At 44.4% G+C, this 131,989-nt stretch overlaps 7 protein-coding genes across 11 annotated transcripts in view; 3 read left to right on the forward strand and 4 right to left on the reverse strand.

The window, feature by feature from the left end:
- Window positions 1–12,430, reverse strand: part of NFATC4 (nuclear factor of activated T cells 4) — a 12,900-nt gene extending 470 nt beyond the window's left edge. Inside the window, exons 1-10 of the mRNA XM_043985819.1 lie at window positions 12,218–12,430; window positions 9,855–10,953; window positions 7,625–7,787; window positions 6,803–7,002; window positions 5,434–5,606; window positions 4,861–5,001; window positions 2,398–2,453; window positions 1,989–2,115; window positions 1,051–1,626; window positions 1–56 (exon numbers count right to left, since the gene is read on the reverse strand). The exon at window positions 1–56 is cut by the window's left edge and continues 470 nt beyond it. Coding sequence (XP_043841754.1) covers window positions 1–56; window positions 1,051–1,626; window positions 1,989–2,115; window positions 2,398–2,453; window positions 4,861–5,001; window positions 5,434–5,606; window positions 6,803–7,002; window positions 7,625–7,787; window positions 9,855–10,953; window positions 12,218–12,323 — 2,697 coding nt within the window. The 5' untranslated portion in view covers window positions 12,324–12,430. The remainder of the gene's footprint in view (window positions 57–1,050; window positions 1,627–1,988; window positions 2,116–2,397; window positions 2,454–4,860; window positions 5,002–5,433; window positions 5,607–6,802; window positions 7,003–7,624; window positions 7,788–9,854; window positions 10,954–12,217) is intronic.
- Window positions 12,431–30,747: 18,317 nt separating this feature from the next.
- ADCY4 (adenylate cyclase 4) lies at window positions 30,748–58,617 on the forward strand. Its single transcript, XM_043985079.1, has 26 exons — window positions 30,748–30,853; window positions 31,382–31,612; window positions 33,723–33,920; window positions 34,136–34,297; window positions 34,460–34,609; window positions 35,309–35,457; window positions 35,745–35,856; window positions 36,116–36,243; window positions 36,496–36,654; window positions 37,357–37,489; window positions 37,935–38,111; window positions 49,792–49,835; window positions 50,029–50,115; window positions 50,319–50,388; window positions 50,995–51,092; window positions 52,726–52,810; window positions 53,584–53,721; window positions 54,087–54,194; window positions 55,024–55,208; window positions 55,419–55,503; window positions 56,195–56,353; window positions 56,659–56,805; window positions 57,140–57,247; window positions 57,542–57,656; window positions 58,190–58,314; window positions 58,421–58,617. The coding sequence occupies exons 2-26, from the start codon at window positions 31,454–31,456 to the stop codon at window positions 58,571–58,573; spliced, it is 3,234 nt and encodes a 1,077-aa protein (XP_043841014.1). The 5' UTR covers window positions 30,748–30,853; window positions 31,382–31,453; the 3' UTR covers window positions 58,574–58,617.
- A 1,166-nt stretch (window positions 58,618–59,783) lies between these two features.
- Window positions 59,784–61,914, reverse strand: LTB4R (leukotriene B4 receptor). Its single transcript, XM_043980967.1, is given in 3 exon segments — window positions 59,784–60,046; window positions 60,048–61,111; window positions 61,858–61,914. Coding segments are annotated over 2 exon segments (1,161 nt in total). The 5' UTR covers window positions 61,103–61,111; window positions 61,858–61,914; the 3' UTR covers window positions 59,784–59,940.
- Window positions 61,915–68,450: 6,536 nt separating this feature from the next.
- On the reverse strand, window positions 68,451–70,452 carry LTB4R2 (leukotriene B4 receptor 2). Its single transcript, XM_043980481.1, is given in 4 exon segments — window positions 68,451–69,531; window positions 70,047–70,090; window positions 70,092–70,281; window positions 70,283–70,452. Coding segments are annotated over 4 exon segments (1,485 nt in total).
- A 2,338-nt stretch (window positions 70,453–72,790) lies between these two features.
- On the forward strand, window positions 72,791–78,760 carry CIDEB (cell death inducing DFFA like effector b). The gene is made up of 5 exons (XM_043988873.1): window positions 72,791–73,039; window positions 73,386–73,530; window positions 77,472–77,621; window positions 77,950–78,140; window positions 78,247–78,760. The coding sequence occupies exons 1-5, from the start codon at window positions 72,981–72,983 to the stop codon at window positions 78,377–78,379; spliced, it is 678 nt and encodes a 225-aa protein (XP_043844808.1). The 5' UTR covers window positions 72,791–72,980; the 3' UTR covers window positions 78,380–78,760.
- On the reverse strand, window positions 78,747–90,357 carry NOP9 (NOP9 nucleolar protein). 4 transcript variants are annotated; one of them, XM_043988868.1, is made up of 10 exons: window positions 89,703–89,949; window positions 89,084–89,394; window positions 88,432–88,567; window positions 88,064–88,205; window positions 87,765–87,957; window positions 87,489–87,629; window positions 79,997–80,119; window positions 79,620–79,856; window positions 79,282–79,387; window positions 78,748–78,984 (listed from the first exon to the last, which is right to left on the reverse strand). In XM_043988868.1, exons 1-10 carry the CDS (start codon window positions 89,908–89,910, stop codon window positions 78,827–78,829), a joined length of 1,755 nt encoding a protein of 584 aa, XP_043844803.1. In that variant the 5' UTR covers window positions 89,911–89,949; the 3' UTR covers window positions 78,748–78,826. The 4 variants fall into 4 exon arrangements, with proteins under 4 accessions (XP_043844804.1, XP_043844803.1, XP_043844802.1 ...); XM_043988867.1 differs by having other exon boundaries at window positions 88,432–88,542; window positions 88,954–89,394; XM_043988870.1 differs by lacking the exon at window positions 89,703–89,949 and adding an exon at window positions 90,240–90,357 and having other exon boundaries at window positions 78,749–78,984; window positions 88,432–88,542; window positions 88,954–89,394.
- DHRS1 (dehydrogenase/reductase 1) lies at window positions 90,200–98,540 on the forward strand. Of its 2 annotated transcripts, none has more exons than XM_043988871.1 (9): window positions 90,200–90,336; window positions 90,857–91,026; window positions 93,965–94,108; window positions 94,353–94,432; window positions 95,684–95,816; window positions 96,196–96,333; window positions 97,275–97,344; window positions 97,684–97,764; window positions 97,993–98,539. In XM_043988871.1, exons 2-9 carry the CDS (start codon window positions 90,877–90,879, stop codon window positions 98,127–98,129), a joined length of 933 nt encoding a protein of 310 aa, XP_043844806.1. In that variant the 5' UTR covers window positions 90,200–90,336; window positions 90,857–90,876; the 3' UTR covers window positions 98,130–98,539. The 2 variants fall into 2 exon arrangements, with proteins under 2 accessions (XP_043844806.1, XP_043844807.1); XM_043988872.1 differs by lacking the exon at window positions 90,200–90,336 and adding an exon at window positions 90,607–90,747 and having other exon boundaries at window positions 97,993–98,540.
- The last annotated feature ends 33,449 nt before the right edge of the window (window positions 98,541–131,989 follow it).

The following is a 131,989-nucleotide window of genomic DNA, read 5'->3' on the forward strand; positions in this document are numbered from 1 at the left end:
TTCTTCTCCAGGGGGCATGGGGAAGCCACTCAGGTCTCGGCCAATGATCTCACTCACTGGAAGGGAGGGGTGGATGAGGAGCAAAAGGAAGTTGGAATAGGTCCTGTCTCTTCCCCAAAGACCTCCGACCCTGCTAAGCAAGCCATAATCTAAGACTCTTAGGTCCTATACCCAACTCATGTCATCCTTTTCCAATAGGTCTAAGTTTCTTCAACAGAGTTGAACTGCATCCTAGTCCCTGTTATCTCAAAGCCACCCACTTCCACTGCTGAGCTTCTCTGAGCCCCTATCACGTTTCCACTATTGCAGAGAAAGCTGGCCCTGCTCTCTAATATTGGGCTCCTTCCCCCCCCCCCCCCCCCCCGGCCCATAGGATGAGGCCCAAAGCATGCTGCCTCACTGAGGAGTGTGTGTGTGTGTGTGTGTGTGTGTGTGTGTGTGTGGGGGGGGGGGGGGGGGGGGGGAATCTGCGTGGCTCCTAGATGGCTAATTCAGACCTTCACTACCATGTGTGAGGAAAGAGAAAGATTTCATACATCCGTTTGGGGGTGGGGGGTAGGGTGGGGGGTAGGGGAATCTCAGCCAAAAGCAGCAGTGGAGCATGGTCCCTTTCTCCCTGCCTTTCACTGCCCCTCCTCTACCATCCACACCACTCCTACCCCCAGCCATCAGCATGAGTAAGGCAGCCACAGAGTTTTGAATGGTTGAGATGGGCATGGGGGCGGGGGGGGGGTAGATAGAGCATCACATGTGTCCCTGAGCTTGGGGTGACCCCATATTTGTACTCAGAGACCAAAGGAACCTCATTGTGCATTAAGGGTAACCCAGAATCTGCCTAGCCCCAATTTTGCAAAAGGGTCATTAGAATCCAGAGGACACCCCAGAACCCATTATAACCTCCCTCATCTTGGCCCACACTCAAGTACTAACAGGATCAGCTTTGTCACCAAAAACCAGACTAAGCTCCATTCTATTTGGCTATAGCCTCCCACCAACTACAAGACACAGATATAGAGATATATATATCCCACCCAGACCCCACCCACCCACCTTCTTCCAGTGTGATGCCCTGGATGGGGACGCTCTCTCGGAAGCCACTGCCATAGCTGCCCCTGTCTTTCTCCTGTTCCGGGGCTCCCTCCCCTGTGCCATAGCCTGACCCCACCTCATCATACCCCTCAGCAGCAGGGTGGGCACCCTGGGGTGAGAAGGGTCCCTCCGGTTGGGGAGAGGATGGAAGTGGGGATTGGTAGGCAGCTGGTGGTGGGAAAGGCAGCCCCAGGGAGAAGGGTGTCCCACCTCCTCCATAGGGATCAGCAGGGAAAGGTCGAGGAAGAAAGCTGTTAGGGGGAGGAGGACGGGAGCACCCAGGGCTCCCACCAGGCTCTGGAAACAGCCTCAGGCCAGGCCTATAGGAAGGAGGGCCAGTCTGGGGGTAGAGAGGGGGTGTCCCAAAGTTGAAACCCTCAGACAAATAGGGGGGTTCATAGGACGGATCATCAGGGGGATAAGAAGAATAGGGGGGCCGGGGTGGTGAGAAGTCCATGTCAGTACCAAATGGGGGGCCAGGAGCTGAAGGAAAACCACGAATTGATGAATCTGGGAGTGGCTCCTCTTTGAAGATCACTGGGGTTGGTGAGAGGGAAAACGAGGGACACAGATGGAATCACGAAAAGCAAATGGTCCTCAGTCAGTGACATTCTGCTCCCCTCACCACCTCTCCCCCTCCCTCCTGCCCCTGAGAAGACCGACATGACGCTGGCCCCTTTAGCTCTCCTGAGCTCTCCCCATTCCTTCACTTATTCCTGGGGTGGATGGAGGTACTACTGGGGGGTGGGGGGAGGGCTTAGAGGAATGACTGGTCAAGAGGCAGTTACTCCAGGGCCCATTTTTTGAACCAGGGGTCATCGTCACTTCTCTTTCGTCCCACTGACCCACTGAGCCACCCCGCCTTCCCACCAGGATCTCATGCCCTCCTGGCATCATACCAGGCAGGAACTTGAAGCTCTGGGTGGGACTTCTTTTCCTCCTTCCATTGGAGACATAGAAATAGACCTGGACAGGTCGGGATACTCGTTTATTGCTGTACTCAGGCACGGCCAAGGTCAATGTCACCTGGGAAGGGGGAGGAAGGAAAGGAGAAATAAGGAGCAGAGAGGAGTCCAACAATCCATTCCAAGGGTACTAACTCCAATCTTGAGCCTTTTTTCATTTACTATTGAGTAAGGATCCATTCCAAAGGGAGAGATCCAATTCCGAGGTTACCAGGCTGCCCCCTTGTGGAGAGAATGTGGAACTTCAGAAGCCCACAAGGCTTATTGAGTCTGAGCAGTCCGGAATTTCCGGGCTATCCACCTCCCCGAAGCAAGTGGGAGTCCCCCAAGGATACCATATTACCTCATTGCTTTTCAGCCTGTTCACAGTGGCCTCCTCCTCCCACTGCAGCTTTCCATCTGTGAGAAGGGGACACAGAACTCAAATCCTGCACAAGAGCCCCTGCCCCCACTCAGAAAAGAGGCAGAGGCATACAAAAGGGTATGCTATCCTCCCAAATTACTGGACTACCTCTATTGGAGCAGAAAGGGAATTTGGACTGCTTATGACCAGAGGAACCAAGAAGTAGCTCAGTCTATCCCAAACTCAAACTTTCATGTTTCATTGACTCACAGCTTCGAATGGGACCTCTGGGCTCATTTAATCCAATCCATATCTGAATTGGCAGCTACGTGTTGCACTGGATAAAGTGCTGGACCTGCAGTCAGGACGACTCTATCTTCCTCTGTTCAAATCTGGCCTCAGACACTTACTTAGCTGTGTGACCTTGGGCAAGTCACTTAGTTCCCTTTGCCCCAGTTTCCTCATCTGTAACATGAGTTGGAGAAGGAATTGGCAAATCACTCCTCTATCTTTGCCAAGAAGACCCCAAATGGGGTCATGAAGAGTTGGACATGACTGAAATGATTGAACAACAACACCTGAACAGGAAATCTCTCTACAGCATAGCTGATGGGTGATCATCCAACCTCTACTTGAAGCCTTCCTTTAATGGTAGACCTCCTACCTCTTAGAACTATTCCATTTGGGGACAGCGATAGAGTTAAAGCATTTGCCTTCCAAAACTCAATCTATCTCTCTTCAAAGTGTGCCTGACCCATATTGATCTTAGTTCTTTACCATCTCCAGGGTCAAGCATAAGCAGTCTAACTGATGACAGTCCTATTCTCTCCCCAGCCACTTCTCCTTCAGGGAAGCTATCCCATTGTTTCAAGTTCTTTAACCATTTTGGTCAACCTCTTCCTTACATTCATTTGACAATGTTCTTCCTGGTATGTAGCACCCAGACCCAACACAATATTCCAACTGTGATCTGACCACAGCTGAAATGAAAAAAGACTTATCACCACTCTCATTCTGAACAGTTATCTTTTATTAATATCATTCATCTCTTAGTATCTAAATCTATAATTCTCTTTGTAAAGGCTTATTGATCTCTTTTAATTTTTGTTTTAATGAAGGGACACCTACATAGTATGACTTTGGGGGCACAGGAGAGTGTCTCACCACAATCAGACCCCCATCAGCTCTGTAGGTCTGAGATCAAGAGCTAGATTAGGGATTTCTAAGGCGCCTTCCCAAAATAAGATACTGTATCCCAGAAATCAGATTCCATTTTGTTACTATGACACAGAAAGCTAAACTGAGGAAAAGAGGAGGGAAAGAATCAATCTAGGGTCAGTGGCAGGCCCAGACACAGAACTTATCAATTTTAATATGATATTGAGGCTTCCACAGTGCCTTGCCTTTTGGTAGAAACCAGGCTATCCCCCTAAAATCAAAACCATCACTCAGGGGCCATTGGAATCTACTTTTCTGGCCCATAGGGGAAATGGGAAAGGAAGAGTTGGCTCAATCTAAATGAGAGCCCATTCTCTTTCCACAAGACTACCCACATGTACTCCCCCTCCCCCAGTTTGGTTCTAACTAGACTGTAGGGTTAAGCAGAGCCTGTCTTCCACCTATGGAGGAGCAGGGTTCTTAGGAAACCAAAAAATAGAAGCATATGTTTAGGGCTTCAAAGTCCCAGAATGGAGAATATGGCTCCTAGAAGTCCTTCTCCTCGCCTTCTCCAGATGTGCCTCACCATCACAACCCAGAACTGTTTCTCCTTTCCACCCACCACCAAAACCCTGTGTTAGTTTCATCTTTGGGAACCATATGGGCCATTCTCTGTTTCACAGCATTTTCTGTGCTTGCTTAGGATTGAGAGGCTACTCCAAATTGAGAAGGTGGGAGTTGTGAAGCCCTGGCTCACCCACTTCATCCAACCTTAAACCATCTACCACTATCCCATGGAAGCCAACCATCCTCTGGTTGGCCCTCCCTTAATTATAATGAATAAGTCCCTGTGGAGAGAAAAAAGAATTGGATAGTAAGATTCAAATAGATGAATAGTATAAACTTAAAACAAGCCCCCCAAATGACGGCAGTATCTTTCCTGATATTTTGATATCATCTAGGACACTGGGTGCCACATCTCAGAAAGAGGATTGCCACACTGAAGCATATTCAGAGGAGGGCAGTCAGGCTGCTGAGAAAATTTGAATATAAGATCAATTATTTTTAACTTTTGTACTTTGCTCAGCTTTTCCAAATACTATTGCACAGACTCTTATTTTATCCATTTTAGAGATAAGGAAACTGAGTACTCAGAGGGTTAGGTGACCTGCCCAGAGTCATACGGAGCATCTGTCCAGAATCTCAACACTTCCCTTAGTCCTAACCTTCCCCCATTGCACTGCACTTTATTCTTACTCCCACATTTCTCTAGCTGCGGTTCTACTCAGCCCCTTGAGTACTCACCAGGGCCTCTCTCAATGAAAACCACCTTGGAGTCGGGCAAAAAGTTGGCTCCTGACAGCACCAGCTCCTCACCCCCTCGAACAGAACAGGCACTCAGGTTATAGGCTTCTACCTGGGGTAGCTCCTGGGCTGAACGTTGGGCTGCAACCAGAAGGAATGAGAGACTGGGCAAAGATGTGGAGAATGTGAAGCAGCCTCCCCCATCTCTCACCACTCCCTGATTCTAGAGTTGGGCCACAGAGATCCCTAGGGGCTCAGAGGGGAAATCCTACCCTTCACCCCCATGCTAGGGGGCATCCCAGCAGATCCTTGGTCATGCAGACAGGGGATTCCAGGAAAACAGACTGTAAGATCCCAAGTGTGGAGGGGATCCACAAACAAGCAGGGCACTCCTAAGGGGTCAGGAGTATGGGGGAAAGAGTCTCCTGCAGACAGATAGGCAGGAAGGGGAACGAAGGAGCAGGTAGGTAGTCAGGATGATAGAAAAGGCATAAACAGGAAGACCATGGAAGGATGGAAAAACCTCGACCCTCTTCCGGGAGTACCCTGATACAGCCCTCTCCCTTCGCTCACAGCACTCAATGGGCACCGAAGCCACCTGCACCGACACGACCTTCCCGCCACCCTGTGGCACGTGTACACGGAACACTAGCCGGACCCTCGTATTCTTGCGGCCAATGTCTGTCTCCCCCTTGCGCAGCTCTATGTCTGAGTTCCGGAGTTTCAAGATTCCAGCGCAGTCAATGCTGTCCGTGTGGGGTTGGAGGGAAAGGGTTAAAAACCCCTTTACTCTCTCCTTCCTGGGTCAAGATGAACTTCTCCAAGGGAACACATTCAAGACCCTCCCCATTCCAACTCATCCACCACTTAACTGCCAGTGATTTTCCTAAAGCCCAAGCCCAACCGTATCATTTTCATCCCCCTCCCACGCACCCACCCAGCCAATAAATTCCAGTGCCTCCCTCCTCCTTCTGGGATCAAATATAAACCCCTCTGTTTGGCAATTCAAGTCCTTCATAACCTGTCCCCTTCCCATTTTGCCAGTCTTCTCATATTTCCTCCCTCTGCATGAATGCTATGAACCAACGACACGACACGGGCCTTCTTGCTTGTTCCTCACACATGACACTTCATCCTCCCTGACTGTTGCTTTTGCCTGGATTGGCCTCCGTGCCGGAAATGCTGGCTCTCCTCACCTCCATCCCACCTTCGGCAGGAGGCTTTTCCCAGCCCCTCCCTCCTCCCAGTCATAGCGTCAGTCTTTTGAGATAACCTTCCATTGGTTAGGTTATAACCTGGTGTGTGCCTAGTTATTTGCCTATTATCTGTGAACTTCTTGAGAGCAGGGATTTGCCTTTCTTTGTATCTCTAGCACTTAGCACAGTGCCCAGCAGCTAGCAAGTCCTTAATAAATGCTTGTTGACTGACAAATATACTAACCCCTGTCTGTAATCCCTGAAAGGCACTATTCAGGACTGAAGAGTAGATACACTTATTTGGAAATGAACTCTTCAAAAACAGAAGGGATACACTGAGCCCCCCCCCCTCCATCTCATCCCCTAATTGGTTTCTGTAAGTGATTTGATGACCTAGAACAAAGATCACTGTCCCATCTCTTAGGGATAGATTCTTAACCCTTTTTTTTTGTTTGGTTTGGTTTGTTTTTTTGGTGAGGCAATTGGGGTTAAGTGACTTGCCCAGGGTCACACAGCTAGTAAGTGTTAAGTGTCTGAGGCCAGCTTTGAACTCAGGTCCTCCTGAATCCAAGGCCAGTGCTCTATCCACTGCGCCATCTAGCTGCCCCAATTCTTAACCCTTTTTGGAGGGGGTGGCAAGAAGAAGATGAAGAGGAACAGATGACTTGGTCCTGGATGCTGGGCTCCATTGAAAGCTCCTGGTCCCCAGGCCCTGCTGACACTAAAGAGTGAAAAAGAAGACTCACTTGGCAGCCATGTTGTTCTCAGGAAGTAGAGTCATCTCTAACACCTTAGTACCACTGACCACAGCCTCATAGCTGGCAGTGGCCACCATCTTGCCGGTGATGCGGTGCACTTGGTAGAAGGCATGGGGCCTCAAGTTCCGTTCATCTGCTGTACCAATGAACATCTGCAGAGTTAGAGGCTTCTCATTGTAGCCTAGTAGCTAGAGGAGGAGACAGAGGACAAGAGTTAGAGCTTACCACAGTAACATCTATGATATACCCTAAGGTTTTCCATCCACCAGGGATTTGGGTAGGGGTGAAGAACAAAAGAAAAACTGGAATCTATTTCTCAGGGGAAGTAGAACATGGGCTATTGGGGAAAGATGGCTTGGAGTAAGAGTGTTGCTCTTGGAGAAGGGCCCAGACTTGTCTGGGGAGATGGCAGAAGGAAATCGAAGGAGACATTGGACTCGATGGAGTGACAATCTAATTCCCAGTGACCTTTGCCTTCAGTCTAACCTTACCCCTGACATCTAGCTGACCATCCTTCTCTGGAGTGGATCATGAAGACTCCCAGGGGATGGAATGAGGGGGAAATGGCATGGGGTGGGGGTGGGGGCAATGGGGAGGGGTTAGTATCAGATGATCTGAAAGAAAGAGTACCCACTCATTCTCCTTGAAACAGCCTAGCCCCTCCTCCAGTCTGCTGGCCAGGCAGGTCAGAGCTGCCAGGGATCGTGGGAAAGGGCATGGTTATGGGGCTACACAGCTGGAGCTCATCTGTCCTAGGGGCTGGGAGTAGGGAAGGGACAGAATCCTTCCTCCAATAACTCCTCCGGTTACCTTGACCACAGGGTGCCCTCCTGGTGTAGCTTTGACAGCACCTCTGCTGCCCTCTGTCTCATAGTGGGCACGGTGATGGGCTCTGGGTTGCACCTCAATTCTCAGCTCCAGTTGTTCAAACTGGCTGGGCAGGGGCCAGTCCAGGGGGGGTAGTGCAGAGGCCCTGGGACAGAGGAGAGAGAAGGAAAATTGATTTCCCTTTTCCCTGGACTCAAAAGCTGGATAACCTTGACCCTGACCCAAACAGCCCACCACCACCACCACCCCCTGAGCTCCCTAAGATGTGACTGAGTTAAGAGAGAAAAATAGCTACAGAGGAACACAGGAGACAGAACACCTGGATCCTCTCAGGGCTCTGGAAGAAGTAGCACCATGACAGGGGCAAGTGTATTCCCTGCTTCTTCAAGGCCCCAGAAATTAGAGCTCTAGAGCATTGTGGGGTTAAAGAGTTAGGAAGAAAAGTTAAGCTTTTTACCTCCTTACACAGAAAACCTAAACCTTTCTCCAATCCTTCTACACTTCAGTACAAGATAGAAAGAAAGTAAAAGTATAGATCAAAATTTTAGTGCTGGAAGAGACCTTAGAGATATAATTGGAACAACTTTATTTTACAAATTAAGAAATTGAGGAGTCACATGGGTTAAATGACTTGACCAAGATCATATAGTGAGTGAATGAAAGAATACAGGCCTTCTGATTCATGGTCTAAAGCTCTTTTCAATAATAATAGTAATAACAATAATAACAACAACTCATGTTTCTACAGTAATTTAAAATTTACAAAGCACTTTCCTGGGCCCTTATTAGATAGGTAGTGTATTATTGTTGCCATTTCACAGATAAGAAAACTGAGTCTCAGAGAAGTGAAATAGCCTGTTGAAGTTCCATAACCAGTGTCAGAGTTCAAATCTGGCTTTAGACCCTTACTAGCTGCATGACTCTGGACAAGTCACTTAACTCTGTTCGCCTCAGTTTCCTCATTTGTAAAAAGAGCTAGAGAAGGAAATGGCAAACTATTCCAGTATCTTTGCTGAGAAAACCCCAAGTGGAATCACAAAGAGTCAGACACGACTGAAAAATGATTCAACAACAACAAAAACTGGGGTCAGAGCTGGAATTCAAACCCAGGTGTCTGACTCCGGGTACAACATTCTTCTTGCTCTAGGAGGTCTCTTCTCACTACTTGGAGGGCCTAAAAGCAGAGTCCTTGGCATCACCCTGACTGGATGAAGGCTTGTGAATTGATATACTCTTCTGGAGCTCTCGAGAAGGAACCTATCTTACCAAGATACTCTTCCAAATCTTGACTTGGGCAAAAGACACCCAGCAGAGAGCCCAACTTGTTTTTTTCTGGTCTGGGTCAGCTCAACCAAACATGGCTGAGACTCTTATTAATAATAATAATAATCACTACCATTTATATAGCGCTTTTATATAGCACTTTACTCTTCTCATCTGATTTTATCCTTATAAGAACACTGAGAGGTAGGTGTGATTATTACCCCCATTTTACAGATGAGGAAGTTGAAGTTAAATGATTTGCTCATGCTCATATAGCTAAGCAAGCTTTTGATCCTTTGAACTCTGTTCTTCCTGCCTCCAGATCCTACATAGGATCCACTGTGCCATTTAGCTACCTCTAGATAAGCAGAAAGGTTGGAAGGGTTAAGGAATCACAGCATTTTTTTTTTTGTGGGGCAATGGGGGTCAAGTGACTTGCCCAGGGTCACACAGCTAGTAAGTGTCAAGTGTCTGAGGGCAGATCTGAACTCAGATCCTCCTGAATCCAGGACTGGTGCTTTATTATTATTATTATTATTATTATTGTTATTATTATTATTTTAGTAAGGCAATTGGGGTTAAGTGACTTGCCCAGGGTCACACAGCTAGTAATTGTTAAGTGTCTGAGGCCGAATTTGAACTCAGGTACTCCTGACTCCAGGGCCAGTGCTCTGTCCACTGTGCCACCTAGCTGCCCCATCACAGCATTTTTTAAAACTCCAAATGAAATAGCGCAAAGTTGTATTCATTTATAAATATCCATTTGAGTCACCAAGTTAGTTCTAGTCTAGTGTTTAGGAAGCAAGGAAAGAAAACTCTCTTAGTTCAGGAAGAAAGAAGCCTTCTTCAGGCCTGCTCTCTTCTCTGCCATCCCACTCAGCAGAAGGGGATAACAGAGGGCTGCCTCCCCTTCCCCCGGCTTGCAAAGAAGGCTCTCTGGTCCCCTCACCTGAAGATGGGGCTATGTCCTCCAATGCGGGCCTTGGACCAGGACAATGGGGAGGGCACAGCCAGGTAGTCCATGCCAGGCACATCTTTTCGAGGAGGTCCAGGAGGGGCCACAGCTTCCTCCCCACCTGGCACAGGTTTCCCATTGCACGGAGTAGGCTCTTCTGGCCGGGGTAATGCCACTGCCTGTTCACTGGATGTCCGCCGGGTCTTCTGGGGGATGCTCTCAGCTGGTGGGGCCCCTACATAGTCGAAGGGGCCAGGGGAGCCAGGGTCCCGGGCCAGAGGTGGTGGTGGGGGGGGAGTTGGCTCAGGCCCTTCATCCCCCAGACTTCCTCGACGGGACAGGGCAGGGGAAGCTGAGGATGGTGTGCCAGAGCTGGAGTAACGCCTTTTGCCACAAGGGGAGGCTGGTCTAGGGGAGGCTGGGGCTGGGCCTGGGGCACTAAGGAGCAGCCAGCTGTCCTCAGGCCCCCGGCCTCCAGGACTAGGACCATACACACCCCAAGGATCATCAGGGGTCCAAGGCCGAGGGGAGGCCCGGGGTGAGGGCAGGGGGGACCCCAGGCCAAATCTTGAAGCTGCCTCATTCAGTTCTGACTCTACTTCATCACAGGCTGCATAAAGAGCTGCCTCATCAGAAGCATCTGAGAAGAAACTCCAGGAGGACAAACTACTGCTACCAGGACTGGGGCTAAAGAAGGAGCCTCCACTGCCAGTACCCCCAGCCTCTCGGTAGCCTCCGAAGCCATCAGGTGGTGGATAATCGCGGGGAGAGCCATCCCCCCAGTTGTCTGGGGTGTCCTCTAGTGAGGGAGGAGGTTCAGGTGTGGGAGAGATTGAGGTGATGCGAATGCTTGGGCACTCCAAGATTCTGCCCCCTCCAGCCCCTCCAGGTCCCCCACCAGGTCCCCCCAGCCTCACCAATCGGGCTGGCTGACTCTCCCAGGTACCAGGTGGTGGCGCAGGCCGTGGGGGTGGGGAGTGCATGCCTGGCCGAGGCGGTGGGGGCCGAGGAATGCCAATAGGGGAGGCGCCATAGGGAGGAGGTTCACCCAGGGCCAGACTGCAGCAGGAAGGGGAGTCTTCTGTGTCCAGCTCTGGGAAAGAGAAGGTAAGAAAAGAAGGCAGGGAAGGGCAGGAAATAAGGCAGAGAAAATGGGGAAAGGGGGGAGATAGAATCTTTGTCCCACAGAGGCTTCTGACTACCCAAGTTCTCTCTACCCATCAGGCTCCAAGACATGGAGGAGTTTCTGCAGCATCCCGAGGCATGACGACAAAGACCTGTCCTCCAGTTTACAGGTGTTCCAGGAACTCTGGAAGACACCCTACCAGCCAGACTATCTCCTTGACCCCTGGGGGTACCACGGAACAAGATACCTTTAACTCCAAGGTGGGCTTCGAGAGGGTGGGGCCATTGGGAAGGGGGCGGGATTTAGGCTCCGGGGGTGTGACTAAGAGGGGTTTGGTTGGGGTGAGGCCTGTGAAGAGCAGAGGAGGGTTTAGGGCGGTGCTGGGCGGGGCCGGGGGCGACACACACATGAACCCAATTAGCAGCGGTTCCCAAACCCCCAAACTGCGCTGGCAGGCTCCTCTGTTACCATCGTAACCGTGGCCTGGCCCAGGGGGCCTAAGGAAGAAGGGGGGGCACCAAGGCTGTGGTGACTGAGGGTGGGCGGAGAGAGGAGGGCTCTCCCCTCTCCCCCTTCCCCCAAATCCGGAGGAGGAGAGAAGGTGGTTGCGTGCCGGGACTGGGAGGGGGCTCGAGGGGGGGCCGCGGATTCCGTGCGAGCAGCGGCCGCCGCCCCCGGCTCTTCCCAGCCATCTGCCTCTCATTGCGGCCAGACGAGGGAGGGCCCCCGCGAAGCTTGGAGGGGGAGCTCCGGCGGGACCTGAGATTCCCCCTCCAACCTAGTCCTGTTCCGTCCCGTCCTGTCTGTTTCCCCGGCCTAGAGACTTTCTGGTGGGAAGCATGGGATGGGGTGCGACCCAAGGCAGGACCTCATCTTCTCCGGGGGGTGTCCCATGTCCCTCAGACCTCACCCCAGTTACGTCCATTCGCCAGTCCCTCCCTTCTCCTTCCCTCCAGTTCCCCGTCCCAGTGACAGCCGGCGCGGGAGGCGGTGCGCGGCGGACCGGCCGGCCCCCACCCCCCACCCGAGCCGCGACCTAAAAAGGAAAAAGCAGTGCCCATGCCCCCAGCCCCATCTGCACGACCCCCAAGCCCCACGGAATTCCTCTCAAGGCTGCCTCAAACCTTTTATCCTCCCGCCCCAAAGATTCTCAACCCCCCTAGACTCACAGACCCCAGTCCCTCCAACCCCCCTCCCTGGACCCCGAAACCCTTCCCGACCCCGCACTAACCTTCCCCAGGCCCAGGCCCCCCAGGCCCCAACGGGGGGGCCTCTTTCTCCTCCCCGAACACCAGTTTAAATTCCAGCTCCTCATCCTCGCAGCTCGCAGCCCCCATAGATCTGGCCAGAGCCCCTAGGCCTCTACTTGGGGCTAGGGAGGGGTGAGGGGGGGCTTCTGTGTCCTCACCCGGGGCTTGCCCCCTCCGCCGCCGCCGCCTCCACCCTCCCGACGCCCCCTCTTTATTATAGAAACTTTTCCAAACTTTTTCCCCCAAACTTCTTCAAAGCGGCCCCCCCTCAGCCTGTCTCTGATTGGCTGTCCGGGATGCTCCAGCTCCTCCTCCTGGGATGAGATGGGAAAACCACGCGCCCCTCGTCCCAGTCCACCCTCCCCCCCCCCTCGTTTTCTCCCCCTCCCTCTCCCACCAAAAAAAAAAAATGAATTGGAAAACGGTCCCTCCTGCACTCCTCCGCGTGGTACAATCTTATTGAAGCCTATTGGCCAATGGCCCTGACTGTCACTGCCCAACCTGACCTCCCGCTTCCCTCAGCCCCTTCCCCTTGACGTTTGGATTTCTAGGTCCGAACTTCTTAAAGCCGTCAAGTCACTGTGCCCCTGGGGACTGGGCCCGCAAGGATTCTCCAACTCTCCCTGCAACTGTTTTTTTCTTCCGCGGGGTCTCCCTGGGATGTAAACTGATGTGCAGGCTGTCCCACTCCCCTCTCTGCAGACACAGGGCCCTAACTGCCATTCGGCTCTAAGGTATTGTCGAGGGAGTATTGTCCTGCCGGAAACCAGAGCCCAGAAGAGAAGCCCTTACCATAACAGTCCCTTCCTCTGGAATGATCACCCCCCCTTTCCCCCACCTCCCCAAGGTGAAGTGAGGGGATCGACCTCATTAAGTTCCTCCAGGAATCGTCAGTGCTGAACTGGGACCAGAGCCTACGGCAACTGGCCACTGAACAGCGATCCAGGCCTGACTTTGCTGTTGTTTCTGCCGTCCCGTCAAGAGGGAGTGGCATTAATTAACCTCATAAGTAAGCCTGTTTCCCCATTACCCCACCCTGGGCAGAGGCCGGCCTTGACTCCCCAGCTTGGAAGGAGTACGACTTCGCTGAAGCCTCCTCTAGTTCTTCCTGTGATCTTGGCTAAATTTACCCGACGTCCCTGGTGCTTAGGTGGCCCCGAGGAACAACACCTGTCATCTGGGCGCTAGGAGGAAGCAAGAAAGCACCTACTGGAGCGACCAAGAATTGTAGACCAAATTTAGGCATTGGGACTTAGGAAGAGAAAAGTTAAGGATGAGATGTGTGACTTGGGTCGGGAAACCCTCAGCTTCCTCAGCGGCTCGTTACTAAAGCCTCCCCAACAAGTTCAAGTTTCTTCTATCCCCAAGTACAGCGGTGCTCCCAGCCCAGTCCCAGTCTCCAGTCTTGAACGGGTTAAGCGACTAAGGCCCCCAGGTCAGACATTTACAAACACTCCAGCGCCGGGCGGGGGCCGAGCTCATTACACTAATGAGAACCAGGCATCGAGTGTGGGAGGGGGGAGATGGGAGGGAGAAGCTAGAAGAAGGAAAGGGGGGGGGGGGCGGTGGACTGGGCAGGCTTGGGGCTGTCGGGTCCAGACTCAGAAGCTCCATAGGAGACTCACGCTTCCTCCTTCTCCGTCTTCCAATGGACCCGCCCAGGGGGACCTTCCCCCTCCCCAGCCCCGGGGGACCCCTCAGTGACGTCGGGAGAGGCCCAGGCTCTCAGCCCAGGACCGCGGTGCGCTGGCTGGGGGCGGGGCAAAAAAAAAAAAATTCTGAGTTGAGTGAGGCCGAGGGGGGAGGCGGTCTGGTTTGACTTTTTTGCAGTCCTCCTCAAGTTACATTTCCCTTCCAGGCTCATCTTGGAAATAACGGAGAAGGCCAAAGGGGGGGGGGCGGGGAGGAGGAGGAGGAGAGCTTAGGGGTGGTGGAGAGCGAGAGACAACACAGACAAATGCACGACAGATACACATTGAGGAGAGACTCAGAGACAGTCCTGGAAAAAAAAAAGAAAGAAAGAAAGAAAGAAAGAAAGAAAGAAAGAAAAGAAAACGAAGCAAGCAGACAGGGAGCAGAGGGAGACAAAGACCTAGGAAGACAGAGAAGAGAACCAGTCGCCTCCTGCCCCTAACCTCCCCCCTCCTTCTAACACACGTACTCTCACATTCTTTTCAAATGTCACTATTTCCTTTGATCCTGGGCAGCATTTCTCCATGTGTCTGGCTTTGCTCCCTGCCCAGCCTACCCTCCCTCTTCTTCCCTCCCTCCTAACTTAGTCGATTTTTCCCTTCTGAGCATTTGCCCTGTGCCTCCACTCCCTCCATCTGGGAGGTGAGCTTGCGTGTTCTGTTCTTACTGGTCCCTTCTTGACCCTTTGCAGAAAACCGATTCCTCTTCCAAAATCAGGACCTCCATTCAGGATATCTAGGTTGGGGGAGAGGGGGAGAGCTAAGTATATACTTAAAAAACAAAAAACGTAAAAGAAAGGACTTCCACGACCACTGAGCTATCAGGGAGAGTTGAATATTTCCTTTCCTTGAAGTTTTGTTAACATAAAAGAAACCTCGGTTTACCTGGGCTGAGAAAGAAGCTGTCATGAAGGAATGGACTAAATGACCTTTGGAAAGCTGTGGGGGTTTGGGAGAGAGGAAACTGGAGCGGTATCTTCCCACTCCCTGCTGCCTCCTGGTGATCCTAGCTCTTAGTCATCCTTTTCCTCCCCTCAAACTCTCCATAACTTCTCTTTCCTATAGTATTTTCTTACTCTCTCTGCTGCCCCATAGTGTCCACTTCTGAATTTAGCTCTTTTCCCCCCCTTTCAAATGGGGATCATTTAATAATTAACAAACGAGTATTTTGTAAGCCTTACTGTATGATCTACTCCATAGATTATACAAATAAGTATAAAACACAATGCAGCCTTCAAGTAGTCTGGAGACAAGAACAAAATAACCAAAGAGAGAACTAAATGACTCAAGGCAATACAGCATAAACTTAGTAACCTTCTAGTAACAAAGAGGTTATCCTGCCTCCTCACTCTCCCTCACTACAAATATCCTATCATTTGCCCAATCTGTTTCTACCTCCACAGCTTCCCTAGAATCCTACCCAACCCTCTTCTTTGCACAACTGCCACCTTTGTTCAGGCACTCATCACGAGTTCTCTAGTTTCAATGATCTATTTAGTCTCCTTATCTCAAGCCTCTAGTTCTTATTCTCTATGAAGCTGCCAAAGAGATCTTCCTTATTAAACACAGGGCATAGCATATCACTCTCCTACTCCAAAGGTTCCCTATTACCTCCATCTGTTGCTTGTCCTTCATTTTCTGTTTTTTTTCCTTATTATTTTTTTTTTGCAGGACAATGAGAGTTAAGTGACTTGCCCAGGGTCTCACAGCTAGTAAGTGTCAAGGGTCTGAGGCTGGATTTTTAACTCGGGTCTTCCTGAATCCAGGGCTGGTCATTTATCCACTGCACCACCTAGCCGCCCCGGTTTATTTATTTTTACATTGATCAGAGTTCTAAAGCCTTTCAAAGTTATTTGTACAAACTTCTAGTCCCAACCTTTTTATTGTTTCCATTCATAAAAGTCTTCCCAGTTTCCTGTGAAATTGTCCATTTTGTTACATATACAATGTTTATGGATTCTCCCATTAGAAACCCTTAGTTTCTAGGGTTGTTTTGTAAAAAAAAAATTGCACTTATAAATCTTTCTTTGATCTAACTTTGGAGTACAGGTCTAGTAGTGGTAATGCTGAGTCAAAGTATGGACAGTTTAGCAACTTTTAGGCATTGTTCTAAAATGTCCTTCATTTTCAAATGAATGACAACATCATGGGGGTGATGTCTTCACTTACAAGTGAATTGGATTTAATTGAGGCAGACTTGTGCAAAGTCATCAGCCTCACTCTTCCTCAGTCATCAAAGTCCAATGGCAAGACAAAAGTCAAGATGACAGGTGATGGTCTGGGAGGCACCTTGGTGTCTTCACTGTCTCACTAAACTCTAAGCAGTCCACATCATGTGCTTCAGGCTTCTCCATTGCCATCGGAACAAATTGTTCTTATCTACCCTGATTGGTTTTGTTTTGTTTTGGCAGGGCAATGAGGGTTAAGTGACTTGCCCAAGGTTACACAGCTAGTAATCATCAAGTGTCTAAGGTCATATTTGAACTCAGGTCCTCCTGAATCCATGGCTGGTGCTTTATCCATTTTGCCACCTAGCTGCCCCTGATTGGTTTTTAAAACCTTTAACAATCTGGCTCCTAGCTATTTTCCCAGATCATTGTACATTATACCTTCAGGTATATATACCATATATATACCATATATACCAATATACCATTCTATAGTATAGCCAAACTGTACTTCTTTGAGTTCTTCACACTGTCTCTGGGCCTGAAATGCTCTCTCTCCTCAGCATGCCCTCATCAAAGCCCTTTCTTTCTTCAAGAAACAGATCAAATGCCACCTTCTACATGAAGCCTTTCCTGGTCTCTCTGTCTGTTAGTACCCTACTTCCTTAACACTTTGTACTGAACCACTCTCTTTTTTTCCTTATTTATTCTGTATAAACTTATGTGTACTTGTCTTCCTATTAGAATGGAAAGTAGATCAGGGATTCTTTCATTCTTTAAATTTATATCCCCAATACCTAGCATAATGCCTGGCACATAGTAGACATTGAATAAATGTTTAAATAATTAAGTCCAAAGGAAAGTAAGATGAGCTAGGCCTTGATGAATTCAATTCAATTCACTGGACATTTCCAAAGTACCTACTGTTGGAAGGAGGTACTAAGTAGGTTCTAAGAGAGATAGATACAAAGTTGAAATATGAAATGGTCCCTTCCCTTTTGGAATTTATAATCTAAAGAAGGGTGAGACAACTATGATTCACGACAAATACATATACACACACAAATGTGTTAAGAACATGACAGAAGTATGAAACAAAGTATTGTATAAGGTCCCAGCAGGTAGACTATTACCAATGAAAGTGATTAAGGGAAGCTTCATGGAGACAGTAGCATTTGAATTGGACTTTAAAGGATGGGTAGAAAGCGGATCAATAAAGCAGGCGAGGGATCAGGCATAGGGAACATTATGAGCAAAGTCACAGGAAGGAAAGAACAGAGCATCATTGGAGGGACAGAGTCCTGTTTGGCTGGAATAGAAAAATAATAGTTAACATTTATGTAGTTCTTACTATGTGCCAGATATTGTGGTAAGCCCTTTACCATTTTTATCTCATTTTGAATGTCTTTACATGTATAATCAATATCAAATTGCTTACCTTCTTAAGGAGAGGGAAGGGTGGGAGGGAGGGAGAGAATTTGGGACTCAACATTTTTAAAAAATCAATGTTAAAAAAATTTACCTGTAATTAGGAGATATTTAATGAAATAAATATATATTTAATTTTTAAAGGAGTTTAAAAATTATCTAATTTAATCCTAACAACCATCCTGGGAGGTACTATTATTAACCTATTTTACAGATGAAGAAAACTGAGACAGAGATTAAGTAACTTCTCCAGTCACACAAGTAGTATATGCCTGAGGCTGGATTATGAATTCAGGTTTTCCTGACTCTGAGCCCTGTGTGACATAGCTATATCGCTTAGTGCCTATGTGCATGGCCAGACAGGTTACTTCTGCATTGTTGACCAGGAGGTAGACCCAGAATACAGCATACTACATCACACACACACACACACACACACACACACACACACAGAGCTAATTTATTCTTAGTCAGAGTCTCTTGGCCTCAGATCCCAGCCTTAACTCATGTTTAATCACTTAACCTACCAAAGCCTCAGTTTCATCTTCTGTAAAATGGGGGTAATAACTATAATTACTTGAATTACCTCATATCTTTCATTATGAGGAAAGTACTTTGTCAACCTTAAAGTAAAGAACCATTGAGTTGTTACTGTTATGATTATAGTCACACTTCCCTACTCTTTCAATTCAACTGTAAGCTCCTTAGGGCAAGAAGATCACACTTTTTAAAAATTTTGCTACCAATACCCATCCCCAACAATAACTGCTCAAAATAAGCCTTGATAAATATTTCTTCAAGGAACCAATGAATCAATCCATCAACCCTGTGATGATAGTACAAATATTATATTCTCATTTTCTTGATGAGGAAACTGAGACTCAGAAAAATTTGTACTACCCCAATCTAGTAGGTGGTAGAGCTGGGACTCAAAGCCAAGTTTTGTGATTTGAGTCCAGTGTCCCTTCCCGTCCATGTCCAAATCCATTGTTCTTTCTATTATATCACTCTGCAATTCTTCCACATTCTGAAAAATGAATCTAAGTTATATCATCACCCTTTGTAGAAACAGAATTTAAAGTAAAACATTTCTAAAATCTCTTATTTTTTTAAATATAGAGACTCTTATTTCTAACTTTGTATATCATCATCATCCTTTTCCCAAAAAGATTTCAAGAATGCTTACTCTAAAAGTACCCCCCACACACACACACACACTTCTTTGCAGAAGTTCTGGGGGCAGCTAGGTGGTACAGTGGATAAAGTGCTGGCCCATGATTCAGGAGGACCTAAGTTCAAAGCTGGTCTCTTTTATAAGGGGCAACTTTCTAGGAGTGAGGTGTGAGGGATACTTGGGAAATGTGGGCAATGTGAAAACAAAACATATAAAAATATTTTTGAATTCTCTAAGACAGGGATTCTTTTTTATCATAAAAGTATTTTATTATTTTCCAGTTACATGTAAAGATAGTTTTCAATATTTGTTTTCATAAGATTTTTAAGTTCTGGGGGCAGCTAGGTGATACAGTGGATAAAGTGCTGGCCTTGGATTCAGGAGGACCTAAGTTCAAAGCTGGCCTCAGACACCTGACACTTACTAGCTGTGTGACCCTGGGCAAGTCACTTAACCCGCATTGCCCCACACACAAAAAAAAGATTTTAAGTTCTAAATTTTTTTCCCTCCCTTCTTTCCCTCTCCCCTCCCCAAGACAGAAGGCAATCTGATATAGGTTATATATGTACAATTACATTAAACATATTTCTGCATTAGTAAGACAGGGATTCTTTAAGGAACTAAAGGGATTAATGGAATGCTGCTGGAACCAAGAGGCCTAGAACAGACCTTCCTTCCAAGGGGAAAGGGGAAAAAGAGAATGATGTGCAAAGGTATCATCCAGGAATATGAAGATTCTTTTTAGGGTGGCAAAGGTGGCCAACAGATTTGACAAAGGAGAGATCATTTCTTGCTTTGTGGCTATGGTGGGGGGGTCAGTGGAGAGAGATCAATGATAGGGGAAGACAACATAGAGAAGGTAGCATCTAAGTTCTCTCTAAAGGAGACTAAAGATGTCAAGAAGGATGTCCATAGACTGAGATGGGGGCAGGGGGAGTTTGAGATGAAGTTGGCCTCCCTTACTCCCTCTCTTCTTCCTTGCCTCCCTTCCTCCTGCTCTCCTTCCCTATTTCTCTTCCTTCTTCTTTTTTCCTCCCTTCTTTTCTTTTTTCCTTTCTTCCTTCCTAACTGCATTCTTTTTTTAATTGAGGGTGAGTAAGCAATTCAGGCAGAGGAAGGGCATATGCAAATATACAAAGTCTGGGACAACAAGACAAGATAGTATTTCATTTGGCTGGAGCTTATTCCTTTCTTACAAAAGAAATTCCCTCCCTCAATGCCCTCACCCCAGAGGTCACAGACATGCTTAGGTTCATGGTTATAGATATGGAAGAGACCTCTTAAAGATCATCCCACCTAAACCTCTTATTTTGCACATGTTACAAATGAGACCCAGAAAGATTAAGTAACATATCCAAAGTCACACAGGAAGTTACTAGCAGAGACAAGTTTCAAACTCAGGTCCTCTGATTCCAGATCCATATTCTGTTCTAGTACTTAACTTGAGAAGAATTTAGGTGACTGATGGGTCCTCAGCTTATTGAAGGCCTCCAGTTCCAGCTCAGGATAGCAACTCTGCTGGTTTGGCCAGATGACTTTTGATATCACATCCTTCATTTGACTGGATTTTCTAGAATCCTATTGTTGCAATGTCACAATATTAAGGCACTTTCAACAAAGAGTATTTGTCCTCACACAGAATAACTTAGTGCAGATTGTTGTTGTTTGCCCTTCCTTCTTGAAGAGGACCATGACAGATGTCATGACTTGCAGTTAATTAGATTTAAGTGAGGAAAGGCTGTGCAAAATCACCAGCCTCTCTCTTCTGTAGCCATCTGGGTCCAGTGGCAAGATATGGTATCATGATAACCAGAGATGGCTTCGGATGTTTAAGACAATTAGATTAAGTGACTTGCCAAAAGGTCGCACAGTTAGTAAGTGTCTGAGGTGAAGCAGGAGTCAGAAAACCATGGGTTCAAATCTTGACTATCCCAAATAAGTTGTATGACCTTGTACGAGTCCTTTTGCCTTGATAGGCTTCTATTTCTTCTGCAGAATAATGGTATTGGACAAGTGATTTCTTTCTTTCCAGTTCTAAAGCTTTTGGAATCAAACCTCAAAAGACTTCTCTAATTCTTCCATCCTAAAACAATAACCCCAAGGATTGTCCCCTCCTTATGTGGAAGGAGCACCTGGATTGTGATGGAGTAGCAATGCCATACTGCAGTCCCACAAAAGGGAAGTGGCAACATTAGTCCAAACCTTCTTCTTCACACTGTGCCCCCCACCATCTCCTGATTTCTTTAGTTACCCTCTTTGACCTCCCTTTCCCCTAACCTCTTAGCTTAATCACATAGGAGCAGGATCTCCTCTTGTTTCCTAGGCTCAGTGAGATCCCTGGTGGATCATCACAAATTGGGGCAAGCAAATAACCATGTCTGACCCCCTGCATCTAAATTCTGCCTCCCACAAATCCCTTTCTCTCTCCCAACCCCATAGCCCTGCCCCAACACCCAAAGCGAGACTAATAAGTACAGGACAAAGACAGACTCAGGAAGTGTCAGGCCTGCAAAAGAATAAAGAGTGGTATACCGAAAAGAACTATGGCTTTGGAGTCAGAGATTCCATGTTCAAGTCACAATGTCCTGCTCTGTCATATAGAGGAGTTGAACTGAATTTCCTGCCAATTCTGACATTCTATGTATTGGTCCTACTCAGTGCAGTTTCACTCTTTCAAGCCCCTAGGGGGCAGCAGAAATTGAAAGAACTCTGGGTGTCCAGCGTTAAGGAATAAATACTTCTCGATTAAGCCTGATATGTTAATTTATTAAAAGTCAATTTTATTTAAGATTTGCATTCTCTCTGTATCCCTTTTAGGAAGCAAAAAAAACAAAACTCTCTTATAGTCATGAATATTGAAGCAAACAAAAAAGTCTCAATCTGTACACTGAATCCTCATCTATCAGGAAGTGGGTGACATGTTTCATCTTGAGTCTTCTTGAGCTAATAAAAATTCCTAAACCTTTGTCTCTACAATGTTGTTCTTGTATAAATTATTCTGATTCTGCTCACTTCATTCAGCATCAGTTTATACATGTCTTTCCAGTTTCTCTGAAAACCATCCTCTTCATCATTATTCAAAGCACAATAGTATTGTCACACTTATATACCATAACTTGTTCAGCAGTTCCCCAATTGATGGGCACCCTCTCAGTTTCCAATGGCAATTACACACACACACACCCTCAAAAAACTTATAAATTTTTGTATGTATGGGTCAAGCCTGGTACATGCAAACTGCTAGTTCCCTAACTATCTGCTAAGTGGATCTAAGAACTGGACCTTGAGGGGTGCAATTGCAGATGGGGGAAAACTGCATTTGAGAAAGAAGCTAGACTGACTCAGCAAACTCAGCACGAGGCCACTTCCACCTTCTAGATCCAGATAATGCATGGCCCGTTTGGGCCAGGGGAGCCACTGCTGAACCCAATACATATGAGCAAGGCAGGCAGGGTCATGTGTATTCCAGGGGCAGCACAGGAGCTGAGGCCCCGACTTGGCAGTCAAGATCGGTCAAATGTGAGTGACACTGCCCGGCAGGCCGAGGAAAGAAGAACCTCAGCAACATGGAAAACGATCAATTTGGAAATCTCCTCCTGAGTCATCAGTTGCAATGGGGTCTGCACCTGACAACTCATCCTCACCCACTTACCCGCTCCCAGGGCAGGAAGGTTATTGCATTAGAAGCTCAGGTCCTGGTCAAGCTTTGAAACCCCTTCCTCCTGACTCTGCGGTTGAGCAAGTTGCTGCTATGGGTGTGTTTCACGGAGGCTAGGCTGATGATATGCTACAGGGAACACATATCAGGTCCAGCTTCTGGTCTCAGGGTCCCTTCAGTCCTGGTCAATGTGCTAATACCTCCTCAAAGAGATGGCCAGAAGACCTGAGACTGCTGCTGCTGTTGCACTGAAACCTCAACCCCACCTATTTGAGGCTCGACCTTGATCTACACCTACGGGTAAGGCCCCACCCTGGGCCTACCTCACTAAACAATTACAGCAAACATTAATTAAATGTGTAGTAGGTAGGGGAAATGCAAAGGTTAGAGGAAAAAAAAGAGCCCCTGCCTTCCCGGGGATTACAATCCAGTCAATTGATTAGAAAGACATCACCAAAGGTAGCTACGAGTACATTAGAAAGATGAAAAACAAAATGTTTGAAGGGAATGTTTGTTAGAAGAAGAAAACAACTACTGGGCAGGCTTCTGGAAGGAGGCAACATTTGGGATGATCCCTAAAGTGGTGACCAAAAAATAAACAATGAAGAGTGCTAGGGGTAGAGCTGAAGAGGACAGAGTTGAGCTTCATACCATAGAATATGATGTGACTTTTTTTTTTTTGGTGAGGCAATTGGGGTTAAGTGACATGCCCAGGGTCACACAGCTAGCAAGTGTCAAGTGTCTGAGGCCAGATTTGAACTCAGGTCCTCCTGACTCCAGGCTAGTGCTCTATCCACGGCACCATCTAGCTGCCCCCATACCATAGAATATGAGGAAGAAGCAGGGGAACAATTGGAGTCTGGGAGGTAGGTGGTGGTGGGTTGGGGGGGGGCTTGAATGCTGGACAGAGGACAATAGGGAGTCAATGAAGATTTTTGGGCAGAGGAGTTGAGATCGGAGTTCCCACTTATTTATCTATCATCTATCTATCTACCATCTATCCATTCATTCATTCATTTATTTATTTAAATCATAAAAGTATTTTATTATTTTCCAGTTACATGGATAGTCTTCAACATTTATTTTTATAAGATTTCTAGTTCCAAATTTTTCTCCCTCCCTCCCTCCCTTCCCTCTCCTCTCCCCAAGACAGCAATCTGATATAGGTTATATATATACGGTCACATTAAACATATTTTTACATTGGTCATGTTGTGAAAGAAGAATCAGAACAAAAGGGAAAAACCTCAAAAAACAAAAACGTAGAAACAGTATGATTCAATCTGCATCCAGATTCCACAGTTCTTTTTTCTGGATGTGGGGAGCATTTTCCATCATAAGTCCTTTGGAATTATCTTGGATCGTTGTATTGCTGAGAAGAGTTAAGTCTATCACAGTTGATCATCACACAATGTTGTTGATACTGTGTACAATGTTCTCCTGGTTCCACTCATTTCACTCAGCATCAATTCATGTAAGTCTTTCCAGGTTTTTCTGAAATCCACCTGCTTATTGTTTCTTACAGCACAATAGTATTACATTACATTCATATACCACAACTTGTTCAGCCATTCCCCAATGAATGGGCATCCCCTCAATTTCCAATTATTTGCCACCACAAAAAGAGCAGCTATAAATATTTTTGTACATGTGGGTCCTTTTCCCTTTTTTATGATCTCTTTGGGAAAAAGACCTAATAGTGATATTGCTGGTTCAAAGGGTATGCACAGTTTTATAGCCCTTTGGGCATAGTTCCAAGTTGCTCTACAAAATGGTTGAATCAATTCACACTGAGTTCCCATTGAGAAAGCACTGCTTCTTACTACCTCTGTCAACCTTGGGCAAATGGAGCCAGTTTTCATCTAAAAGGTGTTTTCCAGCTTTCCGGCACAGAATCCGTGATTCTTTGTTAATGGTGTCTTATGCTCTATGCACTTGAGATAATGACCCAGACTCTGCTGCCACAACTTTAGGCATAAAGATCCAATCTCCCAATCTTAAAGGCCTACCCCATGCCCGGTTTACATTATCCTTCTCTCTCACCAAAGGATCGCAAAGTAAGAATCAGCAGACTCAGTGTGAGAGAGCACTTAACTGGATTGTGGAATCAAGAATATAAGGAACCCCAGAGATCAAGAAACCCAGAAGAAGATGTTGTGGTTAACAGGCCTTTGCCCTCCTTCCTTCCCTTCCCTCTCCTCCCCACCCCACCCCCAAGCTGTCAGGTTTCAGTTTGTCCTAGTTCTGGACAAAGACACAATCAAGGTCAGATCTGGAAGCCCAAAATGGCTGGGGGCCGGGGGAGGGGAGAAGTCTTAAAAGACAAAGTGGCTCAATAAACTACCTGACTTCTGAGATACTGAAGGATATGAATAAGAGGGCAAATCCCTCCAGTGATGTCTATAGGTATGAATGAGACTGGCCAACATCTCCCCAATACATATGCAAATGAAAACCCCACGTTTTCACCCTACCCCAATTCCCTAATACTAGGTTTTCAAGTGGGCCCCAGTAACTCACAGGCTCTTTCACTGCCCTTTCTGTGATGTCCTCTCCCATTAGTTTGGAATGGAGATATCTTTTTGCCTCCTTAGGGAGGAGGAAGAGCATCCGGGGAGAAAGAGACTTGATCTTGAGCTGTATCTCCAGGCTTCATTTTCCAGATCCTGATGTAAGGGGCAAGGAAGGAATCATTTGAAAGTAAGTCCCAGGATCTAACCCAGATTCTTAGACCTGAGTGCCCTCTCCTCTCCATCCATCCCTGTGCCTTCCTCCATCCCAACTATTCCCAGGATCTTGTGCCCTAACCCTTCTCCTCTCCAACCCATCTAGCCATAATTAAATCTTATCTACACTACCCCCTCATCCACACCTTCTCTATTCCCCGTGCTCTGGATGACATGGTCCCACCTTTCTGAGCCACCCTCTACTCCCAACTCCTAGACACGCTCCACACCTACCTGTTGATGTTTTAGATATGTGATGGGAACTCACCCTCCAATGAAAGAACTACCTTACAAAGCTTAGCTACCTAGGCTGGAAGAACTAAAGGGTTAGTGGTTTTTTGGTTTTTGGTTTTTTTGGTGAGGCAGTTGGGGTTAAGTGACTTGCCCAGGGTTACACAGCTAGTAAGTGTCAAGTATCTGAGCCGGATTTGAACTCAGGTCCTCCTGAATCCAGGGCTGGTGCTTTATCCACTGTGCCACCTAGCTGCCCCTAAAGGGTTAGTGTTAATGGAACACTGCTGGAACTGAGAGCTCTACTAAAGACCTTCTCCCCCACACCCCCTGCCCCCACCCCCAGGGTGAGAAAGGAGAAAAGGGACTAGAGTACAAAGGTATTATCCAGGGATATGAAGATTCCTTCTGGGGTAATGCAGGTGTGGAGCATGTCTGATTGACAAGAAGAAATTTGTTCTAATCTCCACTCCATTGCTTATAAAGATTGTGTGGTAGAAACCACAAAAGTGTTCTTGCTACAAGAAGGAGGAAGTTGGTGAGATAAAGATATAGGTTAGAATATCCTGGGGATCATGGCTGACACCAATTTGAGCCGGAAGCATCTCATATATCACTTACTCTGGCCTTCTCATCTTACATATAAGAAAGCTGAAGGGGCCCAGATTTCTCCACCCCTTCCAACTCCACGATTCCCATCACATACTGCATGCCTCCCCACAGACCCAAGTGAACCACATCTATGAATGTTTTTCCTCACAATGTGTGACCTCCTTCCCTACTAACATCCCCACCACACATGTAGTGACCCTCACCTACTGACTTCTACAAACATCCAGGAAAATTAGCCCCAAAAGAGTAATCCCTCATTTACCAATATGCATATAAGTAGCTAACCCCACCTATGCATATTTCCCCACATAGAAACTACCCTATTACATCACACATACATGCCACACATATACTGACTCCAACCTGCCCACATTCTCCTTCCTACATGCAAATCCAGAACAGAGATCCAAAGCAGTAGAGAACTACTCATTCTATCCTGTACATCCCTCTATTTGGCCCCAAACAGAGTTCTTCTTCCCTGAAAGATGAAGTTCATGTCTGATCAGTTGTGGGCAAGTTCAACTATCAAGAAATCCAGCTCCTCTGAAATGTTTGAGTCCTTGAAGACTCTGCATATATTGGTGCATTAAAAACAGTAAGACTGGGGCAAAACCAAGATGGGGGAGAAAAGACAGGGACTTGACTGAGGTCTCCCAAATTCCTCTCCAAACAACTTCAAATAATACATCAAAATTAATTCTAGAACAGTAGAACCCATAAAAGGATGGTTTGAAACAATTTTCCAGCCCAAGCCAACTTAGAAGGTTGGCAGGAAAAGTCTGTCATACCAGGATGAGACTGAAACACTGTCCAGTGCAGGCTGCTCCCCAGCAAACCAGCAGAAGGACTTAAGGGTCACTGAATCAGCTTCAGCAATTGTGGCTTTCAGAGCTACAAACAGTAAAGGAGTCAGATAACTGGTTAGAAGGCAATTACAGGGGCCCCTTTGCTGGCATTGGGTGTAGGGCTCTGTTACATTGCTCATACTCTGTTCCAGGTCACAGTCTTGGGTCTCAGGTCCAGGGCAAAGAGGAGCACTTGCACACCAGAGCTTATTGCCACAGTGGAGTGGGGACCCTGGTCACAGTTCCAGAATGGGAAAGAATGTCTGTGGTTCCTCACAGACCAGAGCACAGGCCAGGAGAGTAGTAAACACACTTCTCCTTAAATCCTTGGAAGAACTGAAAACTTATGGACTCACAGAACTAGCTCTGAAAACAGCTGCACAAAAATGCTGAAGCTTGGGACAGTGCCCCTTCCACCCATGAAACAGAGCCCAACTTTAACATAAAATTAAAAGTGAAGAAATATGCTGGGAAAAGAGCAAAGAACAACAACAACAAAATAATCTGACCATAGAAAGTTGCTATAGTGAAAGGAAAGATCAAAATATAAACTCAGAAGAAGATTGAACAAAGTCAAAACTGTTACATACAAATAGACAAAGAAAAATGTGAATTGATCTCAATCCCCAAACAGAATTCCTGAAAGAGCTCAAAAAGGATTTAAAAAATCAAGTAAGAGAAGTAGAGTAAAAATTGGGTAAAGAAATTAGTAATGTATGAAAATAATAATAAAAAGAGTCAAGAGCCTGGTAAAGGAAGCACAAAAAAAAATACTGAAGAAAATAACACCTTAAAAACAGAATAGGTGGCAAAGAATTGGAAATTAAGGAGATATCCATCAATTGGGGGATGGCTGAATAAATTGTGGTATGTGATTATGATGGAATACTATTGTGCTATAAGAAAGGATGAGCAGGATGCTCTCAGAAAAACTTGGAAAGACTTACTTAAGCTGATGCAAAGTAAAATGTACTGTGTATAAAGTAACGGCAATATTTTACAATTATCAACTGTGAATGACTTAGCTATTCTCAGCAATATAATGATCCAAGACCATTCCAAAGGATTCATGATTTAAAATGCTATCCATCTCCAGAGAAAGAACTAGGAGAGTCTGAAAGAAAATCCAAGCATACTTTAAAAAAAAAAACTCTTTATTTTGCTTGGTTGTTCTTTGTTGTTGTTGTTGTTGGGTGGGTGGTGGGGTTTTTTGGTCCATGTTTTCTTTCAATATATGACTTATATGGAAATATGTTGTACATGCCTGTACATGTATAGTCTATATCAAATTGCTTGCCTTCTCAATAAGTGAGGAGGGAGGAAAAGAGGAAAAGAATTTAGATCTTAAAATTTTAAAAGGAATGTTAAAAATGGTTTTTACTTGTAACTTGGGGGAAATAAAATGTTAAATAAATATATTTTTTAAAAACAGTAAGCTCTCACTCACAGGTCAAGCAGAGAACAGAGAAGAGGAAGTGGAAATAACAACGACCAAAAGAAAGGGGAGAAACACCAGGAGTAATCCTGGTTTTATTTCACTGCAAACCAAGATGCTATGATCCTCCTCACAAGAAGTAGCATCTATCAGGGTGCAGAGCCCAAGCCTCAGTGCAGGGATGCCCCTTATCCAGAGGAGTTTCCTAGAGGGAACCAGGTAAGAAACTGAAAGGATAGGATAAGGGGGCTGGAGAGTCTATAGAATCTCTATAGTGTGTCTGAGTTGCTGTGAGATTTGGCCTGGGTTGCCTCAGGATGGGTGCTTGAGGTGTCAAAAAGAAGCTATTTGTAGTAATAACAGCCCATTCGGATCTTCTTCAGCATTCAGTTTCTCCGAAGGTACCTCTTTCCCCATATTTTTCCCTAGTTTCCTTTACTCATTCTTGCTTCCCAACCTCCTCCAATCCCCTGAATCCCTTCAAGAATTATTTTGTCCAGAGATGTTGCCTTTCATTAGGGAGAATGAAGGGGTGGTTGGGAAAAAAGACGCTTCGAGGTATGTCTCATTCCCTTTCTGTCCAGGCTTCCAGAGCCCCTACCACCTCTGAGTTTCCTTCCCAGAGCTTCTCTGCAAAGCTCTTCTCCGGCAAGCTAGAATTTAGATATAATCCCTTACCCACTGGACTGCAGGTGGGAACCGGCACCTGCAGTTCCCAATTTTGGACACAAGGGGCCCTTGTTCTTCTGCTCAAAGAGGCTTCTCCACACCCTACATGACAACCCTTATCTGCATAGCCTCTCCGGTCTTTTTCCACGCTTGCAACGTGAGAGAATTTCAGATAGGGAACAATAACAAAGTGATGATCCAAAGGAACTCCAGCCGGCGCCGGTGACAGGCTCTACCCAGCTGAACTGGTAATGAGTCAAGTCAACAAGCATTTATTAAGCACCTATTAATGTGCCAGGCACTGTGCTAGGTGCTGGGGATAAAAATGGGCAATAAAGGTGTCCATCTAGCCAGCTGTATACTCTCTGTGCTGCTCATTTGTGAAACCATCTGGGCAAGGGATTTGGAGAGGGCAGGGTTGAAGCTAGAACTAGCATTGTCCTAGGCTAGAGAGGGACATGCAGTTCTGGGAAGTGGGTGGGTGGGTGGGTAGGATGGTATGAAGAAAGGGGATTCTGGGAAGCAAGCGGTGAAGTGGGAGTGGAAATAGTAGTTCTTTAGTGTGACCCAGCATCGCACCCCCAACTCCCAGCCAGCCTTCTGGGTAACAGCCCCCTGAGTGCTCCAGGGTCTTGTTCTGAGCCCCAGCCTGGAGTGGTGGGATCTGGAAAGGATGGGGGAAGGGGAGGGGAGAGGCCTGGAAAGAAAAGAAAGACAAGAAAGACAACAGAAAAGGGGGTGGGGGCCATTGTAAGAAGCAGAGTTCCCTTTGTGGAGGTCAGGAAGTGAAGAGTAGTACCGGGGGCCTAGGGCCTGTGGGGGTGGGTAGAGTGGCACCGGGTCAACTCCCAGCCGGTGGCAGGAAGGAATCCGGGAGGCCTGATTCCCCAGCTTCCCCGTTCGGGCTCCTCTTATCTGAGGGAGGAGCTCTTCCTCTGAAGTGGTAGGACCGGGACCCCACCCTGATACCTCCTGGGAATGGACGGAGGGAGAGAGGGAGGAGGGGTCCCTGACCAGGTCCCTGAGACAAAGAGCTGGAGTGGGGGGAGGGGGGGTCTGAAAGGCTTGGACTGAAGTACTTGGGAGACCCCACTGTGGGAATGTTCAGACCCCAGGCCCTTCTGGCTTTCTTCCCATCCACTTAGTCTCCTGAGGTCCCTTCCCCATACCAGCGTGAGTCACTGACTCTCAGCGGCCGTCTTTTTTATAGGGTATCCCAAACGTCTTAGTGCGGTTTAAAACTTGAAAAGCTTAAGTCTTTGGATTAGGGGATTGATTTCTTTATTGAGCCTGTTTTTAAATTGCTGTTTCCATATAGCCGTGTTAGACGCAGACTCATTTTATAAACAATATGCATTTCCAATCCGCCCTCACCATTCTTTCCCCAGAGTCCCTTAGCCCTGCGCACAGACAGGAGCATCAATAATTCAGCTGCGGCCACGAGTGCCAGGAGACAGAGATGGAGGGGGGGGGGGGGGCGTAATTGGCCTCTCCATACCTGAAACCAATACTTGGATCCTATGCGGATCCTAAATCCAACTTGGACTCAGGACCCCAATCCCTCTGCAGATTCCCATTCAGACTCTAAACTTCAACGTCCAGCCACACATCCTGGCTCCCAGCTCCAGCCCCACCAGCCCCGCCCCGGCGGCCTCTTCAGCGGCCCCGCATCTCCCTTTCCTAGGAGGACGGAAAGGGGCGGGGGGGTGGTGGAACAGGAGAGAAGGAGGTGCGTGTTAGGGGCAACAATTCAGAGGTGTATGTGGGGGGTGGAAGAAGAGTAAGACTCAGAGACTGGGAGGGGCTCAGCTGTCCCGCCGGGGAAGTGGGAGGCGGCTGTGGCGCCGGGAAGCGCTTGTCGCCCCTGGGCGCCTGGCCACTACCATCCCAGCTTCGTTTTCCCTGCTGTAGAATTCTCTGGGCCAGTTCCCAGGCCTTATCCCGGGTCCTGAGCACTAACCCCGGTAGGGGCACCACGCAGTGAGTATCAGAGAGGAGTGAGGAGGGGACTCTGAAACCACCTCCCTTTTTGTCCCACTCTCGTCCTCTCTTCTTGGCCTGCCCCCCTCCCCATGCAGTTAATGACCTGACATCGTGGGGGTTTCGGGTTGCGAGATAGAACCCTAAAAGGGAGAACAGGAGGAGGCTCGGGAGGACCAAGGAGCTGGAGACCTGGGGCTGGGAGGAGGGCAGGACTGAGGTTAGAAGAGATGAAGGGGCTGCAGGAGAGCCGCCCGGATAGAAATAAGAGAAATACTAGAAAGTGAAATAGAGAAATAAGCTGGGAACAAGAAAGGTAGTGCCCAAAAGGGACTGGGCCGGGCAGAGGTGGGAGAAGTGCTAGGAGAGACAATAGGAGGGAATGCTGGAGAGGGGTTGGGAAAGAGGCCCCAGTATAGCTGAGAATCAAAGGAAGGCGGGCAAAGAGCATAAGAGATGCGGGGAAGGGGGATCTTTTTCTCTCTGGACCAAGTAAACTATCAATTTCTTCCCCTTTCCCTTCCCCAGTTTGCAGCTGTTCCCTCGGAGCCCCACTGTGACTTTGGGCCTTTTAGGGCAGGGGCTGAGGGTGAAGAGATCATGCCCCGCCTCTTCAGCCCCAGGCCTCCCCCCAGCGAAGATCTCTTCTACGAGACTTATTACAGCCTGAGCCAACAGTACCCGCTGTTACTCCTGCTGCTGGTCATCGTACTCTCCACGCTTCTTGCTCTGCTTGTAGTTACTTGGGCCAGTGGTCGGGTGAGGAGGCGCCCCTTTGCCCAGATTAGCCGGATCGTACTCCGGGTTTTCTCTCCTTTCAGCCTCCAATAGAGGCAAAGCAGCTGGGAATCCAGCACATTGTCTTGTGGTTGGGTGAAGTTGAATAAGAGAGAAAGGTTGATTCTGGGGTTTAGGGGACCCTACTGATAATTAGGCCAGGCCTCAGTTTTGTAATCTATAATATGTTGGGGTTGGATGACTAATGAATCTATAATCCAGGATCAATCTTGCACCAGGATTTACATTTTTCCAGGAGGGGAATTCCACTCTGGCCCCTGGGAATTCCATTTCCTGGTTTTCTTTCCCTCTTAAGGCGCTCATAGGGGCAGTTGTACCCACAGCCTGTCTCAAAGGGCAAATATATCTAACTGGATTTTCCTCTCACACAGTCCCCAAGCTCATCCCTACTCCATTCCAAAGAAACAATCGTCTTGCATCACCAAATCCAAATACTAATCTCTGTTTTCTCTTTTATTTCCCCCCCCCCCAACTGGTTTGCAGTCAATCCGGTTGGAAGTAGAGGTAGTCAACAAACATTTATTAAGTACCTCTTATAAGCCAGGTTCTGTGATAAGCAATGGGAATTAAAAAAAAAAAAAAGACTAGAGGGGCAGCTAGGTGGCCAAGTAGATAGAGCACCAGCCCTGGATTCAGGAGGACCTAAGTTCAAATCCAGCCTGAGACACTTAACACTTACTAGCTGTGTGACCCTAGGCAAGTCACTTAACCCCGATTGCCTCACCAAAAAAAAAAAAAAAGACAAGAGAGAATACCTGCTATATGGCTCACAATCTAAGTGAGGAGACAACTTGCAAACAACTATGTACAAACTGTATACAGGATAAATTGGAGAAAAATCAACAGAGGAAAGGCACTAGGAGCTGGAAGAACCTTAAGGACCTTTCCCACTTTCTCTAGCCTCATAAAGGAAATTAAGAGAAAGGTTGTCCTTTGCCCAAGGCTACTCAGTAAATCCAAAACTCAGACTGGAATCTGAGTTCTAGTTACTAGATCTCTTTCCATTATGCTATACCAGTGTAGTGCAGCAGAAAGGGCAACTGCCTCTGCAGTCAAAAAACCTAGGTCTTGACATCTCAAGGTAAGTCTTCACTACTTTGCATGACTTGAGAAAATCACTTAACCTCCTGGGACCTTGATTTCCAGCTCTAGGTCAATAATCCTATCACCTAGATTAGACTGGGAAGCCTTGGGAGTGGAGGAGGGCAGGAGAAGGGAGGAAGAACAAGATTTCAGGGCAGGTAAGAGTCCAAGTGGGGCAGTTAGGTGGCACAGTGGATAGGGTGTCATGCCTGGAGGTAGGAAGACTCATCCTAGTGAGTTCAAATCCAGACTCAGACATCTGCTAGTTGTGTAACCCTGCGCAAGTCACTTAACCCTGTTTGCCTCCATTTCTCATCTGGAAAATGACCTGGAGAAGGGAGATAGCAAAGCACTCCAGTATCTTTGCCAAGAAAACCCCAGAATCACCAAAACTCAAAAATGACAGGAAGGACTGAATAACAACAACAACAACAACAACAACAACAATGAGTCTTAATGGAGTTCAGACAGGGTTCATTAAAACTACAGGAAAGGTCCACCAAGTCAGCACCCTTACCAGTCACACCTGATGTTTGCCTTAAAGCAAGTTTCAAAACTGGCCAAATATCTCCCCAGTTCTTGTTTAGGAGTTAAGGAGAAGCTGGAAAGAAAGGAAACAAATAAAGACTTTAAGGAAATCTTTATTTAAAATAATGAGAGTTATTATAACACTCAAAGTTGTCCAGCCCACTTTTTAGTTCTCAATATACTTTTTGTTTTGGTGGGGCAATGGGGGTTAAGTGACTTGCCCAGGGTCACACAGCTAGTAAGTGTCTGAGGCTGGATTTGAACTCAGGTACTCCTGAATCCAGGGCTGGTGCTTTATCCACTGTGCTACCTAGCTGCCCCTTCAATATACTTTTTTGAGCATGCCTCTCTTTCCATCCAGTGCATTTCTCCCCCATTCCTTACACCCCCAGTTCCAGCTAAGTTCTTTTTCTCCAGTCTACACCTCCCACTGGTCTTAGACCCTTTTATTTCCCCACAGGCTCTGGGTTCAGACCCAGCCTTCCTGGCTGGGGTGCTGTGCGCACTCGGAGGCTTTGCACTGTTGCTCTGCTTGGCTTCCCGTGAGCAGCGTCTGCAGCGTTGGACCCGCCCGGTATCGGGCCTCGTGTGGGCCGCCCTACTGGCCCTGGGCCACAGCTTCCTGTTCACTGGAGGTGTGGTCAGCGCCTGGGACCAGGTCAGAGGGGAATGAGCCTTTGTGAGGGAGGGGAAGCTGGGGGGAAAAGCTAAACCACCAGGTCAGTTGGGGTGGCAGGAAGGTTAAAGGTAAATCACAGAGGCAGGGAGGAACTGCTCCTACAGGTAAAAGAAAATAGGTCTGTTGGACGTGCAGGGGTTTTATGGACATCATCGGGACACATGGGAGCATCCCCTTTCTCTTCTCTGTCTCAGGTGTCTTTCTTCCTCTTCATCATCTTCACTGTGTACACCATGCTGCCTCTGGGTATGCGAGACGCAGCTGCAGCCGGCCTTGCCTCTTCTCTATCCCACCTCCTGGTCCTTGGGCTGTACCTTGGACCTCAACCTGTCTCTCGGCCCCCGCTTCTCCCTCAGGTGAGAGTCATCAGGACCGTTGAAAGTACTGGGCTTTGGACAGCTCCCTAGTCCTGGGACTAGATTCCTAAAATTCGGATGATTGATTGCTTCCCCTCAAGCTATTTCCGATCCCCAGTGTTTGACCCAGCCCTACACTCTGATCCCTTTATTTCATTGTAGTTGGCTGCCAACGCGGTGCTGTTCTTATGTGGGAATGCGGCGGGAGCCTACCACAAGGCGCTAATGGAGCGCGCTCTTCGAGCCACGTTCCGGGAGGCTCTGAGTTCCCTGCACTCTAGGAGGCGACTGGATTCTGAGAAGAAACACCAGGTCAGATCTGAGGCCTAGGATTAGGGACTCGGCACTGGGAGAGACGGATCATTGTTGGAATAGTTACTGTAGGAGGACCAGGGTCCGGAGAATTGGGGACGGCTATTATCACTGAGTGTGGTCGGGAGTGATGCATGTATGGCCACTGAGACTTTGGGCGAGTCATTCTCTTGCAAGTATAAAATGGAGATAATAAGATTTAAAAGAACTAACCCAAAGGATTTTTTGCAAGCCCTAATAAAGTGTTAGGTGTTTTATAAACGTTGGCAGCTAGGTGGCTAGGTGAACAGACCAGGTCCTTGAGTTAGGGAGACCTGAGATCAAATCCAACTTCAGACACTACCTGTGTGACCCTGGGCAAGTCACTTAACCTAACCCTGTTTGCCTCAGTTTCCTCAACTGGAAAACGAGGTGAAGAAAATGGCAAAAGCACTCCAGTATCTTTGACAAGAAAACCTCAGATAAGGTCACAAAGAATCCAACACGATGGAACAGCGCTAAATGAACACAAGCTATCATTATTATCCAGGTGGAATAAAGTATTTGGCAGGAACAATGTTTTGCAAGGGGAGCAAAGTTAGAAGGGTCAGAGTGTTAGGCCCGGTATTCAGAAATTTAGTGCCCAATGCTCATTCAATGAAATAAGCATTTATACAACCTAAACAGTGCTTGGTCTCAAAGAACTCACTTACATTCTAGGAACATCTTCTGCTGTCCATCCTGCCTGCTTACCTGGCCAGGGAAATGAAGGCCGAAATCATGGCTCGGCTCCAGGCTGGGCAGGGTCCCCGGCCCGAGGGCACCAACAACTTTCACAGTTTGTATGTGAAGAGGCATCAGGGTGTCAGGTATGCTGAGAGAGAGAGACAGACACAGAAACAGAGACAGACACAGACAGAGAGAAACACACAGAAAGACAAAGACAGAGAGAAACACAAAGAAACAGCCATAGAGTGAGCGAGAGAGAGGGAAAGGGAAAGGGAGGGAGGGAGGAAGGGAGAAAAGGAGGGAGAGAGAGCAGATGGATTGGCTGAGGTGAGGGGGAGGGAGAAAGGGGAGAGAGGGGAAGGAACGCAAGGGCTCGGTTCCATGGGATTGTGGGGTTCTAATTTCTGTCCCCCACATCCTACCTCAGTGTGCTCTACGCTGACATTGTTGGCTTCACTCGACTGGCCAGCGAATGCTCTCCCAAGGAACTGGTGCTCATGCTAAACGAACTCTTTGGCAAGTTCGATCAGATCGCCAAGGTCAGAGTCGGTGAGGCACTCGCCTTAGTAAGACCCCTTAACCTTCCGAGACCCTATCTCAGCCACAACCAGGCCCCCAGACGCTCACTTCCGCAGGGATTCCCAACTCTGGAAGACATCCTGATATTTGGGAACCGCAGCCTTCCCTCTCAACCCCGACATTCCGAGTCATCCCCACTCGTCAATCTCCTGTCCCTTTCTCGCGTGTTGCCTCTAAATCTGGTGCCCATGTCTCCTTCCCCGTTTTTTCCTTCCCCAGGAGCACGAGTGCATGCGGATTAAGATTCTGGGAGATTGTTACTATTGTGTGTCTGGTCTGCCACTCTCTCTGCCGGACCACGCACTCAACTGTGTGCGCATGGGACTGGACATGTGCCGCGCCATCCGGTCAGCGCTTGGGAGACACCCTGGGGTGGACCGAAGAACGGAAAGAACAGGAAACCCAGAGATCTGGAGTCCAGGGGGCCAGTGAGGGAAGTTGGGCGGTAGGGGAATGCTGGGATTAGACTAGGGTGAAGAAGCCCCTCTGTCTGAGTAGGGGAAGTGGCTTAGATAAAATCAGAACTGATACCTCAGGAGAAAGGCTGGGTTCAGATTTAGCCCCGGGTTGAGCCTACCCTTTTTCTGCCCTTTCCCCAGGAAGCTGCGGGCAGCCACAGGAGTGGACATCAACATGCGTGTGGGAGTGCACTCGGGCAGTGTGCTCTGCGGTGTCATCGGGCTTCAGAAGTGGCAATACGACGTCTGGTCCCATGACGTCACCCTGGCCAACCACATGGAGGCCGGTGGAGTGCCAGGGTGAGTGGATAGACTCCATTCTAGGGACCCAGACACAAGCTCAGGTTCAAAGGAGCAATAGGAATAGTGTTGTGCCCAGAAAGTTTTGGCCTTAGGGTAACCTCTGTCCCCACCAGCCCAAGACTGTCCCACCCTCAACTAATATATCCCCTCTAAGGGACCTAGCCTGGGGCCAAGCCTAACATATGTATGTATATATACATACATGTGTGTATTTATACATGCATGTGCATATATAGTATATATGTATGTGTACATAGTATATATGACTATGTATATAGTATAAATGTGTGTGTGTATGTCCGAATATGCATACAGCCCAGAGTTGAGGCAGAATGACTTGGGGGGAGGGGTTTCTTACTGGGATGAAGGAACTGGAAAACCGGCTAGGAGGAATGGCAGGCAGGGTCCATGGAGGCCTGGACACAGAGTCCCTAGGCCAAATACAAGTGCCTTTCATATAGTAGGTGCTCAGTAAATATTTGTGGAATGAACATTTCAGGAGGGAGTTGGTCAAGATGATCTATAAAGTGAAGGAGTTGGAGTAGATGGCTTCTGAGGTCCTTTCCAGCTCTAGATTTATGATACTATGATCTCTAAGGTCTCTTCCAACTCTTAAGATTCTATCATTTTTGCAGTGGATGAATAAAAAGACTGAGACTACTGACACTCACTTTCCCTTCTTCTCTCCCCCCCCCCAAGTCGAGTGCACATCACAGGGGCAACCCTGGCCCTGTTGGGAGGGGCTTATGCTGTGGAGGATGCAGCCCCAGGGCATCGGGACCCATATCTCCGGGAGCTTGGGGAACCCACCTACCTGGTCATTGATCCTAGGGTGAGATCCCCTACCCCAGCCATCAGCACAGCTGATAAGAGCTAGACTTGTTGAGGCCCTGAAGCATGGTGGCAGAGTGAAAAAAAAAGTCCTGAATATGGAATTAAATAATCTAGGTCAAATTCTCATTCTTCCACTTAACTATCATGTGTGGCCTTGAGCAAGTAACTTCTCCTAAGGCTTCAGCTTCCTTGTTGTAAAATAAGACATTACTCCAGATGACTTCTAATTTCCCTTCCAGCTCTAAGATCTTATGACTGCAGATAGCACCAGACCCAATTAGGCCCTTTCTCTTCACCTCCATTTGAAACACATTGCCAGAGTTTGAAGTGGAATGGAGAAAAGGCTTAGGATAACTAGGTTCCTACAATTCCCTTTGAACTGAAAGGTGGCACAATGGTGGAGGGGTCTTGCCAACCATCCACTTTTCTATGAAATCTTCCAGGCAGAGGAAGAAGAAGAAGAGGAAGTAACTGCAGGGGGACCACTGTCCCCTCCTGAGGGACCTAAGATGCGTCCATCACTTCTGATGACCCGGTACTTGGAGTCCTGGGGTGCAGCCAAGCCTTTCGCCCACCTCAGCCACCTGGATAGCCCTATGCCCACTTCACCCCCTCTTCTGGTATGTCTGCTTCTTTATCTGGGCACTTCAGTTTCTCTCTGGGATAGATTCCCTCCATTGTCATCCTTGGAACATACATCCCCTTCTCTCAGTACTGTTCATCCACAGAAAAGTACCTTCAGACTCCAACATACTCCCAAACTTCTCAAATGAACTCTCCTCCCCATTATAACCTCTGAGGTCTTCTAATACCCCAAGATTCTGAGTTCTCCCTCTGGCTGGGTTAGGTGGTGTATTAATGTAGACCTTAATCTACTCCTCCAGGAAAAGAGTAAAGTTCACTTCTTTCTAACTACCTGGCTTCTAAGATCACCTCAGCAAAGATTCCCAAATCCTAAACCTCTTTAGCTGGCTGGGTTCTCCAGGCATGATCTCAATTCCCTTCCAGTTCCAGTTGAGATATTCCTTTCTCCAGACTAGACAGATGTACAGAGATGCTGCTGTTTTCTCGGGTTGCCAATTCCAGTATTACACACCCCTTCCTATCAGGAAATGTTTCTGTTTAATTCAAATACAGTCTGTTGCAGTTGTTAAAAAAAAAAAGAAAAAGAAAAAGGAGTTTATTCAGTCTTTCTTAAGGGATAAAAGATATTCACAGCAATCTCCTCAGGGGAGAAGGGAAAGAATGATGAGGCCACACTGCAAATCATGTTATTTGTATCCTATTTCCCCAATAGTTTTATAAAGATGAAACCAAGTTTTAAAAAGTATCTTTTTTTTTTTTGGTGAGGCAATTGGGGTTAAGTGACTTGCCCAGGGTCACACAGCTAGTAAGTGTCAAGGGTCTGAGGTCGGATTTGAACTCAGGTACTCCTGAATCCAGGGCCAGTGCTCTATCCACTGCGCCACCTAGCTGCCCCAAAAAGTATCTCTTTAAAGCTTTATTTTCTTTCCTTCCCACCTCTTCCCCTTCCCCATTAAAAAAGAAATAAAAACAAAACCATTTAAATATGGGTAGTCAAGTGAAACAAATTCTCACATTGGCCATATCCAAAAAATATGTCTCAATCTGCATCCTAAATCTATCACCTCTCTGCCAGGAGATAGGTAGCAAGTTTCATTATGCATCCTCTGGAATCATGATTAGTTGCCAACGAAGTCAGATAAACGTGAGGTTCAAATGTCACCCATTCCCTTCACACCTTTCTCCTTGTTTGAACAGTCTTCTTATTCACACAAATTGAGATAATTTCCCCACCCTCTCCCTTCCTTTGCCTCCCCCCCACTTCTATTATTTTTCCCCTCCCTTTCCTTTCTTCTCTTAAGATCATCAAACTATAAATAAAAACCATGCCCATGCCCCCTGCCTTATTAGACTCCCTCTATGATCCCTGATGATTATAAAGTTTGGAACACATGTATCACCTCCCCACATTAGAATGTAAACAGCTCATCCTTATGTCCTTCGATCACTCATATTCACCTTTTTATGTTTCTCTTGACATCTGTGTGTGTTTTTCAGAGTTTCTGTTCAGTTCTGGTCTTTTCAACAGGAATGTATGGAAGTTCTCTGTTTCATTAAAAGTATATTTTTCTCCCTGTAGGATTATATTCAATTTTATTGAGTAAATTATTTTTGGTTTATTTAGCATTTCATTTTCCCCAATTACATGTAAAAACATTTTTAACATCCATTTTTTGTTGTTTTGTTGTTTTGTTTTTAGTGAGACAATTGGGGTTAAGTGACTTGCTCAGGGTCACACAGCTAGTGAGTGTTAAGTGTCTGAGGCCGGATTTGAACTCAGGTACTCCTGACTCCAGGGCGGTGCTCTATCCACTGCACCACCTAGCCGCCCCTTTAACATCCATTTTTAAAACTTTGTGCTCTAAATTCTCTTCCTTCCTCCCTTACCCCTTTAAGAAGGCAAGCACTTCAATATAAGTCATATATGTGTAGTCATGCAAAACATTTCCATATTAGGTTGTGAAAGAAAACAAAAATCCTCAAGAAAAGTAAAGTTAAAAAAATTATGCTTCAATCTGTATTCAGACATCATTAGTTTTTTTCTCAGGGGATGGATAGCATTTCTCATTATAAGTCCTTCAGAACTGTCTTGGATCATTGTATTGCTGAGAATAGCTAATTCATTCACAGCTAATCATCTTACCATATTGCTGTTACTTTGTACATAGTACATTTCACTTTGCATCAGCTCATGTAAGTCTTTCCAGGTTTTTCTGAGAGCATCCTGCTCATCATTTCTTATAGCACAATAGTGTTCCATCATAATCACATGCCACAATTTGTTCAGCCATTCCCCAATTGATGGGCATACCCTCAGTTTTGCAATCTTTGCCACCGGAAAAGAGCTGCTATAAATATTTTTGTACGTATGGGTCCTTTAACTTTTTTTAAATCTCTTTTTGAATACCAACCTAGTTGTGGTATTGCTAGGTCAAAGAATATGAATGGTTTTAAAGCCCTTTGGCCATAGTTCCAAATTGCTTTACAGAATGGTTAAATCAGTTTACAACTCCACCAACAGTGCACTAATGTTTTGTTTTTCCTGTATCCCCTACAACATTTGTCATTTTCTTCTGCTGTCCTTTTATCCAATCGAATAGGTACCCCAGAATTGTTTTGACTTGCATCTTTCTAATCAATAGTGAGTTAGAGGGGCAGCTAGGTGGCACAGTGGATAGAGCACTGGCCCTGGAGTCAGGAGTACCTGAGTTCAAATCCAGCCTCAGACACTTAACTCTTACTAGCTGTGTGACACTGGGCAAGTCACTTAACCCCAATTGCCTCACTAAAAAAAAATAATTAGTGAGTTAGAGCATTATTTTTTCATATAGCTAAAGATAGCATTGATTATTTCTTCTGAAAACTGTTCATATCTTTTGATCATTTACCAAATGGGGAATGGCTCTTATTTTACTAAATTTGACTCAGTTCTCTAAATGTTTGAGAAATAAGACCTTTATCAAACTTACTTCAAATTTTTTTTCACAGTTACTACTGCTAATTGTATTTCCTTCCATCCTATTCTCTCCCCACACCATTTACTCTATTCTCTAACTCCTTTTACCCTCTCTCCTCAAAAATGTTTTGCTTCTAACTGCTCCCTCCCCCAATCCACCCTCCCTTCTTTCACCCCTCCCACCTTATCCCCTTCCCCTCCTACTTTCCTGCAAGGTAAGATAGATTTCTATACCCAATTGGGTATATATGTTAATCCCTCTTTGAGCCAATTCTTTTTGTTTGTTTGTTTTTTTTGGTAGGGCAATGAGGGTTAAGTGACTTGCCCAAGGTCACACAGCTAGTGTCAAGTGTCTGAGTCTGGATTTGAACTCAGGTCCTCCTGAATCCAAGGCCAGTGCTTTATCCACTGTGCCACCTAGCCGACCCCGAATCTTTGAGCCAATTCTGATGAGAGTAAGGTTCACTCACTCCCCCACATCTCTCCTGTCTTACCACCCACTATATAAACTTTTCATTGCTTCTTTTATGTGAGGTAATTTACCCCATTCCACCTCTCCCTTTCCCTTTCTCCCAGTGCATTCCTCTCTCACCCCTTAATTTTATTTTTTAAAGATATCACCCCTTCATATTCAACTCACACCAGTGCCCTCTATCTAAATATACTCCATCCAGCTGCCCTAATAATGATAAAGTTCTTAAGTATCAATATCATCTTCCCATGTAGGAATGTAAATAGTTTAACCTTTTGCTATCCCTTATGATTTATTTTTCCTGTTTACCTTTTTATGCTTCTCTAGAGTCTTGTATTTGAAAATCAAATTTTCTATTCAGAACAGGTCTTTTCATAAAGAATGCCTGAAAGTCCCCTCTTTCATTGAACACCCATTTTTTCCCTTGGAAGATTATAATTAGTTTTGCTGGGTAGGTGATTCTTGGTTGTAATCCCAGTTCTTTTGCCCCCTGGAATATTATATTCTAAGTCATCTGATCCTTTAATGTAGAAGCTGCTGAATCTTGTGTTATCCTGACTGTGGCTCCACAATACCTGAATTGTTTCTGTCTGACTGTAATATTTTCTCCTTGACCTGGGAGCTCTGGAATTTGGCTGTGTGATGTTTAAAATCTAATGTGTGGTTACCTTGCTTCTACCCCCAGTATGGGGGGAGAACTAGCTAAGCTTTGCTTATAAGCTAGAAACGTGAGTATGAGTTTTTGGCATTAAGCATTTGTTAAAGAGTTAAGAGAGAAAACGTGGAGAACAGAAAGTACAGAAAGAAAAGCCTTTCTCCCTTAGGGTTCAGACTGGCCTCTTTCTTCTCTTTTCCTTTCTTCCATGAGCCCAAGGTTTCAGAACGATAAAAACCAGAGCCAAGAAGCCAGCCTCACTTCCTACTTCCTGTCCCCTTCCCCAGGAAGGGGAGGTCCTTCAAGCTGATTGGTTGAGGGTGGTCTCTTTTTGATGTTTTAGTCTACAGCCTCTGAGAACAACCCCCCACTCAGGGCCATCCAGGTGTGGTCTCGATTTAATCAACCTTAAGTAAGTTCTCAGTCAGTCTCACTCAATTCACTCAATTCCAAATCAATCTTCAGGTGGGGCCCCTAGGTGTCTTCCAAATCCTATTATTTTCTCACATTTATAATATTACTGGGTGGGAGTTTTCATTTGGGGATCTCTTTCAGGAGGTTATTGGTGGATTCTTTCAATTTCTATTTTGCCTTCTGCTTCTACAATACTAGGGAAGTTTTTATCCGACAATTTCTTGGAAGATGATGTCTAGGCTCTTTTTTTGATCGTGGCTTTCAGGTAATCCAACAATTTTCAAACTACCTTTCCTGGATCTATTTCCCAAGTCGGTTGCTTTTCCAATGAGATATTTCATATTGCCTTCTATTTTTTCATTCTTTTGGTTTTGTTTTATTGTTTCTTGATTTCTCATAAAGTCATTAGCTTCCATTTGCTCAATCCTAATTTTTAAGGAGTTATTTTCCTTAATGAACTTTTGTAACTCCTTTTCCATTTGGCCAATTCAGCTATTCAAGGCATTCTTTTCCTCATTGGCTTTTTGTACCTCTTTTGCCATTTGGTTTACTATGTCTTTAAGGTGTTATTTTCTTCAGTATTTTTTGTGGCTCCTCTACCAAGCTGTTGACTTTTTTTCATGATTTTCTTGCATCACTCTCATTTCTCTTCCCATTTTTTCCTCTGCCTCTTACTTTATTTTCAAAGTCCTTTTTGAGAGGTTCTATGGCCTGAGAACAATTCATTTTTTTTCCTTGGAAGTTTTGGATGTAGGAGCTCTGACAGGGGTCTTTTTGCTAATACAAGAGTCCTGTCTCAGTACTAACAAAAAGACCCCTGTAATCTCCTTCTGGCCAAATTGTTCAATCCCCTTACCCTCTGTGGGATGAGTTCCAGAAGCAGTTGATGCTGCTAATGATTCAGTGGCTCCCACAGCCTGCTCCTGATTTCCTGCATTGACAAGGCCTGCACTAGACCATGCCCCACTCTTACCCCAGTGTAACAGACCTTTCCTGTGGACCTTTAAAATTGTCTTTGGCTGGAAAATCATTTCACCCTATCCTTTTGTGGATTTTTCTGCTCCAGGAAATGTCTTTTGGCATTATATGAAGGTATTTGGAAGGGTCCTGGGGGAAGCTCAGACAAGTCACTGCCTTTCCTTTGTCATCTTGGCTCCACCCTTGAGTGAATTATTTTTGGTTGTGAGTCATTATTGTTTGCCTTTTGGAATGCTGTAATCTAAGTTCTCTGCTTCTTTATACTGATAGTTGCTAAGTCTTGTGTGCTCCTAACTGTGGCTTATCAGTATTTAAATTCTTCCTGACTTCTTGAAGCATTTTTTCCTTGACCTGGAGGACCTGAATTTTGGCTATAATGTACCTGGAAGTTTTCACTTGGAGGTGACTTGTAAGAGGTGACTAGTGAATTTTATTTCCACTTTGCCCTCTGTTTCTAAGAGATCTGGGCATTTTTATTATTTCTTGAAATATGATGTCTAGGCTCTCTTTGTTGGTCATGGCTTTCAAATAGTTCAAGATTCATAAATTCTCTCTCCTTAATTTGTTTTCCAAGTCAATTGTTTTTAATATGATATGTCCTGTTCTTCCTTCCTTTTTTCCCCAGTATTTTGACTTTGTTTCAATATTGTCTCATGGAGTTTTGTCTCATGGAGACATTGACATCTATTTGGTTTATTCTAATTTTCATAGAATCTATCATTTGGTTACAGTTTTGTACGTCTTTTGCCAAGACTGTTCATTCCCTTTACAATTGTTTCTTCAATAGCTAACATTTCTTTTCCAATTTTCTCCTGGTGTTTTCACTTCTTTTTCAATTGATTCTTCTAGCACTCAATTCATTTACGGAGTTCTTCTCTTCAGTGAATTTTTTTATATCTTTTTCCATTTGGTCAATTCTGCTTTTCAAGGCATTCTCATTGGATTGCTGTGCTTTTTTTTTTTTAACCATTTGGCCTGTTCTGTTTTTTAAGGTGTTATTTTCTTCAGTATTTTTTGTGCCTCCTTTACCAAGCTGTTGACTCTTTTTTCATGATCTTCTTTCATCATTCTCATTTCCCAATTTTTCCTCTATCTCTCTTACTTTATTTTTTAAATCCTTTTTAAGTACTTCCACAGCCTGAGGCCAATTTATACTTTCCTTTGAGGGTTTGGATGCAGGAGATTTGACTTTGTATCTTCTTCTGAGTTCGTGTTTTGATCTTATCAGTCACCATAGTAACTTTCTATAGTTAAGATTTTTTTCCTACTGTTTGCTTATTTTTCCAGCCTATTTCTTGACTTTTAACTCTACGCTAAAGTGTCACTCTGCTTCTAAAATGGAGGGGCACTAGGGACAGCTAGGTGGTGCAGTGGATAGAGCACTGGCCCTGGAGTCAGGAGGACCTGAGTTCAAATCTGGCCTCAGACACTTGACACTTACTAGCTGTGTGACCCTGGGCAAGTCACTTAACCCCAATTGCCTCACACAAAAAAAAAGAAAAGAAAAGAAAAAAGAAAATGGAGGGGTACTGTCCCAAGCTTCAGGGGTTTTTTTTTTGTTTTATTTTTTTTTGTTTTTTGTTTTTTTGGTTTGTTTTTTGTTTTTTGTTGTTGTTGTTGTTTTTCTTAGTGAGGCAATTGGGGTTAAGTGACTTGCCCGGGGTCACACAGCTAGTAAGTGTTAAGTGTCTGAGGCCGGATTTGAACTCAGGTACTCCCGACTCCAGGGCCGGTGCTCTATCCATTGCGCCAGCTAGCTGCCCCGCTTCAGGGTTATTGTGCAACTGCTTTCAGAGGTACTTCTGTGGACCTGTAAGCTTTTGGTTCTTTCAAGGTGGTATGATATAGGGAGAAGTGTATTTATTACTCTCCTGTCCTGCGCTATAGTCTGTGAGTGACCACAAGAACTCTTTTTCACCCTGGAACTATGGCCAAGGTCTCTGCTCCCCTGTGGCTGCAAGTTATGGTGTTCTAGTGCTCCTCTTCACCCAGAGACTGTGACCAAAGACTATGACCTGAAACAGAGTATGAGTAATGCAGCAGAGTCCTGCCTCTGATGCCAGTAAAGGGACTCCTGTAATCTCATTCTGAGCAGTTGTCCAATCCCCTTACCTTCTGTGTGCTGAGAGGTTCAGAAACCACCACTGCCACCACTGATTCAGTCACCCCTAAGGCTTGCTCCCGGTTTGCTGGGATGTGGTCTGCATTGGACTGTGTTCTACTCTCACCCAGGTAACAGACCTTTTCTGCAACCTTCTAAGTTGTCTTGGACTGGAAAATTGTCTTACTCCATCCTTTTTGTGGGTTCTGCTACTCTAAAATTTGTTTTGATGTTTTATTTAAAGGTATTTGAAGAAGTTTGGGGGTGAACTCAGACTAGTCACTGCCTTTTCTCCACCATTTTGGCTCTGCCTCCCCTCTCATTTCATTTATGACATAATGTTTAACCCTTAAAAAAAAACTCTTTCTTTATCTCTTTCAGGCATTTTAATTGAACACATGCCTAAGTTGGGTTTTTATTTGCTTGTAGATGTTTTGGAGTTATAGTCTTCTTCTGGGGTCTCACCTTGAATATTCTCATTACTATAACAACTCTTTTTGGTAGTATTCTTTTTGTTGTTGTCGTTGTTTTGTTAATTATTCCAATGTTATTTCCTGACTTTGGACTTTATGTTTGGTATGGGCGCTACCATACTTCTGAAGGGAATGATTTGGCAGTACCTAGTCCTGTTTTGTGTCTTCTTAGTAGTCCCAGGTAGTCATAAGAGGCCATAGGTAGTCTGAATATGGTTTGTGGTGAATAGTCCCATTATTTTGCCCTTGTAATGAGGAAGGGGAGGATTAGAAGTATTATAATAATAATGCCATATTTATGCAATTGTTTAAGTATTCTAAAGTGTTTTCATGAGATACCACCAGATAATCATCTCCATCATATAAATGAATAAAGTGAGGTTTAGTGAGGTTAAATGATTTGTCCAAGATCACATATCTAGTGAGTATCAGAGTGAGGAGTTAAACCTGTGTCTCTAGAGTACATGATTATAATACTTCCTTCTACAATACCAAGTATATAAGCCTTGTTCTCTTTCTTTCTTTCTTTCTTTCTTTCTTTCTTTCTTTCTTTCTTTCTTTCTTTCTTTCTTTCTTTCTTTCTTTCTTTCTTTCTTCCTTCCTTCCTTCCTTCCTTCCTTCCTTTCTTTCTTCCTTCCTTTCTTTCTTTCTTTTTGCAGGGCTATGGGGGGTTAAGTGACTTGCCCAGGGTCACACAGCCAGTAAGTGTCAAGTGTCTGAGGTCGGATTTGAACTCAGGTACTCCTGAACCTAGGGCTGGTGCTTTATCCACTGCTCCACCTGGCTGCCCCCCTGTTCTTTTTCTTAATAAAAGGGTGAGGCCATGTTCTCCTCAACTAGTTGCGTCCTGAACTCTAGTCCTAGCCACCAGCAGTTGCAGTGTCAAAACAAAGGAGGTCAGGGTGATTATCTTAATTTGCCATATTCTAGAATAGCATCAACCCTTGTATCATCCCCTCCAGATGTCTCCAGTCTTGGATTCAAATCCCACTGTCCCCTCAAAGTTTTTTTTTAGTATTTCATGCTTTTCTTTTTCAAAAAATTATGTTATTATATAGCATATGTATCTTAGCAATACGGTGACTTAAATTTTATGTGCTTAACACATTATTTTTTTCAGTTAGTACTCACCATACATTCCTAGTAGCGATAATATCATTAGTCCTATCTCATTAAGGTAGTGCACTAAAATACATGTGTATACATACATGTATACATATACATGTATATATACATGTGTACATGTATGCATATATATATTGGTAGCAAAATGATATAATGCATTTTCACTGTTCCTCTTTGGCAATGTTGGTTTAGTGCCTGACTTTTAATTCAAAGCAATGCCACCACACAGTAGTCAATTATATTAAAATAAATGTGGCCTATTATAAAATAAATATCCTTGGGGGGTTTTATATCTTCCATTTCCACCTCCTTAAACAAATCAAAAATAAAACCCTCAATACAAAGCTTCATGATCCAGCAAAACAAATTCCCATATTGGTCATGTCTGAAAATGTGTCTCTTTCTTCATTTTAAGTTTGGTGATCTCTCTATTAAGAGGAGAGTTGCATGCATGTTTCATCTTCATTCTTTTTTGTGTGTGTGTGAAGCAATTGGGGTTAAGTGACTTGCCCAGGGTCACACATCTAGTAAGTGTCAAGTGTCTGAGGCCAGATTTGAACTCAGGTACTCCTGAATCCAGGGCCAGTGCTCTATCCACTGCACCACCTAGCTGCCCCTCATCTTCATTCTTTTGTACTCAGTTTATCATCATATTGATCAAAATTCTAAAGTCTTTCAAAGTTGTTTTTCTTTATAATGTTATCATTGAATAAATTGTTCTCCAATTCTGCTCACTTCAATCTGTATCAATTTGTAGAGATCTTCCTGGCAGCTGGAGAGAGTGCCGGACCTGGAGTCAGGAAGACCTGAGTTCCAATTTGGTCTCAGGTACTTACTAGCTGTCTGATCCTAGGCAAGTCTGTTAACTTCTGTTCACCTTGGTTTCTTCAACTGGAATAATGAGGATAAAAATAGCACCTACCCCACAGGGTTATTTCAAGGATCAAATGAAATCATTTTTGTAAAAGCTCTTAGCACAGTGCCTGAAACATAGGAGGCATCATATAAATGCTTATTCTGTTCCTCCCTCCCTCCTTCCCTTCCCAGTTGCCTTTGAAACTGTCCATTTCTTCATTTCTATGATACAACAACATTCCATTGCATTCACATACCACAATTTACTTAGCCGTTTCCCAAAAGGAGGACATGCCCTTAATTCCCTATGTTCAGCTACTATGAAAAGAGCTGCTATACAGATAAGTACTTTTCCTCTTTCTTTGATTTCTTTGGGGTATGTAGGCCTAGAAGTAGGATTGCTGGATCAAAGGATATGCACAGTTTAGTGACTTTCGGAGTACTATAGGTCCAAATAACTTTCTAGAATGGCTGAAACAGGGGCAGCTAGGTGGCGCAGTGGATAGAGCACCAGCCCTGGAGTCAGGAGGACCTGAGTTCAAATCTGGCCTCAGACACTTGACACTTACTAGCTGTGTGACCCTGGGCAAGTCACTTAACCCCAATTGCCTCACTAAAAAAAAAATTAAAATTAAAAATTAAAAAAATAGAGTGGCTGAAACAATCCACAGCTCCACCAGCAGTAGTACATTAGTGTGCCTGTTTTCCTGCAGCCATTCTAGAATTTATCATTTTTCTCTTCTGTCAGTTTTGCCATTCTGATGGATGTGAGGTTGGAAGCTCAAAGTTTCTTTAATTTGCATTTCTCTATTAGTGATTTAGAACATTTTTTTATGATTGCTGATACCTTAGATTTCTTCCTTTGAAAATTGCTTTCCATATCCTTCGGCTATTTATCCATTCTGGAATGGCTCTTAGTCTTATCAACTTGAATTAGTTCCACATATATCTTGGATACAAGACCTTTATCAGAGAAACTTGCTGTAAAGATTTCTTTTTCTAGTTACTCGTTTCTCTTCTCATTTTAGCTACCTTAGATTTGTTCAAAATAAAAAGTTTTGGGGCAGCTAGGTGGCGCAGTGGATAAAGCACCGGCCCTGGATTCAGGACTACCTGAGTTCAAATCTGGCCTCAGACACTTGATATTTACTAGCTGTGTGACCCTGGGCAAGTCACTTAACCCTCATTGCCCTGCAAAAACAAAAACAAAACAAAACAAAATAAAAACAGTTTTTAAAAGGAAAGGTAGGAGCAGCTAGGTGGTGCAGTAGATAAAGCACCAGCCCTGGATTCAGGAAGACCTGAATTCAAATCCAGCCTCAGAGACTTGACACTTACTAGGTGTGTGACCTTGGGCAAGTCACTTAACCCCCATTGCCCTGCCAAAAAAAGGAAAAGGAAAAAAAAAAGAAAGGTAATAAAGGGCCTGAACTAGGTTGGTAGCAATGGAAATGGAAATGAAAGGATAGGTATGGGAGATATTAGGAAGAATATTATATAGGATTTGGCAACTAAGTAGTTATGAAGGGAGAGGGTAAAGTCAAAGATGACACCGAAGTCTTGATTTTAGGAGGCTGGATGAAAGATGGTACCACTGAGAGAATGGAAAATGTTAAGAATAGTGATGTTTGGTGAGAGAAAGATAATGAATTCAGTTTCTTCATTCACTTTGTTTTCCCCTAACAGGAAAATGCCTTGGCTTCCTTGGGCCCTCAGAGGAGCCTGGACCGGTGAGAAGAAATCCAATACATATAACTTGACTGGCCTGGGGAGCTAGAATAAGGGCAGAAGATAGGTCAAAGTATAGGAAGTTGGGGAATCTCCATGACCTTACCACACAATAGCTTTAGTTTGCCCCAGAGACATGAGGGTAACCAGACAGTTTCTCTGGTGATGGACTGGGGTCTTCCCCCTTCCCAACAGGACCCGAACCCCTAGGGGACTTGAGGATGACCTGGACACTGGTGATGAGAAGTTCTTTCAAGTCATCGAACAGCTCAATTCCCAGAAGTAAGTGGAAATCAGAACTTGTTTCTCAGGAGTTCTAATACACTGAGGCACCAGGGGATGAGAGGATTGGGAGCAAACAGGAGTGATAGGATGGTGCACTTCTACATGGCTGGACCAAATGTGAGAAAGTGTCTATCCCTGACCACAGTTTAGAGAAAAAGCTAACTTCTATGACTAGCTCACATTTCTCTGTGCTTCCCCAGACAGTGGAAACGGTCCAAGGACTTCAGCCCACTAACCTTGTACTTCAGGGAGAAAGAGATGGAGAAGGAGGTATGGAAGGACTGAATCCAAGGGAAAGGTGAAAGGGGATACCAAAAGGATGACTCAAAGCCCCCTAAAGAGCTCCCTGGCTTGTTGCCCCAAATTCCTTGCCCACACCTAATCATGGACTAGTCAATCAACTGTTATTGATTAAGCCCCTCCTATGTGAAGACAGTTCTGGGGTCGGGAATGCTTTTGCAAGTAAGTTTAATGTGTTCCCTTGATACAGCTTAATTATAACCTGATTTGGAATTGAGCACATAGGCATGTACATGTGCACATACACACACACACACACACACACACACACACACACACACACACACACACACACAGTCCTTTGCCTGGTCAGAAGAAACCTTCTTTCTCTTTCCACATATTGGTGTACCCCCATGAGGCATAAGTATTCCTTCTTGACTTGAGTTTCTCCTCCAATAGAGGGGATATTCTGAGGATTGAATTGAGGGTATGGTTGAGGTGGGAAGGAGTAGATTGTGAGTGGTGGAGCTAAGGGAAGCCACATAATGAGGCTAGATTTATTCCTTCAAGTCGATGGACAGTATCGATCCTCAACCTCAATGTCTCAACCTCCATACCCAATCCTGTTTCCCTTAGTATCGACTCTCGGCTCTCCCCGCCTTCAAATATTACTCAGCCTGTACCTTTCTGGTCTTCCTCTCCAACTTCATCATCCAGATGCTGGTGGCCAACAGGTGAGCTCCTCCTCCCTTTGCCTCAGGCCTCCATGGAGGAACCTGAGCAAGGAAGGGAGATGTTTTCCCATACTGAGACATTGTAGTGAAAAGAATATTGAACCTAGATTCAGAAGAACTACACGGGTAAAAATCTATGACCCGGGGAAGTCACTCAAACTCTCTAAGGCTTAGGCTCCTTCTTTGGCAAATGGGTATGATAGTGCCCTTCCTCCCTCAGAGGGTTGTTATGAAAGTGTTTTATAATTGTAAAGTGCTATGTAAATGGAGGTTATTGCTACTGTTAATTCCCCTTGCAGTCTCTTCCCTCCTTCCACATTTTCTCACCCTTTCCTTCAGCCTTCTCATTTCCCATGGGAACAGGTACCAAGAAGTAGGAAACAGGTGGCTGATGTGGGAATATTGAGGTGCCCTTGGGAACTCAGCAGCACCATTATTCCTCATTTCACACGCTCTCAAGAGTCTTGTAAATATACTTTAATAAAGAGCTGAGATTTCATCAGGAGAGATCAGTCTCTCCACGCTTTAGTAGGTCTTCATGAGTTGTTCTGGTGATAATTTCCCTACCTAGTAAACAATTCTCTGATAAGAAGTTTCTTTTAATGTAGGTTGGCTGACCCTTAGGTCCCAGGACCACACCTGAAGCCTTTAAAACTTGGTGAAATCTGCCAGAGATCCCTGTCTTCAAGAACTTGGTGTCCCTTCCAACCATACCACAATAATAATAGAATAATTGCTGGCATTTATATAGCACTTTAAGGTTTTCAAGGTGCTTTACAAATATCTTATTTTATCCTCACAACAACCCTGGGTGATAGGTGCTATTAGTATCTCCATTTTACAAATGAGAAAATTGAGGCAGACAGAAGTTAACCAACTTCACCAGGATCACAAAGCTAGTAAGCGCCTGAGGTCAGATTTGAACTCAGGTCTTCCTGACTCCAAATTCAGTGTTCTCTACATTCTGATATATAGAATATGGAAAATAACTTCCATTTCTATAGTGTGTTATGGTTACAAAGTTCTTTTGCATATATTGTCTCATTTGATTCTCACAACATCTCCATAGAAAAAAGCATTATACCCATTTGACAGATGAGGAAACTGAGGCCAAGAGTATTAAATTGGGGCAGCTAGATGGCGCAGTGGATAGAGCACTGGCCCTGGATTCAGGAGTACCTGAGTTCAAATCCGGCCTCAGACACTTAACACTTACTAGCTGTGTGACCCTGGGCAAGTCACTTAACCCCAATTGCCTTACTAAAAAAAAAAAAAAAGAGTATTAAATTGCCTCATGTCTGGAACCCTGATCTCCTGACTTTTTGTCCAGTGGCAAGATGAAAAGTCAGGACTGGGTTCAACAGGTTTATGAGCATTTATTTGTCTAAATGTCCATAAGCTTATTTTGGTGAAGAGTTTCTGCTTCCCCATCACGTCTACCTTTCCATCTCTAGTCCTTCCCTAATCCCCTTTGCACCCCAACCTTGGTTCCACAGCTATCCCACCTGGTCCTCATGGACACATACTTCAACAACACAAGATTGGGTTGTCCAGAACCTTCTCCCAGGCAGAAAGCTAGTTAGGGTGATTGACCAGGAGAATCACATGAATATTTTATTCCTGTCTCTATTAGGCCTCCAGCTCTAGCTGTCACTTATGGCATCATCTTCATCCTCTTCTGCCTCCTCCTCTTCATCTGCTTCTCAGAACACTTGACGGTAAGAGAAAACTAGGAGACCCCAGGCCACATTATTATTATTTAGACTACCCCAGTCACCTGGGGCCAACTGGTCTTTTTGTTCCAAAGTTACCTGGGGTTTTGGGCTTTGCTTTATTTTGTGACACAACTATTTTTCTTGGTTCAGGGACTGGGAAAGGGTGGAGGAGGGAAATAATAATAATAATAATAATAATAATAATAATAATAATAATAGGAGAAGAAGAATGGAGAAAAGAGGAAGTTGAATGAAAAATTACTTTAAAAACTGTTAGACTTGGGAATCATTTTTATTTTTCTTCAGTAAATGAAGCTTAGATGAGAGGATGGAACTCTTTCTTTTGTTGTTTGTTTCTTTTTGTGGGGGAATGAGGGTTAAGTGACTTGCCCAGGGTCACACAGTTAGTGTCAAATGTCTGAGGCTGGATTTGAACTCAGGTCCTTCTGAATCCAGGGCCAGTGCTTTATCCACTGTATCACCTAGCTGCCCCCTAGAGGGGATGGAACTCTGACTCTCTTTTGGTCCTGCCAGACTAAGCATCCCAGAGAGATTTCAGAAACCTGCTCAGATCCTGCCAGCTTGGGAACAGGGTTGGGGTATGGACTGTCCCAAGGGTGTAGGACCAGGACTTCCTATTTCTGTCCCAGAACATTTAAGAGAGGCAGTTGGGGACTCAGAGAACCTGCTGAGCCAATCCTAGTCATAACCTTTCCTGACACCAGAGCTCCATCATCATTTCCAACTCAGTTTTTCTCCATTCCTTCCCTCTCCAGAGGTGTGTCCTGAAGGGTCCCAAGTTCCTTCACTGGCTGCCATCCCTCTCAGGAGCAATAGCCACAAGACCTTGTCTTCGAGTTGCCCTGGGCACCACCACCATCCTTATCGTCCTCACCATGGCCATTGTCAACCTGGTGAGCAGGCCTGAGCTGCTGGGTGAAAACAGCTGGCCCTGGAGGTGGGGTGTAAAGAACAAGGGAAATATGATTCCCTAAGGGTTGGAATGGGGTTAAAAAAAAACACCTAAGTTCTAGGCAGAACTGAACAATCAGGGTCTAGGGACAGGTGGGTTGATAGCTGGGAATTTGGGAGTACTCCTATGAGATCCTTAATCCTACTCCTCCTTCTCTCCTCCCCACCCACCCCCAGCCCCAATAAATAACAGCAAACTGTTTGATTAGCACCTAGCCCAATACAAGAAACAAACTAATTCCTCCAGGCCAATTGATGGCCAATCCCAGACCACTTTTATACTCAGAAAATCTCTCTCCTCTAACAGTTCTTTCAGCCGATGTCTGAATGCTCCTTCCCAGCCTCCAATTCCTCTGCTGCTGCTCTCAACATCTCCTGGGATAGACCTGATTCCTTACCTCTCATCAGCATCCCGGTGAGTCTTTTGCCTGATTCCACCCAGTAACCATTGTCCCAGGCTCTGCTTTAGAGCCCTCCTGACCCTGGATAAAAGATTTCTCCTTTAATAATCAGGATGGAAGGGATAAAAATCTGACCACAAAGTTTCACCCTATTTGGGGAGGGGAGCTAAGAGAAACCCTAACCTTTCTCAGTTCTCTGTTCATCCAAGGAAACAGGAACTAGAAAAAGGAGGGGGAAGGGACCAGGGAGAATGTCACCCTTAGAGGCCAGAGAGAATAGAACTAGAAAAGCACAAAAGCATACATGCATGCACACATGCGAGTATGCACACACATATACACACTTCACTCACATTGGCATAAGGGTTATAGGGTCTAGAGAAGAGACTTTAGAGATCATCTAATGCTATACCCCCCTTTTTTTTGGTGGGGCAATGAGGGTTAAGTGACTTGCCCAGGGTCACACAGCTAGTAAGTGTCAAGTGTCTGAGGCCAAACTTGAACTCACATCCTCCTGAATCCAGGACCAGTGCTCTATCCACTGTACCACCTAGCTGCCCCACTATACCCTTTTAAAGATGAGGCAATCTTGGGCAGCTAGATGGCGCAGTGGATAGAGCACCGGCCCTGGAGTCAGGAGTACCTGAGTTCAAATCCGGCCTCAGACACTTAATACTTACTAGCTGTGTGACCCTGGGCAAGTCACTTAACCCCAATTGCCTCACTAAAAAACAAAAAAAAAAAAAAAAAAAAAAAAAGATGAGGCAATCTCTCCCTTTGGACCCTGCCTCTGACCCTTTCCCCTGTTATTGACACCACCTCCACCTGCCTCTATGTCTCCAGTACTCCATGCATTGTTGTGTGCTGGGCTTCCTCTCCTGCTCCCTCTTTCTGCATATGAACTTCGAACTGAAGCTGCTGCTGCTACTGCTCTGGTTGCTGGCCTCCTGCAGTCTCTTCTTGCATTCCCATGCCTGGCTCTCTGACTGCCTTGTTGCCCATCTCTACCCGACTCCCAATGTTCAAAGGTACCCACTACTGACGAGTGAGCCCAGGAGATAGCCAACACCGTTCTGGTGGGGGGGAGGGGGGAAGGGCAAACCTGGGCTGGTTGGATCTGTCCCTGGTTCTGACTTTGGCAACTGGGAAAGAAGAAAAGAGGGTGGAGAGGAGCTTGGAAAATTTGGGAGGCTGAGGGAAGGGGTGTGATGAGAAGCTCTAACCTGTCACCTCTCCAGGCCTGGGGTGCTAAAGGAACCCAAACTGATGGGCGCCATCTCCTTCTTTGTCTTCTTCTTCACTCTTCTGGCTCTGGCTCGGCAGGTTAGTCTACCAGCTTCAAGTCTCAGTACTCCCCAACTCCATGGGGGTCGGGGGACGGGGGGAGGGAGAGGAGGCAGGGGAAGAGATGTACATAGTGCTCTGGGTCTACCTAGAAATGGATGAATTTGGGTCTCCCATATCTGTGACTTGGTATCCACATTGCCCTTGGCTACACCCCTCACTTTCCCTCAATCATGTCCCTGTCCAATTTTCTGTGTCCATATTCCTTCCCTAGGGTTGGTCCCAGGGCAAAATTTTAAAGAAGATAGAGTTTGTCTTCTGGGTGACTTTAGGTTCACTCTTTCTCTACTGCTGATGTCCTCTTTCCTTACCGTCTTCAGGAGTCCAGTCTCCTTATGCTCTTTCCTCTCTTCCCCAGACCAAAAATGTGATATCAGTCACAACTCAGTGTAAACCAAAGTCACTTTGTTACCTTTTCTGGGAGTATACTTTTACCCCAAACCCTCCCTTTAATTGTGAAATGAAATTTTAAGCATCATGGAGAAAGGGGAAGATTTATTTGGGGTGTGTGTATGTGAGAGAGATGGGGTGGTCTTCCCAATGCCCCTGATGACAGATAAGACTGCTTCCACTGTTTACCCATATGGAAGGTCAATACTACCCTGGCCCCTGGTTTCCCTGCATTGCTGCCTCCCTTCCCCCACTCCTTATGGTGGTGAACTCCTCCCAGAATGAGTATTATTGCCGGTTGGACTTCCTGTGGAAAAAGAAGCTTCGGCAAGAGCGGGAGGAGACAGAGACCATGGAGAACCTGACTCGATTGCTGCTGGAAAATGTACTACCTGCACATGTTGCCCCCCAGTTTATTGGTCAGAACCGGCGAAATGAGGTGATCTTGACCCCAAAGAACTACTGCTATAGAGCAACTCTTTTTTTTACTGCTAAGAGCTGCCCCTCCCCCTTGCTCTTGACCTCTGATCCTCAGAATCACAGTAAAGTATACCCCAATTTTTAGCTTCCCCAAACTACATCACCAGACTGACCTGTCCCCCTCCCCCAACCTATCAAAAAAATTGATGGGCTGGTAGAATTCCTTGGAGTGCATAAACAGGGGGTGGAAACCATCCTATCTATACAGACAGAGAACTTGAGGTAGGCACATGCCTCATCTTTCTGACTCTTCTATCAACCCAGGACCTCTACCATCAATCCTATGAGTGTGTCTGTGTCCTCTTTGCTTCTGTCCCTGACTTCAAGGAGTTTTATTCTGAGTCCAATATCAACCGTGAGGGGCTGGAGTGTCTTCGGCTGCTCAATGAGATCATTGCAGATTTTGATGAGGTGAACAAACTTCCCACCTTAGTGCTTCAAGCCCCATTCCCCAGCATTTCCCACCTGCCCTCCTAAATCTTACTGACCTTTATATACTTACTGTATCCTTCCCAATACCCAAAAGAGCTACCTTTTCCCCTCCACGACTCCCCATTTGGATCTTCTACTTTCTTCTCCCACAAGACCCCTATTCATCCTATATTCATCATGTACCCAAGCTCTTACTCCCTTCCAATAGCACATCTGCTCTAACCTAGTCTTCCCTCCTCAAAGCTTAGTTTTGAGGATAAGAACAGGGAGAGATATCTGGCTCTTAGGCAGTACTGTCACCTTCCCCTCACAGCTACTCTCTAAACCTAAGTTCAGCGGTGTGGAAAAGATCAAAACTATTGGCAGCACATACATGGCGGCCACAGGGTTAAATGCCACCTCTGCACAGGACACCCAACAGGTATTTCATCCTTTCCCTTCCCCATGTCCAGCAGGTTCTCCCAGCGCTGGGAGGCCTCTTGGGACCAACCCCTTTTAGTCATAAACCAAGGATGAAGCCTATTTCTGTTCCCTTAGTGGTGCATCCATGGGAAGTGATCCTCCCCCTCCTTCATTGATATGTTTTATGTCATTTTCCCTCAATGACACATCCTAGAGAAAATACCTCCCCTCCCCAGACCCTCAGTAGTTTATCCCATGGGTACAACCTCTGATTCTTTGCTGGTTCTTTCTGGTGGGTGGCACTTATTGCCAGGACTCTGAACGAAGTTGCAGCCACTTGGGCACTATGGTGGAGTTTGCAGTGGCCCTAGGAGCCAAACTGGACATCATCAACAAGCACTCATTCAACAACTTCCGCCTGCGTGTGGGTGAGAGTGCCAGACTCTTTCCCCTAGGCCAACCAGAAGGTCACTTTCACCACACACTCCCTCCCATCTTTCCCAGATCTCCTTAGGGACTCCTTAGGCTATTCTTTCCTTACCAGCTCACCCTGAATAGCTTGTACTAGTGGTAGGAGAGGAACATTAGACAAGATCCTTGAAGACAAACCCTGATTCCTCACCCATCCCTCAAACTCAGAGTTATCACTATGGTGGGGTGACCAGGACTTTGCCTCTGGGAAGATGACATCTCATCATCACGGGGGGGGGGGGGGGGGAGAAGTACATTTACCCTCCAAAGTTCTGAAGAGTTAATATGTAGTCCTGTTGGCAACTATAATCCCTTTCCCAATGTTTGAGTAATTGGGTCTGTTGCTTTGGTTCATATTTTAGTGACCTTTTCTGCTAGAGAATGAGCCTGACTAGTGTTTGGTTTGTAAATCATACCCTTTCTCCACATCCGTTACCCAGAATTCAACCGAATTTCCCCTGGGGGCAAGAATTCCTCCCTCCTGTTACAGGGTTGAATCATGGACCAGTCGTGGCTGGGGTAATTGGAGCACAGAAACCACAGTATGACATCTGGGGCAACACTGTGAATGTGGCTAGCAGAATGGAGAGCACAGGCGTTTTGGGCAAGATCCAGGTGAGGGGGACAAGAGAAATGTGATGAGTAGACAACATGCAGGGGACAGGACACAGAAAGCAGGAATCCACCCCCAGCTCACCACCATCTCTCTCATTGTTTCCAGGTAACTGAGGAGACAGCCCGGGTCCTACAGTCTTTGGGTTACACATGCTATAGCCGAGGAGTAATCAAAGTCAAAGGCAAAGGACAGCTCCGGACCTACTTCCTTTCCACAGAATTAGCACGGACTGGACCCCCTGGAGCCACATTCAGCTGAAATACTCCCTCTGGTCTTAATTCTTTCACCTCGGAAAAACTCAATAAAGCAACACTGCTTCATCTAGACTAACTGGTGATGATTGCTGCTTTCTGACATCATCACATTCATCATTCTGTTTCTGAACAAATGGTGATTCCTTCCCAAAGGCAGATGATGGAGTTAGGAGTAGGGGGAGAGAGGCAGTTCTCAGTTCCTGGGAACGGCCATTCCAATTTTACCCATTCCAACTTGCCTCATTCACTATCTTGGTTCAGGGTACCTGGAAAGGTCCCTTTGTGGTTATGTGTTCCCCAGTGACTCCAGACATTTGGGCTCAATGGAAGATGTTTCCCTTCTATTTTCCTACCAATACCAAAGACAAATTTTGCTCTCAGACCTACTAGTGCCCAGGACAAAGATTTTGAGAAAGGCACACCGTCAGACTTCCATTCTGAATCTACAAGCATAGGGTTTGAGTGAGGGGACTCTGAGGTCACTGGTCATCCCTAGGGAATCAACAGTCATTTAAGACCAGAAATGAGCTCAAACTAGATATGAAAGGCAGCTTTGAAAGCTGATTTGTTATTTAATCACTCTACCTCCTGTGGGGGACGAAAGTGATTATCAGCAGGAAATCTTAACAATTACTGATAGTCACTATGGGTACCACTCTAGATGGAGGTCATAAATATGCCCTCTTTGTTCCAGGTAGACAGGACTTCCAGAGAGAGTTGGGGGTAAAATAAATGTGTGTGTCTGTATATGTGTGTATCTCCAATGATAATAACATCTTTCTTGATTTTCTTATGAGTGATTTGGAATTGGCAGGCTGCTACACATGGGTCTCCCAGCTTGAAACAATGGTACATGGATGTGAGTATAAGCATGTATATGTGTCTAGGTATGTATAGGTGGAGATGTGAACTTAAGTCTGCCTTAACTAGGATGCCTAGTTTCCCTCATTCTTTTGCCATAAAAGTGAGTCCTCCTCAAATACAGGAAGGTGGTCATCAGGTACCTCCTTCAGAACCCCAGAGTGGTCCATCTTTTCTCTTCTCTACCCATGGCCTCAGCAGTCCACTGCAAAAGGTTCGCTGGGAAAATCTTGGTTGTCCCTGTCACCACTCCAGGGAGCATTCCTCATGAATAGACATGGTTTAGGCTTTAGTTTTTTTAATTTTAAAAACTGCATGAGGAGACAGATCAGAATGTGGTTCCTTCTGTCCTTTAGCTTTTTCCATCTCCTCTTCTGCTGCCCCACCCCCACCCCCATATCAATTTATCTCCTCTATTAACAGACTGTCAGTCCAAACTGAGAGCTTCCTCTTACTCCATGTCCCCTGGGGAAAATGACTGAGCTGGAATGAGACAGCATTTTGCTTCAGTCACCCCTGGGAATGTGGGAGCTGATCCCAGTGTGGACCCCCCCCAAAACCCCTCACCCCAGGCTTCATCAGTAGTTCAATCAGTGGAACTGGTGAAGAGAATGTGGTTCTCTCTTGGGCCAGGTTCCAGAGGAGTGTTGGGGTTGGTACAGGGTGTTTGAACCTGGGTGCCCCTCCGGGTGCTGGAAATCTCTGAGCCAGTGCCCTCAAGCAGTTTGGCTACAAAGCCTACACCCGCTGAGCGGAGTAGCCCACCACCAGCACAGGCATAAAGGATAGGGTTCAGGCTGCTACTCAGGAAGGCTAGGGTAATCAGAACTTTTCGAGCCAACTTCAGACGCTGCCCTGCTGACCCCTCCCCTATGTTATACCCACGAAGGGCCCTGGCAGCCTCTCCCAGGTTCACAGCATGGTAGGGCAGCCAGAAGGCAGTAAAGGTCAAAATGATCAACACCACCAGGCGTCCAGTTCGGCGGCTCCGGCGGAATCTAGTGGCCTGCAGACGCCGCCCAATGTCTGAGTAGCTGCCCACGATTACCATGAAGGGCAGCACAAAGCCTGTGATAGACTCGAACAGCAAGTGGAAGGCCACGTGACCAAGGGTAGAGTATTCTGTATCACACATCACTCTGCCTCGTTCATTAGTAGTCACTTGCCGGTACACGATCACAGGCACTGCCAAGAAGGCAGAAACCACCCAGATGCCCGCCAAGACTCGCCAGGCAGCTGACTTGGTTCGAAATTTCTGAGAAAAGAAAGGGCGAGCCACAGCCAGGGAGCGATCGAGGCTCATGGCTGTGATGAGTAGGATGCTGGCATACATGCTGACTCCACAGATGTAGTGGCAGAGGCGGCAGCCAGCCAGACCAAAGGACCAGGTACCACTGGCCAATAAGTGGAGGAAGAAAGGCGCAGTAAGGAGCACAGCCAGATCAGCCACTGCCAGGTTCAGGACCAGAAGGGCAGTGACAGAACGGTGTCGCATTTGGGCCAGGATACTCCATACCACAAAGATGTTTCCAGGAAGTCCCAACACCAGGGCCAGTGAGAGCAGTATGACGGACAGAGACCAGATAAACATGAAGGTAGATGCATTTGGTGCAGCACTGGCTGTGGAGTTGGTCGCATTTGGTGCAGCATTGGCCGTGACGTTGGCAGCCATTGGGAGAACCTGGATGATGAGTTCAGGAAAGATAGGAAGGACTAGGCATAAGACAAAGGGAGAACTCCCTGCCAGCCTTCACCTTTGTCTGAGGTGCATCTACCCCATAAGGACGATGAGCCAAGTGCTCAGTACCTGACACTTTGGGAAGTCTCCTAGACCATGAAGGAGCATCTCTGAAATTCCACTATGTTCTAGTAGCAGGATTTTCCAAGCCTGCTTTACAGGGGCTGTTCTACCCTGCTCCACCCATCCCCACCCCACACTTTAGCTACCTTAGGAGAAAGATGGACCAATTTCATAACTGGGCCATGGGGCTTTCTGCCCACAAAGCCAAATTGCTAAATTTGTAGTGGTTGCATTTCCACACCCCTATAATCCTTCCTCCCTTCAGAAGGAGGCCGAGTCTCAGAATAAAATGGAGTTTCCTCTTCCCTAGCCCTGTCCTGTAAGCAGTTCCCCCATTCCCCTGTACCTTCTCACACCTCTCTCCTGCAAGGATGCCTTACTATACCCTTACAGCTGACTGTCCAATTCTCACACCATACTACCCCATCACCCCCAACTCTCATTGTCTTGCTCCATTTTCCCTTTTCTCCTACACCCCTTTCCTCTAATTCTTCCCTTGGATATCTGAGATGCTACCAGTGTGAGAAGGTGGGGGCCCTGAGTGAGTCCAGATATTTCCAATTTTAAGTCTTTTCTCTCATTTAGGTACTAGACTTTGTTTCCTACAGCCCATCTTGGACACTTACCTTCTTCTCCAGAGGTTGGAGGCCTGGCTGGCTCGGGGTTTGGGTGCTACTGTCTTGTCAGTCAGTGGGGAAGGAAGTGTTGGGGCAGCAGGGGGAGAGAAGGGGGAGGGGGCAGGAGGAAGATAAGAGAACCTTTCTTAGGGGTGGTGCTTAATGTTATTTCCTACCTCCAAGCAAAAAAAAAAAAAATATATCTCCTTGTGCTCCAAAGAGGCAAGTGAGAAGGAAAGGGAGGTCAGGAAGGGTGAAGCTAGATGTGATGGGAAATGAGAAATAGGTAAAGGGGAGGAGAGGTAGAGGTTCAACTCTAAGGAGCATGTCTGAGCACATCTAGGGTTGGTGCCTGGAAAGTAGTAATGAGGTGACTCAAGTAGGGGGAGTGTGGCTTCCTTACAATTTTATAAGGATTTGATTTTTTTTTATTAAGGTATGACTAATATGCGTCACCTGGAGAGCTAATTTTCATCTCCCTTTCCCTTTCCCATTATAAGTGTTTTCCATCCTTCCTTTCCGATCTCCATTTTGACTCATCCCCATAACATCACAGCAGCATAAGATTCAAGCTAGAAGGAGTATTAGAGATGACCTGGTTCAATCCATCATTTAAAATTTCCAACAAGTAAGCCAGGGGCAGCTAGGTGGTACAGTGGATAAGGCACCAGCCTTGGATTCAGGAGGACCTGAGTTCAAACCCAGCCTCAGACACTTACTAGCTGTGTGACCCTGGGCAAGTCACTTAGCCCCCATTACCCCGCCAAAAAACAAAAAAACAAAAACAAGTAAGCCAAGGACAAGGCTGAGAAAACCCAGAACCTTTCCCCTCTCTACTCCATTAGGTTACAAGGTCCAAGGGGTTTGTTGATTCTAAGGCAATCCCAGGATTTGGATCCATTCTGGTTTACAATTAAGGTGGAAGGAGGCTCCCAGACCAAAACAAACCAAGATTCATCTTAAAGAAAGCCAGTCCACATTCCCCAAGTGGAAACGAGCCCCAATCTATTTTCCTGGGTTTGGATCAGAATGCCCAACTGCTCTCCCCAGTCCCTGTCACTTGCCCTTAATGCTGATGTGGATGCTCCTGTGGATTCTCAGCCAAAATTCTAAATCTAGACATTTAGGGGCTTAACTAAGAGGTACAACTTAGCATAACAGAAAAAGTACTGGAATTTATTTCAGAAGATCTAGGTTCAAGTCCTTGCTCTGATAATTCTTAGCTGTGTGTCTGTAGGTAATTTGAGATATTTATCAAGTACTTTGCTAACCTTAAAGCCCTATCTAAATGTTATTGTTATTACGAGGATGGAAAGATGGAAAGTATCCCAAAGAGGATCCTGGGTGAGACATACCACCAAATGCCACCTTGTCCATATCTTTGCCTCAAGATAGGGTGACCGGGGGCAGGTAGGTGGTTCAGTGGATAAAGCACCAGCCCTGGAATCAGGAGGACCTGAGTTCAAATCTGGCCTCAGACACTTAACACTTACTAGCTGTGTGACCCTAGGTAAGTCACTTAACTCCAATTGCCTCACCAAAAACAAAAAGATAGGGTGACCATCAGAATGAGGGGGAGTTTCCTTTATTTGGAGAGCTTCCCAGTGCAGTTGTCCCTTTGTCACTGAGGGTATTCTATGTAAGAGGACTTTATTTCATCTCGCTGTGAGCCTTCCTGTTAGAGTTTCAGCAGTTCACTTCCTCTTGTTGCATTCTCCGAAAAAGATGCAGGAAGTAAAGATGATTACTGGGTAATTCCTCCCTTCCCACCATGTATTGTATTAATGGAGGAGTCAGGGGTAGAATGACCAAATAACAGTCAGGCAGAAGGTATGAGGAAAGGCTTTTGGCTAAAACCACAAGGACTGGGGTCCAATGTGAAATTTTCGAAACAATATGAGATGTGGAATGTGAGAGTGGAAGTGTATAAAATCTCTCAGAGATCTTGAGGAACAGTTGAGCCCCATCTGTCTGGGCTGGGGCAGTAACCATCTCACCAAGAACCAAATAACTTCTAAAGAAGCCAGTCAATAAAGAGAATATAGTTTTCATAGGATTATAGGATTAAGAGCTGGAAAGGATTTTACAGATCATTTGGTCCAAACCTCTCATTTTACAGTGAGGAAAAAAAGATGCACAGAAACAAAGTGACTGTCACATGGATTGTTATTGTTATTTGTCCTTCGATCTTGAAGAAGACCGATGACATTAGCAGGGTGATGTCTTGACTTTCGAGTGAATTTGATTTGAGCGAGGTAGTGCTGTGCAAAGTCATCAGCCTCACTCTCTCCTCCAGAGTCATGGCATCCGGTGGCAAGACATACGTCAGGATGACTGGCAATGGTCCCATATGTGGTGGGAAACTTTGGTCTTTTCAAGCTAAGGTCTTTCCCAGGTCTCGGTTTGTCTGAGGCAACACCCATTCAGTAGTTAAAGGCTAGGTAAAAGGCAAGGTAAAAGATGATCTACTTTGTCTAAAATGGCATCTCCCAGACCTTCCCTTTGATTCTTCTTCCCTCCTCAGCAAAAAGGACTAGACCCAGCATATTCTACTTCCTTTCATCTCTCAGTGTTTTAGAACACATATCCCAGGGGCAGCTAGGTGGTGCAGTGGATAAAGCACTTGCCTTGGATTCAGGAGGATCTGAGTTCAAATCCAACCTCAGACACTTGACATTTAACTAGCTGTGTGACCCTGGGCAAGTCACTTAACCCTCACTGCCCTGCCAAAACAAAAATAATAATCCACAGAACATATATCCCAGCCTAAGCCTCTGAACAATTCCTGCATCATGTTTTGTTTTGTTTTGTTTTTTAATGACATGTTAATAGCTATAGCATGCCATAGTAGTTTGGGTTTCCTCCTTTCCCTTTTCCAAATTTTGTTTTTTTGCGGGGCAATTGGGGTTAAGGGACTTGCCCAGGGTCACACAGCTAGTAAGTGTTAAGTGTCTGAGGCTGAATTTGAACTCAGGTACTCCTGACTCCAGGGCCAGTGCTCTAGTCACTACACCACCTAGCTGCCCCCTTTTTTTTTCTTTTTTTTTTTCCAAACTTTAACCAAAGAGTAGTCACAGAGGTTGAGGTGGGAGAGAGGATGATAGAGTATATGTATATGTATATGTATATATTTATATACATATGTGTGTGAATATGTATGTATGTATGTGTGGATATAATTTCTGGTTATGTGGATAGACATGTGCATAGACAACAAATTTCTCTCTTCTTTCCTTTTCCCTCCACCCTTTATCCTGACAAGTTCACAGGTATAACTCATCCTAGGTAGATCCAAGGGAAAAGACTACATTTTCCACAAGACTCCATGACTCAAGGATGGGCCCAATTGAAGATTCTAAGACTTCAATTCCTGCTACACTCTGTGTCTGCAGCACAGGATAATTTCTTCAGGAGACAGAAACTCAAAGAATAAAGGGAAGCTATGGGAGGAACACAGTCAGGTCAAGAAGCCATGAAGTGCCAGAGTGGGGATGGATAGCAGAAATCCACGCTTCTAAAAGCAAATTGAAAGAAATATACTAAGGGATCTCTATAGTGCCTGAATGGATACACCTAACCTTTGGTTTGATTGTGCCAAAGATGGTCCTGTGTCTTCCCTACACCACAGCATGTGGCCTGAAAGAGATTGCTTTCCTCCCTATTTCTTGAGAATGAGGCCCTAATCTTTTACTAACTATCACAGGACCCAGCTCTTTTTTTTCTTTCTCTTTCTTTCTTTCTTTCTTTCTTTCTTTCTTTCTTTCTTTCTTTCTCTCTTTCTTTCTTTCTTTCTTTTTTTTCTGGAGCAAATGAGGGTTAAGTGACTTGCCCAGAGTCACATAGCTAGAAAGTGTCAAGTGTCTGAGTTCAGATTTGAACTCAGGTCCTCCTGAATCCAGGGCCACTGCTTTATCCACTGCACCACCTAGCTGCCCCCAGGACCCATCTCTTAGCACACAGTTCCTAGAACATCAGGAAGTTGTCATTTTTTTACTCCATTTGGGTTTTTTTTTAAGAGATTCTGGAGTGGTTTGCCATTTCCTTCTCCATTTTACAGATGAGGAAATGGAGTCAAACAGGTTTAAATGACTTGCCCAGAGTCACACAGCTAGTATGTAAGGCCAGATTTGAACTCAGGAAATAAGTCTTCCTAGCTCTAGGCCTAGTACTCTATCCACTGTGCCAAGTAGCTAATCCTCCTGGAACATAGAAAAAGCTTAATAAATGCTTGTTGATTGGTTTGTTTTGTTGTTGTTCAGTCATTTCAGCCATATCCGACTTTTTATTACCCTATGTTTGGGGTTTTCTTGACAAGATACTGGAGTGGTTTGCCATTTCCTTCTCCAACTCCCTTTACAGATGAGGAACTGAGATAAATAGGGTTAAGTGACTTGCCCAGGGTCCCACAGCTAGTAAGAATCTGAGGTCACATTTGAACTCAGGAAGAAGAGTCTTTCAGACTCCTAGCCTGGCATGCTTATCTACTGCGCCACCTAGTGCCCCAAATTTCAATTGCACCAACAGGAAAAGAACCCATGTCAACTGCTTGGAAGGTGGCTCTGCTCACTACTATACCACTGATGCTGGTTTTACTTTAAAGCTATTCTTCTACTAATTTTTTTAGCCCCAATTAGGTGTTTTACTTTTTACCATGTATGTTCCTTGTCTGTTCCTCTAGTTCGGTGGGACTTGAGTTTATATGGCCTTAAAATTTCCCAACCAAGCTAGGTGGAACAAATTTATTAAGCAAATTTATAATTAATACTTAAGTAAAATTATATATACTTATTCAAAGTGCCCTCCATTGAACCCAGTAATTTGGTTAGATCCCAAGTAGAATGGCACTTGGTTTCCACAAATTTGGGAGCCCTAAATATAGGAGATCTGTTGATGACAAGTGAGAAAGAGTAGTTAGGAGATCCAAAGGAAAAGGAAGGAAAATAACAGGGGAGGAAGCAGAACTTGCCCTCTTTAACCTGACCGGAAACCTTGTTTGGTGGAAACATGAGGGCCATTTCATCCTTTGCTCCTTCCCGTGTACCATCTGTTCTCTTTTCTTAAACCTTCTCCTTCCATCCCAGTCTGCCCTGCTCACATCCCTGTTTCAACGGCATGACCTCTTGTCTCTTGGTTCCAGGCTTGTTGAATGTAAGGCACATAGATATTTGCTGAGGGTCTGGGGAAAGGGGAGGGTACCTATTGAGGAGACAAAACTAGAGTCTTTTGTCTGAGCCAGAACAAAGATATTTGCATACCCTAAACAAGGCTTAAAAAAAACTGCATTCCCATGACATGACCCCAATATTCTCAGTCTTCTTTGTGACAACTTCACTTCCTTTTATAGATCCACAACTTCATCCCTTTACCCACAGAGCTCACAAACTTTCCATCCTGTGTGAGCCTTGTTCATGTTTTCCTAGAAATCTCCTGTTAGGGATTCACCATGTTGAAGGCCTTCCCAGATTCTTTTAATATCTTAGGGGACTAGTATAACACTTGGTCTCTCTCTCTCTCTCTCTCTCTCTGATATGACCAGGATACTTCCTTTCCAATGTATAGAACTTTTAGATGTCTTCCCTACCATTCTCCAACAAAAATCATTGCTGGTAATATGTTGCAACCTGTTAATACAAATTCTGTTCTTTCCATTGACTTTTGGGTTACTTATGATTTTGATTCTTCTGAGATTATGATCCACAATAGAGCATCAACAGGAGGCATGGTCAGACCTGTACTTAGGAAAATCAGTTTGAAAGCTGAGAAGAGGATGGATTGAATAGGGAGAAGACACAATGCAGGGTCTTGAACATAGTAGCCCTAAATAAATGTTGAATTTAGTTCATTAGGCAAATATTGGCCTTAAAGGGAGGAGTTTTTGTGGCAAGAAGCATTTGGGGATCATTGTGATGGATCAACCTGAATTTGGGTAATCCATCAAAATACCTATGTAATAGGGAATTTTGTTCTTCTTGTTTGCTTGATGGTAGAAGCAAGGCACAGTGGGAGGGAGAAAGGGTGGTTCTTCATTTGAAAAAAAAAATGAATGCAAAGAATACCCTATGTGCCACCTTGGAAGGAAGAATTTTCTGGTACTAAAAAGAATTTCTATAATCTTGTACCTCCTTGTGTTGCTCCCTAGGGGGCTGTCTAGTCCCCAGCTCTTATGAGGGAATTCCCCAAATTAAAATAAGCCCAGCCCTAGCCTGACAGCGTGGAGGAAAAGAAGGGAGAACTTTAAAATATACTAGCATTTTTATGTTGGTTGGAAAGAACATTCAAATGACATGCATAAGGTTGTATGAATGGCTATCCATTATATTTACAATATAAACATCTGGCACTGTTGGTCAGCACAACTGGGCACATCGTAAAAACACATACACAGCAAATCCTGCTTCCTGAGTTCAGTGGGCCTGCAGTGGTTCCCCACCTTTAAAATTGCAGAGTAATCCTCTTATCACAAGTCTCTGGGCCAGTTAAGGAGTTCAGACAAGAGTAGAGGGGTAGTACCCCTGGATTCTGGGGAGAGGTGTTCAAACATGGATAGGGAGCTGGCAGGAGAAGAGGTGTTGAAGAAAGAGTGGGAAAGGAGGCATCTGACTTCAGCCTTTACAATCTGAACTGGTCCCCTCGACCCCACCCCCGGGGTCCCCATTCCCTCGTCCCTGCCCTGCCCCTCCCAGGCGTCTAGTAGTTCGTAGCTCCATGGTTCCCTCGTGGGAACGACCTCCCCCTCGTGCCTCCCCGGAGCCCTCGAAGATTCGGGTGAGGAAGCGGGGTCCAGCCCGGGGCAAAAGGTCCCCAGCAGCAAAGACGTAGAGAATGGGGTTGACGCTGGAGCTGAAGAAAGCCAAAGCTGTGGCTCCGGCCCTGGCCGCCTGGCCTGCCCCTCCGAGCCGCGCCAGGGAGCCATCAGAAGGTGCCAAGGCGGCCGCTGCTTGCAGCAGGTTGACAGCGTGGTAGGGAGCCCAGAGCAAGCCGAAAGCCAGCACGATGGCGCTCACCAGACGGCCTGCGCGCACGCCCTGCCTCCCGGCCCCCCAGCGCCCGCTCCGCAGCCGGGCCAGAGTCACTCCGTAGCAGCCCACTACCAACCCGAAAGGTAGCACGAAAGCCGTCAGGGTTTCCAGGGCCAGGTGGGCCGCGGCCTCGGCAGGTGAAGAGTGGCACAGCTGGCACACGCTGCCCCCCCACAGGTGTCGGTAGGTGGCTGCGGGCAGCGCCAGGAGCAGTGCAGCTACCCAGACGCCAAGCAACAGGCGTCGGGCAAGCGCCGGGCTGCGCAGGGTAGGAGCCAGGAAGGGACGGGTGACGGCCAGGCAGCGCTGCAGGCTGAGCAGGGCGGTGAGCATGACACTGGCGTACATACTGACTGCGCACACGTAGTACACGGCTTTGCAGCCCGTGGGGCCCAGGGGCCAAGCCTGGCCCGTCAGAAAAGCCACGAAGAGTGGGGTGAGCAGAAGGACCGCGCCGTCGGCCAGGGCCAGATGCAGCACCAGGGTGGCCGCCAGGGGCCTTCCCCGCGCTGGCTTCCAGCCCGCCAGACTCCACACCACGAAGCCGTTGCCGGGCAGCCCCAGCAGAGCGGCCAGCAGCAAGAACACGGTGCCCGTGGCCCGCGAGGCTGGGGAGCTCAGGAGAGTCTCATTGCCCGGGGGCCGGAGGCAGAACAGCGTCATCCTGGGAGGAGGGGGGGAAGGGAGAGTGGAAAAAATGGGGACTGTATGGAAGAGATCAGGAGTGCCAGGATTGGGGCCAAACATCTCCCCTGCTGTCTCTCGTTCTTCTTGCCACGATACTACCTTTGCCCACCCTTGGGACACTTCTCCCTTGGAACTCAGAGGTCTTCCACTCTCGGATCCCCTTCTATAACTTTAGTCCTTCGGACCAGCCCTGCCCACAGTCTCCAGCGGCTTCCCACTTCTCATTCTCGTTCCCTTTCCTAGAACCCAGGTGATCTACCTTCCACCCCACCGCCCAAGCCTTGGCACCCTCCCAGCCCAAGAAACTCGTGCTCTCTTCTTAGAACCCAATCGTCCTGTGCTTCCCAGAACCCCAACTCGAGTGCCGGATCACAGGAGATTTGACCCTTTCCCCCCTCCTCTGCTCAGTCTCTCCCCCTTAATCCAAGCCCCCTCCGCGGGTGAAAGTGGGGAGGTTATGCTGTGAAAAAGGGAGCGAGCTGGAAGACTCACCCGGCGGAGAGAGCAATGCTGGGAGGGCGAAACTAGGTGACCCCAGGAAAAAAAAAAGCGAAAGGTGACCAAGGGGGACTGCTCAGGTGGCCAGTCAGGTACTAGGCCTGTCGGGTTCTCCAGGGTTGGGGCTGAGACAGGTGGGAAGTTCTGGAAGCACGGGTGGAGCTCGTCCCTGAGCCTATCCTGCTGCCCCTCCCTACCCTGAACTTCGGCGAGTCTAGGCGTGAAAAAGGGCTCCGCCTCCCCCAGGAAACAGGATAAACTGAGGGGGTGCTGATAAAGTTCTTTGGTCAGGGATGTGTGAATAGAGTGTCTCATTGCTTGTCCTCTCCAGCTCTCCCCCTTAAATGCCCTGGCTTCTGCCTCCACTTCCCTCCCCGCCCCCATCCATACCTCTGTGCATTCCTTAGTTTTTACATCTCCTTTCTGTGTGGGGAGGGGAGGGAAGCAAGACAGAAAAGGGAATCCAAATCCATTCTCCTACTTCGGCCTCCTAATCTCAGCCTCCCTGTTTTCCCATGCCATTGTTCTCCAATTCCCAGACTGTGACCTGTCTCCTAATCTTCAATTCTCTGGATCAGGCTCTTGTAAAATCAACCAATTCAGTTCAATTCAACCAACACTTACTAAGTGCCTACCATGTACAAACCTTTGTTTTACAGTCCGTGGAAGATATTTTAAAAGGATATATAAAACATGGTACCTGGCCTCACAGAGCTACAAATCTATTTTGTGAAACAAGACATACCCGACTTAATTCTTGTGTCATCACTGAGATCAAGTGTTTTACCAATGGAGAGAGATTTTATTTTAGGATGGGAAAGAAGGTGGTACTTGAATTAGACTTTGAAGAATGGATAGGATTCAGATAAAGTAGACAGGAGGGGGAAGACATACCTAGAATGGGACAGTGAGCAAATGGAAGAGACAGAGAGCAGTCTAGTTTGGCATTTATGTGAGAAAATTTGGGATTAGATATTCAACTCAACATTTATCAAGGGCCTATGTAGTATCTTAGAGAAAGGGACAGAGAGGATTCCTACGCCTCTCTTGGGTCATAAGATTTATTTTGTTGGGGTTTTTTTGTTTGTTTGTTTTTGCAGGGCAATGGGGGTTAAGTGACTTGCCCAGGGTCACACAGCTAGTAAGTGTCAAGTGTCTGAGGCCGGATTTGAACTCAGGTACTCCTGAATCCAGGGCCGGTGCTTTATCCACTTCACCACCTAGCCGCCCCTCGGGTCATAAGATTTAACTAGCACAACACCCTCATGTTCTAAATGAGGAAACAAGGCCCTGAAAAAGTGAAGTGAGTTGGCCAAGGTGGTAAACAGAGTAGCTAGGATTTGAATCCAGGTCTCCTGATGCCTAATCCAAGTACACATTGACATGAGAAAGTTTGGAAGTAAAAGGGAGTAAGCTCAGATCCTGAGGAACAGATTTTAGGGAGAATTACTTATGCCTGGTGTGATCTCCATTTTTTTTTTAACCTCCTGGCTTCACCAGCTTCAAGACTCAGTTCAAATCCCTCCTCCAAGAAAATTTTTCTCTCCTCCTCTCTCAATTCCACCCTCCCCATACCCCAACCCTCACCCTCACCCCCAAGTGTTTTCTCTCTGTTGTTATGTCATGTCTGACTTTTCATGGCAAAGATACTGGAGTGGTTTACCATTTCCTTTTCCAGATCATTTTAAAGATGAGAAAACTGAAGCAAAGTGAAGTTACTTGCCCAGAGTCACACTGCTAGTAAGTGTCTGTGGCCAGATTTGAATTCAGGAAATCTTCCTGAATTCAGGTCCTGTGCTCTATCCACTGGGCCACCTAGCTTTCCCAAGTTTTTCCCTCTGAGATTACCTCCAATCTATCCTATGCATGTATTGTTTGTACATAATTGTTTGCATATTGTCTCTCCCATTAGAATGTGAGCTCCCTGAAGTCAGGGACTGGTTTTGCCTTTCTCTGTATCCACAACAGCCTTAGCAGATTGTAAGTACTCTTGTAGACAGGCTGATATTACAGAAATCAGGAGCCTTGGCATTTTGACTTTCCTAAAAACATGCAATCAATGGCAAATTTTTCTATTCTCATTAGATACCTATCTCATGTTAGGGGCAGCTAGGTGATGAATTGGATAGAATGCTAGGCCTAGAGTCAGGGAGACATCTTCTTGAGTTCATATCTGGCCTCAGACATTTACTATCCGTGTGACCCTGGGAAAGTCACTTAACCCTGTTTGCCTCAGTTTCCTCATCTGCAAAATGAGCTGGAGAAGGAAATGGCAAACCACTCCACTATCTTTGCCAAGAAAACCTCAAATGAGGTCAGATACAACTGAAAAAATGGCTTAACAAATTGCTTCTATTGCCCTAGTCTGTAGACTTCTCAAATTGCAGGCCTGATTTCTCCATCCCACTTTTCCTTTAAAAAGTGTAGTTTTTAACTTTTCCAGCAGATGGAAGCAAACCCCACAACAAACAGAAGGCCATTAGTGGGGAAGAGTAGGTTGGGGGCCCAGCAGGATCACTGGGCCTCTAAAGAAACATATATAAACACCATGAAATCACCACATTCCCTTTACACAATTCCCTCTTACTCTCAGTGGCTCCCCCTCCCATTTTAGCTCAAGGACATCAGGGTCCCACCAGACCTGGTTCCTCCACCAACTCCCCCCAGGCCCCACCCCTTTTCTCTTCCCCCAAGTCCCAGCCCTCTTAGACTTTGACCTACTTCCTGTCCAGGCATGGGGGCCAGAGTCCGACCCTGACTCATTCCCCACAACCTCTTCTGGTGCTTAAACCCCAGGCCTGGTCACAGAAATCAACAACTCTGCTGAGAGTCAGACCAGACCCAAGTTCTGAACCAGATCGTCAAGAGAAGACTCCTCCTTAGAGAAAACTATAGGAGAGAGTGGTTCTACCACCACCTCACCTGGTCATGGAATACACCAAAGCCAAGGACTATATCTCATCCTTGAACCCTACTTCCTTACTCAGGTCGGTCCTTTCCTATTATCTCTTCTCTTCTTCCTTCCCCCAACATCAGCTGAAGAAAATATGGGGTATTAGCTGGACTATGGGCTAAACCTCCGGTACACCTTCAGGCCCATCCCAGGCATGCTACCCATGAGTATCCCTCCCACCCAGCATCATCTCTTCCCACCTTATATTTCTATAGTGGTTATATGCCCCACTCACAACCTCTCAAGTTGTCCATCCACCCACTATGATATTTTCATCTTTTGTTTTATAAACCTACCTCAAAACCATCTCTCCCACTTCCCCCTCACCTCCAACCTCTTTTCTGTGCTGACCACTTCTGACATTTTCCCTTGACGCCAAGGTCAGTATCCAGTGTGGGTTCTGAGTTTGGTCGCCGGGTCTGGGCTGCAGCCCCCCCACCGCAACGTCCTTTTCGTGTCTGTGATCATAAACGGGCCACTAGAAAAGGTTTGACGGCTTCTACCCGCCAAGAACTACTAGACAAGGTGAGTAGGGCCTTAGCCACCTTCGTTCTCATCCATAGATTTGGGTCCTTTGGTCAAAGAATGGTGAGAACATAAAATTAGTACAGTAAAAAGGACTCATACACAACCATACTCTCCATTATAGAGAGATAATGGATTTGGGGTGCTGAATGAGAAATATTCACACACACACATACATGTATATGTGTGTGTATATATGTACATGTATGTATGTATACATATATATACACACACACACACATATATATTATGTTCAGCCATTTGGTTTATTTTGCCTGATAATGTATATTTGTTACAGGAAATTTGTTGTTGTTTTTTTCCCCAATGGAATCAGGAGTAGAAGGGAGATGAATTTCTGTTATTTTTTTTTTAATAGAAAGGTGGGAAGGGATGCTATGGATGTGAAATGTTGCATGAACTCTCAACTTTCAGTATATTATTAGTTTCACTTAACTGTTTTACTTGGTTACAAGAAGGAGTACAAAATATCAATAAAACTGAAAAGAGAAATATATTAATAACATAAAAGATTTAAAAAAGACAAAATATGAAAGTGAGGGGTATGAAACACAGGGTAGGTTGTCAACTTTTCTTAAGTTTAAGAATCAATCAAATAACCAACAAACACTTATTAAGCAACTGTTTGCCAGGCACTGCTGACGTTCTATTGTGGGGGAGGGGTTCAGAGAGGGAAGAGACAACATATACCTATATTAAAATACTGAATAAATACACAATAAATATCACATAGTTAGATACAGGTTAGGGAAAGCACAAGTAGTTGGTGGGATCAGGAAGAGTTTCATGTAGAAGCTGCTGCTCAAGCTGAATCTTGAGTGAAGGTGAAAAGAGGTTGCGTTGCAGGCATGGAGGATGACCAACAAAGGTATGGCAACGTGAGATTGACTGTACTGTGTGAGGGATGACCAAGAGAAATCCACTTTGGCTGGACTATTAAGAGTAGGAAGGGGGCAGCTAGGTGGTGCAGTGCATAGAGCACCAACCCTGGATTCAGGGGGACCTGAGTTCAAATCTGACCTCAAACATGTGACACTTACTAGCTGTGTGATCCTGGGCAAGTCAGTTAACCCCAATTGCCTCACACACACAAAAAAAAAAGGCTTAAGAGTAGGAAGGTAGAGAGGGTGGGAGAAAAATTTGGAACCAAAAATCCTATGAAAACAAATGTTGAAAACTATCTTTACATGTAATTGGAAAATAATAAAATACTTAAAAAAAAAGAGTAGGAAGGGTAATAATGTATAGTGAAGCGGGAAAAGATAGGCTGGAACCCTCTTGTAAAGGGTTTTGTGTTGTTGTTTTTTGTTTTTGTTTTTTGTAAAGGGTTTTAAAAGAAGTGTTTATCTCATTTCCTCTCCCTTTTTGTTATATCCTAAGTGGCTACCTAGTTTCAGTTCTCATGAGGGATTTTCTCAAGCTAAGATAGTTCAACCTCAGACTATTGATGTGGGATTTATAATCAAATGAAGGAGTTTATATTTTATCCCTGAGGCAGTAGAGAACCACTGATGTTTACTGAGTAGGAGAGTAACATAGTCTGATCTGTACTTAAAGAAAAACACTTTGGTCAACTGTGTGGAAGCTAGATTGGAGTGAGGAGGGAGTGAGTAAGGACATCAGTTAGGAGTCTGATAGTAGTCTAGCAGAGAGATGATGCAAGTCTAAACTAAGGTGTAAGGAATGAGGAGATGGAAACAAGTGTTGAGGTGGAAATAGAGAGATTTGGCAGCTGCTCGAAAATGTAAGGTGAGGGGGAAAGGGTCAAGGATAACAACAAAGTTATAAGAGTGGTGGTGCACTTAACAGAAACAGAAAAAAATTGGCAAAAGAGGTAAGTCTGTGGGGATGGAGTGGAGGAAAGGTAATGAGTTCTACATTGAGTTTGAAATGTCTATGGGACATCCAGTTTGAAATGGCAACTGGTGATGTGGGAGTAAAGGTCAGGAGAAACTGGGTATTGGATGACCTGTGAATCAGTCAAACAGATAAGGTAATTAAACCCATGGGAGCTGATGAGGTCAGAGAAAGAGAGGGAGGGAGGGGGAGAGAGACAGAGAGAGACAGAGTAGTAGAAAGGGGAGAGAGAGAAGAAGGGAGAGAGGAAAGAAAAGGAGAAGAAAGAAATGAGAAGAGAGAAAGGAGAGAGACAGAAAAGAGAGTGGAACCAAGACAAAATCTTGGGATATATTAATGATGCGCCAGCAAAAGTGAGCCAGAAGTGAGAAGTCGCTAAAACCCAGCAAAAGCATTCAGGAAGAAAGGGTGCTTAACAGTATCAAATAGGAAAGAGGTCAAGAAAAATGAAACCTCAGAATAGGCCATCAGGATTTGACAATTAAGAGAACTTTGGTGACTTTGGAGAGAGAGGTCTCAGTTGATTAACAAGGTTGGAAGCCAGGTTGCAAAGAGAAACCTAAAGCAAGAGACACTGTTGCCATGAATTAGGTATCAGAGATCATCTAGAGTCTAGCTTCTTAAACTGTTGGTCAAACCTAAATGGGGTCTCATAACTGAATGTGGGGACTGTGAAAATTTTGGCAACAGTAAAAGGTTATGTATACCTATTTTATATACCTATATACCTGGGGTTGCATAAAAATTTCTCAGGGAAAAAGGGATTGTGAGTGGAAAGTTTAAGCAGCCCTGGTCTATACCAATCTCCTTATTTTAACGATGAAGAAACAGAAATCAGAAAGGTTGTTACTTGCCTAAAGTCACATGGATTTTAAGGGACAGTCTAAACTTGAACCCAGATCCTTTGGCTCTCAAACAAGAGCTCCTCCACTGTACTATGTTGCCTCTCCAAACTGAATTGGGGACTATCATGTTCTTCTGTTATGTCCAACTTTTTGTGACCCTATTTGGAGTTTTCTTGGCAAAGATATTGGAGTGGTTTGTCATTTCCTTCTCCACTTATTTTACAATGGGAAACTGAGGCAAACAGGGTTAAAAGACTTGACCAAGGTCATACAGCTAGTAAGTGTCTGAGGCTGGGATTTGAACTCTGGTATTCATGACTTCAGGCTCTTTGTGCTACCTAGCTCCTCCTATCACGTTCAGTGGCAGATAGCCAGCAAGGTAACCTCCAGAGCAGTGGTGTCAGACTCAAATAAAACAGGGGTCACTAAATCATTTGTAAGTAATAAGGATCCCTGCTGTCTGCCTTAGACTTAGAAAACTTCATACTAACATTATCTATGTTCTATTGTATTATTACTCTACTATTTCCCAATGACATGTTCATCTGGTTTGGGCAGCACTTGGGAGTATTGTAGCCAACAGATTCCATAGTTGACTCCTCTGCTCTAAAGGGATTAACCATCTCTTGGTACTGTTAGACCATAACCTGTGTGTGTGTGTGTGGGGGGGGGTAGGAAAATATACGTCAAAGGTGGTGACTAGTGAAAGCAGGAAAAGCCAGGAAAGCATGTGCTCTTCCTGGTAAGAGGAAACAAATGCTACTGATTCTAGAGTACTTTTTTTTTTTTTAAAGTGAGGCAATTGGGGTTAAGTGACTTTCCCAGGGTCACACAGCTAGTAAGTATTAAGTGTCTGAGGCCAGATTTGAACTCAGGTACTCCTGACTCCAGGGCCGGTGCTCTATCCTAGAGTACTTCTTAGGAGGCCATTGCAGGGGAGAGGTAGAAAGAGCCACAAAAGAGCACATGGAAGGGGGGAGAGCTCCAGGTAGGGGAAAGGGTGTGACCTCAGGGTGGCTGGGAATGAAGGTTGGAAACAGAAGCTGAGGAAAAGAATAGCACAGAAAAAGGACTGAAGAGGTAGAGGAAAAGCAACAGCAGTATTTGAGGCCAGATGGGATTCAGGACAAGGGAAAGAGGAGATTGGCCAATAGATTACAAAGGATGCTGAAGAGAGAGGGCTGCCTGACGGTACCTTCTTCCCTACCTCTTACTGGGTAGGCCCTTGAGACCTTGCTACTGAGTGGTGTGCTGACACTGGTGCTAGAGGAGGATGGGACAAGCGTGGAGAATGAAGAATTCTTCCAGATGCTGGAGGACGATACAAGCTTGATGGTCCTGGAGGCGGGTCAGAAGTGGAGGCCTGTCAGAGTGAGTGCTGCACACCAAGACCTTGTCTCACCTGACACACAGTGTCACTCCAACATTCCCACCGTCCTGCCCGGCCTTCCTGTCCCTGATGGGAGCACCTACCAGCTACTTCAACCTAAAAGGGATCCCAGGGGAATGGTCTAATGATGGAGAAGTGGACAGGGAAGTTAGACAATGTGTGTATGGGGGGAAGGTGACAGAAAGAGTTGTGGGGAATTCGAGGATTGGAAAGGGCCCCCATATGGATTGTAGATCTAGCTTGGGGCTGTTTGTTGGGGTCTGGGTGGTTTGTCAGGAGGCTCTATTGATCACAGTGGTACTCCTCTAGAGCGGGGTGCTCTCCTACGGTCTGGGCCGGGAAAAGCCAAAGCACAGCAAGGACATTGCCAGCATCACATTTGACGTGTACAAGCAGAACCCCCGGGACCTCTTTGGCAGCCTCAACGTCAAGGCCACGTTCTATGGGCTCTATTCCATGAGCTGCGATTTTCAAGGACTCGGTCCCAAGAAGGTACTCAGGTTAGTGAATGACACTCTAACCCCTCCTCAACCCTAATACTGGGCAGTGGCATGACCACTCCTGTCCCCCACCCCTCTGACTTCCCTCCCTTAATTATCTATTTAGAGAAATCCTGCGATGGACATCTACACTTCTGCAAGGCCTGGGAAACATGCTACTGGGTGTTGCATCCACCATTCGCCATGTAGTGGAAGGTGCTGAGCAGTGGCATCGTCAACGCCAGCTCCATACCCACTAAGGACTCTGCCCCACCCTCAGTCTAGGAGATGGATTTAGAGTGGAACAGAGAGGATGTGGTCTCCTTACCTGCACCTACTGCTAAGCTGGACATGTTCTCTACTAACATATATACCTGATATTCTCTCTCCTGCCCTGGTTCCTACAGAGGCCTCCCACACCCACCATCCCCAGCTACAGCAGCCACCACTGACCAAGGGGCTATATCCTAAATCCTCTAGTAGCTCTTCTCCCTATCCCTGAGCAGCCCAGGACCTGATGATGAGTTACCAAAGGACCCCATTCCTCCTTTCCCTTTAATGCTACCTACCCCCTCCAGGGGGAAAGAAAACAAAACAACAAACCTGACACAAATCTCATTTCCAATAAAAATAGAAAAATATTTACTATTAGATTTTCTGAATCAATTTAAGGGTCAGTTTCCCCTCCCACCGCTGCTCCAAAGGCCTCAGTCTCCAAGTATGGTGCTCAGTACTTTTCTTCGCTTGGCCACTGCCCCTTGCTGCTGTTCCCAGTCTCCTCGTCGCTTCAGGAAAGTGCCCAGGGCTACATTTCGGGCCACATGATGGCCAAAGGGATCTCTCATCAGCTCCTGGTTCTGTTCCCCTGTGAAGGTAAAGAACAAAAGATCACCAGGCAGCTGGGTTCCCATGTTTGAATTAAAGACCTTGCCTAGGGTAAGGTTTCCTTTCTCTCCTTTTCACCCTGAAGCAGGTCCTAGAAGGAAGCTGACATTTCATTGCCCCTGAAGCCCAAAAGGTGGGGAAAAAACAGACTGCAAACAGCAGGTTTGCAGACTTTAAATTCAGACCATTCTTGTTACCCAGTTTAACCCCATTTCCACAGGTGTCAAGATGCCCTGAATGAGAAAAAGGAAGGTTCAGGAGAAACTCAGGTACTTACCCAACTCAGCAGCAATCTCCTTTCGGGTCCCCAAAGTTGATCCATTCCAGATGGCATCCAGTACTCGACTGCCATGACGGCTGCAGGCCAGAGCCACATAGTGTCCCTGGGGAGGGAAAAACAGGAGAAAGAGGTCTCAGGACAGCTCAGGTAAGAAAGGGAAAGAGGGAAAGAGGGAAAGGGAGAGAAACAGTGGTCCACAAAATGGTTTGTCCTCTGGTACAAAAAGCAGTCAGAGGTTTCAGCCAAAACATCCTGGTAACTGGAAGAACATCTTATTTAGAAAACTGGACATTTGGGCCAGCAGAGTAATGAAGGAAGGATGCAGGAAGCCTGACCTTGAGAGGTCGTAGGACTCTGCGACGCTGTTTTCTAGTCACAGTAGAGCTAGTCAGCACAGCATCCAGGACATGGGAACCAGCAGGGCTTTGGGCTAGGGCCAGAAGCTGTGGTCCTTCCATAGAAGTTAGACTTCGAAGCACAGGGCCCAGGGTTGAGAAGTGCAGCAGGTGCTGAAGCAACAGTGACCCAGTGACAGTCACTTCCCCCAAGGGCCGGGCTGCAGCCACCTCTACCTAGTGAAAAAAAAAAAAAACATTAAATCTGCGGTCAGAAAAGGCAAGTGAAGGTCTATCCCCACTTCCATTTATTCCTGATTCAGGAAATCCAGAGATCAGGGGGTCTGCTTCTTTGCCATTCAGAATTCCCACCTCACCTTATGCTCAGAAGGTGCATCCTCCTCTTCCTCCAGTCCATAGTACACCTCATAGGCTGTCAGGGAGCCAAAGAGGGGTACACATGCCACCTGCCGGGATGGGGGTTCTGCACAGTGGAATGCCTGTAGGTATGAAGAGGAGGGATATACCATGGGTCTGAAAACTCTTTCTCCATACACTCTAAAGTGGGGTCTCAACCTGAGATTCATGAGCTTTTTTATGCATTTAAAATAGTATTATGAGAAGGGCTCTACAGGCTTCACCATGATGCCCAAGGGGTCCATGACAAAAAAAAAAAAGGGTTAAGAATCCCTGCTAAGGAGGATTAGAAAGCAAAGCAGCCAGAGAAGCACAAGGATGTATCTGATCATCAGAAGAACTAGAAAGAGAAGAAAAGAAATGGGGGGGGGGGAGGTAATTAAGATTTAGATACAGCCTTACTAGTAGTAAAATTCCTTGAGGATATCTCAGAATTACTTCTGTTTGCATTAAAACCTGACAGAAATATGCTAATTGCCAATCAAATCAGCCTCAGCTAAAAGCTGCCAACAAAAAATGTCAAAAACCAACCAACAACCCTAATGGACAGAAAACTGGCCTTCAAGCTAAGGGGGGGGGGGGGAGGAGGTTCAAGTCTCCCCTCTGATATATATCAACTCTATGAACAATTTAACATTCATTGCCCAAGGCAAGACTCCTAGACTAAGAAGGTACCTAATGGTACTGGTGCTGGGTTCCTCATCAGAAGTTTCCCTACATCAACATAATCACAGGTCCAGTCCTATTCCTTTATAAGTTCTAAGAGAGAGAGGTGAGGAAGCAATGCCTTTCACATATGAACAACAGCCTGTGCAAAAGCATTCCTACTGCTACCAAGGAACAAGTTCCTTTGTTTTAAAGGAGATAGGAGGCTAAAGGAACCAATTCTTGACCTTCAAGTTATCAAGGAATTAAAGTCTTCCCTTAAAAAAAAAAAGAGGAAGAAAAGCTTCAAGAAATAAAGAGGGAAGCAGAGTAGAATCTTAACCCATGGGGGGGGGCAGGGCTGGAGGTTCAGAGTACTTGACACAGAGAAGGGAAGAATGACCACTGAACGTTTGGAGCCAAATAAACATAATACTATTCCTGTGGCAAAAGAGAAAGCTGGGAACTCCCAGAAAGAGCTTCTTGTGTTCCATTAAAAAATGATGTGGAGGGGCAGCTAGGTGGTGCAGAGAATAAAGCACCCGCCCTGGATTCAGGAGGACCTGAGTTCAAATCCAGCCTCAGACACTTCACACTTACTATCTGTGTGATCTTTGGGCAAGTCATTTAATCCTCATGGCCTTGGGGCAGGGGAAGAAGCAGGGAAAAGAAAGTCAGCTACTCACTGGCCTGACATTTTTAACAGTGAAGAAGTCTGTTATTTCTCCAGGGCAAGTACCCTGAACAACTGAGACCTTCCCAGAATTTGTCAAACTGATGACCTTTCCTACTCAGAGTGCTTCTTCACATGAGGATAAATGATCCTACCAAAGGCAAACTAGAAAGCAATTATGAAATTCTGGGCAAGACACTGAAGATGCTGGGGGAGCAAGGAGTTTTCATCACTACTGGGGACTGTAAGTAGGTAAAATCTAGGAAGTGAACAGCTGACTAAAAGAATGGGATTTAGATTTCTACACCATGGTTTAAAATATAAGAATGGAGGCTATAAAACTGTGCATACCATTTGATCCAGTAATACCAATACTAGGTCTGTATCCCAAAGAGATCATAAAAAAGGGAAAAAGACCCACATGTACAAAAATATTTATAGCAGCTCTTTTTGTGGTAGCAAAGATTTTGAAATGGAGGGGACTGCCCATCAATGAGGGGGATAGCTGACCAAGTTGTGGGATATGAATGTAATGGAAAGAAATGATGAGCAGAGAGATTTCGGAAAAATCTGGAAAGACTCACATGAACTAATGCTGAACGAAATGAGCAGAAACCAGGAGAACACTGTACATAACAACAGCAACACTGTGCAATGATCAACTATGATGCGACTTAACTCTTCTCAGCAATGCGGCAATCAAAGACAGTTCTAAAAGATTCATGATGGAAAATATTATCATACCCAGGAAAAGAACTATGAAGTCTGAATGCAGATCAAAGCATACTATTTTCATTTTTTTGTTTTTGTTTTTTTTTTCTTTCTAGTGGTTTTTCCCTTTTGCTCTGATTCTTCTTTCACAATATAACTAATGTAGAAATACGTTTAACATGACTGAACTGTATAACCTGTATCAGATTGTTTGCTGTCTTAGGGAGGGAGGAGGGAAGGGAGAAAGGGAGAAAAGTTTGGAATTCAAAATCTTACAAAAATGAATGTTAAAAACTATTTATATGTAATTGTAAAAAAAATGCTATTTAGATGAAAATAAAATATAAGAATGATGGGCTTTGGCTGGGAATGGAATGTATAAGGGCCCATAAAATATTTACTTAAGAGTCTTTCAAATCTGAACAAAAGGGCTTTAAACTACCCACATATTTGCCAAACCAAGTATCATAGTCAGAGCATTTAATAACATCAAAAGAGAATTTACAAGAAAATATCAAAAGAATACCAAGGGGACAGCTAGGTGGTGCAGTGGATAAAGCACCAGCCCTGGATTCAGGAGGACCTGAGTTCAAATCCAGCCTGAGACACTTGACACTTACTAGCTGTGTGACCTTGGGCAAGTCACTTAACCCTCATTGCCCCGCACCCCCCCAAATCATTGTGAAAAGAATATCAAAATCAAAACTTCCATTCCCAAATATGTAAGTGGTCAAAGGATATGAACAAACAATTATCAGAAAAAGAACAGCAAACTATTAACAATCATATAAAATACTCCAAATCACCAATAACAAGAGAAATGCAAATCAAAACAATAGTGGTTTTATCTCACACTGTGCAAATTCGTAAAGATGACAAAAGAGAGCACTAATAAATGTTAGAGAAGTTGTGGGAAAATAGGCATACTGGCGCATTGTTGATGGAGCTCTGAAGCAGCACAACCATTCTGAAAAACAATGTGGAATTATGCAAATACAGTAACTAACATATCCATTCCCTTTGACCACATATTTCCATTATTAAGCTACATCCCAAGAAGGTCGCTAATAAGATTTGATTCATAAGAAATTAGCTATGTACAACAAAATGTTTTTGGCAGTACTTTTTGTGAAAGCAAAGAATTAGAAACAAATCAGATATCTATTAATTGGGGAATGGCTAAACAAATTGTGGTACAGAGTATAATGAAATATTACTGTGCTGTAAGAAAAAAATGAATGTAATCAATTTAACATGAAGTGATGCAGAGAGAAGTATGAAGAGCCAAGAAAAAGTTACACACAATGATGACTACAGCAAGGTAAATGGAAAGAACCATACACATTAAAAATTAAAAATGAATATTGCAAAAACTATAAAAAACAAGCATGCTCAAAAGAGATATAAGATACTCCCAACCCACTCTTTTGCAAAGGTGGGAGGTCCAAAAGTGTTAATACTACACATATTTTCAGACTTTTTCAATGTATAGATCAGTTCTGTTTTTCCCTCTTTTTTGTCTTTAAAAATACTATTTATTATATTAAATGGTTCTCTGAGAAGGGGAATGATAACTATGGCGATGTAAAAAACAAAAGACATTAATAAAAACGTATTTTTAAAACTCCATGGCTTCAGTTATCTTTATACTAATGCACAGAGGATGAGTAATAAACAGGGTGAACTAAAGATATTAATATAGAAAAGCAAATCTAAGCAGACTTGGCAGGATTGGAATATGCCATGACTGAAATATAGGTATGGAAGAATGATCTTTATTAAAAATGAACAGAATTGATAAAAAGGGGAAGCAGTATAGTATTTTATGTTAAGAAGATATGTTCATATAAAGCAATTTTAAAATTTGTAGGGAGAAGTATGGTGGTGAAAGAACTTGGGTGAGGATCAAGAGTGGAGAAACAGAAGCAATATTGTCATAGAAATATACAGTAGACCACCTGGAGAGGAGGTATTAGGCTAGAAGTGTGAGAAAACATCACAAACTGGGAAAAGGCATGATCCAGTAATGATGGAGAATTCAAATAGCTAGATCTATGTCGAAGTTCTCACTGGGAAAAGGAATAAAAAAAAAAATCAAAGCACCTCATTAAATCTTGATTTGTCTAAATGATTTCACTAAGAAACTGCTATTCTGGACAAGGTTCTAAAAAAGAGAAACTTTAACTGGAAGTAGATATGATGAGAAGTAAGCTAGGGATCACTCAATCTTAGAATTCATTATAAAATATGAAAGAAAAGGTCAGGTGGTCTGACACACCCTTGAATCATATTTTAAAGGATTCAGAGAAAGAATAGGCAGGGGTCAATATTTTCTGTAGAAAAAGTGAGAGGGGGTGGGGAAGCTATTCAAATCTAAAGAAAAAAAGAAATTATTCTGACATCAATTTAAAAAAAAAACTGTGTTCCAAATTCTCTTCCTCCCTCCCTCCCCACCCCTCCCCCCAAAAAAACCTCAAGCAACTCAATATAAGCAATACATGAGCAGTCACACAAAACATTTCCACATTAGCCAGGATAAGAAATTATTCTGAAAAAAAAAGGAAGCTGTCTAAAAATATTGTGACATCAGAAGGACAACCACCAACCAACTCAGATTTTTTAAAAAGAATCAATCATTAGGTCTTTATTAAGGACTTATGTGTCAGGCACTCTGCCTCGTGGATAAACAGTGGAACAAGAGCAAGTAAAGAAGAGTATCAAGAATGCTAGAGTCCATAATAAATCAAGGCTGCTGCAGGAGAATGCTGAGAACAAAAAAACAGGCTTCTTTTTAGCTACGTTGGAGGGTAGGAGGAAGATAAAATAAGGAAGGAGACCAATGCCCAGGATGAATGGTGAGATAAGGGATGGGAAAGAAAGGAGAGAACTACCCAACTTTTACTTTATTTCTGTTTTCTCTTCCAAAAAAGAAAGCTCTTTGAACTGAAGAGGATAGAACAATGATGATTCATGAGGAATAGAGAGTGAAAAATAAAGGAAGAGACTATAAGCAAAGAGCCAGCTGCTGTCAAGAAATTCAAATGACCAGACTAGAATGAGCCCACCATATCTGAGACTAATGACAAGAACAGCAGATATGGTACTAGGGAGAATAGGAATGTATGACAAATACCCAGGGAAGGATCAATTTCATGATTTACCAAAGGAAGGAAAATGGTTAGAAGATGAAGCCTAGAAATTATAGTCCAGGCAATGGCAAGATTCTAAAATGTATTATTAAATGGGTGGTTTATGAGCAGTTAGGAAGAGAAGTGGTAATCACTAAGTGCCAGAATGGCTAAGATAAAGAACAGATGATGACAGTTCTAATCTCATTTCTTTTTTCTTTTTCTTTTTTTTTTTGCAGGGCAATGAGGGTTAAGTGACTTGCCCAGGGTCACACAGCTAGTAAGTGTCAAGTGTCTGAGGCCAGATTTGAACTCAGGTCCTCTTGAATCCAGGGCTGGTGCTTTTTCCACTGTGCCACCTAGCTGCCCCTCATTTCATTTTTAATTAGGATAAGTAGAATCATGGATCAGGGGAAGGCTATGGACCAGTGTTTCTCAAAGTGTGGTCCAGGGATGCCTGGGGGGGGGGGGGTCCTCTGAGAGCCTCTTAAGGGATCTTCAAGGTCAAAACTATTTTCATAATAATAATGAGATGTTTTAATTTCTAATGCAAAAAAATATAACCCACATAGGCAAAAGCTCTTTGTGGGGCGGGGAGAAATTTCAATAATTTTTCAGTCTCAAGGGGTCCTAAGACCAAAATTTTTGAGAACTGCTGTTATATACAATTTGACAAAGCATTTAAAGCACATTTATACTTGTGGAGAAATCTGCTGTAGACTACCCTTTGGCCTGGTATCAACCAACATATCTATGATTTGGATAAAAGCATAAATTGCAGGCTTGTCAAATCTGCTGATGACATAAAACTGGGAGGGCTAATGAACACCTTGCACTATCAAGTCAGGAAAGATCCTTAAAGGCTAGAAAAATGAATCCAATCTAATCAGATTAATTTTACCTGGGATAAATATGAAATTCTACACTTTGGTCCAAAAAATCAGTTTAAAAAATACAGTATAAGGTGGGGCAGCTAGGTGGCACAGTGAATAAAGCACTAGCCTTGGATTCAGGAGGACCTGAGTTCAAATCTGACCTCAGACACTTGACACTTACTAGCTGTGTAACCCAGGGCAAGTCACTTAATCCCCACTGCCCTACCCCCCCCACCCAAAAACACAGTATAAGGGCAGTATATTAAACAACAATACATGTAAAAAAAAAAAGATTGGAATGTGGCATGGAAGAAAACAGTATTGCTTGCAATTAAGAGAAATAGTGTTCAGAACCAGAGATGATAGATCCACCAGTCTCTACCCTAGTAAGACTACAATTAGAGTACTGTAGTTATGTGCTACAATTTAGGAAGGACACTGACAAGCTGGAAAGCATCTACAGTAAAGAGTTGTTGCTTTGTTGGGTTTTTTTACAGTAAAGGTTCTTAACCTTTTTTGTGTCGTGGACCTCTAACAGTCTGATGAAGCCTGTGGACCCCTTCTCAGAATATTTTAAATGCATAAAACAAAATACACAGAATTGTAAAAGAAATTAATTATATTTAAAGTTAGAATGTTTTTTAAAACAAGTTTACATACTCTAGGTTAAAAACCTCTCCATTATCTAAAGGGTGAATAATACAGTAAAAAAACAAAGAACACACTAGCTGAAGATTCACTGAAGGAACTAGGACTATTTAGCAGAAGAGAAGACTTTGGGGAGAGTCACATTATTTTCAAGTATCTGAAGAAATGTCATGTAGAAAGACCTGACTTGGCCCCACAGGTAAAAACTGGGGAAAGGGGAAGAAGTTGCAGAAAAAAAGACTTTTGCTTAATGTAAGGAAAAACTTTCCAAGAATTAGAAACATTAAAAAATGCCCTGGGGGCAGCTAGGTGGCACAGTGGATAAAGCACCAGCCCTGGATTAAGGAGGACCTGAGTTCAAATCTGGCCTCAGACATTTGACACTTACTAGCTGTGTGACCCTGGGCAAGTCACTTAACCCCCATTGCCCTACAAAAAACAAAAAACAAAAAATGCCCTGGATTGCCTTGGAAGTAGCAAATCTCCCCTCACTAGAGTATTCAGCAAAGGCTGGATGACTACTTGGCACTATCATAGTTGGGTAGGTATTGGGCTTGTTAGTCTCTGAGATTCCTTCTGAGTCTGAAATCTTGCTTTCTGTTTGGAACTCTGGCTTGATCTGTGCCTTCTCGAAGTCTCATTTTTCTTTCCATTTGTGAGCTGCTGGGCCATGAGGGCCCTTGGGGCCAGAAGGGAAAGAATGTGAAATAAGATTCGAGAAAGGGGATCTGAGATAGGGGAATGGCAGAGGTCTAGGATATACTTCACCCACCTCCAGCAGCAACTGCAAAATCTGGGCCTGGTGGGTCCCAACTCTACGGCAGGCACCCACCAAGGCAATGACTACACCTGGGTGGCCTTGTGCCAGCACAGCTTCCAGAGCAGGACTCAACTCCTCAAACACTTGGGACAGCTGAAGGTGAAAGGTGACATGGAATGAATCACTAACCACTCCTCAAAGCACAATTCAACTTTCTTACCCAAATTCACCTCCATAACCCAACTCCCCAGGCTCTCCCTACCTTGCTCTCTATCCCACCACACTTACCAACTCGGGGGTAGTAATGGAATCAAGTAGACGCTGCAAGGGGAAGTTGGCAATTGGATGTGCAGCTAGAGCCTGCAGCTGCCCCTGGAAGTGATCCTCAAAGAGGCTCTGTAGCCGTGAAGGTTCTGACACCAGAAATACTTGCTCTAGTAGTCTGGAGCTTGTCTGGTCCCGTAGGAATAGCATCAAAGGGCTAGGGACAGAGAAATGGCAATAAATCCAAATTAATTCTATTCCATCCCATGAAGCACAATACAACCTGACCACCAACTTGTGAAGACTGGAAGCTTTCATCTAACCTGCCATCAGCTGCAGAGTTTCGAGTACTCAGGTATTTGATCACAGAATCACAAAGACAGGAACAAGCCTTGGGAAGTTTCCGATGCAGTACCTGCAATGCTACTTGGAGGCAGAAACTGGAGACCTTGCCAGTGATGAACACTATGGGACACAAAAGGAACATACAGAATTTCTCTCTGATACAAATGACTTGCCCACCCTCGTTCCTCAAAAGGAAAGAGAAGAAGAAATGAAAACAAGGGATTCGGGGAGAGTCATGGCTGCTACCTGCATAAGTCCCATCAAGGGACTGGGGCAATGCCTCCCTTCATGTTAATGCCCCCCCCACACCCCCACATGTCCTCTTTTCCCATTTAAGCCCTCTCACCAGAAATATCCTTCAGAAAACAGGAACTCAGTTCTTGTAAGCAGCTCAAGAAGGTATCAGGAACCTCAAAACTGGTTGGCTTAAATTCTCGAACTGGGACCCGCTGCCCATCTGAAGTAAAGGTGAGAACACATACCTTCCTAAAATAACAAACCGCTTTTAAAAAGACTGAGAATCTTCACAGATGAACAAACATGGGTTTCGCTTAAAGAGGATAATACAGATTTGGGAGTCTTGGTTTTTCTACCCCCTCTATTCTAGGTACCTTCAAATTAGGTTGAGAGGTACAGTAGATAAAGCACCTGCCCTGGATTCAGGAGAACCTGAGTTTAAATCCGGCCTCAGACACTTGACACTTACTAGCTGTGTGATCCTGGGCAAATCACATAACCCTCATTGCCTCACCAAACAAACAAAAAAAACCCCAACTAAGGTGAGAAACCCCTTTTCCCCCGAAGTGTAAATAACCATGAGAGGTCTCATCATGACCCCAACACCACCACCATCCCCTGAAGAACTCACCAAGTGACTGGGGACCCCGGGGTCTGGCTATCTCAGACTCCAAGATTGTCCCCCCTAACACCTGTAGCAGAGTCCTGACCACGAAGCTGCCATGAGTGTCTCCACTGTAGAGGCCTAAGGCATCACGCACCTCTGATGCCAGCTTCAGCACCAGCTCCTCCAGGGTCTCAGGGTCTCCATCCTTTACATCTCCTTCTTCCTGCTTAGCAAGAGCCCCTGGAAATCGGGGCAGCTGCAGCAGGACACTCTGCAACACGTGGGCGCCACTTCGGTGACAAGCCACCGCGCGCAAGTGAGGTAAGAGAGCGGCCAGCAAGCGGCTCAGTGGGCCCGGGGGGCTGGAAGCCAGGAGCTCCTGCAGCATCCCACTGCCTGCCCGGTCTGTGGCCAAGGCCAGGGCCTGCGTCTCTAACTCCTTCAGCACATTATGTATCAAAAGCTCTAGAGAAAGGAGGGAAACAGTCGTTTTTTCGTTCCCTTGGTGGAAGGGAGGAAAGGAGGACTGCAGACACACCAAGCCCTCCTCTCCAGGGTTCCTTCCTTCACTCGCGGGGCCCCTGCTCGGACCAGCCCCCTTTCCCAACACCCCTTCCCTTCTGGGGCCCCCGTACACCTTCTGCCTTCCCTAAATTAACCCCATCGCAGGGGAATCACGGGCTACCCCGCCCCCGCCCCCTGCAGTCCCGTCGACCCCGCCTGCCCCCAGATGTGCCCCCTGTAACCCCTCTACGGCCCAGGCCTCCCCGTACCGCGCTCCTCCCCGGTCTCGGGCGCCTCTTTCAGCGCCTCCAGGGCCCGGCGAAAGTAGGTCAGTGACTCGGGGGCCGGACGAGGGTATGGGTCCGGAGCCGGCCGAGGTTGGGTGTCAGGGCCCCGCTCCGGCCGCGCCCGACCTCGGCCACCCCCGCCGGGCAGCCGACGCCCCGGCTTCTGGGGGAAGTGTGGGCGCACCCCCATGGGCGCACGCGTAGAGTTGGCCCTGGAACCCCGGCCACGGTCCCTCGAGCGTCGCGGTCCCAGCTCGGAGCTCGCTCCCCAACGCGTTTCCCCACGGCGGTTCGGCGCGGCGGTGCTTCCGTCATTGCCCCGCGACCACCGCCTCCTAGGAGGAAGGGGGCGTCTTCCCCGGCTGGGCCTCGCCCCCGGTACACGCCCTCCTCGGGCCAGGGTCCAAGGTGTTTTGGAATAAGGCTAAGCGTACCGAGGCGCGCTAGTCAGCCTGGGCTCGAAAGTTCCCCGGGAATGGAGGCGGTGGCTGCGCGCGCAGGGAAGGGGCGGGTGACTACCTCGGATAAGCCGCCTCCTCCCTGCTAGGTCCAGGGTCCTCGGTGTTTGGGAGCGCAGCTAAAGGTTCCGGGGCGCGTTCGTCTGCCTGGACTTGAGGTACCCCCCTGCCCTTTTGCCTCCCCCACGCCCCTGGAGCTCAGGGCGCGTGCTCAGCTGACGGACAGGCAGCTTCCACTGCGGAGCCTCGCCCACGCACTTCTCGGGCCCGGGTCCTCCGTGGTCTGCAACTCTGCTAAAGGTTCCGGGGCGCGCTCCTCTGCCGGGGCTCGAGAACAACCCCCCTTTCCCCCGCACCCCGGGAGCGCAGCCTGCGGCTGCGCACGCAAGTGACCTGCATCCGGCTCCAAGGCCCACGGCGGCGGCGGGGTGCTCTCCCCTCCTTGGGGCCTCAGGCTGGCTGACTCTCGCTGGAGCGCGCCCCAGGCTTGGATGAGGGGCTCGCGTAGCCTGGCCGAAGACAGCGAGCCTGGTGGCCCCTGCGCGCGGGCCTCCTGGGCGGGGGAGGAGGTGCGCGCTGCCCCTGCCGCCTCGAGCCCGTGGCCTTCCCAGCCTCCCCAGCTTTATTTCCCAGACTTGTTCGTAGCTGCCGGTGCATTCGATTGTTTTACTTCCGCAGGTTAACCCTCCCCCGTTGCCATGTTAGGCCCCCTGCAGGGCCGAGTCTGTGTGGTGACAGGAGCCTCCAGGGGCATTGGCCGGGGCATTGCCTTGCAACTCTGCGAGGCAGGAGCCACTGTCTACATCACTGGCCGAAAACAGAACACCCTGCAGGCCGCTGCTCTGGAGGTGAGCTCTGTACGACCCTTTGCATCAGAAGCCCCAGCTCACTATTCAAAACGTCAGTCAACCAAGCAAATACTGAACTCTGTGTACTAGGTATTGCGGAATCCAAGTCAAAAGCCAAACAGTGCCTGCCCTCCAGTGGTGTGCATTCTAAGGGAGCAACAGCAGGCACACACATAGGCCATATAAGCCCTTAGGCGCCTTAGCCCAACTATCGCTCTCACAGATGAGCCTTGGATCCCATAGCAAGAGTATAGCTTCCCCTCAAGGTTCCAGGAGTACCTACTTCTAAGGAGTGTATATGGGGTGGTGATTCTCTAATGCCATTGATGTGTTTCCCTACTTCTTCCCTCCCTCAACGGAGAATCACTAGTCAAGCATCCTTAAGTAGCTTTTAGAAAGGGTCATTTACTAAAGTGATTCAGTAACAGCAGTTGATTAAAAAAAAAATCCCCTTTCCCGCCAACTTCAGTGACACAAGTACATATAGATTCCAGGAAAAAGTGTGCTCAAACTTTAAGAGTACATGTGGCAAAGAGATAGCACAGCTCTTGGTTACTGAAAGTCCTTCTTTTCCATTGCTGAAGTGCTCTAGTTTCCTTTAAAGCTTCCAGCCTGACTTGGGAAGACACAATCCACTGTGGTCCTGTTGGGATAATATTACTATACATTGTATTTGATCCTAGAGATAACTGGGAGCTATTGGAGTTTACTGAGTAGACAGGAGGGGCTGGCATTGCTAGGCATTCTTTTTAGGAAAATTACTTTCGTAGCTGAATTGAGGATAGATTGGAATCAGTAGTCATTTCTCGAGCACTTAATTCTGTGCTGGGAATTGTGCTTAAGTGCTGTAGCTAGAGAAAGGCAAAAACAGTCCCTATCCTCAACTGCTGTTGGAGAAGACAACATTCAAAGGGAAGGGAAGGCATTTACAGTGAGGAGTACCAGGAAAGGCTTCTTGCAGAAGGTGGGATTTGAGCTGAGTCTTAAAGGAAACCAGGAGGTAGAGACCATGCAGGCATGAAGTGATGAGGACCAGTTGATAGTTGTAGAGAAGGGAATGTAATGTGAAAAATGTTGTGAAGGTAAATGACAAGACTTAGCAACAGGTTAGATGCAATGTCAGTGTGAGTGAGGCATTAAAGATAACGTCACTGGGTAAGTAGGAGGATAGTGGTACCCTCAACAGTAATAGAGAAGTGTGGAAGAGAGGAGCATTTGGGAGATAGATCATGACTTCTGTTTTGGACATAGAGGGTTTCTGATGCCTGAGAAAGAATTTGAGATGTCCATTAGGCAGTTTGTTATGTGAGATTGGTGGTCAGGAGAGACCTAAATAAATAGATCTGGCTAAATAAATAGATCTGAGAATCATCTGCAAAGAGATAATAAACCCATGAGAGCTGGTGGGCTCCCCAAATGAGATAGTATAAAGGGAGAAGAGAAGACCACTTTGAGCCAAGATGGGGGCTGGCATGGAAAGCAGACCCCCTAGCTCCCACATACTTATTCCATCAAAATCCTGAAGTTTGTACTAGACTGAATAATGATCATGAAATTCAGTGTGAAGTTACAGTGAGTGATGTCTTCCACTGCATAAGAAGTCAGTCCGAAGCCCAAAAGCATAAATCATCCTCCTACAGGCATAGAGTAGCTGCCCAGTGGGACCATAGATGGACCACATCCAGATTTGCAAGGCTCTGTCCAAAGACAAGAGCAGAAGGCTACCTCAGGAAACAGCAGTGCATTGAGCAATGACCAGTATACTGGGGCAGTCCTCAGACCAGAACTTCCACCTTGGGTTTGAGGTCTCCATTCTTTCTATCCTGAGAATCTAAAAGATCAAGTGCCCTGAACCTTCAAGATTGATGGATCCCTAACCCAGGAGATGGAGATCAACACAGGACCATATATGACCCAGGGCCAACCATACCACTGAAAAGCACAGCTGGTTATAGAGCCTGGCCTTGGCAAAAAGCCCCAATTCAGGAACTAAAGCTGGAGAGATGAGTAAATCAAAGAAAACCAGTATCAAAACTTATTAGAGATCCTCAAAAAGGAGAGAGAAACTTTTTTAAACAAAATGCATTTCCCACAAGGACTGCATATAAATGCCTAGAAGAAATCAAGAGATTTACAAATTAAAAGCTCTTGAGGAAAAAGTTGGAAAGAGAACAAATAGCTTGGAAGAGAGAGTGGTCAATCTTATCCAAGTAATGAGCTCCCTGAAAATTAGATTAAACAGAAATCACAGAAAAATAGAAGAAAATGGAATATATTTGATGTAAAAACAACTGATCTGAAAAATAGATCAGGGAAATAGACTTTCAGAATCATTGGGGTGGGGGTTCCCTGAAAACTATGATTTAAAAACAAAAAGCTAGACAACTGCAACTCAAGAAATCATAATAAAAACTGCCCATAATTGTTAGACCCAAAAGGCAAAGTGATCTATCAATGTTGGTAATAGCAGGGTCAGTTTGACTGCATGGAGGGCAGTAATATGTAATAAAGCTGGAAAGATAGTATGGGACCAGGTTGTAAAGAACTTTAAATGCCAAACGAGTTTATAGTTGATCCTAGAGCAGTGGTTCTCAAAAATTTTTTGCTTTGCTTTGCCATGAGGAATCAAAGTATACTAATGGAAAGTCAGATTCCTTGTGTCCATGGGATTGCACCTATAATTGCAACTGGAACTATAATCCATAATTAATTAGCTGCACCTTGAGAACCCTGAAATTCTCAGGAATCCTTTCTCCATACCTGTAATTTCTTGTGTGGACACCAGGGGGTAGCCTTACTCTATTCACCCAGATGTGCCAGCCTCAGAACTAGGACCAGTTGAGTAGGGACCTGGTAAGATTTGTACCTAAATACAATTCTGGGGCAAAGAGGGTGCTACTATATGCTCATGGGACTCTTTGTGTTCATCCCACCACAGGCACAATCCAGAGGGGGTCGATGTGTGCCCGTGGTTTGTGACTCAAGCCAGGAAGATGAAGTACGGAGCCTATTTGAAAAGGTGGATAGAGAACAAGATGGGAGATTGGATATACTAGTCAACAACGCCTATGCTGGGGTCCAGGTATCATCCTCCCTCTCTTCTACCCACCCCCAACTTTTGATTCCCTGCTCTACCAGTGGCTCCACTTTTTTTTTTTTTAAATAACATTCTAACTCCCGGGCTGACTCTTTTAATTGATCTTTAGACCCTGTGTGCCTCAGTTCCTATCCCTTATATACTTGAGATTATTCTGACTTTCAAGTCACATCCCCTCCTACACAAACTTCCCCTCCCCATCTCCCATCTTATTCCTCATTCTTTTTAGACCATCATTTCCAATATGAAGAAGCCATTCTGGGAATGCCCAGCTTCTATATGGGATGATATCAATAATGTAGGGCTCCGGTGAGTACTGCCTCTCCTGATCCAGCCTATATAGTCAAGGGACCAATTATCCTTCTTTTCAGTCAGTCTGGTCATTCAGAACTTTACTCATCCTTTTATTTCCTCATCATTCTCTGATTGTCCTATCATTTCCCTCTTCTCTGTTTTCTCCTTTCAGTTCCCATTGCTCTCACCACTGAGAGGCCCACCAGATAACCTCACCCATTCTTCAGTGTACCTTTCATCCATCTGAGAGAGTCTTCAGCCTCACCCACTTTTACTAACACTCTTCTAGAAAGCCCACCCAAAATAATAAGGTCAAGAAAATGCCTACCAGCAAAAAAAAGAAAGAAAAGGAAAGAAAGAAAGAAAATGCCTACCTCCAGTCCACTTGCTAGCTATGGGTTGCTTGGGTTTTTTAAGTTTTAGAGAATACAGTGCTATAGAAACATATAAATCTCTCCTCGTTTGAGAATTAGCTTGTGGTTACATCTTCTCCACCCCTTCTCCATCATGCACATATGCTTTGTCCAGCATTAGTAGTGCACATAGGTTGGATTGAGGAAAGTATATGTACATCAGAAATTTGAGGTGGAAACCACAGCATTTCAAGTTTACTCTGGATATTAAATACACAAATTGCGTCTATTTGTCACTTTACTGAAAGACATGGCACTGTGGGATTTGGAGTCAGGAAGACTTAAATAAAGGGCACAACTTTAATTCTTACTACCTGTGTGACCTTGGACAAGTCACCTTTCTGAGCCATCAATTACCTTTTTATGTATAATTGCTATAATAATGACAAAAACACTTTCCTCACTGAGTTTGAATGAGATATGGTATGTCTAAAGTACTTAGAAAACCTTAGGGCATTATGCAAATATTAACTATTATTATTACTATACTGTTTCCCGTGTCTAATTAGGACCAAAAAAATGTATTGGAAGTGTAACAGAAGGGATATAGGTTCCATACAAGCAAGAACATCCTGAAAGTAAGAAATGAGGTTTTCTAAGATAGGAGACCAAGGACAACAATTGAGCTTCCTTTTCTGAGGTCTTTGAAGACTGAAGTCTAAATTGTTTAGGCGATTGAAGGTGAGATCAATAAAGTAGCCTCTAGAGGGCCCCACTAACCACAGTGAGAAGTAATAAGAATTCATTACTTGGTTCCCCAGAAGTGAGGCACTTGTCTACCTGCTCTATGCAGGACCCAAAGCATGTAATTAGGTGCTGTTACCATCTGTGCTTCATTTCCTCTCCCCTTTAGAGGCCACTATTTGTGCTCGGTGTATGGAGCCCGGCTAATGGTGCCTGCTGGTCGAGGGCTCATCGTGGTCATCTCCTCAATTGGTGGGCTGCAGTATATCTTCAACGTAGCCTACGGTGTGGGCAAAGCAGCGGTGAGGTCCTGGTGGCTGGGAGGTGGAGACAAAAGCTTGGCAGAATTCAGGGAATAGGTCCTCCAGCCACTGTGATTCATTAGCTTTATATTTTTGCAGACCATATTGGAAAGAATAGCTCTGTCCCTTCATATACAGACCTTCCTTTTTGGATATTTTCAGGAAACCAAAAAACCATATTCCAGACACTTTCCTGAAGTGAAGGGGGTACTATGCTGTGGAAAGGGAAATAATTTAGGAGTTTCTGGACAGGAGAGTTGGGGGAGGGTGTTATGGGGAACAGTTGGAGGCAGAGTCACTCATAGGTAAAGCTGGAACGATGGTAGTGGACTAAAGATAGAGGATCATGGCTTTCATTTCTATCCTTTTTCCAACATAGTGTGATAGGTTGGCCACAGATTGTGCACTGGAGCTGCGAAGCCACGGCATTGCCTACGTGTCTCTTTGGCCAGGGGCGGTGAAGACAGAGCTATTGATAGAACATATGAACAAGGAAGAGGACCCGTTGGCCCATCAGGTCAGCAAGGAAAGGGCATGGGGGTGGTCATCTATCCACCTAATACACAGGCACAGAATCTATGGGGCACTACTAGATTTAGCCTCAAGGAGGGTTAATTCAACTTCTGCTCAACTGAATTTATTAAACCTTTTGTGTGCAGAGCAGCACTGTGTAAGGCTGTGCAGTTTAGATAAGGCATAGTCTCTGCTCTCGGAATTTACAGTCTAACGTGGATTCTTAATAGATCTGGATTTGGAGCCAGTTCTACCACCTACTACTTCTAGCCTTAAGCTAGTTTACTTTTCTGGGCCTTAGTTTATTCTTACACAAAATAAGGGGATTGGAATATAAAACTACTAAGTCCTTTCTGCTCTAAATCTTTAATCTAGAACAGGACTTCTTAAACTTTTTCCACTTGCAGTCCCTTTTCACCCAAGAAATATAAAATAGGTATACAAATCAAACATTTACTGCCAGATTTTTCTCAACCCCCACATTCAGTTAGCACCCTATATGAGGTAGAGACCCACAGTTTAAGAAGCTTTGATCTAGGGGCAGCTAGGTGGCGCAGTGGATAGAGCACTGGCCCTGGAGTCAGGAGTACCTGAGTTCAAATCCTGCCTCAGACACTTGACACTTACTAGCTGTGTGACCCTGGGCAAGTCACTTAACCCCAATTGCCTCACTAAAAAAAAAAAGAAGAAGAAGAAGCTTTGATCTAGAAGAAAGGTAGTAGTAGCTCTTGGGAACCATCATAATGGGGCTCTGCTTCACTGTCTGAGGTAGGGCAAGGAAGGGCCCCTTCTCAGAGCTTTTCTGAGGGGAGAATACATTTTTCTCCATTCCTAACCAGGCCTTGATTTGGCCACTTGAAGTGGGGCTGAAAAAATTATTCTAATGAGTAGACTTGGATGATGCTGTTAGATTAACAGTTCATATCTTTTGATCATGCATTGTAGCTGAAAGAACTTTTTCTAGATGGGGAGACCCCAGAGCTGAGTGGCAAATGTGTGGTGGCCCTGGCAACAGGTAATTGATGGGTTGGGGGGGGGGCGCGGGCAGAGAGATGCTACAAAAACATCATGGGAATCCATAGAGCTAATAAGATTCAGAGCTGGGTTCTTCTTCCTTTGGAGGCAGGAGGGAGCTCGATAATATTGTTAGGGACCTTGGGAACTGTATTGGGTAGATAAACCTAATTTGATCAACAATGTACTCGACATTCCTAAATTGAGATACTATATACAAGAGGGTATCACCTCTAAAAGGAAGGGGCCATGGAGCTACTCTTCTGAAATTTCTAAGGTAGATACTTTGTCATTAGACTTCCCCCTTCACTCTCTATGCACCGATTCTTTCTATGCTCAGATCCCAATATCATGCAGCTGAGTGGTCGGGTTCTGCCATCCTGTGATCTGGCTCAAAGATATGGCTTTAAGGATGTGGATGGTAAGAAATTGTGGGGCAAGGGAGAGAAAGGAGAAATGTCCTTACATTATCAAACTTACCTTTTTCCATATCCATTTCCTTCCCACCCCCCGCCCCCCCCCTCCTTCCTTCCTTACCCCCCCCCTTCCTTCCTTCATCTCCCCCTGCTCCCACTTTAAAGGTGTGGTGTAGCTTAAGGGTGGGGAGTGAATATCGAATCCTGCTAACCCAGTTTTCCTGTTGCTTCAGGCCGTCCTGTCTCTGACTATCTATCCCTCCGATCAGTGCTTTCTCGGGTTCCCAAAGTGGCCTGGCTGGCCTCTTACATGCCCAGATTCCTCCGGATGCCCAAGTGGATTATGGTCCTCTATTCCAGTAAATTCTGATCTTATCAGCCACCTGAGATGAAGGGAAGACTTCCCGTCTTCCCAAACAGTACAGCTGCTTAATATTCTGCCGCAATCATCAGCCATGGATCAAGGAGTGATTTGACATGTTTGGATAAGAAAAGTTAATATTTCTCACATACCTGGACTCTTGAGCAACCTCTGCCTTTAAGTGAAGACTTCCCCTGGGTCCTTGACTGTATCACCTGTATTCCTCTCACACTCAGCCAGAGAAGAGCATTTGGGATATGACACAAATTCTAGTCTTATCCACAACATTGACTAGCTTTATAACTCTTATAACACTTGTGATTTTGTTTTGCTTTCTTTTCCTTGTTCCTGTACCTTGTTTTACCTTTTAATGGAAAATACCTCTTGGCTAATAAAAAACTCAATTCAATTATTAATTTAACAAATGTTTGTGGAGCCTGAAGGTCTGTGCCCTCAAAAAGCTTATAATGTAATTTAAGAGATATGATAGATGCACAGAGAGGCAGCCTTGGAATTAGGAAGGACATGGGTTCGAGTCCTACCTATAGCACATGCTCTGGGGTTCACTCCTAACTTCCACTGCACTGGCAAGTTGAGTATCCAGAGAGACTTTGGTGCTGGCTTCTCTAAGAGTTTGTAAGCTAATACTGGCGTGCTTCCCCCCAGTGATTATCAGTTGTTATCAATTAGTCAGCTGGACTTAGCATTTAGGAAAGTGTGTTTACTGAAGTGGAAAGGTAGAACCAGTAGATACAAAATATCCCTCCAAACTAGGGCACACTCTCCCATGAGTAGATATAGAATCCAGGGAAATTGGGCCCAAGCTTAGAGCAGCCTGTGGCAGCTCCTGAAAATCTTTTGCTTGCAGTCCTTTTCTTTCTGCTAAGCTCTTTGTAGAGTATTCAAACTACTTTTTCTCAGGCTGTCTCATCAGTCCTTAATTCCCTGTGAAAATACTGTTAGATAGAGGCAGCTAGGTGGCACAGTGAATAAAGCACTGGCCCTGGATTCAGGAGGACCTGAGTTCAAATTTGACTTCAGACACATTACACTGGCTGTGTGACCCTGGGCAAGTCACTTAACCCTCACTGCCCTGCAAAAAAAAAAAAAAATACTGCTAGACTACTGAGTCTCCTCAGCCAATCCCAATCCACTTCCTGTGCATTTACTTCATTTCATCCAGTGGCTTTTTCATTCCTTCCAAATCAAGGACTTTTCCCACCTAGTTTATTGTTGATTAATTGATTGAGCAATTTAGTAGAGGTGTTCTGACCTGACAAAGGTAGTTTCTTTGAATGAGGTTAAATGAAAGATTCATTGATTGAGTGGATCCCTGTCCTCACTGACACCTACTGACTCTACAACCTGTGCAAGTCACTTAACCTCTGAGTGCCCTGAGGCAACATTGTTGCCTAAATTACTTTGGAAGTTCCTCATCAGTATCCGATGAAGTCACAGGTCCCATTTGAGGGGGAAGGATTGAAAGACCAGTTTCAGGAATCTAGCGCCCTGTGGCTCTTGCTCTTTTAGCTGCCTATAAAGAGCCCTTGACTAGGATAAGGGGGGAAGCCCTACTGACCCCCTAGGATTAGTCCAATGGGTGCTTAAGGAGATTGACAGCTAAAATCAAAGGATTGCAAGAACTAGTATTCCCTGAATCTTTCAAAGGGTTTTAGAAAAGCAGGATCATGGGTATTATAGGGCAGGTTTGACTCAAGGCAGTCTCATGGCTCAAGTTTAGGATTGGAATGAAATGAGATACTCAGTCTTCTAACAGTTAACAAAAGTCAGTTCACTCAGCCATAGCATGGTGAGGTGATTGATCAAGTCTAGATACACATTGATTCAATTGGATTCAACTTCCTTGACAGTGAAGGGGTATGTCAAATCTTAAGTCCCTGCTGGCTTTTGTCCGTATACCACAAGGAATATATCTTTGCTGATTAGTTTCTTGGACCAATTAAGTCCTGAGGTGGTTTCAGTACCATTTAAGGGAAACTATGCAAGTGTTATGCCTCTGACAGCCAACATGAGGAAAAGAAACATGGATTGTCTATAGAATTGCACATTCAACTATTTTAGAGACAGGTGAAAGCAGGGACCACTAGGTCTCTCTCCAGAGAATGTGTCAAATTCTGTTAAGATAAGAGCTATTAGTGAAAAGAAGGGGAGTTTTATGGAATAACGATGAGAACTGGGAACAGGTTCCTTAGGTATTATTACCATTATTACTCCCCAGACATTACTTTCTCCAGAGTTAGAGTGGACAGGGTTTTACCACCAAGGAACTTGGGAGGCTGCAAGAGAAGTTTACAACAGTCTAATGAGTCATTAGAGCAGTGGTTAGTGAGAGTATGGTCTGAGGTCAATTTCTTTCCTTTTTTTTTTTTTTTGTGGGGCAATTGGGGTTAAGTGACTTCCCCAGGGTCACACAGCTAGTGAGTGTTACGTGTCTGAGGTCAGATTTGCACTCAGGTCCTCCTGTATCCAGGGTCAGTGCTCTATCCACTGTGCCACCTAGCTGCCCCCGTGAGGTCAGTTTTGAGCATCTCCCAGCTACAGTTCCAATGGTGTGAAGAGCCTCACAGAAGATTTACTTTTGCAAAACCAGTTAAATTCCTGGATGGATACTGTCTTTTGTTCCTTTTTAAGTGACCAAGAAGGGGACTTGTGTATATCCAACCCCATAAAAATAAATTCCCTCAATCAAAGCTATCTATAATCATATGAAAAGAGACTCTGAATCACAATTGATTAGAGATGCAATTTAAAACGACTCTGAGGTGCCACCTCAAGCCTATCAGATTGGCTAATATGACAGAAAAAGAAAATAAAAAATGTCAGAGGGCATGTGGAAAAACTGGGATACTAATGCACTGTTGGTGGAACTGTGAACTGATCCATCCATTCTGGAGAGCAATTTGGAACTATGTTCCAAAGGGGTTGTAAAACTGTGCATACCCTTTAACCCAGCAATACCACTACTAGGTCTGTATCCCAACTAGATAAAAGGAAGAGTGTACATATGTGCACTTTTGTGTATACATTGTATACTATATGTACAAAAAATACATATAGCAGCTTTTTGTGTGTGGTGGCAAAGAATTCAAAATTGAGGGGTTGCCCATCAGTTGGGGAATGGCTGAACAAGTTGTAGTATATGGTTATGATGGAATACTATTGTACTATAAAAAATGATGAGCAGAGGTGGCTCAGTGGATAAAGCACCGGCCCTGAATTCAGTAGGACCTGAGTTCAAATCTGGCTTCAGACACTTGACACTTACTATCCGTGTGACCCTGGGCAAGTCACTTGACCCTCATTGCCCCGCAAAAAAAAAAAAAAGATATTCATATATCAGTCAATATCTTAGTAAGTGTTAAGTGTCTGAGGCCGGATTTGAACTCAGGTACTCCTGACTCCAGGGCTAGTGCTCTATCCACTGTGCCACCTAGCTGCCCCCATAGGTCTGTATCTTAAAGAGATCATTAAAAAGGGAAAAGGACCCACATGTACAATATCTTTTTTTAAAAAAAGACTCAGTCGGTATATGAATACAATGGAATACTATTGTGCTGTAAGAAATGATGAGCAGGAAGAGTTCAGAGAAACCTGGAGGGTCTTACGTGAGCTGATGATGAGTGAGATGAGCAGAACCAGAAGAACATTGTACACAGTATAATCAACATTGAGTGTTGATCTACTGTGATGAACTATATTCTTCTCACCAATGCAATGGTACAGAAGAGTTCCAGGGAACTCATGATAGAAGAGGATCTCCAAATCCAAGAAAAAAAAAAAGAACTGTAGAGTATAGATGCTGAATGAACCATACTATTTCTTTTGTTTTTGGTGCTGTTGTGTTTTTTTTCTATTTTGAGGTTTTTCATCATTGCTCTGATTTTTTCTCTTATAACAGGACTAATGCAGAAATAGGATTAATGTTATTATGTATATATATATATGTATATAGATATATCTATATGTATATGTATATAGATATATAGATATAACCTATATCAGATTACCTGCTGTCTAGGGAAGGGGGGAGGGAGGGGAGGGAGGGAAAAAAATCTGAAGTTGTAAAGCTTGTATAAACAAAAGATGAGAACTATCTTTACATGTAACGGAAAAAATAAAATACCTTATATGTAAAAAAAAAAGTTACCGACCTTGCCAATGCCTTTTTCTTATTCTCATGTCTGAAACTAACCAGGAATGGGTTTGCTTTTACCTGAGATGGAGTAAATTATACCTTCACAGTTCTTCCTCAATATTACTTGAACTCTTTATATTGCTATTATGTATTTTAAAATTCTAAATGTGGGTTCTAATCTGTCCCCCCAGTTTTGGGGGGAAACTGACTAAAACCACTGATAAATGAGTTTAGGCTTTTTAAGGGTTTATTAAAAGATATAAGATAGTAAAGAGAGAGAAAGATTGAGAACATATTTCTTATAGCATGGAAATCCTAGCCTTCCTAAACCTCCCATTTGAAGTCCTGCCACCAAACTGATGTCTCAAATCAAAAGAGGCAATCAACCCTCAGTCAGCGTCTGCTTCCTACTTTGTGTTCTCCTCCCAGAAATGGGAGGTTCTTCAAGATGATTGGCTAGCATCATTGAAATCCATTGGTTCACTGGATTTGAAGGTGGTCTTGAGTTAAGTTCAAAGTTTTTAGCTTCTGAGAACAATACCTTCTTAAGGGCTAGCCAGATGTGCTTACAATCTAGTTAACTGAAGTAGGCTAATCAGCAGTCAATCACTCCCACTTAATTCAATCAGTTTAGATTAATCTCCAGGTGGGCCTTTGAGTATCTGCTAAATCCCCTTATCTACCACATTTCATTATCTTGACACACTATAGTTTGGTGGGCAGGGATCTGAAAGAAGCCCCACTCCTTGAGGCCATTGATGTCCACCATTACATTGATAATGTAATGTTGACTGGACTGGAGAAAGCCATTGTGGCAGATAAGATGGTTACTCATATGAGAGAAAAAAATGGAAGATCAAACCTAAGAAAAGCAAGAGTGTATCAATGTTGTGGAGAATTGGATAGGAAGAACCTACATGATTCTAAATGTAGTCCATAATAAGCTACTAACACTCCCTCTCAATCTAAAAAAGGAAGCTCAATATTTATCAAATACTTTCTTCAGATTCCAAAGAATCCATGTTTCCTAGCTCAGCATTTTGATATTTCTCTTTTACCAAATCACCTGAAAGTCTACTACTTTTAGGAGGGTCCCAGAACAGACTCTAACCCAGAAAGGCCGAATGAGACTAACCAGCAGGCTTTTTCCCTGAGTCTTTATTCCCCCATGGGACCTCTTTTTTTTTTTTTTAAGAAGGCTCTATGTGTAATGATCAGGCTGAGAGGAGCCTTGAACAGGCACAAAGAGGTGGCTAAACTAAACAACTGTTAAGTTTCTAGGGCCATAACCTCCCTGAAAAGGCTCTTCATTGTACCATGTAGGTACTCACTTGGTGCTAGGCCCTAATTGCTACTGAATGGATGATGCAGGGTCATACCATCACCCTTCATCCAGGATTTCTCATTATGAGTTGGATGATGCAAGACGGTCCTCTAAAAAGATGAAATGAGCCTAGGAGGTTGTGATTCTTTGATGGAAATGGAATATTAATGATCATGTTTGCCTGCCCTTCACACCTCCAAGACCAGCCCCAATGCTTCATCTCTTCTGCTGGCCCAAAAGGACCCTATTTATGAAGACTTGGCTCTTAAAGAATACTATTGGGGCAGCTAGGTAGCACAGTGAATAAAGCACTGACCCTGGATTCAGGAGGACCTGAGTTCAAATCCAGCCTCAGACATTTGACACTTACTAGCTGTGTGACTCTGGGCAAGTCACTTAACCCTCATTGCCCTGCAAAAACAAAAAACAAAAACAAAAAAAAAGAATACTATTACCAGATTAACTGATGACTCTGCCAGTTATGAGACAGATATCATAATTGTATCTCAATGCTCATTAATCTAGTAACAGAGGATACCCTGGAGAATGAGGTTCCTGAAAAGTTCTCCCACTGGGCCAAGCTGTGGACTGCATGGATGGAATGAGAAAGAACAATCGACACTTATTGAAGATATGGTATTGTAGTGCCAATTAAGCCTTCTACCACAGCAGCCAACATAGAAGCTCTTGGAGAACATATTTTTTCATCATGGCCCCCTGACACCACTGCCTCTGATCAGGGCACTTGTTCTATTGATAGGTTTCCTGGATACCTGAGATTGGGTCCATCACTATCACATTTGCTAGGTTCTTCAACTCCTGCATCATAAAGCAACTGGTCTTGTTGCATGCTAGAATGGGTTCTTAGAACATGAACTTTGTACCTATGTCTCCCTTCCCATATCCTGTGTCTGTGATGAATTGGTACTACCCTAGAAGGGGCTAACACTCTAGTAGAGCAATTTTTAGAATTCAGCCTTCAGAAAGACTTAGCTGATAAGGATGGACTACTTTTAGAAATAGTCCCAAGCCATCCTCTCCAGCCTTTCCTTACTTAGACCCCTAAAAGGAGTCACCCAAGTTTTTGCCCCCTCACAAGGTTCTGTACATCTAGGGAAAAGCAATTCGGGCCATGAAATCGTCAGATCTCTTTTCCCCTGTGATGATCACTAGATGATTCCTTCCTAGAAAGGGCCAAGGGGATGAGGAGTAGAATTGTTGGGAAGCACTTTGCTTTCTAATGACACAAGGAAGGCGAATTCAACTAGAAAAAAAGAGAATCTATTAGTTGATCTGTCATCCCATGCTTGGTTCATAAGATGAATAGTATCAAGCTAGTGTCAGTAGTGCCACCTAGTGCTTAAACTTATATTAATAATGAAAATAGGCATTTTTATGTAATGCTCTGTAATGATTTATTGTCTCTGTCTTCACCTACAAACTGTTCATATACTTTGACTATTATTCAAGTGGAATCTTGGTATTTATCTTATTTTTTTCGTGTAGTGGATAGAGTGCCAGGAAGACCTAACTTCAAATTTGGTGTCAGACACTTATTAGCCATGTGACCCAGGACAAATCACTTAACCTCTATTAACCTCAGTTTCCTCATCTGTGAAGTGGGAATAATAATAATAGACCCTCCCAGGGTTGTTATGAGGATCAAATTCAATAACTGTAAAGCATTTAATACTGTGCCTGGTGCATAATGAGTGCTATACACAGAAGAAAGATGGGAAAGATCTGCAGAGATTTTAAAAAACATTCTTTTTACCACAGATGCATCTCATAAACATTTTATAGAGATAGGAGAAAAAGTATACAGTAGGTTTTAATAAGTTCCTAGATTGTTTCCATACTTTTATCTTCCCCTTCTTCAGATAACTTCTGAATTGATCTCTCAATACCCTTACAATTTTGCTGACTCTATCATGAATATGCTCTTCATATATACGGTTTACTCTACCTACTTTTTAAAGTTTTTTTTTCTTTAATGTTATTTCTACCTCAATGAGTAGGCAGCTTGTTGATGAAGTAAATAGAGAGCCAGGCCTGGAGTCAGGAAGACCTGAGTTCAAATCTGACCTCAGACATGTACTAGCTGTGTGACCCTGGGCAAGTCACTTAACCCTGTTTGCCTCTGTTTCTTTAATTGTAAAATGAGCTGAAGAAAGAAATAGCAAACCACTCTAGTATCTTTGCCAAGAAAACCCCAAATGGAGTTACAAAGAATTAGACATGACTGAAATGACTGAACAACAACATTAAGCTCATATACTAACGGAGGAGACAACAGGTATGTGTAAAAACATATACAGCGCCAAGTTGATACACACACAAAGTTTTTAAAGGCAAGATATTCTGAGAGGGAGGACACTAGCAGTTGGGAGGATCAGGAGAGTTTCATGGGGAAGATGGTGCCTGAGTCAAGGGACAGAGGGATTCTATGAAGGAGAGGTAAGGAGGGAATGCATTCCAGGCACAGGGGATAGTGGATTCAAAGGAACAGAGACAGGAGACGGAGTGTCCTGAGTGAGGAGCAGAGAGAAGGCCAGTTTGGCTGGGTCACAGTATGTGCTAAGGGGAACACTGTCCAGAGAAGACAGAAAGCAAGGCTGGGGCCAGATTGTGTAGGGCTTTAAAAGCCAAACAGAGGAGTTGATCTTTTCCTCTAGAGGTCAGAGGAAGCATTTAAGGAAAACTATTTTGGCTGCAATGTGAAGATTAGACTTAGAGTGGGGAAAGACTGAGGCAGGGAGACCAGTTAGGAGGTTATTACAATAACCTAATGATAGCTAGCATTTATATAGCACATCAGGATTTACAAAATGTCTTACAGATTTCCCATCTAATCCTCACAAGTCCTCATTTTACAGGTGAGGGTCACACAGCTAGTGAATGTCTGAAGCAAGATTTGAGTTCAAGTCTTCCTGACTCCAAGTCCTACACTCTAACCACTGTGTCACTTAACTGTCTCTACATAAGAGGTGACCAGGACCTGAACTAAAGCGGTCCCTGTGTGAGTGAAGAGAAGGTGTCAGGTACAAGAGATGTTATGAAGGTAGACATAGCAAGATTTCGTTGTTGATTGGATATAGGGTAAGGGAGAAGAAGTTGAGGAGAATACAGATTGTAAATCTGAGGCATTAAAGGATGTTGTTGCCTTCAAAATAAATAGTGAAGTTTGGAAAAGGGGAGGGTTTAGGGGAAAGATGAGTTCATCTTCAGACATGTTGAGTTTGATGTCTCTGGGACATCCAGTTTGAAACATTCAATAGGCAACTGGCGATCATGACTGACACTCAAGGAAGAGACTGGAGCTGGATATATAGACCCAAGAGACATCTGCATAGAAATAATAGTTAAGATACTGAGTGAGATGAGCAGAACCAGGAGAACATTGTATACAGTATAAACAACATTGTGTGTTGGATCAACTGTGATAGACTTGACTCTTCTCAGCAATACAATGGTCCAAGATAGTTCCAAAGGACTCACGATGGAAAATGCTCTCCAAATCCAGAAAAAAAAAGAACTATGGACTCTAGATGCAGATTGAACTATACTATTTATTTTTTTGTTTGCTTGTTTGTTGAGGTTTTCCCTTTTTGCTCTGATTCTTCTTTCACAGCATGACTAATAAAGAAATATGTTTAATGTGATTGTACATATATAACCTATATCAGATTGCTTGCTGTCTTGGGGAGGGAGGGAGAAAAATTTAAAACTAGAAATCTTATTAAAACAAATGTTGAAAACTATCTCTACATGTAACTGGAAAATAAAATACTTTTATAAAAATAAAAAAATTAAAATTTTTAAATTTTTTAAAAAAGAAATAATAGTTTAAAATATGCTTTGCATGACTTCATATGTATAATAGGTATCGTATTTCTTGCCTTCTCAATGGGTGGGGGAGGAGCTAGAGGAAGAGAATTGGGAACTGAAAAAAGCATTTTAAAAGAGAAATTGTATATTATCATTTAAAATTATTTTTCATTTACAAACTAAATTAAAGCATGATTGGGGGTGGGGAATAATAGTTAAACCCATGGGAGCTGATAAGATTACCAAGAGAGAATGTTGAAAGAGAAGAGGGTCTAGCAGTGAGTACTGGGGAATACTCAGAGTTAGGGGACATGATCTGGATGATGAGGTAACAGAGGAAACTGAGAAGGAGCAGTCAGACAGGTAAGATTTGAGCCAGTAAAGGACAGTGTCACAAAAATCCAGAGATGAGAGTGTAATCAGGAGGAAAGGGTGGTCAACAGCGACTGATGAAGTCAAAAGCCAGACTGAAAAGAATTGAGGATTGAGTGAGAGGAGAGGAAGTGGAGGCAACGAGTATAGACAATGTTTGGAGTTTGGTTAAGAAAGGGATTAGAGATACAGGATTATAACTTGAGGTAATGATAGGGTCTATGAAAGTTTTTTAAGGATGGGAGAGATTTAATGGGGCATATTTGAAAGGAAGAAGTAGGGAAAAGCTAGAGATCTGAAGGGGTGAAGGGATGTCTGCAAATATAGTCTTCCAGAGAAGAACGGAGGGAAGGGAAGGGGTTGACCTTGGCAAGAAAGGACCACCCTTTGTCAGAGTGTACGGGAAAGGAGGAGAGAGTTGAAAGACGGTGTCAAGGGGTTTTGAGGTGAAAAGAATAGGAGAAGAGGGTAGCCATTCACCTCGAATGACCTCAATATTTTAGCTAGTGGAGGAGAGGTAAGATGTTGGGCAGGTGTAGGGAAAGGGAGGAAGTGGTCCTCAGCTGAAAAGAGGGCATTAGAGGGGAGGGCAAGTCCTGGGTCTGAATTTGACTCAGGCCCAGGGCAGATAACCCTACTCTCACCCTCTGGAGTGACTGGTAGAGGAGAGGAAGATGTGGTGTTGGAAGGTGTTAATTAACAATTAGAATCATGAAGAAAATGCTAGGGAATACAGTCCTCAGATTCAAGTCCAGTCATTTGTGAGGGGTGTCCAACCTAACCATTCTTTGTTTCCTCTGAAGTCCGAATGAAAGGAAATGGGCTACCCCAAGGAAATAGACTACAAAAAATAAAAGGCCAATTTATATAAAAGTATTCTTAGCAGCACTCTTGTGGTAGCAAAGAACTAGAAATTAATTGTTTCTATTGATTAGGGAATGTGGAAATTTATTTTGATTTGGGGACACTGCCTTTGGGCCGAGATTAAAAAGCCTTAGGCCCTCAGGGGTTTTTTCTGTATAAAAGGAGCTAGGGCCCCTCTCCCTCCAATTCAGCTGGGGGGCGGTGCCTCTGAGCTGGGCTAAGATGTGCACCAAAAACCTCGAGCCACAGGTATGCCACAACGCTGCTCGTGCACACAGCAGGGAGGCGCACAAAAACCTTCAGAGAAGCTGAGGCTTGCTTCACCCACCCCCCAGCTCAGCCCGGGTAGCACAGGAGCCAGCCCTGGGGGCAGCCGGCCCCGGATTTCACCTGAGAAAGAGAGTTAATAAGAAGGGACACTAGAGACACTGAGGAAGGGAGACATATGGAGGTTGGGAGAGGCCAGAAGATTGAGAAAACAGAAGGGACCGCAGGAGGATAGAGAAAAGGAGAAAGAAAGGTTGGAGAAAGTGAGGAAGGGCTACGATACAGAGATGCTAGAGACGCCAGGGGGTTGGCAACAGAGGTGAGGACACTAAGGGGTTTTTCAGGGGGGTTGACAAAGTGAAAGGGGCTTGGAGTTAGAAGAAAGGAGCAGAGCAGTGAAAGCAAAGCAGGGGAATTGGAGTGAAGGAGAAAAAGAGTGAAAGTTGGAGAATGCTGGAGCATACCCTAAGGCAAGAGGTGGCAACGGCCATTATTATATTAAAAGCAGACAGGTTGTATAATTTGCATTTCTTAACCCTTATCGTTTACATTTATTTTTATAAATAAATTCTGCTTTAATTATTTAATTAAAAGGCTTCTTAATCATTTGCTTATCAATTTGGGAGCAGTGTGGAGAAATTTTTAAATGGCCCATACTAACTTAATAGCAGTCAGATAGATAGCCAGCCAGTCAAAAATCCCCAGATTAGTCCTCCAGTCAGATTAATCCCCCCAAATTAGGCCTAGTCAGTTAAAATATTTTTACATCTGAATGTCGACCATGGCAGGACTTATGGCCCAATTATAATTTTTCTAAAGTTATAATTTTTCATATAATTTTCATATAAGTATAGTTATTAATTTTCAGATTAGATTATATTAAGTTATTAATTTTCTTTTCAGGAATGACTAATCAAATTCTGGTACATGAATATAATACAATATTATTCAGCCATAATAAATGACCACTGTGAGAAATTTAGAGAAATGTGGGAAGATTTGTATGAAACGATCCAAAACAAAGTGTGCAGAGCTGAGAGAACAATATAAACAATGATTACAACATTGTAAATGAAAGAATCAATAATGGACGAGGAAAAGCCAGTGAAGATCAATGAAATAAACAATGAAACACATGTCCCTCTAGGCAGAGAAGTTGAAGATTATCCAGACAGAATATATATATATATATATATATGTATATATATATATACATATATATATGTATGTATGTATATATGTAGTCAGACATTTTATTCTATTCTATTATATATACATATTGTCAGATATAGTCTTCTTATCAGATGTTTTTACTTAATTATTTTTCTTTGTCACAGGGAAGGGTCCAATCTAGAGAGAGGAAATGATGTTTCATAAAGCCCAAAAGCATCAAAATGAAATGTTTTGTTTTTTAGAGGAAATGGGTTTGAGTTTTAGATAAGCAAAAACCTATGAAAGACTTCCTCCTTAGAGAGTGATAAGATAAAGACACAGGATAATTGTGAAACTTTTCCTGGTTATATCTTGAAGAATATATAGACGTCTATGACTTCTAAGGAAAACAGGAGGGTCTTGTACAGAATATGATGTATTATAATGGAAAAAAGACTAATTTTAAATCAAAGAGCTTGGGTTCAAATCTAGCCCTGCTACTTGTTACCTATGTGACCCATTACCTCATTTCTGTGAGTCTCTGTGTCTTATTTGTAAAATGATGGGGTTTAAATGATTTCTAAGATCTCTTCCAGTTCTAAATTTATGATGCTATCAACACCTATTATATACAAAAATGGATTCAATGATAATTTAAGGCAACTGATGTAACATATAGAAATGCCATCTGATTATGAAAGTCCCTGAGATATCCAAGAGGGAAGAAAGTCATTGTTAAATAAGAGAGACATGAGTAGGAATGAAGCAAAAGTAGACTGTGTATGAAGGAGGCTAAACAAAATGGACTGGTTGGACTTCTGCACAGAAAAGCACATTGAATGATAGGAAGGTGAGCTCAGGGCTAGAGGCTGTCCAATAATAGAAGTGCCCCTGAGCTCTGGCCTCTCTCCTTTATTCAAGTTCAGTGTCTCTTACCTTATTCCCATAAATTGTTTTCCAAAATTCCTTGGGAGGTGTAGACAGAGATTTTTTTCCTTCTCTCCTCAAATCCTGTGCTTGCCTGCTTTCCCCATACTTTCCCAGTCTTCTTGTACTGAGGCTCACTCCCCTCCACATACTCTGCGATTGAGTGCCACTGATCTCCTTGCTGTTCCTCATTGTAGACACTTCCAACTCCCACTTCCCAACTCCCAGAAATTTTACTTGCTATGTCCCATGCCTGGAACTTTCTCCTTTCTTAATTCTACCTCATGGCTGCCTTCAAATATCAGCTAAAGTCCCATTCTGCAAGAAGTCTTTCATGGTCTCCCTTAATTCTAGGACCTCCCCTCTGTTTATTTCTATGTTATCCTATATCTCATTTATACATAGTTGTGTGCATGCCATCTCCCCCATTTAGACTGAGCTCTTTGGGAGCTCTTCTGCCTTTCTTTCTATCCTCAAAGTTTTTAGTACATTAACTAGAACATAGTAGGCACTTAATGAATACTTGTTGTAGGGGCAGCTAGGTGGTGCAGTGAATAGAGTTCTTGGCCTGGGGTCCAGGAAGGCCTGAGTTCAAATCTAGCCCCAGATACTTACTAGTTGTGTGACCCTGGGCAAATCACTTAACCCCAATTGCCTCCCCCAAAAAATGTTTGTCAACCTGCTGACTAAGTGTTCCAAGGTTCCAAGGGGAAAAAAACAATCCGTTACATGAGAATTGGGAGGATGAGAAATCTTGGCTAGGTAACAGCTTACATGAAAAAGCCCTGAGTGTTTTAGAGCACTGAAAGGGTGAAGTGACAAACAAAAACAGCTAATTTGATCTTGGGTTATATTTATAAACTTATAGTGTCCATACAAGGGAGGTGAGAGTCATTCTGTTCAGATCACATCACAAGTATTGTATCCAGTTCTGGATACTAGATTTTTTTTTTAAGTGAGGCAATTGGGGTTAAGTGACTTGCCCAGGGTCACACAGCTAGTAAGTGTTAAGTGTCTGAGGCCGGATTTGAACTCAGGTACTCCTGATTCCAGGGCCAGTGCTTTATCCACTGTGCCACCTAGCTGCCCAGGATACTAGATTTTAGGAAGGAAAATGACATACTCATCTAGTGAAGTGTGCCTAGGATGGTGAAGGACTGGAAACCATTGCCTTCTGAAGAATGGTTGAAGGAAATGGGGGTGTTTATCTTAAAGAAGGGGAATATACTAGCTATCATTAGATACGTGAAAGATTCTCTTTGGCCCCAGAGAACAGAAAAAGGAACAATGGATGGAGAGAGAGAGTGGGAAAAGTATTAGATTTGCAGTTGGCCTGGGTTTACTTCTCGGCTTTACTACTTGTTAATTAATACAACATTTGGAAAGTTATTTCATCTCTCTGGTGCTTGGTTTAGCCTTCTGTAAACTGGGGAGAGAAGGTAAATTAGCTGCCCTTTAAGACTCCTTCACCAGTAGCACTAAATTTGATGATACTATTATCCAGAAGTAGAATGGGAGTGGGATTTCTACTTGATATAAAGAAGAATATTCTAACAATTAAAATTATCCAAAATTAAGTGAGCTTTTTGAGGGTAGTAGGATCAAATGAGATAATATATTTAAAGTTCTTTGCAAACCTTAAAGTGCTATATGAATGTTGGCTATTATATATTGATTATTATTATTAAGCAAAAGCTGGACAACTAGCTGTTGGGAAGTGAAGGAAGGCTGACCCCAGCATGTGGTTAATTCAGGTTCAATTTTGGGAGGAAATGAGGTACTTCAAAGTCAATGAACAGTTAAGAAAAGGAGATATATTTAGCCCTAACTTACAAAGATATACAACAAGGTTACAGTAGCCCTTAGCTGCTATAGACATAGTAATACTCTCATCTCTGTATGGAAGGATGTTTATTCAGCTGGGCTTGGTATCATGAGGTCTTCAGAATCCACCAAGTCTGTGGGGGTACTGACTCCACATGGATAGAACTCTTCATGCTCTTAGGGGATCAAGAAGCTGTATTAAGGGAGATGGGAGCCAATCAGGTCCCAGGGACAGCTTTGTCTTCTTTTAGGGAAAACTAACCTCTGTCCCAGGTAAAGAGGGGGGAAATTATGATATGTATCTCTATCTGTCTGCCTATCTATCTATCTATCTATCTATCTATCTATCTATCTATCTATCTATCTATCTATCTATCTATCTACCTATCTATCTATCCATCCATCCATCTATCTATCTATCTATCTATCTATCTATCTATCTATCTATCTATCTATCTATCTATCTATCTATCTATATATCTATCTATCTATCTATCGCTCCTATCCATTCTTAGGAAGCACCTTGGGAAGGCAGTGGATAGAGCTGGGCCTGGAGACAGAAGACCTGAGTTCAAATCCAGCCTCCAACACTTAATAGCTATGTGACCTTGGACAAGTCACTTAACTTGGTCAGAGCCAGTTTCCTTAACTGTAAAATAGGGATAAAAATATCACTTTCCACGCAGGGTTATTGTGAAGATCAAATGAGATATTTGTAAAGCACTTAGTTCAATTCCTGGCATATAGTAAGTACTTAATAAATACTTGTTTCCTGCTTTTCCTTCCTTTCTATCATAAAAATGTTGTAGACAGATTCTTATTAGGCTAGATAACCTCTGAAGTTCCTTCCAAATCTAATATTCTCTTATTATACAAGGTGTCTCAAGAGTCTTAGTGCCATATTAGGCCTTTTTAGAGCTATTAAAGCTTAAAACCACACTAAGAAGTTTGAGACACCCTGTATAATAGTAGGACTGGCCAATGAGAAGCCAGCCCTTGGAGCATGCACGACATGAGCACTAGTGAGCATGCTTCCAGAAATTCATGGTAATAGGTAATGGAGGGGCTGCTTTCCTGATTCAGAATGTACCTAGGTATTCTGTAACTTTCCTATCCACTAACTGCATGGTGATGAAGAGCCTCTTAAATGACTACTGAGTCAACCTGCAAAAAGTACAGACAAAAATCTCTCTCCCTATTGTATTTTGAGTAAGAAGGAAGAAACACTGTAACTCTCTGAAGGGAGCTCCTCTTGCCTCATCACCATGTGGCTATAAACACTTGGTGATGTTTTCTTCTATGTCTGTTGTTTCTTCTTTCCTATGTTAGGTGAATGAGAGTCAGAAAAAGAATAGAACAAGTAACAGTCTTCTGAGCTTTCAAAGGTCCTATGAGTCACCAGAGGTCCGAGACTTGGAGTCTGAAGTAGATTTTGTTGTCAGCCAAAACCAGTGAGGAAACAGCTCTGAGGATTGATCTGCTAGACCCAGACTAGCAAACAATTGAACTAGGAGCCAAGACACCAAGTCCTAAGCAAGGGAGCAATCAATCCTGTCAGCCGTTCCAGACCAAGAAGTGAACTTGGTGGGATGAATGTCTGATGAATATTTTGGTATACGTGGAAACTTTGTTTCTGTCTTTGGCCTACTTGAGTTATGTAGCCAGTAGTGGGATCTCTGAGTCAAAAGATAAGAACATTTTAGTCACTTTGGGGACAAAATTACAAATTTTCTTCTCAAAATCGTTGGAACAATTCACAGCTATACCAACAATGTACTACCTTTTCATGACCTCTCTAACAACGCTGTCATTTTTTATCATCTTTGCCGATTCAATGTTATTTTCTTGTTCCTCATTGATCAACAAGAATTTAATACTAGAACATTAAGCCAGTTCGCATTTATTAAGGGTAGGAATATTCTCTCAAAGTTTGTGTAGTGCCTGGCCTGGTATCTTATACTTATTAGGCACAGTATCACATGATTTGGAGCTGGAAGGGTCTTTTTAACCTAGTTCAATCAACCCACTTTACAGATGAGGAAATTAAAGTCCAGACAAGGGAACTGAAATTCAAATCCATCTCCTCTGACTCCAAACCCAGTGCTTTTGGGGGATAACATCTTCCCTGCTCCTCTTCAATGGATAGCATCTAGCAATGGATAGCTGACCCTCAGGGGCGAAAGAGAACAGACGATTTCTCATACAAGAAACATTTTTTTAGTTGAATTACATTTATTGAGACTTACTATGACCTGTAAGACAGTCCCTGCCCTCAAGAAGTTGAGAATCAATTGGGTTAACAAGGTTAATACACATGAAATATTTGGGAAATGTCCTAAGATATTAGATAATCAAGTACTAATTGGTATGGTTCAGATTCCAATGGGATGGGACTGGACCTATTATTTTTTTTTATTTTTTTTTTCCGGGGCAATGGGGGTTAAGTGACTTGCCCAGGGTCACACAGCTAGTAAGTGTCAAGTGTCTGAGGCTGGATTTTAACTCAGGTACGCCTGAATCCAGTGCCAGCACTTTATCCACTACACCACCTAGCCGCCCCCTTGGACCTATTATTTTAATGTTATTCAAATATGGAGAGCTACTTGGTGAGAAAACTCCCTTTACCAATTGCAGGTTGTCAATTTCTCTCCATTTTAGGGTCTTGCAGAGTTGTCTGGCTCCATGAGAGGGTAACTTGCCTGGAGTTACATAGTCAGTACATAACAAAGGTGACACTCGACCTATGGTTCTCCTTTTCCCTCTTCCCCCAAACCAAACCAAACCTGTATTTAGTACCAGGTTTTCCGAAGGAAACAGTGTTACAGGAGTAATGGCTAATGTTGCACAGAATCTTAGAATCTTAGGGTTAGAGGAGCATTTGGGAGTCACTTGGTTCCACCACTCACATTATGTGGTAAAAAGTATTACTGGTAAGCAGCTCTGCCCCTACATTAGGAGTAGTGCCAGTGAGCTGTGTCTGTCTTACCTGAGGGAGGTCAAGAATGAGAAGAGCTGGGGTCCTTCCCTTTCTGCCTGCCACCCCCTCACAATGCTCAGTTATGAATCACTTCCAGTCCATTAATTTACGGGGGCTGTTTGTGTGTTCTGTGTTGGCAGGGAGGAGCAAATATAAATTCCAGGTGCTGTATCTAGGACTGTTAGGGAAGTTTGAGAAATGGAAGGATGCCACAAAGGAAGCCAAAGGAAGTGGAAAGGGGAGGAAATGAAGCAACTGAGCCTCTGTTATTGGAAAGTGAGCAAGTGAGGTATCGATGATGTCATTCACAGGGTCGGAAAGATTACAAAAGAGTGAGTGGCCCTTTGTTCTGGGCTTGCTCTAAAAATTTGATAGCTGAAGAATCAAGGATCAAGAGGAACAAAAATGAAACAGGTTCTGGCTATGTGCTGACACAGCCTTGGACTGAATCTGCTAGATGACATCTCCATCCTGGGGCAGGAAATATTTCATAATTGTGAATAATAAGAACAAATTTCTAATAAAGACCCTAAGGCTCTACACCTTTCAGGGAAACTTTGACCGTTCCTTTTCCTTTACCCTCAAGTCCTTCGGATTCTTCCTACTAGACATCTCTCTCATTGGTTTCCATCTATCTGCTCACATTTTTATCACCTCAATTCAGGCCTTCATTATATTACTTCCCACCTAGAATATTATTATAGCCTCCTAATTGCAATATTACAGCCCCCTAGTTCCCGTCTTTCCCCCCTCCAATCCACCCCAGAAAATGCTGCCAAAATGATTTTCTAAGTGTTCAAGTCTGAGCACATCACCCCTGCCATTCAAAAACCTTCAGAAACTCTCTATTGTCTCTAGTATCAAGTATAATCTCGCCACCCTGGTCCTGAAGATACTCCTCAATCTAGCTGCAATCTGCTTTTCACATGTGGCTTTCATAAACCTTATTTGCATTAATCCTTTTAATTCATTCTGTATTCCAGCTAAACTAGAATACTACCTCTTCCTCAGTCTTAACCCACCTTTTCCCATTTCTCAGCATTTATTTGTATAGGTTGTCCTTCATGCCTAGAAGGGACTCTGTTCTCCTCTTCTTCAAGTTCAGGCACCACCTCCTCCAGAGAACCTTCTTTGATCCATGCTCCACTGCCTGATGAAAATGATTTCTCCCACATATTCTTCATAGTCATCTGTCTAGGTTGATCCCCACCCATCCCTCCACATCCCCCCACCCCACTTCTCTAGGTAGGTTAGGGCCCCATCCTGAATCATTGTGCCCTTGAGACCCTGCCACAAATGCCAGTTCACCAGTTACTAATCCTAGAAAATCTCTTTAGTGTCCCAACACTGTGCCACTTTGTTGTCTTCCTCCCCCTGCCCTTCCCCTACCACACCTTCAATGTAGAGAGAATCTTTCTCCTACTGTCCAGTCTCATTGACCTCTCCCAATCACTCACCATCATGGGATTAAAGAAATCTTCCACAGCTCCTCCCTCTAATCCCCGCCTGGGTGTGGCCTGCCCTGCCCAGCTATCAGGGACATTGGGATAGAGGGAGGGCAAGAACGTTGTAGAATCGGAGTTCACCCCAGTACTGCATTATGCCCTTCTCCATGGGCTCACTTCCTCCAAACCCCACGCTCTGGCGCTCTCCCCAGAACCCATCCCCCATGCCCGAGGCAAAGAGCTTCCTCTGGAGCCTCCTCTCCCACCCTGGACATTCTCCTTTCTGGAACCCCATGTCCTCCTCCACTTCCTCTAGGACTCTATCCCTCACTGGGAGCAAAGAGTTTCTATTATGGGCCAGAGGGCAACTGAAATTTCCTGTTTCAAGGTAGCATCATTGGAGTTGTCATGAAGCTGTTGAGCACCTTCTGTCAGCTCCGTGACCCTACTGAGGGGGTTTTTCTGGCTCTTCTGCTCCGTTTCACTTTTCCAGATCCCTGGTTCTTGGGGCCCTTGAGTCATATCCCTCTTCCTCAAGGCTCTGAATGAGACACTTCCCCTGTAGGCCCTCCCCATTTCTCTGAAGCTCTGCCTCAGCTTCTTCCTGGATCATTCAGTCTAAGGGGCCCAGGCTTGCCAGTGAGCATGCTGCACACCAAGGCACACCAAGACAGAGCCCAGCTTGGTTTTGAGGGAGTTGTTCCATTCAGCCACAATTTGGATTGTAATGATTTGGGGAGGAAGGGGGGAGAAAGCCAAGGGGGCAATATTAACATACAGGAAGACCACAAGAATCCTCAGAAGACAGGACCAATCCTAGGGTTCTATGGTGTGGTTGTTTTGGCTACCTGAGATAGGTGGGTTTCTTGACCTGGAGTCTATGAACTTGTGCTATACACATACATACATATATGTATGTATGTATGTATATGTATGTGTATGCTATATACGTGTTACATATATATTTGACAAGTATAGTTTAATATAATTGTTTTCCTTTTATCTTATGCAGTTAAAAATTTATTCTGAGGGGGCAGCTAGGTGGCGCGGTGGTAGAGCACCGGCCCTGGATTCAGGAGGACCTGAGTTCAAATCCAGCCTCAGACACTTTACACTTACTAGCTGTGTGACCCTGGGCAAGTCACTTAACCCCAATTGTCCCTCGGGGGGAAAAAAAATTTATTCTGAGGGATCTATGACTTCACCAGATGGCCAAAGTGGTCCATGATACAAAAAAAGGTTATGCCTAGAGTCACCCTAGAGGATTCCAGCTGGTCCTTCATCATGACAGAAATGGAAAGAACTTGGTCTTCATGAAATCTTCAAGACAAGGGATGAAATTACTACTGATTAGAGAAATGCAAATTAAAATTACTCTGAGGTACCACCTCACACCTACTAACCATTTGGCTAATATGACAAAAAAGAAAAATGATAAATGTTGGAAAAGATGTGGGAAAACTGGAACACTAATGCACTGTTGGTGAAGCTGTGAACTGATCCAGCCATTTTGGAGAGAAATTTGGAACCATACCCAAAAGGCTATAAAACTGTGCATACCCTTTGACCCAGCAATAACACTACTAGGTCTGTATCCCAAAGAGTTCATTAAAAAGGGGAAAAGATCCACATGTACAAAAAATGTTTATAACTGCTCTTTTTGTGGTAGCAAAGAATTGGACATTGAGGGGCTGCCATTAATTGGGGAATGGCTAAGCAAAGTTGCGGTATATGAATGTAATGGAATACTATTGTGCTGTATGAAATGATAAGCAGATGGATTTCAGAAAATCCTGGAAAGACTTTCATGAATTGATGCTGAGTGAAATGAGAAGAACCAAGAGAACATTGTACACAATATCAATAACATTGTGTGATCAACTATGATAGACTTAACTCTTCTCAGCAATACAATGATCCAAGACAATGCCAAAAGACTTATAGTGGAAAATGCTCTCCACATTCAGAAAAAGAACTATGGAGTCTGAATGCAGATTGAAGCATACTATTTTCACTTTTGTTGTGGCTTTTTTGTTATTGTTCTTGTGTATTCTTTCTTGTGGTTATTTTCCCCTTTTGTTCTGATTCTTCTCTTACAACATGACTAAGGTGGAAATATGTTTAACATGATTGTAATGTATAACCTATATTAAATTGCTTGGTGGCCTCAGGAGGGGGGAGAAAAAACTCAGAACTCAAAAATATCTTTACATGTAATTGGGGAAAAAAATAAAAAATGAAAAAATAAGAACAATTTGAAAAAAAAGACCAGGGATGAACTGGAACTGGATGGGACTGGTTTATTTATAACAAGCTTGGCCTGTGATATAAAAAGTAGTGTCTCATAGAGACAAGAACACTAGTCATGGAATCAGAAAACTTCAGTTGTGATCCTCTACCACCACTCATCTCTAGGACCTTAAGCAAGTCATTTACATCCATGATACTTCCTCAAACACCCAAACTCCCAGTTCCTCAACTTACTCATTTTACATAACATACTTCTCCACTTGATCTCAGACACACAGAAATGGTCATATCTTTGACCTTGCCATCAACCCAGAATGTACCACTTCCACATTCATGAACTCAGAAATTCCCTTATCTGATAACAATTTATGGTTGTTCCAACCTCTCCATTTACTTTGCAACCCTAAATCCTGTTCTTCATCCTCTTCATGATATCCAGTCCCTCTCAGTTCTTTCCCAGACCATTATCTCTACACTGGCTACACTCTCCTCCCTGCCTTATATTGACCAGTTCAATTTTATACTGTTCTCTTTTATCGATCCCTTAACCCCTTAACCTCTTGAAGATCTTGCTCTGTCAAGCCTCAGCCTTGGATTACTCCCACCGTTTGATGCCTTCATTTCTACTCATGTGCTACTGAATGAAGGTGGAGAAATCATGCTGATTTGATCCACTATAAGTTTACTTTATGTAATTTCAACTGGGTCCTCACTGCAGCAAGGCAATCCTTTTATGCCTTCCTAAGTGACTCACCACCCCACTCACGAGAGTGGTTTTTCCAAACCTTTTCCTCCTTCCTCAAGCCTTTCATGGCTTCCCTTCTCTCTTCTTTTCAGCTATAAATCTTTTTAAAAATTTTTTTGTGTTTTTTGGTTTTGCGGGGCAATGAGGGTTAAGTGACTTGCCCAGGATCACACAGCCAGTGTCTAGTGTCTGAGGCTGGGTTTGAACTCAGGTCCTCCTGAATCCAAGGTCAGTGCTTTAGCCACTGCACTAGCTGCCCCCCCTTTTCAGCTATTAATTTGCCTCAAACTTCACTTTTAAAAAATTGAAGCCATTCACTGAGAGCTCTCTCTTTTCCCATCCTCATCTCACATCACTCAGATGGCTTCTGCCACTATCTCTTCCTTCACCTCTGCCTCACATGAAGAGATGGCCCTTCTCCTTGCTAAGGCAAACTCCTCTATCTTTACAGTGATCCCATTCCATTCTGTCTTCTTTAGCAAAATGTAACATCCTCAGTCTTTCACTTTTCTCTCTAAATCTATTGGCTGTCTTCCTACTGCCTACAAACACATCCATCTCTCCCCCATCCTTAAAAAAACTCTCACTTGAGCCATCCACATCCTTGCTAATATTGTCCCATATTTCTCCTCCCTTTTGTGGCTAAAGTCCTTGAGAAAGCTGTCTACAGGGAGTGCCTCCACTTCCTTTCCTCCCACTCCCTTCTTAACTCTCCACAGGCCAGCTTCTGATCTCATCATTCATTTAAAATTTGTCTCTCCAAAGTTACCAATGATGTCCTCATTACCGAATCTAATGGTCTTTTGTCAGTCCTCATCACTCTTCTCTGCAGCCTTTTACACCACTGATCACCCTCTTCTCCTTGATATTCTTCTTTTCTAGGTTTTCATGATACTCACTACTCTATCTTGGTTCTCCTAGATATTTGATCGCTCCTTTTCAGTCTCCTTTGCTGGATCTTCATTCAGGTCACAGCTACTAATGGTAGATGTCTCCCAGGGTTCTATCCTGGGCCCTCCTTTCTTCTCCCACTATTACTATTTAACTTGATGATTTCATCAGCTACTATGGATTCAGTGATCATCTCAATGCTGAGGATTCTCAGATCCACTTTCCAGTCCTAACCTCTCTCCCAAACTCCAGACTTGCATCTCCAATTGCTTAATGGGTATCTTGAATTAGATGTCCTATAAACATCTTAAACTCAACATGTCCAAAACTAAACTCATTATCCCCCCCCCAAAAAAAGTCTTTTGTCATTTCTGAATATCCTTATATCTGTTGAGGATACCTCCATGTCACCCAGTTACCCAGACTCACCACCTAGGAGCCATCCTTGACTCCTCACTCCCTCTTACAAATAAATCACAAATCAACTATTTCAAAGTCCTATAGATTTTATGTCTATAACAACTCTCCCACATGATCCCTTCTATCCTCTGACCATGCTACAACCTTGATGCAGGCCTTCAACACATCACATCTGCAATAGTCTTCTGGTTGGTCTCCCTGTCTCACATCTCTCTCCATTCTGGTCCATCCTCCACTGAGCTGTCAAATCAATCTTCCTAAAGTACAAGTCTAATTATGGCACCCCCTGCTTCAGTCAACTACAGTGCCTCCCATTATCTGCAAGGTCAAACATAAAATCCTCTGACTCTTACAGTCCTTCCTATTCTGGCCTTTTTCTGCCTTCCCAGTCTTCTTATACCTTACTCCCTCTGACATACTCTGGGATCCAATGACACTGGCCTCCACCTCCCATCTCCAAGCATTTTCACTGGCTCTCCCCAGTGCTGGAAATTCTCTCCTTCCTTATTTCTGCCTCATACACTCCTGAGCTTCCTTCAAATTCCAGCTAAAATCCCACCTTCTACCATAAGCCTTAAGCAACCCTCTTTAATCCTCATGATTTCTGTTGATTTCTCTAAGTTATTCAGAATATATCTTGTTTGTACATAGTTGTTTTCATGTCATCTCCCCCACTGGTCTGGGAGCTCTTTGATCGCAGTGACTTTTCTTTTAATCTTTGTGTCTCCAGTGCTTATCACAGTACCTGGCACATAGTTGGAGCTTAATAAATGTTTAATGGACTTGACTTAACCACTTCGGGCCTTAGAAAGCAGAAAATGCAGAGGCTCAACTATATGACTGTGTGTTGTAAGATAAACAGCCCTAGGGGGCAGCTAGGTGGCGCAGTGGATAAAGCACCGGCCCTGGATTCAGGAGGACCTGAGTTCAAATTCGACCTCAGACACTTGACACTTACTAGCTGTGTGACCCTGGGCAAGTCACTTAACCCCCATTGCCTGCAAAAAAACCCCAAAAAACCAACCCCTCCCAAAAAAAAAAAAGGATAAACAGCCCTTTTTGAAAAAGTGAACTAGGGTGGAAGTGAATGGGTCTTCTTGCTCAATTCAGCTGTTCCCATCACAAGGCCACCAGCCCAATTCTGCCCCTTTCCTCCTCCCCCAACTACTGTAACTTTCTCATTGCCCTTTTGACATCCTCCACCAGTTTACATTGGCTCTGTCAAGGATTCAACTTTCTCCTAAATCCCTCAGGCTCTCTCCTTCCACTCCCTTAAACACTGATGACCTGATCTTCCCCTGGAAGATCAAGACCATCAAACCAACCCATTTCGACATAAGCCTTCTTGCTGCCTTCATCCCGTTTCCCAGAAATCTCAGAGAGGTCTCCTTTCTGATCTACCTCCCTATGTCTTTACCCCACAGCCCTGTCCATCTCAATGTCCTGGTTTATACACCACCATCTTACTTTTAGCCTCTCTGACATCACCAGTTCTTCTTGCTCTCTTTTCCGTCTGTAAGCATATCCAATTCTAAAGAAGCCATTGTTTGACTCCTTTACTCCTTTAGCCTGTGGCCACATCTCTGGTTTCCTTCTAATTCAGGGGTTCTTGACCTTTTGGGTCATGGACTACTTTGGCAGTCTGTTGAAATCTATGGATCCCAACTCTCAGAATAATCAATAAACATTTATTAAGTGTCTACTATGCTATGTGCCAGGCACTGTGCTAACTGCTAAAGCCCTAATTATTAGTAGCTACCGCTTGGACTTCCCAGACCTCTCACTGATCCATCCTTACCACTTCATTGCAACTTCTCAGTATAGTTACCTGTGATCTCTCCCCAGACAAACCTGATTACCCCTTCTCTATCCTTCTGTTGCTACATCTTGAAGAGTAAGAATTATATTGTAAAGGTAGGTAGCATGCTAAAAGTCAGGAGGTCTGATCTGTAGTCTCAGATCTACCACTAACTGTCCTTTACACACAGTAGGCACTTAATAAATGCTTGTTCAATGTCAAATGAATGAACAAGCTATTGTGGCAAGTCATTTAGCAACTCTGAGATGCTATTTCTAAAACATGTGGAGGAGAAAGTGGAATGGCTAAAGAAGCTAGGGTTGCTTAGTCCAGAAAAAAGAAAAATCCTCTTTTCTACAGATGACAAAATTTCACTTTACAGATGAGAATGTTATTCTCTCTTTCAGTTGAGCACATTATAACTGTCTTCAAATATTTGAATAGCTGTTGACAAGATATCAGGAGACATCCTTTTTTCCAGAGCTAAGGTCTACTGAACAAGCTGTGCCCTGAGCTTGGCAAAACAACAATCCTTTGCACTCACCCTCTGGATGATCTCACCCTTTTGCAAAACCACATAATCATTATATTGCTTTGACCAGCACCAGGTCTTCTCTGAGCTCAGACAAGTACCCATGTTCCAGTCACAAAGTCCTGCTACAAATCAAACTTGTCACATTATTGCTGTTACCCCTCATTGTCAAGGCTACAGCTCACTCTGTAGCCTTTGGCACAAATATTGAGATCTCTCCATAGTGTTTCAGGTCCCCCCACCAGGGGTGGGGCCTTGGCACAGCAAGCCATTCCCTCACTTTGAAATGAAACCTCCTGATTAAATCCTGACTCACCTGTCTCAAGCCTGTTCTGTTTGGCTCCGGTCATCCTCAGGTTAGAGGCTGGTTCTGGTCCAGTTGACACTTATGAAAGAAGGAATAAATTTGTTTTGCTAGGTCATGCTTCTCCTGCAATTTCTCATATGACCTGGGTTTAGAAATGGGTAGGGAGGGGGCAGCTAGGTGGCACAGTGGATAAATAAAATAAAGCACAGGCCCTGGATTCAGGAGGTCCTGAGTTCACATCCGACCTCAGACACTTGACACTTACTAGCTGTGTGACCTTGGACAAGTCACTTAACCCTCTCTGCCCGCCTCCCCCCCAAAAAAAGAAAGAAAAAGAAATGGGTAGGGAAATGATCATTTATTTTTTTCAATTATTTAAAACATCAACATATTAGTCATTTTGTATGAGAAAACTTGAATAAAAGAAAAATGAAAGTAAAACATAGCATGCTTTAGTCTGTGTTCAATCAATTTCAATTCTTTCTGGTCAGTATGGATAATATGCTTCATCTTGGATAGTAAGCTTCATCATTAGTCCTTTGGGATTGTCTTGGATCATTCATCAAACAATATTGCTGTCACTGTGCACAATGTTCTTTTGGTTCTACTCACTTCGCTATACATCAGTTCATACAAGTTGAAAATTATCATTTATAAGCAGTTGGGACAAAATGTATTAAAGGGCAAAGATTAATGTTGGAGACATTGGGGTCTAAAACCTAGCCTGGAGCTCATGCCCACTGGCATCTCTACTAGGAATGGCCAATCAGCCCTGAGTTCCATGGGCTACTGAGGTGACCCAGACTTCAGCATCAGTGAAGTCCTGATGTTACTGTAAATTCTATCAAAGCAGATCCTGTGCCCTATCTGTCTTCTAATCCTCAGCACGTAGATAGGGTCCTGCACAAAGTAGGCCCTTAATCCTTGTTGAGCTGAATCAAATTTTACAGAGCTCCAGAGGGTAAACTAGGAAGGATGAGTAGAATAATGGGTCAGATCTGATAAGTTACAATTTAGTTTAAGTTACAATTAAATTTAAGAGGAATAAATGTAAAATTCTGCCACCATTTGAAAAAAAAAATCATTTAACACAGTAGAGAAGAGCCAGCAGTCTATATTAAAAAGCTCTGAGGGTTTTAGTTGTTTGCAAACCCATTGTAAGTCACCAGTATGACAGGGCAGCTAATAAAGGTTAAACAATCTTAGGTTGCATTAATAGAAGTAAAGCATCCAGATTATGGAAGGAGATTGTTCTACTATTCTCTGACATTCTTAGACCCCTTGGGCAGGTAAGCATTCCATTCTTGGAGATTGTATTCTGGAAGTCATATTTTTAGGAAGGATGTTGACAAACTGGCGCCTATTTAGAAAGAGAGAAATCAGGATGGCGAAGAGATTTAAAACCATTCTATTTGGGTTGAAGGAACTGGAGAGTGTGTAAACCTCGAAAGACTCAGCAAAGACAAAAGCAGACTTCAAGTATCTGAAGGGTTGTCTGTCATATGTCTATGCCTAGAAACAACTAGATGGTGCAGTGGATAGAGTCCTAGACAGAGAGTGTGGAAGACCTGAGTTGAAGCTCAATCTCAGACATTTACTTAGACATGCAACAATCTGCAAGTCATTTAACCTTCATCTGTCAAATGGGGACCATAATAGCACTTTTCTCCCAACGTTGTTATGAGGACCAAATGAGAAAATATTTGTAAATCTTCTAGCAAACCTTAAATTGCTATATAAATGCTAGTTATTATTATCACACAGAATAACCATGAAACGTGTTTTACATGGTTCCAGAGGCTAGAACTAGGACCAATGGATGGAAACTATTAAGGGAGAGGGAAGTTTCAGGTAAACAAAGAATTTCTTAATGAGTTGTACCAAAGTGAAATGGGATGCCTCAGGTGGGAAGGAGTTAGTTCCATCAGTGTAGGTCTTTAAGCAAAGGCTGGATGAATACTTATCAGGGTTGCACTAAGAGTGTTCATGAACCAGACTGAAAGATGGCTAAATTGGAGTCATGGGACCGGAATTTGAATCCTAGCTCTGCCACTTACTACTTGTGTAAATGTGAGCAAGTTCTTTCACCTCCTAAACGAAATCTTGTCGCAGGGTAAATGCTATAATAGGGTAGGATGTGGGCCCTGATGAAGTGTGAGTCCATTTCTTACTCTAGTCAACAGTCTATGATTCTGTGGCTTTAGCTCTAAGAACCCATGCATTTGTCTGTTATCTTTAATACTGAGACTACCGTCTTTTTCGGGCAGGTGGGGCTCGTTAGCCTTGGCAGGCAACCTGCCATGGGGAAGGAAACCCTGATTTTAAACCTCTGCTGCCTTGCGGCTATACCCATATATGGGAAAGGCTTTGGGAGTTTAACCCCGAGGTAAAATCAGGAGTCGGAGTCCCTTAGGCAGTTGGATATTGGACATCACATCTCTCTGGCAACTCCTGCGGCGGCACTGGTGCCAAACTGTATTGGCTCTGCCTCTCCTTTGCATCCACCAATGTTGTGAAGAGGGAAAACCTGCTGCATGGGCAACAGCTTGTTTTCCATATTGATCCACCCAGGCCAGCGCCCTGGAGAGGACACTCCAGCTACTCCTCATGGGGCAGATACAACACGGGATGCGGCAGTTACCGGTTATAAGTCACTCAGGAGCTGCAGCTCCTGTATCGGACTGCACAGTCACACTGTGGCCTGTGGCTCTTCAAGGCGCTGATCCATGGTCGTCAGCGACTGGTGGAGGCCTACTACCGTCTTTGTGAAATTTTAGCTTTGGCTCCCAGTTCATAGTGCTTGTGATTCTCCTTACACTACTCCAGATGCTTACTCTCTGCATCCTCTATTTATTTTTCTTGACATCTCTTTCCCTTATTCACAATGGGAATGGTTCAGGGTCAGACCTGCCCCCCCCCACCCTGGGCCCCAAGTTCCCACTCCATTCCTACAATGGGTCGACCAGGAAGCATTTATAAGGAAAGCATCTACCCTGCCAGGCACTGTGCTAGGTGCTCCAGATACAAGCACAAAAAATGAAAACTCCTTATCCCATAGATGTATCTCCAGCCCTGACCTCTCAGTCTCTCTCTGTCCTGGGTTTCTTGTCACCTCTAGGTTATCTGACCATAGCAGGAAATATACCCAAACCAGCCCATTCCTACCCCACCCCACCCCACCCCCTCCATCCACAAACACTCCCTGTTTTCCAAGGCCCCTGTCCAAGACTGCTGCCCTCTCCTCACCTCTGCAACCTAGCATTTATCTCCAAAGGTTCCCTTTCCTTTGCTCCCATTTCTGTTCTGCAACATTTCTCAGACTGACCCTTTCCTCTCCATTTTTATGAGTAGAACCTCTGCTATGTCTTCCACCTCACATCTTGACTCAAGACCACACAGGTATTTCCGAGACTGTGAGAGGGCATATATCAATGAGAAAATCTTTGTCAAATGCACTGTAACCCATAAAGTGCCAAATACAGATAAGCCATTATGATGATTGCTATCTCCCTATTCTTTCCTCCACCCCACCATCAATTCAGCGACCATTCATTATTCTCGGTACTACCAGTATTTTGCTTCCCTGACTCTCTGACTCTTCACCATCCTCTCCCTATTCCTCTTCCACCAGTTCCCACTCCCCTTCATGTACCACACTATCACAACGACCAAAAATGTCTTAAAACTGAGCAACTGAAAGCTCAGAGGTGCAAAAAATCTCAACAAACAATTTATCTGTGCTATAGTAGAAAGTTCCACTAATGTTCTCTAAGACCTCATAGAGATGGCATGGAAGGGGTCTGGGCTCTCAAATGCTAGCTCAGCAGACAGTACTCAATGGGAAAGGTTTGGTTGGATTGGCCTGGAGATGGATTCTGAGTCTTTGGTTCACAGGCAGGGGCTCCTCACCAAGTTGGGGGTACAGTGGTAAGTTTTTCAGTCACAGAATCTCATGAAAATCTTCTCATGAGTCAGAGAGGGGTCTGTGTCGGAGGAGCCAAGAGCAGCAGCCAACAGGTCCTTAAAGTACTGGAAGAATTTCTGGACTTGGGAGCCAGAGGGCCTCAATTTGGATCCCAACTGCACAGTTTACTAACCTGGGTGACCCTGGGCCTGAAGAGATGATTCTAAGTTCCCTTCCAGCTTCAAATCCCATAATCCTTTTTTTAAACTTAATAGTATTTTTTCAATTACATGTAAAGATAATTTTTAACATTAATATTTATAAGATTTTGAGTTTCAAATTTTTCTCCCTCCCTCCCCTCCTCTCTCCCTTCCCTAAAACAGCAAGCAATCTGATATAGGTTATACATGTACAATCATGGTAAACAAATTTCCACATTAGTCATGTTGTGAAAGAAGAATCAGAACATAAGGGAAAAACCACAAGAAAGAAAAAACAAAAAAACAAAAAAACAAGAAAAGTGAAAATAGTATGCCTCTATCTGCATTCAGACTCCATAGTTCTTTCTCTGGACATGGATAGCATTATCTATCATGAGTCTTGGAATTGCCTGATCGCTGTATTGTTGAGAAGAGCTAAGTATATCATAATTGATCATTGCACAATGTTGCTGTTACTGTGTATAATGTTCTCTTGGTTCTGCTCATTTCACTTGGCATCAATTCATGTAAGTCCAGGTTTTTCTGAAATCCACCTACTCATCATTTCTTATAGCACAGTAGTATTCCATCATAAGAGGCAGCCAAGTGGCACTGTGGATAGAGCACTGGCCCTGAAGTTGGGAGAATCTGAGTTAAAATCTCACCTCAGACATTAGCTGTATGACCCTAGACAAGTCACTTAACCCCAATTGCCTTAAAACATCTGCGGCCATCTCTAGTCATCCTAACTTCTCTCCCCCTCCCTCCTTCTCTCTCTCTCTCTCTCTCTCTCTCCTGAGTGAGGTTGGTGACCTTGCACAGCCCTCCCTCACTTAAATCCAATTTACTTCAAGTCATGACATCCCCTGATGTCATGGTACTCTTTGAGAATGAAGGACAAATAACAACAGCAATTCCATCATAATCATATACCTCAACTTGTTCAGCCATTCCCCAATTGATGGGCATCTCCTCAGTTTCCAATTCTTTGCCACCACAAAAAGAGCGGTTATATTTTTGTACATGTGGGTCCTTTTCCCTTTTTTATGATTTCTTTGGGATACATACCTAGTAGTAGAATTGGTGAATCAAAGGGTATGCCATTTTTATAGTCCCTTGGGCAAAGGTCCAAATTGCTCTCCAGAACGGTTGGATCACTTCACAACTCAGGCAACAATGCACTGGTGTCCAATTTCCCCATACCTTCTCCAACATTTATCATTTTCCTTTTCTGTCATATTAGCCAATTGAATAAGTGTGAAGTGGTACTTCAGAGTTGTTTTGATTTGCATTTCTCTAATCAATAGTGATTTAGAGGGGGCAGCTAGGTGGAGCAGTAGATAAAGCACTGGCCCTGAATTCAGGAAGACCCGAGTTCAAATTTGACCTCAGACACTTGACACTTACTAGCTGTGTGACCCTGGGCAAGTGACCCCGGGCAAGTCACTTAACCCTCACTGCCCCACCAAAAAAAAAAAAAAAGTGATTTAGAACATTTTTTCATATGGCTATAGATAGCTTTAATTCCTTCATTTGAAAACTGCATGTTCATATCCTTTGACCATTTATCAACTGGGGAATGACTTGTTTGAATCCTATAATCTTAATCACAGGCCTGCAGCTTCAGAGCTGGTTTTTCTTTACTCTTAACCCACAACTGTAATCACACTGGCCATAACTGCAGCATAGCCCTCCTCCATGGGATCTCCTCAGTTTCTTTCTTTCTTTTTTTTTTTGGCAGGGCAATGAGGGTTAAGTAACTTGCCCAGTGTCACATGGCTAGTAAGTGTCAAGTGTCTGAGGCCATTTCCTTGGTTTCTTAACGGGCCTACATGCATACGTTATCCCCCTCCCTCCACTTCTCCCTATACACAGCAGTAGAACTCATAAACCTTAAGCATTATTTTGATCACTGTACTCCTCAGAAATCAGCATTATGTCCAAATTGGCTCATGCATCACAATATCCTTCCTGTTAACTCCTTTTGCCTTTAAGCAAATGACCTGTCATGAATTCCACTCCCAGGTGTCCTCCCAGGACACCTGATTCAGTGATAAGCAGTTAAACCTATTTTTGCCTTCTCTCACCCACTTTCAAATCATAACATGCTTTGAATTCCCTTCCTACTGATCCTTTCCATACTATAAAACAAACTCTACGCCATCTCCAACACTCACATTGTCTCTGGAGCCTTCCCTGACTAAACCTTTCCAGTTGCAGTAATGCTGATCACTCCAAAAAAAAAAAAAATCCCATTCCTATTTAACAACCTTCTCTTTTGAATTCCCTCATTACTCTGTATGTATTTCTGTAGAGGTGTAGTTTTGGGCAACTGTTTGTATATGTGTGTGTGTGTGTATGTTTATATATATGAGTATATATATATATATATATGTGTGTGTGTGTGTATATGTATATATATATATGTATATATATATATATGTGTTTTATCCCTTTCCATCAAAGACAAGCATCAGCATCTTCAGATAGGAGTAGTGTAGTAAATTAATGAAAAAGTATTTACTTATTAATTGCTTATGTAAGCACTATGCCAAGTATTCAGGATACAAATACAAAAGTATATTCCCTACCTTCAAGACGTTTTACATTCTAAGGGGGAAAACAACACACAGAAGGGAATGGTGGCCAGGCTAAGGCACTTTGATCCAGAAAGTTACAAGGATGGTGAGTCCCATAGGGGAATAGATTGATAAACACCATTTAGGGACAATTGCAGAGTTGATTTGATTCATGGGAAATAGGGTTGGGGGAGGAAAGGAAAGGTACAGAGCAGAGCAGTTGTAGAGACTCAGAGGAGATGGCCAGGGTAAAAGGAAGTAAAACACAGTGGTTGGGACTTTCCTGAAATTATAAACTGGGAGAGGGGGTCCCTCATCAGGACACTGCGTGCATGGTAGATTATTTTACAGGGTGTCAAGATAGTTGACAAATTGCCAAGAAGACAGCTGGAATATATGGAACATAGCAGCAAAAGAATTGGATTTCATGTTAGAGAACCCGAGTTTGAAAGTCCTTACTTTACTACTTACTAGTTATATGACTCTGGTTAAGTCAAATAACTTCCCTGAGCCTCAGTTTCTATATATCTAAGTGGGTATCAAACAACTTGCAATAACTGCATTACAGGGTTGCTGTGGAGAGCAAATGAGACCATGTACATAAAGTGCTTTATAAACTGCAAAGCAATATATGTGTGATTATTATTGTGACTCCTCAAGGTACCTAGGACAAGGTTATTGAATCCAGTAGTTGGATTCAAAGGAATAGGTTGATTGGTGGCACTGTGGGTTTGGGACACATTTTTGTATATATTTTATACATAGATAGATGATAGATGTATAATATGTAAACATATATAAACATACACTTGGTATAGATATTTGTTATATATTTTATAGTAAGTATTTGGAAGGTATTCTATTCTGAAAAAAAGTTTGACTAAAATGAACCAATGAGAGGAATATATGAGAGCAGCCACAGCCTGGGATCTCAAGGAGTTTATACTCTAAAGTAGAGAAAATAGATAAGCATTGGTAATAAAGCTTGTGGGAATACACAACCACCCACAATCATACAACATAAATTTAGAGAACCATAGCTGCTCACAAAAGAATGTATATACACAAGTATGTAGGCTAATGGGGTATAGTGGAAATCAATAAATC

Source organism: Dromiciops gliroides, chromosome 2 (genome assembly GCF_019393635.1).
Source record: "Dromiciops gliroides isolate mDroGli1 chromosome 2, mDroGli1.pri, whole genome shotgun sequence".
Taxonomy (NCBI): domain Eukaryota; kingdom Metazoa; phylum Chordata; class Mammalia; order Microbiotheria; family Microbiotheriidae; genus Dromiciops; species Dromiciops gliroides.

Coding starts and splice junctions, on each gene's coding strand:
- NOP9 (XM_043988867.1), bottom strand. CDS start 89,910: ATGGGGGTGCGCCCACACTTCCCCCAGAAGCCGGGGCGTCGGCTGCCC. Junction 79,857..79,996: donor ATGCACCTTCTGAGCATAAG/GTGAGGTGGGAA, acceptor TTTTTTCACTAG/GTAGAGGTGGCTGCAGCCCG. Junction 78,985..79,281: donor GGAGATTGCTGCTGAGTTGG/GTAAGTACCTGA, acceptor TTACCTTCACAG/GGGAACAGAACCAGGAGCTG.
- CIDEB (XM_043988873.1), top strand. CDS start 72,981: ATGGAATACACCAAAGCCAAGGACTATATCTCATCCTTGAACCCTACT. Junction 73,531..77,471: donor GCCAAGAACTACTAGACAAG/GTGAGTAGGGCC, acceptor CTTACTGGGTAG/GCCCTTGAGACCTTGCTACT. Junction 78,141..78,246: donor GGTCCCAAGAAGGTACTCAG/GTTAGTGAATGA, acceptor TTATCTATTTAG/AGAAATCCTGCGATGGACAT.
- ADCY4 (XM_043985079.1), top strand. CDS start 31,454: ATGCCCCGCCTCTTCAGCCCCAGGCCTCCCCCCAGCGAAGATCTCTTC. Junction 35,857..36,115: donor AGTTCGATCAGATCGCCAAG/GTCAGAGTCGGT, acceptor TTCCTTCCCCAG/GAGCACGAGTGCATGCGGAT. Junction 57,657..58,189: donor CAACTTCCGCCTGCGTGTGG/GTGAGAGTGCCA, acceptor CTCCTGTTACAG/GGTTGAATCATGGACCAGTC.
- DHRS1 (XM_043988871.1), top strand. CDS start 90,877: ATGTTAGGCCCCCTGCAGGGCCGAGTCTGTGTGGTGACAGGAGCCTCC. Junction 96,334..97,274: donor AGGACCCGTTGGCCCATCAG/GTCAGCAAGGAA, acceptor CATGCATTGTAG/CTGAAAGAACTTTTTCTAGA. Junction 97,345..97,683: donor TGTGGTGGCCCTGGCAACAG/GTAATTGATGGG, acceptor TTCTATGCTCAG/ATCCCAATATCATGCAGCTG.